The sequence below is a fragment of the Dasypus novemcinctus genome, chromosome 2 (genome assembly GCF_030445035.2).
Source record: "Dasypus novemcinctus isolate mDasNov1 chromosome 2, mDasNov1.1.hap2, whole genome shotgun sequence".
NCBI lineage: Eukaryota > Metazoa > Chordata > Mammalia > Cingulata > Dasypodidae > Dasypus > Dasypus novemcinctus.
In genome coordinates, this window is record NC_080674.1 from 128,550,516 (window position 1) to 128,673,891 (window position 123,376).

At 36.5% G+C, this 123,376-nt stretch overlaps 1 protein-coding gene and 1 pseudogene across 5 annotated transcripts; both read left to right on the forward strand.

The window, feature by feature from the left end:
* The first annotated feature begins 5,840 nt into the window (after positions 1–5,840).
* On the forward strand, positions 5,841–89,708 carry SRFBP1 (serum response factor binding protein 1). Of its 5 annotated transcripts, none has more exons than XM_058277612.2 (8): positions 5,841–6,078; positions 17,579–17,667; positions 18,693–18,765; positions 58,950–59,021; positions 83,059–83,140; positions 83,807–84,518; positions 85,807–85,844; positions 89,278–89,708. In XM_058277612.2, the coding sequence occupies exons 1-8, from the start codon at positions 6,043–6,045 to the stop codon at positions 89,460–89,462; spliced, it is 1,287 nt and encodes a 428-aa protein (XP_058133595.1). In that variant the 5' UTR covers positions 5,841–6,042; the 3' UTR covers positions 89,463–89,708. The 5 variants fall into 5 exon arrangements, with proteins under 5 accessions (XP_058133595.1, XP_058133599.1, XP_071065762.1 ...); XM_071209661.1 differs by having other exon boundaries at positions 5,910–5,958; XM_004477692.5 differs by having other exon boundaries at positions 5,947–6,268.
* A 519-nt stretch (positions 89,709–90,227) lies between these two features.
* LOC101430804 (E3 ubiquitin-protein ligase NRDP1 pseudogene) lies at positions 90,228–91,241 on the forward strand (annotated as a pseudogene).
* The last annotated feature ends 32,135 nt before the right edge of the window (positions 91,242–123,376 follow it).

Genomic DNA, 123,376 nt, shown 5'->3' on the forward strand with positions numbered 1-123,376 from the left:
ATTTGTTGCTTCCTGTAGATGATGTTGCAATTGCTTTGTTATTGTAAATGTTACCTTATTATAGATGTTGCAAGTTGCTTCCTGTTATTGTAGAAGATGTTCTAAGTTGCTTCCTGTTATTGTAAATTACCTTATTGTAGATGTTGCAAGTTGCTTCCTGCTGTTGTAGAAGATGTTGCAAGTTGCTTCCTGTTATTGTAGAAAATGTTGCAAGTTGCTACCTGAAGTAAACAGCTGCTCCTTAGTTTTCAAATAAATAAGATGGGAAACTAGGGTTGAGGCTCTCAGTTTCAAAAGCTGTGAAGCCCCCTGATCCCATCTTTGTTTCCTCTCTTGTGTCTTTCTTTCTGTCCTTTTATTTCTTCAGTTCTGCATCACCTTCCCTTCATGCAGACCTATTGCTGAGCTGGTCTCAGCATTAGAGGACTGATTTAGTAAATATATTAACTTAGTGACATCCCAATCTCTTATACAGTAGCTGGCTACAATTTTAACCCATATAATTATAAGTTACATTACTTGTATGTAACTGAATCCTAAACAAGTCCTATTGTGGTTTGTGATGGTTAGGCTAATGTGTCAACTCAGCCAGGTAATTGTGCCCAGTCATTCGGGCAAGCAAGCACTGGGCTAACTGTAATACAAAGGCATTTATGGACTTTAGCCACCCTTGATTTTACTGCAATGATAAAACATAGATAGCTGATTACAATAATATCAATCAGGGAGATTGCCATCAGTAATGAGCTATGCTTTATCCAATCAGTTGAATGCCTTAAAGGGGAAGTGATTCCAGTATTGAGTGAGAATTTCCCAGCTCGTCTTTGGACAGCCAACATCTCCCAGAACTCATCAAGGACCTTCATTAGACTTTCATTGGAGCCCCTGGTTGCAGCCTGCCTGCGGAACCTGAACTTGTACATCCCCACGGTCACATGAGAGACTCTGATAAAATCTCTTACTATTGACAGACATCTCTTGTCGATTATCTTTCTCTAGAGAACCCTAATACATGGTTCACTTGGAGAGTTCATTATTGTTTAGTAGCTCATTTCAGGTTAAAAAAAAGTTGAACCCTGAAGTGGTTAATTTTAGGCACTAAAGTAATATAAGACTTGTTAGATCCATGTATTTCCCTTCTAATTTAGGAAATGCTATTACATGCCATTCATTTAGATCACTTTCTTCAAATTAACAGTTTCAATTGCAATGCACAATTTGGAGAACAACACTGCCATCCAGGGGATAGAGAACTGAAAATGCAGAGCCAGAATAACTGTAAAATTTACTGCTGTGGTTCTCAGCTGGAAATGCAACACCCAGATGTGTTGCTAAGTGTTTTCAGTTGAATTACTATTAATAGTTCAGGTACTAAAGACTGTAAATGATGTGCTTTAGAAAATGACAGGATTCCCAATAATGATTTCTCTTTCACCCACTCATTCAAGTAAGAAAGGGGTTGAGTTAACAACCATCTCATTAGAAATGGCCTATAACTGTCTAACATCTACAGTAGTAAATATTAGAATGTCTTGGATTTCCTATGTGTTACTATATGGGGAAAATGCTTTAAAGAGGAAAAACAATATCAAAGCATTAGAAATTGAAAATATAATAAAATTCAGCACCATTTTTATCCATAAAAACCTCTAAGATAGAGAAAATTACCTGAATTTGATTAAGCTATTTACAAATACCATATATCATTTTGAATGGTGAAATATTAAAGCCATTCTTATTAGAATCAGGAACAAGCCAGGGCTACTCACTCACTATTAAAAACTTAACATTGTTTTGGAAGTTTGAGCAAATGTAATAATATAATAAAATAATTGTTATAAATATTGAAAAAAAAGAGGAATCCCTTTGCTGATAATATGAGTGTATGTCTAGAAAATACTCCTTCCTCCAAAATTCTTGTAAATATGATTAGATAACAGATATACCAAAAAGTCCATAGTTTATATCTATATACTAGCAATAACCAACAAAAATAGACAGACATGAAAGAATATTTTTTGTTCCTAATTGCAACAACACCATGAGAATAAATTTTAAATTTTGTTTTAAAAGTTAATATTAGCACATGGTACAAAAAAGGAACAAATGAGAGTACATGATAAAAAGACTCTTATGTCGCTGGCCACTGACTTTCCCTCTATGCAACAAAGATTCTATACAAAGAAATAAATGCAGTACGTGTGTGTTTGCATATACTTCCACACATAAAATAGCATACTCTAGTATAACTCAACTTGATTTATTAAACAACATATCATGAAAAAGCTCTCCAATTGAATTATTCTTAAAGGATCCATTAATTTAATCATGTATTGGTAGAAAGATTGTCTCCAGTCTTTCATTATAAACACTTATATAATAACTTTGTACATGCTTAATTAATTTGTACCAGTATAAGAGAAGGAAATTCTTACAGAAGTAGAATTGCTGGTTCAACAAGTAATTACATTTAACTAGACAATTAACATACAATAAAGTGCATAATATAAACTGTGCAATTTGTTAAGCTTTGGCTTATGTATATCATTAAACCATCACCAATATCAAGGTAATGATAACAATCACCCCCAAAGATCCTCACATCCCTTTGTAATATCTGCTACTCACCCTTCCCTCACCTCTCTCCCCTCACCATATTCCTCAAGCAACCATTGCTCTATTTTTTGTCACTACATTAGTTTTCATTTCTTAGAATTTTATATAAATGGAATTCTTTTTTTATGGATTCTTTCACTCAACATAATTATTTTGAGATTCATCCATGTTGTGGTATGTACTCCATGTATATTTGCCACAATTTGTTCATTTTTTTCATGTTGATGGACATTTGGGATGTTTCTAGACTTTGACTATTACAAATAAAGCCTCTATAGATATACGCTTACATTTCTTTTGATAAATATATAGGAGGAAAGCCTGGACTTATTTTCGATGAATGTGCAATGTAAGAAACAACCAAACTTTTCTGAAAGTGGTTATACCATTTTACGTTCTCACCAGTGATTTTTGAGAGTACCAGTTGCTCCGTATCTTTGCCAATGCTTACCATGAGAAGACTCTTTAATTTTAGCTATTCTTACACGTATGTGTTTTATTTTGCCAACAGCTGCTAATAATGCAATATACCAGAATTGGGTTGGTTTTTATATTGGGAACTTATTAGGGTAAAAGCTTACAGTTCCAAGGCTGTGAAAAATATCCAAATCAAGCCATCATTAAGAGATGTGGTCTCACCAACTTGTTGCTGGGAAATCAAGCCTGAGATTAGTTCTGCTTTGGGCTGTTTTCTGTGATATCTGTCAGTGCAGCTTTTTCTGTCTATTGCCTTTTAGTCCTCTGTATTTAAAGGGCTCCAGTAAGAGGATTAAGACCCATCCTGAATGAAGTGGGTCACATCTTAAGACCCTACTTGACAAAGCACTTGACTCATTTTAACGCTTACAACTAGAAGATAGTACCTACTAATTATATATTATGTATTTCAGATTCACTCCTTCATTTTTCCTCTGCCAGTAGACCAGTACTTCAACTCAGCCATCCTAACCCGCAGCAGCAGCAAATGTGACTGTACTTCAAGTGTTCACTGCCTACATTCAAACCATCTACAGTGTGCAGGTCTCAGCTATAAAGTGAGGCTAAAAGTAACAAAAGGCTCTGAGCATCTAAGAAAGCATGCTTGTTAGAAGCTCAAGAATCTTCACAGGCAAAACATCCAAAACAAAGCTTTTTCATTTTTTAATTTTTTGATACCCCAATTTATTTTTACTTTAATTTTTCTAAATTAGTATGTATTCTATGTCTAACCTCTAAACCCATCACTTTATTCCATTTTACTATTAATGGAACTTGGCAATATATTGGGCTTCATTTTCAGGGAGGTTTTGGACCACAGAGGGGTTTGATGGTGGCAGGGGAAGAATACTGGTGTGGGGTGTATTGGTGGGAGGGTGCATGGTTGGCAGGGAGTTCTCCAAGGCATATGTGCAGGGTGCATAAAAATGTTTGGATATTTTCATAGTGGTTACAGTTGGGAACAATGGCTGGAGTGTGCTGAGTTCCTGGTTGGGGGAGCTCTGTCGCATTCCCTAATGGAACAGCAACAATCCTCTGAGTGCAATGGCTAAGACCAACAAGGAAGGATGGTCCAACAATGAGACCTTGATGCTAATGACTATGCTTGTGGGCCTGTGGGCCTGCAATAAGAGCTAGGCCTAGAGCTGCAGGGTGCCTAAGAGTTACCTCCTGAGAGCCTCCATGTTGCTCAAATGTAGCCAGTCTCTAAGCCAAACTCAGCATGTAAATGCATTGCCTTCCCCAGAGCATGGGACATGACTCCTGGGTATAAGCCTCCCTGGCACCAAGGGATTACTACCAAGTACCAGTTGATGATGTGGCTGGAGAACAACCTTGAATAAAAGGGTCAACTCAGACCAGCAGAATATCTCAGCCTACATGTAATATCAGGAGTTAAAAATACTTTTTGACCCTGAATAAAAGGGGGAAATGGAAAGGACAAATGAGTTTATATGGCTATGAGTCTCCAAAAAAGAGCCAGGAGGTCATGAGAGGGGTTGCCCTTATGCACACCTCAGCAGAGTCCCAGAGACAGCTAAAGTAGATACAACCCCAGGTATTGGTTCTTCTGAGGGCTACAGAGCCCACAGGTTCTATGGTCATGGCAGATGGACTTTAGTGGCATGTCAGTTGGTCCTACTTTGGAACTTGTGGTCCTGAGTGTGATGGAGTTGGACTCAGGTATGATCTTTGTTCACGAGCCTCACCTGTCACTTTTACGGGACCTGTGGCTGGCGCTGGGGTTTAGTGTATACTAAGAGGACCTAAATCTCTGGACTCTCCATGTGATAGCCAGGCCCTGAGCCTCAACAGACTTGCAATTCCTACCCTCTGGTTTACTGGACTTATCCCAGCCAGCTAACAGGGAGGTGAAGAAAGTCAATCACTACACCAGGGAGCCAAGAGTGCCTACAACTGCAAACAGGAGAATTGCATCTATCATCTAAGTGGAATCAAAACACCCTCCCAATGCAGAGGTGGAGTGGACATAACCATCTCAGGGTCCACAGAATGAAGGACTAGAGTATAGAGTGGACTTACTGATTCTCTATTCTGGAATTAATGTGACTAGTAGTGGAAGTAAATGTAGCACTGAGATGGAGAAATAGGCCATGGTAGTTGCTGAGGGTGGAAATGGGAAGAAGAGACGTGATGTGGGGCATTTTCGGGGGTTGGAGTTGTCCTGGGTGGTACTGCAGGGACAGTTACTGGACATTGTGTGTCCTCCCATGGCCCACTGGGTGGACTGGGGGAGAGTATAAACTGTAATTTGGACCATTGACCATGTGGTGCAGCAGTGCTCAGAGATGTATTCACCAAGTGCAATGAATGGAAGAGGTTGTGGTTATGGGAGGAGTGGGGTGAGGGGTGAGGGGTGAGGGAGTATATGGGGACCTCATTTTTTTTAATATAACATTAAAAATTCATTACTTAATTATAAAAAATAAAAGTGAAAAAAATAAAAATAAAAGAATTTTAAGGCAAACGAAAAAAAAGAATCTTCACAAAGGCTACATAAAAAATTTTGCAGCAAAAATCACTCAAACCCTCTCACAAATGCTCTTTCAACCCCATTGGAAGCTGAAAATCAAGATCCTGACAACGTCAGGACCAACCTACAAGCGAACACTGTATAATCTAGATCTAGAATAACTTCTAAATAGAGGAACAAAAATCCATGATTAACGCACCTCCCGTGCTACAGGTGCCTAGTTTCCATCGGAACACATAATCTGCCCTGCACCGGAAGTTGCTCTACCGTAGTTCCGTTAGCGTGGCTTTTAAGAACGCATCGGACGAGTTTTGAGCGGAAGAGGCCACCGTTGAAGGGCGTGGCAACGCAGCCGCTGTCTCCTAGACAAGGTACTTGGACCGGTAGCTACGGAGAGTTGGTTTTCCGGGCTTTTAATTTTTGAGATCCGTAAGGGATCCTCATCCTCCACCTGCATGGCTCAACCGGGGACTCTGAACCTTAATAACGAGGTGAGCGCTGAGGCTTGGGTCCCTGTGAAGTTATTCCTTAAGCGCTCTCCGAATCGGCTTCTCTTAGTCTTTCTCACGGGCGCGTGGTCTGGGCGACTCGAAACTCCGGAGGCCCGGCCGGGGGTAAGGGATGCTGCGGGAGGAGCTTGCTGATGGGCCCAGGCGAGCCCGGTCTCGGAACATGAGAACGGTAATTCCACTTTATGAGGGATTTTAGATGAGTTAGTTAGGGGGCAGGTCTCTGGCTGTCAGACCTCACGACTTTTTATCTTTGGGATTTTGGGAAAATCATTTAATCTCTGTTCAGCGTCCTGTGTAAAGCGAAGCTCACAATAGTACCCTCCTCACCTGGTGGTTCTAAGAATTAACGGAGGAATATAAAGTGTTTGCACGGTATCTGGCACATTGCTCTGTCCGTACACCTTGCTGCTATTGATCATCGAAAATGAAGAGGAGGGGCTGAGAGTTGTAACTTCTAAGGAGTTACTGAGTTTGATTGATACTGTACTGTTTGTAAGAATTTACGCTCTTTTCTTCCTTTCTGTATCAGCCACTGTCCCATTTTTCTGCTTCCATTTTCAACCATACTTTTTAAAAGTCGTTTACACTTGCTGTCCCCAGTTTTCCTTTTCTCATTCCCTCTTAAATCCAGTCTTACCAATCTTCGCCCTCATCACCTCCACCATAACTTGTTAATGTTACCAGGTTATCATTTCTACTACTCCCTTTCCAGTTTGTGCTTCTGTTCTGAGAAGTAATAAGCCATCTCACAGTAGCATCTCAACGAACACCCCATAGCTACAGCCAAGGAAGTTATTTGTCCTTTTTATTTTGTGTATATGTATGTGTGTGTGCTTATGAGCAAGTTATTGTCAAGTAACCCGGTTGTGTAAGATATTTTCCATTTTCAAGCAACCTTTTACTCAGGTAGGTAAGATGTAAGCGACATAAATCTATGAGACAATAATGTATGAAGAGTGCCCCCATATTAGGCACTCTGAAAGTGCAGAAAAGTTTTCAGAGAAGGAAAAATGAGGTGTGTGACATTTGTCATTGAACTTTAAGGGTCTTACACAGAAATTACAGTCAGGGATTCAGTGAAGGGGATCCCAAGGAGAGAGACCACGATAAGTAGGGCAGGGGTGGTAGTAGGAAATATCTTTAATAGTATAGAAATAGATATTTCTCCATTGCCTAGCATTTATAGTGGGATGAAGTAGGAAATAAAACTGAAAGGTATTACTGTCTTACTGCCATCTTAATGAGTCTGGATTTTTTATTCAGGGGTAGTGGGCCTTGGGATATGAAGAGAAAATTGAAAAAAAGACATGCTGAAGGTATTTAATACTCATACATTAAGCATGGACTTTTTGCCAGATGACATATGTCAGACTATTTTCCATTAGGTTACTTGTGAGGTATGAAAGACCTTTGTTGCAGCAAAACCAGGAGTACTGAACCGTAGAAGAAACCCACAACCGGCACTCCAGAGAGATGGAGGAACAGTTGTATTAATGTTGTCAATCTCCAAATTCTGCACCCAGTTTTTCAGTTTCCATAGGTTTAGATAGGACTTCAGGTGGGATCAGCATAACTTTTGTGCATTGGCTAACACGTTGCTAGGTGAAATTTTGCACGCAGGGTTACAGAAGCAGAACGCAGCTGTGAGGCTGTGCTTTTGCAGGCTCATTTACAGACACGGGGGTGGGAATTACTTCTTAGATATCTTCCTGCTTGGCCATGTTTTCACAGGCTGATTTAGAGAAGCAGGGCAGGAGTGACTTGTTAGATTTTTTTGTAAGGTTATACTTTTTATTTCTCAACACCTTAATCAGAGGGTGTCTTTCGGAATTAACAGAAGTACTAGTGAGTTTTCTGTCCGATTTTGAAAATACTTTGAGAGTAGAATAACGGCATCAGGCACTTACGGTTCCTTGTTTTTCCATTTAGCTAACTTCCAAGCCTTTCAAAAGTTATAAATTTGGCTTTTTGGAAGTCTCCACTAACTCAACTTTCTCTGAGCTAGGTTAGGTGTCCTTATTGCAACAAGAGTGCTTTCTATCCTGAAAACTCTTGCTTACCTGTTTCTTCACTTTTGTGTATCACCTGCAATATATGTACTTTATAAATATTTGCTAGATGACTGAATGGAGTTATCAAATCAGAATGTATGTATATATCCCACACTAAAGTAAAATCTAATATGTTCTAATTATACTTACAAAAGTAATGGGGGGAAAAGCAACAGAGGGAAAAACAAATACAGATTTGTCTACATAAAAATTGAAAAACATATCAAAGAAAAGAAAAAAGATGACCTAAATGAATTATATGCAACCAACTGGAAAAAAATACAGTATATATGACAGATAAAGGCCTATTGTCATTACTATAAATTAGTTCATGAAAATTGGTAAGAGACACAGTCCCATAGAAAATGGTTAAAAGAAATTTCTCAAAGGAGGGAATGTGTGTGTGACTCATATTCACTATTATCTTTCAGATCTTTTCACTACTTTCCCATCATTACCACTATCCTAGTCCAAGGTATATCTCCCACCAGGTCTACTGTAATAGCCTCCAAACTACTTATTGACATTACTCTTTTTCCCTTTAATCTGATCTCTGAACTACATAAGACTGCTCTCTTCAAAACATAAATTTAATCATGTTACTGTTTTGATTAAAACCCATTTACTGATTTCCTGTTCCTTTTTGTAAAGACCAATTCCAGAAAGGCCAATCTGTCCACCTTCTCTTAAATCACTCTTGCCCTCAATCTCTGTACTTCAGCCACATGCTACACTAACAAGGCTGGTGCTCTGCACATACTCTTCCTGTTACCTGAAACTCGTTTTTCTCTCCTGTTAGTCCGTTTAATACTTATTCCTACTTCAATTGTCACTTTTTCAGGAAAACCATTCTAGACTTTCTTTTACCCCTTTATAGAATCTCAGAGCACCATTTACTTCTTTTTAGCACTTGTGATGGTTGCTTGCATATGAGAGAGATTTCTTAACCCCCCACCTAACCATAAATTTTTTTTCATATTTGTTGAATGAATAACTTAAGCCATCAATTTTATGAGCCTTAATAACTTTGGATGAGCTATTCTTAACTGGAATTCAGGAATGTAATTCAGGAGTCCTCTGCCTGAAATTATGTGTAAATTTGTGTTTGTAATGACTGTCTCTGTGGGTAAAAGAATCTCCCTGTTTTATCAGATTCTCAGAAGTTGATAAACCTCTGTGGTACTGTCTTTTGGATATTAATATTCACATCTGTGATTTATTTGATAGGAGTTCTTATATCAGAATCAGTTGTATCAGTCTAATTTTCAACAGTTTCCCAGTATGTCTTTTATGAAAATAAAAGCCTATCTGCAGAGGTACCTACTTTTATGCTAACTTCCATTGAGTCCTACCCTTAATAATTCTGATCCTTCCAAAATATTTTCCATCCTTCATATCCTGGAATAAAAGCTGACTAATTTATAAAGCACAACCTGACTCAGGGAACTTAAAATATGCTTATGCTTGTGGAGTAACATGAAATTTTACTTTACTTTTTAAAAATAAACTATCACTTTTTACTTCATCCTATGATTATTTATTACATATTTTATCTTCCCCAGAACAGTCTCTGGATTTATTATAACAACTCCCTTTTTTTTTTTTTGGTTGACTTAAAAATTTATTGAAGTATATCACTCATGCATAAACATACATAAACAATAAGTGTTCAGTAATAGTTGTGAACTTACAAAACAGACATGCATAACATCATATAGGGCTCTCATACCTCACCCTACTGGCAATACCTTGTATTGCTGTGAAACATTCTTAACTAATGATGAAAGGGCATCCTCAAAATATTACTACTAACCAAAGTATTTTACATTTAGTGTATTTTCCCCCAACCCACCCTATTATTATTATTATCCTCATTTATAGATGAACATATATAAACAAGTATATAGTCAAAGCTGTGAACTTACAAAGCAAACATACATAACATCATACAGGGGTTCCATACATCAACCCACCTCCAACACCTTGCATTGTGTTAGGGAGTGAAGTAATCCAGTGGGATGTTTTAATTCCATAGGAATTAAAAAGTCCCTTATGCAAGGGCCTTTGCATAAAACTGGCATTGTTCTTTTAGTCTGATATAGCAAATTACCTGTAAATCCATTAGAAAATTGCTTTCCATTTTCTTTAACATGGAAACCAGGAGTGCCAGAAAACAGAATTACTTGCCTCCACGTATTGTAAATTAGGAATGTCAAGAACTATGTTTCTCTGTGCTTATGAAATTACAAAACTTCCATGTCATATTTGGTACTTAGCACTTTTAATAATTTATTCCACAAAGGTAAATCAGCATCCATATATGTGATACTACATTTGATTGTTAACAGTTTCTACGTTTGATTGTTAAACTATTCTGAGAAGTTTGGCTAGGTGGCAGCATATGCTTAATAAATGTCAAGTTGTAGATAATCACTAAGCATGTATAGATTTTTTTAATCAGCAGAAATAAGTTTAATTCAATGATAAGTTATAAATATGGTCAAGTTAGAAGTTCTCTTTATAAAACCGTAATTATTTGAAATAGCTCAAATATATAGAAAATAATATAATAAATGTCCTTGCAAATCCATTTGCTATATTTAGCAAATGTCATTATTTTGCCTTATCTTACTGCTTAATTCCATCCACATTCTATTCCAACTTGGAGGTAATTATTACTCTTTTGGTCATTGTCCTTTTTGTCCATATTTTTCATAGTTTTAGTAGCATAACTTATTTGTATCTATGCTCCATATATAGTGTTGTGTTGTATATTTTTAAAGTTCTTGCATGTGTTGTCGTACTATATATATGCAGTGTCATACCACATATATCATTCTACCAGTTAGTTTTTTCCACCAAACTTGCTTTTCAAGGTTTATCCATGATAATACATGCAGATGCTGTGCATTGATTTAAAATACTATATTGCTTTATGCTCTGTATACGCTATTTTATCTCTGGCAACATTTTGTAAGAATACTTGTTTTATTTCCCTGCCTGCTAAAACAAAAACCATACAATGGGTCATCTTAAACAATGGGAGTTTATTGGCTTATGGTTTTGAGGCCAGGAGAAGTCCAAAGTTGAGGCAACAGCAAGGCGATGCTTTCTCTTCAAAGAATGTGGCATTCCAGGGCTGGCTGCTGGTAATCCTTGGTCCTTGGCTTTTCTGTCACATGGTGTAGTGCACATCCTGGTATCTTCTCCCTTCTCCTCTGGGTCCCCTTCACTTCCAGCTTCTTGCTGCTTTTTGTGGCTTGCTTTCTTCATGGCTTTCTCTCTCCTGCTGACTTTCACTCCGCCTACAAAGGACTTCTTATAAAGTCCAGTCTGATTCATTTGGGCCACCACACCTTAACTGAAGTTACATCTTGAAGAGATCTTATTTACAGTGGGTCTACACCCACCAGAATGCAGACTAGGACCAAGAAGGTGTCCAAACTGGGGTACACAATTTAATACACAACAAAGCTACAGTGAATAATTTTGAATATACTTTGGATGTTTTGAGCAAGGCAAAGGACAGTATAGCACAGTGAACCCTGAAGTGAATGATGGACTATGGTTAACAGTATAAATATGAGAACATTCTCTCATGAACTATAACAAATATACAATACTAGTACATGGTGTTAATAATGGGATGGTTTATGGGAAAAACACACCAAATATAAGCTATGGACTACAGATAGTAGTAGTATGACAGTGTTCTTTCATCATTTATAACAAAGGTCACAATAACGTGTTGATAATGGGGCAATTATGGGAATTCTTTATGGTATCCTACCTAGCAACTTCTCAAAAAATTTAAAAAGAAAATCTTGTGTATAAGTCTTTTCCTATTTTTGAGGTATGTCTTAGGGATAGATTCCTAGAAGAAGGATTTTTGTTAGGGATGGTGAAAATTTCCTCCAGGAAAATACCTACCAATATGCATTCCTACCAGCATTGAGAGTGCCTTTTTCCTAACAGCCTCACAAACAAAATATATTTTTAGTATTTGCCAGTCCTAACAGGTGAGTAACAAATAACCAAAAGTTTTAATGTATTCTAAGAAATTTAGATATACTCAGATTTTTCTTGCACTGAAAATTCCCTATTTCTGGAACAGTGCTAGCTCCTTGAATAATTATTTTCTAATAACCATATATTTTTATTTACAGCTTAAAAGGACTGTATGGTAAAATCAGCCAAAAAGAGGCTGGCTGTTACATAGCCAGATGAGAGTCCATTCAGAGTAGCGTTTAACCTTGTCTGTGGACTAAAGTCTGCTCTGCATGCTTCATACATCAGAAACTTTCTATCATTGGTGCTCCAAAAGTATCTGTGTAGTATCGTCATGGATTAACCTTGAAAATAATGTTTGGTGAGGCAAGAGATTGAATTATTCCAATATGGATTGGATTTCTCAAGCTTCTGTGCTGGGAAATCCTTTCTTTGGAATATCCTTGTGTTAAACACTGCCAGCTTTTGCCTATTTGTAGTTCCCTTTCCTAAGCTTACATTCACTAACCATCTGCTTTTATCAGATTTTCCAATTATTTATATGTGGTATTTTTGTCCTGTTTACCCAAGAGTTGATCCAGGTTGCCCTGGCTGTATTGAGAATTCAGCAAGTTAACTCTGAAGGTATTTACATTTCTAGGTTTTTGGTGTCAGCACATGTACATTTCTTGTGTGTGTATAAGTGTATAGGTCTTAACTGTTTTTCTGCAGGTGTTCATAATGTTGAAAAGCGTCTGATCTTACAGACTATAATAAATGCATTATTTTGTACTTAGAAGCCCTCAGCTTTGGGTTTGCCCAACTTGGTGATATAAATCTGTAAATTTATCATTCAATTTCTGTCTTCGACCTCTTTTCCTCTACCTACATTTTGCTTCTTGTTTCTCTGTCAGCACATTTCATTCCATTATTATGCCCCATTTTCTTCTCTGTCACTTTATTCCTCTTTTCCCTTCTCTTCCCTAGCAATGTTGTACACCTTTCACAATTCTAACAATGGTAGTTTTGCTTGCTTTTGGTTGGAGAATTGCCAACTAAAGGTAATTGTTCAGCATTATTGCAAAAATAAAGCTGAGGACATGGAGAAAAATTACTGGGATGGGTAGTTGTGAGAAGAATAAATTTTTAATTCCATTTTTATATAAAATGAATACAGGTTTATATACTTAAACTTTTCAAATTTTTATTTTGCCTGTGCATAGTATTAGAAGAGTTAAGCTAGAAACGCATTTTTTGGTATTGACATGAAACTAGGTCATGAAGTTTGCTTTTAGAATTCCCTTATCCAGTAATGACAAATATAGTGCTTCTTAAATTGGAATTTTAAAATTGGAGTGTAGCTTTCCCATGGTTGGAATGTAACCAAGAACCAACTCTCCCCATTGCAGTTTATTAGTTAACTTTGGTTAACAGTGGTTAGCAAATGGTATATAATTGTTTCATGCACTTGCAAGGTACAGCAGTTAGAAATATTTTTCATCTACTTCAATGTATAATTTATTGATTACTATTAATTTATTCCATGAATCACTTTCAACTTTCAAAATATGTATTGTAAACTTCTTTTATAACACTGTTTATGAGATGTATCCTTTTTTTCCCCACATAAGCCTAGTTTAAATGACTTTTTGTTTATGTAAAGTATGGCTTTTTTCTACCTGGGTCTACCTTTGAAACTAAAATTCCAAAGAGGTTAACATATTAGTGGGAAAGGAACCTGATTACTCTGCATTCTTTTACTGTATTTGAAAGAGGAAGTGAACAAGTAAATATTGCTGCATTTTTGGTCATTTATTTAACATTTATTGAATATTTGCAGTATGCCATGCATTATGCTAGGTTTTAGATGCAAAGCCAGACAAAACCAGGTACATTTCTGGAATTTATAGCATAGTGGAAGAAAGACATATTAAACAGTCAGATTAAGAGTAAAATACTTAAAATAGGGGGCAAGTACTAGGCACTCTGAAGTGCTTATTATGGGGGATTTGCGATCCACTCAGGCAAGCTAGGAAAGACTATCCTGGTAAACAATCACTGAGTCATAATCAGAGGGATAATCTAACATTGACTAAGCTATCATGGGGAAAAAGAGCATTCTACCAGAGGAAATGGCAGCAATAAAGGTTCTCTAGTAGGTCTGAGCATGGTTAGGATGAGGGACTAAAAGCAGACCTCTATGGCCGTACTAAGAGTAGTTGGAACCCATTGAAGACAGAAAAGGGATGAAAGAGCTGTATGTTAAAAAATTATTATAACTATGTTTTAGATATCTGATTGCAGAGGGCCAAGAATGAGTGTAGAAAAGCCAGTTAACAGTAATTCAGCCAAAAGAGGTCAAGATAGAAAAAAGTAGCACAATTTGGGAGATAATTACCAGAATTTACAGGACTTGATGCTAGAGTCTTTGTGAGAGATTTAGAAGAGAGAGATGCCTATAATGAGCCTTGATTTCTTACTTTTAAAACTTGAAAGGCTTGTTCTAGTCCCTGAAATATGAAACATCATAAAGGGGATCCACTTTGAGGGATGAAGAACATAGGTTCAAGTACGTTAGAAGTGATTTTTGAGAATGCTCAAAAAAGGAAATGTCAAGTAAACATTTGTACATTTAGTATGGGAGATAAAAAGAGAAATCAGCTGAAGATATAGGCATACCTTGTTTTGTGCTTTACTTTATTGCACTTTGCAGATATATTTTTACAAATGGAAGGTTTGTGAGCAAGTCTTTATGGGTGTCATTTTTCCAACAGTATGTGCTAGCTTCATGTGTCTATGTCACTTTTTAATTTGGGTATGTGCATTTTTTTTTTAATGTTATGTTATTGCACAGTTAATTGACTACAGTATAGTGTAAACTTTTATATGTACTGGGATTCCAGAAAATTGATGTGATTTGCTTTATTGCAATATTCACTTTATTGCTGTGGTCGAGAATCAAACCTGAAATATCTCCGAGGTATGCCTATACACACATGGTCTCATTTAGAACTAAGAAGTATATTGTGAAAACAAAAGCTGGCCTAGGACTGCCCCGTGAACTCATGCCATTTTGTGATTGAGTTGAGTGGATGACCCTTCAAAGAAGACAAAGATGGTGGTGTGGCTAGAGAGACAGGTGGAAAATCAATAGAGTATTCTATCATGGAACTAAGGGAAAAGTGTTTCAAAAGGAAGATAATGATCAGAGGTGTCAAATGCTTATGAGATTTCAAGTAAGATGATGATGTCTGAAAAATTTCCATTGGATTCAAGGACTTCTGGATATCATTAGTATCCTTCATGACATCCATTTTTTAGTGGACTGATCAGAATGGCAGTCAAACTGGAATTATATGGCATGTAGAATTGGACGTCTCTTTCTAAAACCTTGGCTCTGAAGGTAGTCAGAAAGAGAGAGTGCTCCTGGTGAATTGTTAGTGAGGATGTTTTGTTTGCTGGGTCTTTAATGAAAGTGATTTAAGAATGTTTAAAATTTGTGGGAAAAAATGCATTTAAAAGGAGGAGATTGACAAGCTTGAGTAAAGGGATAACACGTAGAAGAGAATGAGATTGAAAGTACAGCTAAAAGATTAGTCTCAAGCGTAGGAATATTTTTTATATTGTAATCTCATTAATAGAAGAGGATGGGTGATGTAAGTAAATATGCATATTGGTAGAAGGATTATGGTTACCATCTGATAATTATTTTTCCCATGAAGTTAAAAGTGAGAGGACAAGGTAGGTCAGAGGTTTTAGGAAAGCAAACAGAGGTTCAAAATATTCATTGGAGAGTGAATTGACCAGAAAAAAATATGACGGAATTGCTGCAAAGGGTGAGGGTCCATTTGAGGTTATTTGTAATGCATTTATGGCAGCACAGTATCTGGAATATTTCCTAGTAACTGGGGTGCTGTCATGAAGAATGCAGAATGTTGTTTTCATCCAGGATTAAGGTTTAACTAACCAGGAGGATGGGGGAATTTAGGATATATGCAAGTGTTAACCATGTGCCTAAGTTGAATAAAGAAGGAAAACTGAAAAGGAAAGGATTACTTCGTTAGAGAAAATATAGGTTTTATTGGATTGGTGGTCCCAGTGAAGTCAAAGATGGTTCTGGTGGGTAGGGTTGAACAAGCATGCTGATAGACGAAGTTGTGATCATGGTGTAGGATATTTGAAGTAATGATTTTAGAAATAGAGCAGTTGTAAGTGGTAACAGACAAGGTCTATAGTGGAAGTAGTTGGCTGAAATGGAATAGATTAGGTCATTAGAAGTGAGAAAGTAAAAAAGTGAGGATCATATCGGGTGAGTTATTTAAGTGGGCATCTAAATCCCCCAGAATGATGGCAAAATTTAGGACGGAGAGAAATTATAAGTTGGGCTCCAGCTTCTTCAATGAATGAGGAGGATGAAAGGGTGAATGACAGTAATGAAAGGTTAAGAGAAGGTGTTATAGCCAAATGCAAGAACTCTGAAGAAATAGAGTGATGTTAATGTTATTTTGGCAAGAAGAATTTGAGGGATAGTATATTCCAGGTTCCCTTGTGAGGCACAAACACTAAATTTTGCAAGGAGCATCACCCTTAGGAGCTCACTTGAGTAGTTAGTAGCAATACAGTGAGATATTAATAGATGCTTTCATAACAGAACTTACAGAGTATAGTGGGGACCTTAAGGATGGAGTCGTTATCTATAAAGTCAGGGAAGATTTTATAGGGAAAAATATATATGAATTGAATTTTATGTAGTCCCTCAAGTAAAGAAGGGGAAGCAGGACCAAGTTGTGCTTGAAATAATTTGTTACTAAAAATAAATGTTAAGGCTGCTTTATAAATAAGTAAAGTTGCTTTTACCCTTTTACTTTGTTAATACAAGCACTAATTTAATAAAGTACATTCCTGCAATTATGGGTGAGGCTCTGAATATGATGGTCTGTAATCTCAAAACTCAGTTTAGTACAGGGGTTCTTAACCTTTTTTGTTCCATGGACCCCTTTGCCAGTCAGGTAAAAACCACGGGCCCCTTACTAAGTCCGCACTATAATACGTATTATTTTATAAATATATCACACCTACACCAATGTGTCCCCACAACAATAATGTTTTTTTAAAATTTCAATTCAAGCTTACAGACCCCTTTTAAGAACCTGATTTAGCATGTTCCAAGCCCAACAAATTATAAGTGTAATATTAAAATACTAATCATTGAAAGTGATTTGGCTTTTTTTTTAATCATAACTTGTTTTTCTTAAGCCCTCAGATGCATTTTTAGACTTGAATTTTCCTTTACTGTTTGTAGAATAAGTTTGATTTTATCAAACTGAATAAACAAAAATTTAATTAAAGTTGTTGACTAACTTATAATATTAAGGGTTAAAATGCAAATGTGTTTGTTACTGAATTAAGTGCCTTTTTAATTTTGATTTTATTCCTCAAAGGTTGTGAAGATGAGGAAAGAAGTGAAGAGAATCCGAGTTTTGGTTATCCGAAAACTTGTCAGGAGTGTTGCCAGACTGAAGTCAAAAAAGTTAGTCATTTAAAGTAATAATTCTGTGACTAATAAAATGTCAAAAGTTGTTTTTATTCAGTATTTACAAAAGTTGAGGGTGGGACCAAGTGGAATAATTAAATATCTTACTCTTGTAGCACTTGGTTTTATATGTAGAGAGAAATTAAATGAGATAAAATATGCTGTGTCAGCATGTCCTTATGTGATTTGGACCATATTCCCTTAAGGTACACAATGAATTTTTCTACTGTTTTTTAAAAACTCTCCTTTAGGTCTTTTCAGAATGAAAGTTCTTTGGGGTTATTTATGTGTATTACGTTATAAGAAATTATTTTAAAATCTTTATATGGTTTTATAAATCTGCTACCTTGAAATATTGATGAAGATTTCATACTATTTTTTTTCTTGAACTGCTAATTAGTTTGACATCTTCAGTACCTCACAAAACTGCCTATCATTATGTTCCATGTAACTTTTTTGGGAAAGATAATATTTTGTATTTTCTGTGTCACTAAGATTAGAGAAGAAATATTTTATTATTTATAGCTCTTTCTTTTGCTTTAAGCATGCATACTTATAAAATCTTCAGATATATTTTATTCCTAATTAATTTCCTCTCCTTCTGTGTTTTAGAAAATATACCTCCTTTCTGAAATAATCAAATATTTAACATCTTTTTCCTTTAATTCCAGAAAACAAATTTACATTTAATATAATTACACTCAAGCTTTAATTGTAGCTTATAAAACATACTGCAGTAAATATAATATGTAATTGATTGATTTATAAAAAGTATATTTGGCTTGTCCATGAAGGAACCAGAGATGACAAACTACTTACTAATGGTAATAGTCATTAGTATAATGCCAGGAAAATGCTTGTTTTTGCCACTTTTGAATACATGAATTAACTTATGGAATTTGAGTGTATTTGCTATTTTGAGGTTTATTACACTTTTCTAAAAGAAATTAACAGGCTTCTCATTATGATATGAGTCTAAAGCTAATGTTTTATCTAAATATTGTGTAATGTACTTTTCTCAGGGGTTCTCAAGATGCACTGTTAAAAAACCAAAGACGTGTGCAAAGATTACTTGAAGAAATCCATGCGATGAAGGTAAGGATTTGTGTGTGTGTGTGTGTGTTTCTGTGTCTTCAGTCAGCCTATAGCTTTAGTGTGTGTGATATTATTTATATGCGTACTCCTGAGTATTGCTTAAGACTTTATAGGTCTTTTTGGTGAAGAATGTAGTATATTTAGGAAAATATACTACATATATAAAAATATAAAAGTTTTAAGCTTGCGTTTTTTCCATGTTAAATTTTTACTGAGTTTGTGAAAGTGCTAGACTAATTTATTTAAAGTTAAAGATGTGCCAAACTAAACCCATGCATATTTAATAATGCATCATACCCAGGGTTTTTATTTTTGCTGTATCTTTTTATGCATGCATCTGAATTCAAGAATGAAAGTGTTCATTTGACACGGGAAAGTAGATGGTGATATTAGTGACTGACCTCATGTTTGCCTATTGCCAGCTCAATAAATTTTTGTGTGATGATGTCAGTACTTTATTCAGCTCTGTAATAACTTGAAATAAAATTAGTGTTGGACCAACATGATCTATATTTTTATTTCTTTCAGTCAGACTCTTCGCTAGCATAATTTTTAGGTCTTCTTGTTGCTCATGCTTTGTGGAAACTTTCATTTACCAAATGACATACCATTAAATGTCTGGAAGACTGTTTTATTGCAGAACTTAAAAACAACATTTGGTACCAGCAATTATCTGAATTGCAGGGTTATTTTTGCATGTATGTTTGACTATTATATGTTGGTATAGGTTTGAACTATATAAAAGAGCAAGAAAATTCTCTAGCAATATTTTGAGTTAAATAATCAAATCTTAACATTTCTTCCTTTTAAAGAGATAGAAATAATTTTTCTGTAGAGAGTATAGAGTGTTATATAAAAGTTATTAATGTTAATCTGAGTAGAAGCAAATGTAGGAAATAGTTCTTTGGGATGAGGGGTGTGTGTATGTGTATATTGCCTTTCATTTTCCTTCCATAGAGCTAGACAGTTTATGGAATCCATTTTTCTCAAAGCTTTAAGCCCTTTTTTTTCCCTCTAGTCATTAGGTCAGAATACTCTATTTGACTCCTAATTCATTTGTCCCTTTGGTTTTGCACATCATTTAGACTTTTTCATATGCCTTACTACCCCCTCCCCACAAATTCCTATGTGAAATAAAATTCTTAGAGACTTTTGTTTTGAGGGTAACACTAACATGGGAAGTTAGTCTCTTTGACTTTCTTTTAACCAAGATTCTCATTAAATTACATTGCCTAACGAAATTTTCCCTGTAATTCTTCTGAATAGTTATTTTCGTAGTCCTAAATTATTCAGAGGTTTTGAGGTACTATGAAATTGCTGATTTTCTTTTCCATGGGAAGGATGCAATATATAGAATAAGCCTATATGCAGTGTATGTCGAATATAAGAATGGGAGATAATCATACTTTTTTGAATTTTTCCTTTTGTAACTCTCAATAATACATTTATTTGATTTAGGTAATTAGAATGAGAAGTTGTCCTATTTGAGCTTATATCTCAAACTTATTTTCTATTGATTCTTAAATGTCATCACCAAAGGTTTATCAGACTCAGTGATAAAGTTCCTAGACTTATGAGATTTCTATGTTGCTGTCATAACACTATTTTAACTTGTGATTATATAAGACCAATATGAAATTATTGCCTCATATAAAGCTAAAGTTCCTAGACTTATGAGATTTCTATGTTGCTGTCATAACACTATTTTAACTTGTGATTATATAAGACCAATATGAAATTATTGCCTCATATAAAGCTAAAATTCACAGCCTGTGTATTCCTTGAATTCTTGAAATTGATAGCATGTATATTACTTGAATTCTTGGCAGCAGTTTTATAGGGTAGTCTGGGTTGGCAGCTCTGATGTTAGGTTCTTTTTATACCTTTTCAAAACTGAATTAAATATAACTATTTTATAAAAAACAATAAAAAGAGTACTAGGAACACTGTATTTGCTTAAGTGTCAAATTTTATTCTTCTTCATTTATGGTTCTTTTATAAAACTTGTCTTTTCTAAAAGAACTAAATACACAGAACTTTCTTTTTTCATTCAAAGGCATTTGTAATTTCCTGAAGAAATGTTTATCATATATGTAGGAGTATCAGAGAAATAGTCATGAAACAGAAAACTCATCACAATTAAATTTGGAGAAAAACCTCCACTTATTTGTTTTTCCAGAAGAATTTTTTTCCTTTGGCTCATGTACTACATTTTTATAGTCTTGTTCATGACATACTGTCCTATACTTGCTTCCTATGATAATAGGGTGTTTTGTTGCAAGATGACTTCCTTATGAAGAAAACCTGAGATATTTTTAGAAATGGGAGTTTGTTTTTTCTAGCCAAGGGAAAAAAAAGCCTGATCTTTATGATACTATAAAATCATAAGTTCTGATTTTATAGACTCTATAATGTCTGAACCCCTATCTTGGCTGTCTTTTCTAATATTATTCATGCTTTTACTTTGGTATTCTGTATAAATACTGGTTTCTGAAAGAGTTCTCTTTTGGAAGTTAAAGTAGCTTACCAACAGTTTCAGGTTCTTAAGTTACTTAGCTTAGGAGAAGAATAACTTATGGAATAAGAAACTGAATCTTGGGAAGATTAAGCTACTTGCCCAAGATCAAACATTTGCTAAGTAGTGGACTTTATAACAGACTATATAAAGCTAAGGATGTTTGTCACTCTACTGTTAAAAATGTATCTAGATTCTACTCTTAAGAAATTGGACAAGATAATGAAATAAGCATGACACTTGCTGTCAAGGAAGAAAAGACCCAAAATAGGCATATTTTCAGATCCGTGGCTTTCTCACACCTAAATGTTTAGCTAAATATATGTATATTTTTTTTACCTCTTCCTCTCTGAGGCTATTACTTTTCCCTTTGCCGAATATTCCTAAAACTGTGAAACCTTGTATATTCTTCAATGAGACTTTGCTGTGCCTTACTCCTTCTCTATTTTAAGACTTTTTCTTTGTTTCCTTCTTCCCTTATTTTTACTAATTATTAAAATCATCCTTTGAGCTTGTACCAGCTGTTAGATCACCATCTCATTCTTCTTCATCGCTATTTCTAAGTGATTGTTGCTAGTGGGTTTTTAAATAGAAAAAATTAGTATAAATTATAATCTGCAGAGGTTTGATGGAAAGTAAAGTAGCATAGTAATCAAAAGAATATAACTATATCATATTGTTTGGACCTTACCATAGCTCTGTAAATTAGGCAAGATCCTATGCTGAATACAGCTTTGGAGTGCAGGTTTTCATCATATTTACATATGTTAATTACAATTTTGTGAAATTTATGATTACTTCTTAAAAAAAAATTTATTGAGATTTTTTCTAATTTGTCAAATTCTTCATGAGGTAAAAGATTCTTTATTAAATCCAGTAAGCATACCATGTTAATTGATGCAAAATAACATTTTGTTTGCTTCATCTTCTAAAATAATGTTATTAATAATAGTATTGTTAATTTTAAGCTACTGTTACAATGTTGTATTACAGGTTACTGAATATATATTGTGTCAGTAATATTAATTTAATTATTAGTTCCATCTTTTCTTTATGATTTGCTTTGAATCTACTCTTCACATGAATGGTTTGGGTTTGGGATCCCTTTCCATTCTGGGTTTCCTACTCTTTTCAGTGATCAGGGTATTCTGGTTCCACTTTTCCATAGCCGTGCAGACTACACTTAGCCTAAAAGAGACGGCAACTTATTTGTATAGTTCCCTGTCTCCTTTACTTCTTATGAGCTTAAACTCCCCATCAGAGTCAGCTTGCTTCTGTTTACTCTCTTTTCGTAGTATGTCCAGGATTTATGGTTGTTTTAAGGGAACAGGGGTTTTATGCTGTTAGTGTCTTAGCCTATCATACTCAGAAATGGAAATAGCCAAACTTGGAAGTAGCTGTAAATAGCTGATGAAAGAAGTCTGAGAACCCCAAAACATTCTTGACATTTCTGTTGTAAGATGTTGAGGAAACTGAGAAAGTATAACCTATGAGGGAGAAAGAAAATAAGAGAATGTGGTACCTAGGAAGCCAAGTAAAGGAACTTTTTTTAAGGAGGAGGTGATGAACTAGATAATTTTGTTGTTGTTTTCAAATTAGCAGCATTATCCTCAGAGAATAAATTCATTTAAATTCATTTATTAGATCATGCTTACTCTATCAATTTATAGTTCCTCTGTGGTTTACGCAACTTTGCAGAACTATGCTAGTATAGCCAAAATAGTTTTTGTCCTTACTTATGTGATCTTAAGCAGGTCAAGAATGCTTTTTTCCTTCCCTGCATTTCTTATCTGTAAAAATATGTTTAACTAAATCTCTTAAGTCCGAAAATCTTTCCAATTTTGTCTTTTTTCCCTTCATGTCTAAAACCTAGAAACCGAGAATAAGTCATAATGTTTTCTCTCTTTGTCATACTCCTTGAGCATACACACGTTATCCTCTTTTATTACAACAGGAATAATTGAATGGCTTCTAGACCCTTTTATATTTTTGCATTTATATTTAGATTCTTTATCTCTAACGCATTTACAGAAATCAGGTAATAAGTAATTTTCTGAAACATTTATATAACTTTAAAGATCCTCAATAAATAATACTTTGAAGTTAGGATACTGTTTTTACCAAGAGAGAGACAAAGAATGCACTTCTCCAAAAGAGATTAGGCAAAACAGCTACCAGTGAGAATGGCTTCCATCTTCATGACTTGTTAATTTTTTTTTTTCTCCTCATCCCATCACATTTCCTTTTACTTCTTTTGTTTGCTTTGCTCTTGTGGTTTCTGATAATATCTCTTTTGGGGGCTCTATTTAAATAAATAACTTATATCATGGGTAATTTGGAACAGTGGATGCTGCAAAGTTAAAAAAAAAACAAAACTATTTTACTAAGGTGAATCAGAAAAATGTTTATTGCTGGAGAGGATGTGGGTACATGGACAGGCAATCTTGTCCAGTATTGGTGGGCATAAAAGTGGACATACCCGTGGTCCCTAGGGGAGCAGCGACAGTCTCCCAGGTACAGTGGTGGGGACCGGGAGGGAGTGAGGGTTCAACAGTGAGCCCCTGATACTAATGACTATGCTTGTGAGCTGATAAACCCAAAATAATAACAAGGCCTAGAGCAACTTTGTGCCTGGGAATTTCCTTCTGTCAGCCTTCATGTTACTCAAATGTGGCCAGTCTCGAAGCCAAACTCAGCATGTAAATGCAATGCCTTCCCCCCAGCGTGGGACATGACACCCGGGGATGAGCCTCCCTGGCAACGAGGGACCACTATCAACTACCAACTGATGATGCAACTGGAAAATGACCTTATACGGAAGGTTCAGTGCGGATCAGCAGAATATCCATGTCTACATAAAATACCATGACTTTAAAATGCTGTTTGACCTAAAGTAAGGGGGAAATGGAAAGGAGAAATGAGTTTATATGGCTACGAGTTTCTAAAAAAGAGTCTGGAGGCTGGCAGAAGGTTTGCCCTCATGCACAACTGAGCAGAGTCAGAGAGACAGATAAAGCAGATACAACCCCCAGATATTGGTTCCTTTGAGGGCTAAAGAGACCCATGGGAGTTATGGTCATGGCCGATGGGGTTAACTACCAGGGCAGATGGCCCCTCTTTGGAAATGGTGTTTATGTGTGATGAATCTGGACTCAGATGGGATCTCCCTTCATAAGACTTTCATGCTAATGTGCTGGAGGTGCAGTTAATGTTGGGGTTTAAGATATATTTAGGGGATTTGAATCTCTGGACTGACAATGTGATAGCCAGATCCTGAGCCTCAACAGACTCCAGCACCTACAATCTGATTTATTGGACTTACCACACTCAGCTAAGATGGAGGTGAAGAAGGACAACCACCACACCATGGAGCCTAGAGTGATTACAACTGAAAATGGGAGGATTGCATCCAGCATCCAGGTGGAATCTGAGCCTCCTCTTGACATAAAGGTGCAATGGACACAACCAATCCAGTGTCCACATAGAAGAGGTGGCATTGGATTGGGAAAAGTGGACATAATGGACAAAGGGTATGGGGAAAGGCAGGAAGAGATGAGAGGTGGAGGCGTCTTCGGGACATGGAGCTGCCCTGGATGGTGCTTCAGAGGTAATCACCGGACATTGTAAATCCTCACAGGGCCTACATGATGGAATAGAGGAGAGTATGGGCCATGATGTGAACCAATGTATATGAGGTGCAGAGGTGCCCAAAGATGTACTTACCAAATCCAATGGATGTGTCATGATGATGGGAACGAGTGTTGTTGGGGGGGGGGGAGAGGGGGGGTGGGGGGGGTGGGGTTGAATGGGACCTCACATATATATTTTTAATGTAATATTATTACAAAGTCAATAAAAAATAAAAAAATAAAAAAAAATAAAAAAAAAAAGTGGACATACCCTTTTTATATTCTTTTCAGACAGAAATTTGACATGTATTAAAATTAATTCACTGAGTATTTCCACTTTTAAAAGTATATTGTACAAAAACTCTTCTTGAATACACAAAGATAGGTAAGAATTTGCATTGTGATACTAAAAAAATTAAAACTAGTATAATCCTTGTTTATTGTTTTAGAAATTATTAAATTAGGATTTATAAATTATATTAAATGTGAAATTAAAAATAATATAGGGGAACATGTATCTGCCTTTGAATTCTTTTCATGCATTTGCAAAATGCATAATGTTTCTTTACTATTTTTTACATTAAAGAGTAATAAAGATCTATTATTCTTTTTTTTTTTTTTAAGATTTATTTAATTCTCTCTCCTCCCCATCCCCCACCCCTGGTGTCTGCCCTGTTTCTCTTCGCTGTGTGTTCTTCTGTGTCTGCTTGTATTCTCATTAGGTGGCTCTGGGAACTGATCTTGGGACCTTCCAGAGTGGGAGAAAGGCGATCATTCTCTTGCGCCACCTCAGCTCCCTGATCTGCTGCGCCTCTTATTGTCACTCCTCTGTGTGTCTTTGTTGTGTCATCTTGCTTCGCCAGCTCTCTGTGTGTGTCAGCGCTCCTGCGTGGTGCAGTACTCCACACAGGCCAGCACTCCACATGGGCCAGCTCACCTTCACCAGGAGGCCCCGGACATTGAACCCTGGCTCCCATATGGTAGACAGGAGCCCAGTCACCTGAGCCACATCTGCTTCCCATCTATTACTTTTATAAACAGAAAACTGAGACTTGAAAAAAATTTAAAAGAACATGAATAGAACAACCAGCAAGATGGCATCAGAATAAGGAGCTCCTAGAGTTAGCTCCTGCTACAGCACAGTTAGTAATCACCCAGAGCTATTTAAAGCACCTGTTTGGGAGCTCCAGGAGACCAGAATAGTATCCTGCAACATCCTTGAAAGAATGGAAGGAAGATACTGCTCATTTGCAAAAAAGATTTGTGAGTAGAGTAACCCATGCCACAAAGGCTGGTGCCCATCCTCCATTGGAGGCAAAAGCTGCCTCAGGAACTATTCCACAGCTGGACTGAAAGCTCCACTTCCCAGAAACGGGGGAGGAAGAGACAGTTGAACACCAACTTGAACTACTGATTAGTGCATTCAGTGGGCTAAAGTATAATCCTAATAATAACTCAAGTTTGAACCTGTCCAAGTCAGAAAGAGGCCCATAGCTGCCATTTGAACTCTACGCCAGGCACAAGGGGAAGCAGGGTGGACTTAAAATCATAATGCTGGTAGGGACTGGCTTCTTTCCATTCAGATCAGATTGCAGCTCTGGCATAAGCCCCAGCCCCACCTTTGGCAGCGAGGAAGCTGGGGGGACCTGCACCAGCCTCTCCAAGAAACTACAGGCCACGCTGTAGAGGCTGGTGACCATACTAATTTGGCAGCGCAAACTGCCCCAGGAGCTATTCTGTGACTGGAATTGAAGCTCCATTTCCCAGAAACAGGAGGAAGAGACAGTTAGCCACCGATTTCAGCTACCGATTAGTAAATTCAGGCGGCTAAAGTAGAACTCTAAGAACAGCTTAAGTTTGAACCCATCCAAGTTGGAAAGAGACTGGTAGCCACCATTTTGACTTTTCTCCCAGCATGAGGAGAAGCCAGGCTGACAATATCACAATGACAGTAGAGACCATTCTCCTCCACCCAGATTGGCCTGCGGCCCTAGCCTAGGCTTCAGCCCTACCTCTGGCAAGGAGGAAGCTGGTGGGCCCTGCATCAGCTTATCCAGGTAACTGCAGGTACATTTGCTGGCACAAACTGAATAATCAGTTTATCGAGGCAACTGTGGTCATCTTGGATGAGCACTGTATAGATTGCTGCCCATACCTACAGCTCCATCCCTACTGTAGGCAGGGGAGAAGGGGCATGAAGCTTCATCAGTCCCTCTGGGCAACTACAGCCTAGGCATGCACGACTTGGATTATTCCACACATCTGTGGCTCTGTCCCTGCCCCTGGCAAAAGAGGAGATTGGGAGAAGTTTCATTAGTCCCTGAGCCAACAAAGGCAGCTTGAGCCTCCACAGCATATTGCATCATCTACATCCTTGGCTCCTACTACGCAACCAGTAAGGGATAAAGGTCAGGAAACCCTAAGTTAAAAATAAAAAGTGCACCCAGAATAAATATTCCAGTAAACCAGATGCCAGGACATCAACAAAAATTACAATCCACACCAAGAAACAGGAAGGATAGCGCAGTTAAAGGAACAAAATAAGTCTCCAGATGATATAAAGGAGTTGAGACAACTAATCATAGATGTTCAGACAAATCTCCTTAATAAATTCACTGAGATGGCTAAAGAGATTAAGGATATTAAGAAGACATTGGATAAACACAAAGAATTCAAAAGGATACATAGAAAAATAGCATATCTTATGGGGAAGGTGCAATAAATGAAATTAAAAACACATTGGAATCATATAATAGCAAATTTGAGGAGGTAGAAGAAAGGATTGGTGAGCTTAAAGAAATGGCCTCTGAAAAGTTGAACAAGGTCTCAGGGAACTGAGTGACACAAGAGCCATATAGACATACATGTCATGGATGTCCCAGAAGGAGAAGAGAAGGGCAAAGGGACAGAAGGACATTTGAATAAATATGGTAGAAAATTAACCAACCCAGTTGAAGGACATAGATATCCATGTCCAAGAAGCACAGTATACTCCCATCTGAAAAAAATACAGAAAGACCAACTCCCAGACATAGTACTAATCAGAATATCAAAAGTCAAAGACAGAATTCTGAGAACAGCAAGAGAAAAGCAATGTATAACAAATAAGGGATACCCAATATAATTAAGTCCTGATTTCTCATCAGAAACCATGGAGGCAAGAAAACAGTGGTATGACATATTTAAGATACTGCAAGAGAAAAACTTCCAGCCAAGAACCTTATATTTGGCAAGATTGTCTTCCAAAAATGAGGGTGAATTTAGAATAGTCACAGATAGACAGAAACTAAGAGAGTTTGTAATCAAGAGACTGGATTTGCCAGAAATACTAAAGGGTTTGCTACAGCCTGAAAAGACAAGAGAGAGAGGCCTGGAAGAGAGTCTAGAAATGAAGATTATATCAATAAAAGTGTCAAAAGAGTGGTAAAAATAAAATATGGCAGATAAAACCCAAATATCCATGAATAAACTTAACCAACACTATATAGCACTTGTATTCAGAAAACTACAACTCAGTATTTTAAAAAATTATTTTAAAAAGGCCTAAATAATTGGAAGAACATTCCATGCTCATGGATTGGAAGACTAAATATCATTTAGATGTCAGTTCTATGCAATTGGTATACAGATTCAATGCAATCCTGATAAAAATTCCATGAGCATTTTTTAAATAAATAGAAAACACAATTATCAAATTTATTTGGAAGGGTAAGGGGTACTGAATAGCCAAAAACATCATAAAAAGGAAAAGTGAAGTTGGAGTACTCTCATTTTTGAAATTTAAATCATATTACCTAGCTACAATGATTAAGAACAGCATGGTACTGGCATAAAGACAGACAGACCAATGGAACCAAATTGATGGTTCAGAAACAGACCCTCATGATTTTTTACTAGCCTTTCAAGCCTACCCAACTTGGGCAGAATAGGCCATTCAACAAATGATGCTTAGAGAATGATATCCATAGCCAAAAGAAGGAAAGAGGACCCCTATCTCACACCTTATCCAAAAATTACCTCAAAATGAATAAAAAACCTAAATATAAAACCAAGAACCATAAAACTTCTAGAAGAAAATGTAGGAAAGTATCTTCAAGACCTGATGGTAGGTGGTGGATTCTTAAAGGGGATAAGAGGAGGACTCACATGGACTACTGATGTTTAATGTATGTAGAAGTTTTAATTAGCTGTACTGTGAAAGTGTGGAAATGTACAGAGTTGATGATAACACATTATAGCAACAGCTGATTCATACATGAGAATGTGCCTGAAAATGGTAGTCTAGGGTTGTAAATGCCAGTTGGTAGAATGCTAGAGAATAATCTAGGGACTGAAGAGCACAGAAAACCCCAGAGGTGGATTAGAATTGTGGTTGATGGTACAGGTACAAGAATGTCCTTTTTTAGCTAGAGCAAATGTACATCACTGTTGCAGGTTCGTGGGAATGTGGAGAAGCATGAGATAAATACAACTGGAGTGATCTGTGGACTGTGGTTAGCAGTAGTAATGTAATATTCTCACATCTGTGCCAAAGATGTACTGTGTAATTAATGGGGGAGTATGGAAAATGTGTGCCAAATGTACACTGTGGACCTGGTAATAATAAGATGATATTATCTCATAATCTGTAACAAATACTCCACCATGATGTGGTCTGTTGATGGGGGGTGGGGTCTGGGGTTGTGTCTGGGAATTCTTCACATGTGCATGATTGTTTTCTAAGTTGACAACTTCTGTCATAAAAATACATTTAAAAAAAGTAGGGTGGGTTGGGAGAAAAATACACCAAATATAAGATAAGGACTATACTTAGTAGTAAGATCTTGACAATATTCTTTCATAATTTGCAACAAATGTCTCACAACAATGTAGGGTCTGGAATCCTGCATTGGATTGACCCATACACCAACCAATCCAGGGTTTATGTATGGGGCCTGTGTATGATATGTATGTTTGTTTTATAAGTTCATAACTTTTACTATATACTTATTGTTTATGTATGTTCATATATAAATGATATAAAAATAATAATTGGTTGAGTTGGTGGAAAAATCCTTTGGTTAGTAGTAATATTTTGAAGATGCTCTTTAATCATTAGTTAAAAATGTTTAGCAACAAAAATGTTTAATCATTAGTTAAAAATGTAAGGTATTGGTGGTAGAGTGAGGTATGAGAACCTTCTATGGTGTTATATATATTTGTTTTATAAGGTCACAAATATTACTCTTTACTTATTGTTTATGTTCATGTATAAGTGATATGCTTCAGTAAATTAAGGAAAAAAGAACATGAATAGAAAGACTTCTTAACATAATATTCATTGTATAGCAAAAATGTTTTAGAAAATGTATAACTATTGTATTTTTATATTCTAAATTTTGAAAATCTTAGTATGTGTTGCTATTTAATTTTTACAATGATTTGTAATACAGGCATATCTCAGAGATATTATGGGTTCATCCAGGCCATTGCATTGAAGCAAATATCTGAGTAAAGAGAATCACATGAATTTTTTGGTTTCCTAGTGCATATAAAAGTTATGTTTACATTATAGTGTACTCTATTGAGTGTGCAGTAGCATTACATCTAAAAAATAATGTACATACCTTAATTAAATTGTGACACAGAGACACAAAGGGAGCACATGCTGTTTCAAAAGTGCGCTCAAAGACTTGACTCAATGCTGGGTTGCCACAAACTTTCTATTTGTTAGGGAAAAAACCACAGTATCTGTGAAGCATAATAAAACAAGGTATCCCTGTAATGTTAATGCTTACCCTTTAAGCATCTAACCTTTTAAGATTTTTTTGTTGTGGTTTTTTGTTTGTTTGTTTTGCTATAATGCTTCGTCCTTGCATTAATGAAATGCCAGATACATTTTGGTGATTATAAAATGACATATAGTTAAGCTGTTTATAGTATATTATAGGTCTGTGTTTCTTCACAAAGTAACCCTAGTGTAGCAGTTTGATACGGTTATGAATTCCAAAAATAGATGCTGGATTATGCTTGTAATCTGATCTGTACCTGGACATGATTGAGTTATGATTAGCGCATTAGATATGGCAAAGAACAGAGTTTAGGGTTTCCGATTTTGGAGTTTTGATGTTGGAGTTTGATGCTGAAGACTTAAGCTGGAGCCCTGGGAAGTCAGCACGCAGAGGAAAGAGAAGCCAGTCCCAGGAAGAAAGGAACCTTGAACCCAGAGAAAAGCAAGCCCCAGGAATGTAGGCATCCAGGAAGCCAGTACCCTCACAGACATAGGCAGCCATCTTGCTCCAACATGTAAAAATAGACTTTGATAAGGGAAGTAACATATGCTTTATGGCCTAGTATCTGTAAGCGCCTACCCCAAATAAATACTCTTTATAAAAACCAACCAATTTCTGGTATTTTGCATCAGCACCCCTTTGGCTGACCAATACTCCTAGATTGATAGGTTGTTTTTTACTGGCCTCATAGGATGTGTTGTCTTTTTCCTCTCCTGTTCAGGGTTAGTGCCCCCCCCCCTTTTTTCATAATAAACTTTTTTTATTTTTATTTTTAAAGATACTTAGATTACATAAATGTTACATAAAAAATATGGGAGATTCCTATATGCCCTGCTCACTACCCCTTTCACACTTTCCCACATTAACACCATCCTTCATTAGTGTGGTATATTTGTTACAATTGATAAACACATTTTGGACCATTGCTACGAAGCATGAAGTATAATTTATATTGTAGTTTACATTTTCTCTTGCACAATTTTGTAAGTTATAGCAAGATAATAATGGTCTGTATCTGTCATTGCAGTGTCATTTAGGACAATTCCCAAGTCCCTGAAATGCCTTCATATTAAAGATATGTTTCCCTTTCCCTCCCCTCAAAACCTCTGGTGGCCACTGCCTCCACATCAATGATAACAGTTCTTCTATTGCTAATATCACAATTAGTCTGTAGTAGAATAACCATAAGTCTATTCTAGTCCATCGTTCATTCCGCAGTCCTGAGGATTCTGGGATGGTAATGCCCACTCCACCTCTAATTGAGAGGGGACTTAGTGCCCATGGGGCAGATGGATGGGACTGTCTTACTTGCAGTTGCAGATTCTCTCTTTCTTGGGATGGTTGTTGTCTATCATCAACTCCTTGTTGTCCTGGGTGAGTCTAATGAACTCAAGAGTAGGTGTTGCAGTGCTATTGAGGTTCAGGACCCAAGTGGCACATGGAAAGACCAAGGATTTAAGTCTCTTGGACATACATCTTTCCACTCTAGTACTAACTATAAGTTCAAATAGGGGCAGAAGAGCCATGTGTAGGGAAATGACAACTGAGTCCAAGTCTGTCATACTGGGGAGCAAAATAAATTCCAAAGTAGGACCCACTGACAGGGCACCAAACTTCTGAGCTGTCTGCCCTGCCTGTAGTGACTGGGTGTCTCCAGACCCCTCCGGGGCCCTGCGATTTGAGGCAATATTTACTTTGGTAGTCAATGAGATCCTGATGAGATGTGTATAAAAAGCATAGCCTCTGGAATAACCTCCCAACTCACTTGGAAGACTGTTAACCATATAAACCCATTTGTCTTTACCTTTTCTCCCTTTTGGTCAAGGTCTTTTTCCATCTGCCTTGCTAGTTGGTGCTTGGTAGTAATCCCTTGATGCCAGGGATGCTTATCTCCAGGAGTCATATCCCACACTGCAGGGAATGTAATATATTAATGTATAATTTGGCTTAGAGGCCATCTTTGAGCAACAAGGAGGCTCTCAGGAGTAACTCTTAGGCACCCTATAATACTCGGCTCAGTTTCAGTTTCTAAGGTAAAAATTCATAAGTACGTTCATCACTATTAGGGCCCATGAATTGGTCTATCTTCCTTCCCTAGTCACTGCCCTCGTTCGTGGGAGATTCTTGCTGTCCCATTAGAGAATGTGGCAGAGCTCCCAGGATGGAAATTTGATATTCTTTTGGTTATTGTGTGACTCTCCACCCACAGTGACAATACCCCATGAACACTTAAACACATTTATATGCCTTATGAACCTCCTCCCATACATCCCTTATCTCTAAAACCCCACACCAATGTTCCTCACTTGCTGCAATTGTAACCTTTCTGTGATCCAAAACTTCTTCAAAATTGAAGCCAGTCCCTCTTAATGTGCTGTGTGTCCCTTTCTTCTGCCTCCTTTATTAGTTAAGATTTATCTCAGCTATAACTTCAGCCTCTGTCTGGATGTTCCTCAGCTAAGAAACTGTTCAGTTTGTACCTTAACACTCACCACCATCCTTCAACTGCCTCCCAGTTACCCCTTATCAGAAGAGTGCCTTTGCTCAGAATAGTGTTGTGACTGAGGCTTGATTTTTCACTTCTCATTTGCTCTTCAGACCACTCACTTCAGTTTCTACCTACCTATTCATTATTTTCCTTTGATGGGATTGACTTTGACCCTTATATGCTCGGTGTTTCCCCTCAGTTTTTTCATCATCATCATCTGCCCTCTTACATTGACTACTAACAAATTTAACTACCATCACTTTTCTGAACACCCTCTAATCTGGCTGATTCCAACCTTTACGATTTGCATCTTATAATCAGCTCCACTTAGGTGTTTTTAAATGCACCTAAAACCCGATGTTTCACAAGATACTTTTGTGATCAAATAACAGAAATCCATTGGCGTTATCCTCAGGTAAAGGGGTCTTTTATTGGAAAGTCTGTCGAGTTTTTTGTTTTGTTTTGTTTTGTTTTTTGAAACCTTCAGGGTAAGAACTGCAGCCTAACCTCACCAGGAATTAGAACCATTATGTGGAGGGCTCTCAGAAACTCAGGTACTTTTTGTTGGTGTATTTGTCTCCTACCTTTTTTTCTCCCTTTTTTTTCCTTCTCCATCTCATCAAGCATGCCTCATCTGAATATTCACTTAACATTTTGTAACTCATCTACTTACCCACTAATCAGATATTCTTTTATTCCTCTATTCCTAATTTTAGTTTTTAACATGTCATTTCTCCCTTTGCTACCTTCTACTCCCAAATTTTAGTATTGTTTCTCACTTGGACTTCCTACCTCTGATCTCACTCACCTCAAATCATGTTTTGCACTCTAACCAGTCAGCTTTCTAAAATGCAGATCTGATCAGATTTCCTCCCTGTGTGATGTAGAAGGCCCTTTGTGATCTGGCCTCTAGCTCCCTTTCCCCTCCCCTTAGATCTTGTTACCTACCTCTTGCTTTTTGTGCTACCTATACTCAGCCCCAAATATATCAACCTGTTTCATGCCTTTGATTAGGCTTTTTACATATAGCAGATCTCTTCTACCTGAATAAAGGCTTACTCTTCCTTCAATACCTAATTCTTACATACCTGCTCTAGGAAACTTTTCCTGACACTACCATTCTTACCCCAGAATAATTATTTACCACCGCCTCCATATACCCCTTTACATTATATATGCTTCTGCCGTCATTACTGTATGACACTTCGTTTTCATGCTCTTTCTAATACTTTAGGCAAAGAAAACTTTATAGGTTGTTTTGCTCAAATCTTTGTCCCCATCACCTAGTACTGTCTCTGGTACATATTGGATGCTGCCAGGCTAATTAGCTGAGTTACTTTTAATGCAAAATTCCTTATTTGTATTGGCATGTTTAAAATGTTGAGGTTTGTTATTTTGTGTCTTTATAGGTAAATAGAATGACACTGCACTGTTAAACCAAAGACTCTTGGTTTCATTCATTTATTTTTTTTAGTAAGTTAAGCATCAGAAACAAGAATGAAAAAGCTCTTCATTTTACAATAACTTTAGCCAGTGCTCTAAAACCACATAAATGACTTCTCATTTAATTTTTTAAAAGGCAAAACTTTTATTGCTTCTAAAGTCGGAGCAGAATGCCCTAATTTAATAGTCCTCTGTACTCAAATTGTGGCCTTTGAAATGATAAACAGGGAGTCATAGTGGTATTTTAAAAGAGCAATATATACTGATTTCCTCACACTCATGCAGCAGCATTTAGAAACAGATCATCACATTGGAATTCCAGTTTCCTTCCTGGCATGTGGCTTGTACAGCTTGAATCCAATATTTTAAATAGGTCGTATTCCTGAAACTCTTAACTGTTGCGTTTTTAATTTGTAGAATCATGATTATCATTATAGTCCTTGTTGAAATAAAGATATCAAGTCTATGGTGGTCTTAAATTAGTCTTGTCTTTTAAATAAGAGCAGTTGTAGCAAATAAAAGTGGTATCCATCCTCTTTTTTAGCACCCTTGCTCCTACTCAGAAAAAGAAAAGAGAAAGTTTAAGGCCATTGCTAGTAAAAGTGAAAATACTGTTATTATTTACTGAGTCACAACATATACCTTATATTTGAATGAAGAACTGAATCTTGAATTGCTTAAGTGTGGATAAAACCTAGTTCAAAGACTACTGAATATATAAACAAGATTTCGGGATAGGAAGTAAGAAAACAGTATCATATGAGCTTTTTAAAATGTTTTTTTTTTCTTTCTTGTTTTGTTTTGATATTATTTTTTAAGTTTTGTAATTCTGGAAATTTGAACTTACAACCTTGGCAGGACATTTCCTACTGTGAAAGTACCCAAAGCCCTTTTCAACTACAGATTCAAAAATTTTGGACAACCAATACTACTGTCACAATTCCAGTATGAAATAATGTAGTGCTTGAGAAGAGGCAAATATTACAACATATTTTGTTTGAAATACACAATGGGAGACAAGTGGCCCCTAGAGAAAACATCAATAAGAATAGCAACTGGTATTGCAAAATGGAATTTTTTTTTTCCAACTGACCATTACCTCAAATTTGGGTTAAATGGAGAAAAATTATTTTCAAACATTTTTACTCATTAACTTTAGCACATATTTTATGTTAAGTTTCTAAATTGTAATGAAATCCCATCTTTTCCTATTCTGTATTAGAATAACTTGTATTAGTGTTCTGGCTTTTCAAAGAATATTTTGTGATAGTAGGAGAAACCCAGTATTCTGTTTTTCCTTGACTGAAAAATTGTATATCCATTTCTCTACTTGCCATTAAATTTTGTAAATTATATAGTCTTCTAAGAAATTAAAATAATCCCAAGGTGGATGATTGCTCCAATTATGAATATTTCAAGCAATTTTATAATGAAAATGAATAGCTCACTTTATTTCCCCCTTTTCTTCTGTAAAGAGTAACTAAACCCTTTACATATAGGTGGGGGTAGGGAGAGAAATCATCCCATTTATAATTCCTGATTTCCTTTGAAATTCAGTATAATAAAATGAAACTTACTGATTTTATTTATAATTAATCAGTAACAGATGTTATTCTGTTCGTCGCCATCCAAGAGACTATACCAGTGCATTAATAATCATATATCTTCTTTTTTAAAAAAACAAGCCCATTTTATTGGTACATATTAGTAAAGCATACAATTCATACAAAGTATAAAATAATGGTATTTCATATAAACACATAGTTATGCATTCATCACTTCAATCATTATTAGAGCATTTTCATTATTTCAGTATTAAAAAACAAACAAAATTCTTCACCTCTCAATCTCTCTCTAATTCCCCTGCTGTACATAGCTGCTATTTCTGGCTCTTCTTGCACAGTTATTTATTCAGCAGTTATTGAGATATATTCATTTACCATACAGTATATTCAAAGTATATAGTCAGTGGCTTTTAGTATAATCACAGTGTTGTGCATTCATCACCACAAAAAAAATTTAGAACCATTTCATTACTCCAAAAGAAAAACTCCACATGCTTTAGCATTCCTTCTCTAACCCTACATAACCACAAATCTAATTTCATCTTTATAAATTGATTTATATTTACATTTTATATAAATGGAATTATATAATATGTTACACAATATAGTTCACAGTAGTATAGTTATACAGTATTTGTCCTTTTGTGTCTGGCATCCTTCACTCAACATAATTTCCTCCAGGTTCATCCATGCTATTGATGTCATGTGCTTTACGACTTCATTTCCTCTTACAGCTGCATAATATTCCATCGTGTGAATACATCACAGTTTGTTTATCCATTCAATGGTTTGTGGACACCTGGGTTGTTTCCAACTTTTGGCAATTATGAATAACACCACTGTGAACATCAATGTGCAGGTGTCTGTTCATGTCACTGCTCTCAGTTCTTCTGGGAATATATCTAGTAATGGTGTTGCCAGGTCACATGGCAAGTCTATATTCAACTTGAACAGGAACTGCCAAACTGCCCTGCACAGTGGCTGAGCCATTCTACGTTCCCACCAATGATGAATAAGCATTCCTATCTCTCAAAATTCTCTCCAACTCACGTAGTTTTCTGTTGTTTTAATAGTGGCCTTTCTAGTAGGTATAAAATGATATCTCATTGTAGTTTTGATTTTGATTTCCCTAATCACTAGTGATGTTGAACATTTTTTCATGTGTTTCTTGCCATTTGTATATCTTCTTGCAAAATGGAATTTTTTTTTTCCAGCTGACCATTACCTTTGGACAAATGACTATTCAAGTCTGTTGCCCATTTTTAAATCGGGTCGTTTGTCTTTGTATTGTTGAGTTGCAACATCTCTTTATATAGATATCAAGGATATTAAACCCTTATCAGATATGTGGTTCCCAGATATTTTCTCCCATTGAGTTGGCTGCCTTTTGACAAGGTGCAAAAGTGTTGAATTTTGAGGAGGTCCCATTACCTATTTTTTTTCTTTTGCTGCTGTGCTTTGGGTGTAAGATCCAAGAAACCACCACCTACCACAAGGTTTTTAAGGTGTTTCCCTACATTTTCTTCTAGTAATTTTATGGTTCTGGCTTTTATATTTAGGTCTTTGATCCATTTTGAGTTGATTCTTGTATAGGGAATGAGATAGGGGTCCTCTTTCATTCTTTGGGTTATAGATATCCAGTTCTCCCAGTATCATTTGTTGAAGAGACTGGCTTGTCCCATTAACATGGTCTTGGTAGGTTTGTCAAAAATCAGTTCACCATAGAGATGAGGGTTTATTTTTGGACTCTCAATTCTATTCCACTGATTGATGTTTTTATTTTTATGTCAATACAGCTGTTTTCACCACTGTAACTTTGTAATATGTTTCAAGGTCAGGCAGTGAAATTCCTCCCATGTCACTTTTCTTTCATAGAAAGCTTTTGGCTATTTAGGTACACTTTTCCTTCCAAATGAATTTGGTAATTGCCTTTTCTATTTCCGTGACATAGGCTTTTAAAATTTGATTGGTATTGCATTAAATCTATAATTCAGTCTAGGTAAGATTGACATCTTCCCGATATTTAGTCTTCCACTCCATGTACACGGAATGTCTTTCCCTTTGTTTAGGTCTTCATTGATTTCTTTTGGCATTGTTTTGTAGTTTTCTGCATATAGGTCCTGTACTTCTTTCGTTAAATTGATTCCTAGGTATTCGAGTCTTCTTGTTGCTATTGTAAATGGAATTTTTTCCCCTGATTTCCTCCTCAGATTGTTTAATATTAAGTATGCAAAAACAATACTTATTTTTGCATGTTGATCTTGTATCCTGATACTTTGCTAAATTCATTTATTAGCTCAAGTAGCTTTGTTGTAGACATTTCAGAATTTTCTAAATATAGAATCATGCCATCTGCAAATAGCGAGAGTTTTACTTCTTTTCCTATTTGGATGCCTTTAATTTTCCTTGTCTAATTGCTCTAGCTAGAACTTCTGTTGCAATGTTGAATAACAGTGGTGACAGTGGGCATCCTTGTCTTGTTCCCAATCTTAAAGGGAATACTTTCCCAATTGAATGTGATGTTGGCTATGGGTTTTCCATATATGGCTTTTATCATATTGAGGAATTTCCCTTCTATTAATATTCCTATTTTTCAAAGTGTTTTTATCGAAAAAGGATGCTGGATTTTGTTTGAATGCCTTTTCTGCATCAATTGAGATTATTGTGGGGTTTTTTCCCTTCAATTTGTTAATGTGGTATATTACATTGATTGATTTTCTTATTTTGAACCAACCTTGCATACCAGGAATAATCCCACTTTGTATAAGTCTTTTGATACACTGTTGGATTCTATTTGCAAGTATTTTGTTGAAAATTTTTGCTTCTGTGTTCATGAGAGATTGGTCGGTAATTTTCTTGTAGTGCCTTTATCTGGCTTTGGTATTAGGGTGATGTTGGCCTCATAAAATGTGTTAGGTAATTTTACAACCTGTTCAGTTTTTTGAAAGAGTTTAAACAGGATTGTTGTTAATTCTTTTCAAAATACTTGGTAGAATTCACCTGTGAAGCCATCTTGTCCTGGATTTTTCTTTTTTAGGAGATTTTTGATGACTGATTCAATCTCTTTAAAGGTGATTGGTTTGTTAAGTTTTTCTATTTCTTGTACTGTCAGTGTAGGTTGTTTGTGTATTTCTAGGAATTTGTCCATTTCATCTAGGTTGTCTAGTTTGTTGTCATCCAATTTCACATAATATCCTCTTAGGATCCTTTTTATTTCTGTCTGGTCAGCCATAACTTCCCCTTCTTCATTTCTGATTGTATTTATTTGCATCTTCTTTCTCTCTTTTTTTTTTTTTTGATATGCTAGATAGGGGTTTGTCAATTTTATTGACCTCAAAGAACCAGCTTTTGGTTTTGTTGATTTTCTCTATTTTTTTAGTCTCAATTTCATTTATTTCTGCTCTAATCTTTATTATTTCTTTCCTTCTGCTTGCTTTGGGATTGGTTTGCTCTTCTTTTTCTAGTTTCTCCAGTTATTCACTTAGATCTTTGATTCTAACTCTTCTTTTTTAATATAGGCATTTAAGGATACAAATTTTCTCTCAAGACTGCCTTTGGTGTATCCCATAACTTTTGATAAGTTGTGTTCTTGTTTTCATTTGTCTCAGTATATTTACTTATTTCACTTGCAATTTATTCTTTGACTCACTGATTATTTATGAGTATGTTTTTTAGCCTCCACATATTTGCAGATTTACCTCTTTCCTATTACTGGTTTCCATTTTCATTTCATTATGATCTGAGAAGGTACTTTATATAATGTCAGTCTTTTTATATTTACTGAGAGCTGCATTGTGATATAACATGTGGTCTATCCCGGAGAAAGATCCGTAGGCACTTGGGAAAAATGTATAACCTGCTGAGTTTGGGTGCAGTGTTCTGTATATGTCTGTTAGATCTAACTCCTTTATGATATTGTTTTAAGTTCTTTGTTTCCTTGTTGATCTTCTGTCTAGTTCTATCTAATAATGTGAGTGATGTGTTAAAGTCTCCAACAATTATTATAGAGAGATCAGTTTCTCCCTTCAGTTTTGCCAACATTTTCCTCGTGTATTTTTAGCTACCTGGTTAGGTGCATAGATATTTATGACTGTTATAATATTCCTGGTGGATTGTCCATTTTATTAATATCTGACGACCTTCTGTATCTCTTATAACTTTTTTGCATTTAAAGTCAGTTTTGTCTGATATTAGTGTAGCTACCCCTCCTCTATTTTGATTACTATTTATGGAATATCTTTTTCCAACCTTATGATTTTAGCCGGTTTGTATCCCTGGGTCTGTGAGTCTCTTGAAAGCAGGATATGGATGGCTCATGTTTTTTAATCCATTTTGTCAACCTATATCTTTTGATTGGGGAGTTTAATCCATTCACATTCAATGATATTACTGTAAATGGATTATATACTTCCACCATTTTACTCTTTGGCTTTCATAAGTCATCTTATTTTCATCTGTCTTTTTACTCTTTTTGGTTATCCTTTTTGCGGTCTTTCTTCTGTACTTTCCTACCAGGCTTTCTCTCCTACAGGGCTTTTTCTTTCAGGCTATAAGGCTTTCTTTAATATTTCCTATAACAGTGGATTCTTTTTATGAACTCTCTTTGTGAATATTCTGTACTCACCTTCATATTTGAAGGACAGTTTTGCTGGGTAAAGAATTTTCAACTGGCAGTTTTTCTCTTTCAGTATCCTAATTGTATCATACCACTCTCTTCTCATCCCCATGATTTCTGATTCAAAATCTGCACTTAGTCTTTCTTACTGGGCATCCCTTGCATGTGATAGTTGATTCTCCCTTGCTGCTCTTAGAATTTTCTCTTTATCTTTGATGTTTGACAGTCTGAGTAGTATGTCTTGGTAGTAGGTCTATTCGGATTTATTTTGCTTAAGTTATGCTGTGCTTCTTGGTCGTGTAAATTCTTTTCCTTTGTGAGAGTTGGGAAATTTTCAGCTATTATTTCCTCAGATACTCTTTCTGCCTCTTTTCCCTTCTCTTTTCCTTCTGTAACTTCCATAATACATATGTTGTTATATTTCATGTAGTCATTCAATTCCCTGAGCCTCTTCTCAATTTTTTCCATTCTTTTCTCTCTCTCTTCTTTTCTCTCTTCAATTTCACCTGGTCTGTCTTCAGCATCACTCTTCTATCATTTCGAGCCTGCTGTTCTGTGCCTCTAATGTGTTTTTGATCTGGCCTGTTGTGTCTTTCATTCCCATGATCTTTATTACTTTTCTATTCAAGTTTTCAAATGTGGCTTTGTGCTCACTTAATGTCTTCTTGATATCATTTATCTCTTTAGCCATGTTGTCTTTCAACTCATCAATGTGATTTTGGAAATTTGTGTGCATCTCGTTAATTAGATCTCTCAAATCCTGTGTCTCTTCTGGGGCTTTGATATGTTACTTTTCTTGGGTCATGTCTTCCATTTTCTTAGTATGGCTTGTAATTTTTGCTGATGTCTGTACATCTGATTGGGATGATGAGTGTACTCAGATGCTCAGTTTCTCTCTTTCATAGGGAATTAGTGGCAGGAATCTGTATTATTCCTATTCTTCGATTCTTGTTTCAACCTGGGTCTTTAGGATTGTCCTGTAAGTTCCTCAGAACTGGGCTCTGGCCCCAGGAATAAGTTGCAGGCCCATTTCTTAGGGCTTTTCAACCTTTGCTGGCAGCCTCCTCCCTTTTCCCAGGTTGGAAATAATTCCATTCCTCTCTGCTGCAACCGGCAGTCCCGATTAGAAGAGGAGATTGAAAGGGCCGGGTCTCTTTAATCCTGGATCTCTTTAGTCTTGAGCTGGCTCCCAAGGCAATGACATGGCTCTACCTGGCCTGGAAGGGCTCATGGGACCCAGTAAACCAAATTTGTGGGTCTAAATCTGAATCAGCCTCAGGCTATGTCTGTCTCTCTCCTCTTTCCTGGGGAGGTGGATCCCTGGGCCCCCCTTTTTCTATAGCTGCTCGCCTAAGGCCTGAGTATTCAAAAGTGTCTTTAGTGTGGAGAAGGGTGCTGGCAGTAGCTGCCTCAGCTTTTAACTCAGAATTTTGCTGTGGGATTCTTTTCCTTTGTCTCTCTCTCTTCTTGACAGTGTCCAACCTTCCCTTGGTATCCTAAACCCTAGAAGATATTTTTCCAAGCTGTTTCTGCCTCCCTTCTAGCTATTTTTCTGGGAGAGAAGAGAGTCTGTATCCTCTTAAAACCTATAGAATTTATGACCACAAAATGTATTTTAAAAATTGGTGATCTATTTGTTATAATTTATTCCTTTTATTTAAAAGACTAGGAATCTGATCTATTCAGAACAGCTATTATGAATTCCATATTATATACTCAAGTTAGTTAAATTTTAGTTTGAAACTTAGTATAAACTTGGATGATTAGATTTCTGTTCCTGCTGTCTAGGGACATGATATTCTTTGGAAAACAGTAATGCAAGTCTCTCCATGATATGTGCATATCTATGATATGTACTATATATGTATGTTACAATCAAAGAGTTATGGGAATGTAAAGAAGAGATCAATTTTTTAATGACTTGTGGTTTTAGGGAGGACTTTACAGAGTATAGAGACACTGAGTTGGAACTTGAAGTATAAGTATGACTGTCTTAGGGAAAGAGTAACCTAGGTATATAGAGATCACCAAGAACAAAGCATGCAGGTCTAAAAGTGCATGGCATGATTTGCAAGGGCTGCTTATAGAGTGCTACTACGGTCTTCTGTATTCCTATTATAGTTTTTAGCACACGCATTGTAATTATCTCTCTATATGTCTCCATTTCTTTGAGGATAAGGTATTGTCTTTCCATCTCTGGTGCTTAGTGCACTAATTCTTCCCATAAAGCAGATACTCAGCAAGTTCTTCCTCAGTGAGTTAATGGCATGGCTATAATGTATAATTAAGAAAGGGGTAAAGGGAGCGAATGTGGCTCAAGCAGTTGCGTGTCCACCGGGAGGTCCTGGTTTCATTTCCCAGTGCCTCCTGAGAAAAATGAAAACAAGCAAAACAAATGATAAAACCAACTCAGGGAAGCAGATGTGATTCAGTGGTTGAGTGCTGGCTTTCCACATACAAAGTCCTGGGTTCCATCCCCGACCCCTAGTACCTTTAAAAAAAAAGGTAAATGGTTGAAGACAGTGACTACTCATGGTAGATGAGTTTATGTTTTAAAGCCTTTTAAAAAATGTGGATGTATCAAAGTTTTTTGAATAATTATATTTATCCTCTAGAAAGATAAATCTGAAGGTAGAGTGGAGGATTGATTAGAGGGAACAGACTGGAGGTAATAAAAGTAGATAGGAAGGAATGACTTCTAGATCAACCTCACTGACAACTTTTTACATGTATTAAGCAGACATTTACTAAGCCTATCTTTATGGAAGCTGGTAAGCCATGTAAATTTCAATGTTCTTGCTTTGTAAAATCTTACAGTAACATAGAAGGGAACTGCTATGTACAATTTTGAAAGCTGGGTAAGTTATGATAGGTGCTTTGAAGATTTTAAAGCAAGAAATTATTTCTAGCTAGTTATCAGGAAATGCTTTGTGGAGAAGGTGATAGGTTAATCATAAGTATTAATATTACTGGTTTACCAGATTGACATGATTTTCTTTATATTCTTTAATTGAATCCCAATTAGATATAGCATGCGTTATCTAAAGGGTTATATAACATACTTAACACCCCAAGTTTATGTATTTTTTATAGCATTAGGAGTCTCAACTTCAGATATAAGAACTTAATTTTAGTTATTAAGGGAAGTGGACTTGGCCCAATGGATAGGGTGTCCACGGTTCAAACCCCAGGCCTCCTTGACCTGTGTGGAGCTGGCCCATGTGCAGTGCTGACGCGCACAAGGAGTGCCCTGCCACGCAGGGTGTCCCCCGTGTAGGGGAGGCCCACGCGCAAGGAGTGCTCCCCCTAAGGAGAGCCGCCTAGCACAAAGAAAGTGTAGCCAGCCCAAAAATGGCGCGGCACACAAGGAGAGCTGACACAACAAGATAACGCAACAAAAAGAAACACAGATTCCTGGTGCTGCTGATAAGGATAGAAGCGGTCACAGAGGAACGCACAGCGAATGGACACAGAGAGCGGACAACTGTGGGGAAGGGGAGAGAAATAAATAAAAAATAAATCTTTAAAAAAAAAAGCTTAGTTATTAATTATTGAGTCCCAACTCTGCCAGGCTTTTTGCTGGCACACATAATGTATATATATATTTTCTGTAATCTTCATAATAACCCTTCAAGGTTCCTATTAGCCCCATTGTACTGATGTGGAAACTCAGACTTTGAGTGTTAATTGCTTTGTCCAAAGTTACACCTCCAGAAGGTGGCAAAAACAGGATTCAGACTAAATCTGTGTGATTCCATAGTCTGGGTTCTTAACACTCTACTAATGTTACCTGTCTTATTTTTAAGTATTAAGTGCACTATTTTATCAGGGATAATTATTATGAAGAAATTAAGGTGTTTTTCCTATTGTAATTTTAATGACCATTAATAGAAAATTGAAAATAATGTGATAATATATTGTCACTGCCTCATGAAAAAAAATAGAATTTGTGGATAATATGGCATAATTAGAATAGTCGGACCTTCCTGAAGGTGTAAAATGCATGGGAATCCATAAAATATTTTGTAAGTGTGCATAAAAGTTTAGAAAATAATTATCCAACACTAAATATCAAAATAATCAATTCCTTGGGATCATGAATTAGCAAGTGATTAGATTTCAAGAAAAATTTATTCCTTGCCAAATTTTGTCACTCTGGTTTATATAAATTCAAACATAATGTGATCCTGGTTTTGATTGTTATAGGCTCTTTAAAACTATTAACACATGGAAATATAATTAAGAAACGTGTACGAATTTCCTTAATTGTATGTGCCTTTAAAAAGATTCCTGGAAATTTTGAAGTTTCTAGCAGAAAATAGTTTGATGGAAGTAGAACTTATGATAACAAATAGTTTGGCTTCCTTCAGACTTTGAAAGATTGTCCATTGTTCTTTTATTTAAAGACCTCTTCCATTGAACGGATTCCTATGTACCTTTTAGGATAGCTCTGTATCTTAGGCATGATTTCAGTCTGCCTCAGTCTCCTAATACAGTTTCCCTAAGGTCTTTTCTAGATTATTCACTGTGGGGGAGTGGAAGAGAATGTGCTGTGAGCTTCTATAATTGTTTATTAGGTTTGAGTGTTTGTTTGTTTGTTTTCCCCTTTAATCTTTGGGTTTGGACAAGGAAAACTAAACTTGCAAATGTTTATGGATAAAAACATTTAGAAGCAAAAATGTTAATACACTAAGTTCATTTGCATCAAGCTATAATTTTGTCCTCTTCTTTCCTGACATACTGAATAATGCCAAATGGTAATACTTATGTACCTCTCACCCCATTATTTAATTTGAACCCTTCATATACGTATGTTGAGAAGACACAGAGAAATAGAATGGTTTTGAATATTCTGTTTGCTCCTTATAAATTTGCCCCAAACTTTGTCCTTTGAAACTAGTATTTGGATTTAATTTCAAAATCAGAAAACTTTTCTCATTAAGGCCAGCTGTTTTGTTAGAAGGGAAATCACTAGTGAAAAGACATGTTTCCTGATTTATCCCTTAAAACATATTCCTTAAAATACACAAGTGTTCTATGTAGAATCTTTGAACTGATAAAAATGCTTGCTCTCATTTTTCTCTTCCTGCCTCTGAACATGACAAAAGTGAGAGAAATTTTATTTGCTGAGAACAGTTCAGATGTTATTTGTCATAAAATATGTGGTCTTGTTTAATCATTTGACTTAAGTAAACTTTTGCCCAATTTTGTAAATTTCTATTGTGAGAGGTAGGACTAGTGGCAAGATAGTTCCAGAGCTTCATTTGACTGAATTAGTTGATGATGTTTATGCTCAGTTAACATCTTTTTAAAAAGTGAATAGCAAGTCTTTGAACTATTAAATTATACAAGTGTGTATGTATATGTGTGTGTGTGTGTACGTATGTATGTTTATATCTGCATGAAAATGATTTGTAGTTGAAAAAAACATTCAATTTAGATTTTAGAATATGAAGATTCAATGTTTCACATAAAATTCAACTTGGAACTAAAGTGAGACAGTACTACTTGTAGACATTTAGTAATTCTTTCAGTGGCTGCCAGCAAAAACCTAGCACCAATAAAATTTTCTAGTAAACCTTTTTTTTTTTTAAATCACTTTCTTCTTCAGAGACCTAAATATAACTTCATGTTATCTACTAGACTGTATCTAAACTCCTGATGAGTATTTTTTTTAAGATATTTAGATTATATAAATGTTACATAAAAAATACAGGGGCTTCCCATATACCCTAACTCGCACACTGCCCACATTTTCCCACATTAACAACACATTCATTAGTGTGGTACATTCATTGCAATTGAGCATTTTAGAGCATTGCCACTAAGCATGGATTATAGTTTACATTGTAGTTTACACTCTCTCCCATACAATTCTGTAGGTTATGACAAGATATATAATAGCCTGTATCTGTCGTTGCAGTGTTATTCAGGACAATTCCCATGTCCCAAAAATGCCTCCATATTACTCCTGTTTTCCCTCTCTCTGACCTCAGAACCTGCAGTGGCCATTGTCTCCATTTCAATTATATAATTTCTTCCATTGCTGGAATAACAGTAAGTCTATTGTAGAATATCAGTAAGTCCACTCTAGTCCATAGTTCATTCCCCAGTCCTGAGGATTCTGAGATGGTGATGCCCACTCCACCTCTGATTGAGAGGGGGCTTCAATCCCATATGGCTGATGGATGGGACTCTCTTGCATTTGTAGACTCTCGGTTCCTTGACATGGTGGTTGTCCATCATCACCTCCTTGTTAGTTGTCCAGGGTGAAACCAATGAACTGGAGAGTAGGTGTTGCAACTCCACTGAGGCTCAAGGACCATTTGGCATATGAACAGCCCAAAGATTCAAGTCTCTTGGATGTACGCCTACCAACTACCAACTATAGGTGTAACTAGAAGGAACAGAAGAGCCACATGTAGGGAAACCACAACCGAGTCCAAGTCTGTCACACTGGGGACACAAATCCCAAAGTAGGGCCCAATGGCAAGGTACCAAACTCATGAGCTGTCTGTCCTGACCATAGTGTCTGAATGTCTCCAGAACCCTCTGGAGACCCACTATTTGGGGTAGTGTCTAACTTGGCAGTCATTGAGATCCTGCTGAGACGTGCTTAAGTGTAACCTCTGGAATGACCTTCTAACTCACTTTGAAGTCTCTTAGCCATATAAACTCATTTCTCTTTACCTTTTCCCCTTTTTGGTCAAAGTCTTTTTCCAGTTGCATTCCTAGTTGGTGCTTGGTAGTAATCCCTCCGTGCCAGGTAGGTTCATCCCTGGGAGTCATGTCCCACATTGGGGGAAGTTATTGCAATTATATGCTGACTTTGGCTTAGAGAGAGTTCACATTTGAGCTATAAGGAGGCTCTCAGGAGTAACTCTTAGGCACCCTGTAATACTAGGCTAAGTTTCAATTTCAAAAGTAAAGGTTCATAAGCACAATCGTCAATATCAAGGTCCCGTCAATGAACCATCCTCCTTTACTAGCCATTGCCTCTGTACTTGGGGGATTCTTGCTGTTCCATTAGAGAATGTGGCACAGCTCCCCAGGGTGGGAATTAAATATTCTTATGGTTATTGTGTGAATCTCCACCCACCAAGACAATGCCCCATGAACATTAGGACACATTTATATGCCTTATATGTATGCCCAGTTTAACCATCCTCCATCACTGATAGCCCATACAGATGTCCCTCCCCTGCCATAGTTGTAACCCTTCTGTGATCCAAAACCTCTTCAAAACTGAGGCCAATAAAAATAGCCAAATGCAATTAGTAAGAAAATGAAATAATATCTTTAAAAATAAATAAATACAAATTTTTTAAAAATATTAATATTTATAAACATTTGGGATAATAAAAAATGATGAAAAAATATTTAAAAAATTTTTTTGACATTTTCCCTTTCAGCTCTGTAAGATCTGTTGTTCTGGATGTAGAGTGACATTTTTTTCTCCATTTATTCCCCCAATGTGTTACTTTTTTCATTTTGTCTTCAAAGAAATTTTAGGTCACAGCAAAGACATATACAGAATGTAGGGGACTCCCACATATCCAACATCATTCCCCTTTTCCCCCTTACCCTGTTAATAACATTGTTATATGTGGATGTTATATTTGTTACAGTTGATATACAAATACTGAAGCATAGCTCCTGGTGAGTATTAAAAGCTTTTTCATCGGTTGGCTACTCTCATCCTGTCCAATTTTCTGTCCCATTTCTGTTCTAATACTGCAATATTATATCCCCTACACTTGCTTCTTGCAATCTAGTTGTTAAGTTTCTGTAGGTTTACCTGATAACAAGGCATCATTCACAACTACTGCACACACACACTTGTAAAAACTAAAACAAATCATTGTCACTATTCTGACAAATCATCGCCAACCTTAAAACAGTGATTTTCTTAGAGAAGGGAGGTACATGCATGGGGGCAAACTCCCCAAGTTATTTGGATATACTGCTATACCACATAATCATCATTGTTCAGAAACTGAAACAGTTCTTATTATTTTTAGCTAGAAAAGTAGGATTCAAAAAATTTTAGCTGAAACTTTTTTAGTCCTGTACTTTGCCATAAAAGTTCACACACTTTTATAATGTCATCCTCAGAGCCATTCTCATGACCATAGGGCTTTATTTCAGTTCAACAAAAATATATTAAGTGTGTACTTTGTGTGCCACATGCTCTGCTAGTTTATAAAAATATATAAATGAATTTGTATAGCTGTCTTGGGAAGCTTTTAGTCAAATGGACGAGATGGGCACATAAACAGAGAGCTTCGTTGTGGTGTAGAGAACACAGGCAAATGGAGGGCCACTGACATAACAATTTGGGTGGATTGAACAAGGCAGGGAACTGTGTTAACCGTACAACCCACAGACAGATATCTTGGAGAATAGGCACGTAATCAGTTGTTTCGGCTTAGGGATTCAAAGAAAGTTGTAGCACAAAGCTGAGTCATAAAAGGTGAGTTAAAATTAAGTTGTAGGATGAGAGAATTAAATTTATATTGCTTTATTGTGCTTGTTTGCAGAATGTTGTGAAGGAAGTATCTGTAGAAGCAAGTTAACATAGTTTTTGGATTATTTTACCAGTTTCCTTACACTAAGTTCTTTGCTAAGTATAATCTTGATTTAGATTCACATCTCAGTGTGGACAAGAGTAAAGATTAACTTTTTTTTTCTTTTAATTTAGATTTTTTTAAAAAACTCGAATGAAGGGCATAGTTACTTAATGCCTTAGCTCCTGAACAGGAACAGTTCTTGGCTAGTCTAGTGTATGTTATACCCAATACTGAGGTGAGATAACTGAGATATTCATTATAGCAATTTATTGTATCTAACTATTAAAATAACTTCACTATCTTTGAGAAAGTATATGTTGATCATCTATCAAGTGTCAAATACTTTTCTTAGGCCATTAGGATACACCTGATTGAAAAAATAATAAAGTTTCCTGATCTTCTGAAATTTGTTTCTTGGGGGTGGGGAAATACAATAAATGTTACTATATAATGGATTAGTAGATGATATGCTATGGGAGAAAAAGCAAAGTAGGAAGAATTAGAAGTGATGATTGAAGTAGGCAGTTGATTATGCAAGTCTGGACCTTAAAAGAGAAGTCTGGCCTAGAGCTAGAGATTTAGGAGTTCTTGATATGTATATGATATTTAAAGTTATGAGACTGGAAGAAATCATTAAGGTAGTAAGTATTTTATAATAACAGTGAAGAGAATAGTACCAAGGACAAAGTCCTGGTCCACTCTTGAGCCAAAAAGAAGAACTAGTCCACTCTGAAGTTGGAGAAAAGAAGAGGAGCTAGCAAATGAGACTAAGAAAGAACTACCGAGAGTTTGTATCCTGTAGGTCAAATGAGGAAAGCATATAAAGGAGAAAAGAGGAATTAACTTGTCAAAAGATGCTGGTAAGCCAAGGAAAGTAGAGTTAGATGCTGTTTCTGTGTCTAGTAAGAGGAGTACTGGGAGTTGTTCATTAGATTTAGCAAGGTGGAGATCATTGATGACCTTTACGAGAATAGGATTGGTGGAGTAGTTTAGGGAAAAGCTTGTTTGAAGTGAGTTTGAGAGAAAATGGGAGAAAGCAATTGGAGCTAGCAAGTATCAACAAGGTTGTAATTAGGGTAGCTATATGACAGCTTTCCCCTGAATTCATCTACTTTGAACAACAGTTTATATGGTCAATATGTTTATAATTCGTAGCTGCCATTAGAAATTTTGACTCCCAAATTTAGCCTGTAGCAGTAGCCCCTTTAAGCCAGTTTATGTGATTTGTTGAGAGAAGCCCAGTAGTCCTTCTTTTCCTAGCATAACAAAATGTTGTAGGACTTTTCCTGCCTAGATCTGGGATCAGTCATTTTAGAAACCCTGGTTCATTTTACTGGAGAATGGTATTTAGAAGCAAGACTTGAAACTCAAGAAGGAGAGAACCAAATTCAATAAACAGTGCAGAAGAAAAAGCAGAAAGGAGTGGGAGCATAACTATAGAAGCATGACAAAGAGTATAGGAGAGTGCCACATGACTCTGAGTTGTCTAACCTAAGCAGCAAGAGATCGGGATGCCATTAATTGCAATAGAGAACACAGGAATAGGTGTAGGAGGGAGGTGGTGACATTTTATATGGAAAAATCCCTTGGTAAAATGACGACAGAGTTTAACCTTATTGAAGTTCCATCTGGTAGAACAATATTTAGGAAATAAGGTTTTTGTTGTTACTGAAGAATAACCATAATGAGATTGCCATCTGTAGAAAAGCATGAAGATTTAGATGTCTGTAGCTCACAAGTTATTTCAGAGTAATGCTTTGCTTTCTTTGTTTCCAAATAGGCTAAAAATCTCCAAGAATCTGGACTTTTCTTGACACCTTCTAATTCTTTGTATCAGGGGTTAACCTTTTGAATTAGTTTGCCAAAGGAGTGCCAATGCAAAGTACCAGAAATCTCTTGGCTTTTATTAAGGGTATTTATTTGGGGTAAAAGCTTACAGTTACAAGGCCCTAAGGAGACTAATTCAGTGTTTCTTTCTCACCAAAGTTATTTGCCATGTGTTGAAGCAAGATGGCCATTGATCTCTGTGAGAGTTCAGCCTGTCCCTCTGGGCTTCCTTTCTCTCTGCTAAAGGCTGGCATAGGGCTTATCTCTCAGGATTTCCTCTCTCCTAGCAGAGGGCTCATTTCATTTTGGACATTCTATATCAGTCTCGGCTGTCTTCCCAAGGTCATCTGCAAACTATCAGTGAAAGGCTTACCTCTCCCCAGGGCCCCAGGATCAAACATGACAGAGCTCCTCTCTTCCTGTGTCTATCTTGAGTGAATTTCCATTTATATCGGCCCCCTGGCCCACCAAGGGGGTGGGGACTCAACCTGAGCCACGCCTTACTGACATGATGGAATCAAAGCCCTAGTCTTTTTTTTTTTTAAGATTTATTTATTTCCCCCCCTTCCCCTCCTCCCACCCTGCTGTTTTTTTGCTGTCTGTGTTGTCTTCTCATTTTCTCTCCTCTAGGATTCATCAGGATTCAATCCTGGATACCTCGGATGGGGAAAGAGATTCCCCATCAATTGTGCCACCTCAGTTTCTGGTTTCTGCTGTGTTTCACCTTGACTCTCCCCTTTTCTCTCTTTTGATGGATCATCATGTTGCTACATGACTCACTTGCCCAGACACTGGGTTGCTGTGCAGGCATGCTTTCTCATTTTCTTTTTTCACCAGGAGGTCCCAGGGATCGAACCAGGTCCTCCCTTATGGTAGGCAGAAGCTCTATCATTTGAGCCACATCTGCTTCCCAAAGACCTAGTCTTAACAGGTAATTTAATCAAGGGCCTCTCAACTGAATCCAATATAATCAAAGTGTATCATACCCAGAGGAATAGATGAGTTTGTAAACTGAGTCTTTCTCTTTTTGTAATCACAAAAATCTCAAACTGTCACACCCCTCATAATCTAAACATCATATTCCAATTTCATAACAGTTGGGAAAACACAAAAATGTTTTATGTATTTTTAAGTTAAAAGCCCAACCCTACATAGAGCTTTTGGAATTTAAATGTATGGCACAGTTACTGTCTCCACATGACTTTTTGTCTAACCCAATCTCCCTTCCCAAAGTCTGATTTAGATTAGTTTTGTTGCAGACATTTTACCCCACTGAAGCAGAGGCAGTACTCAGAATGAAGAAAAACAGGGATAATCAAAATTGGGATTAACCAATTAACTGTAATTAAATTTACTGTTTTGTGTGTGAGCCAGATAAGTGGAATCTAGCATGATATGGAATGAGGAAACTTGAATTATTCTGGTGGGTCTAGTTATTAGTGGATGACTACCTTTAACATAGGAAATGTGAATAATCTAGTTAAATGTCATTGGGAAGGAATTAAAACAGTTTCTAATTCACCATTGCTGGCAGCGGGAGATGGAAAAAAAAACAAAATATGGTGATTCTATCCTATTCCTGCCTTGATATCCTGAAAAAATTTCTTGAGTCATTGCCTCCTCTTCTATAAAATGATGGGTCAACCTCAGATTTGATGATTCACTAGAAACACAGAACTTAGAAAATACTGTTATACTCATTTGTTATGGTTTATTGCAGCAAAAGGATAAAGATTAAAATCAACAATAGGAAAAGTTGCGTGGGGCAAAATCCAGGAGGAACCAAGTACAAACTTTCAGGTATCCTTCCCAGTGGATTCTAATGAGCATATTAATTCTCTCAGCAATGATTTATGACAACATGTATGAAATATTGCCAACCAGGAAGTTCACTGGAACATTGGTATCCAGGGTCTTTATTGGGTTCAGCATGTAGGCATAGCTACTAAGACTCCAAACCCTCAGAGCAAAGTAAAGCAGTAAGTCGTATTAGCATAAATATCTGATCAAAATGATCGTTCATGGCACAAGGCTTCAGGCATGCAAAAACATTCTTATCAGGCAGAATATTCCAGGGGTTCAGAGTTCATTTCCCGGGAACTAGCTAAGAACTAGTCTTGAAGACCAGCCTTTTTTTGAGCAACTCAGGCGGCTGAGTTAACCATTTCCCACACAGTAAGAATGTGGAATTAATTATTGCTGTGGCCCCTTATAGTTCTAATGTTTTATGAATGAAATAGTAATCCCAAGCATTTCTATTTTAAAGAATATGATTAGACTGATGATTCAGGGAAATAAAGCATGATTGAATACTGCCTGAAGATAAAAGAATGTTTTCTTTCACATAAGTTAACAAAGAGTCCCCCTGCTCATTGGTGAATAAACTCCCTGTACTGGTTAGGTTCATGTTTCAGTTTGGTCTGGTTATGGTGCCCAGTTGTTTGTGGTCAAGCAAGCACAGGACTATTACTGTGAAGATATTTCATGGATTTAAGCATCAGTAAATTGACTGCATCTATGGCTGATTACATCTACAATCAACTAAGGAGAATGCCTTCAGTAATGAAAAGAGTCTCATCCAGTCATCTGAAGGCCTTAAAGGGAGAACTGCTGATTTCAGCAATAAGTAGAAAGAATTTCCATCTTTGCTTCAGCCAGCCAGCTACTCCTGGGGAATTCATGGCAAACATTCATGGGAGTTCCCAGCTTGAGATCTGCTCTATGGAATTTGGACTTGCCCATCCCCACAGTCATGTGAGCCTATTCCTACAGTAAATCTTATAATATTTACATTTTCTGTTTCCCTGGAGAATCCTGACTAATATACTCCTGAATGGGAAGATTAAGATTTTCAGACTTGAGACATTTCAAAGTAAAGGAAACCACTTAAATCCAGTACTAGAAACTAGTGTCAGTATTTAATTAGCCAATTACTGGTATTTTTAATCTCCCTATTATCAGTGATTTAGATGTCCTTTTTTTTATGGAAAATCTTTGCACCATTTTTGTACATTTGACTTGTCTAATGCAGAAGTCTCCCTTGCACCCATTTTGAAGTTGTTCAGTACAGTATTTCATGTATTTAGGTATTTAGTTCCTGTTATAAAACTGCTTATCCTTTATCCAGGATTTTCTAATTGAGAATGGCTTTAATTTGTATTTTTACTATGTATGCCTTTATTTTTTAAGCTATTTAATGTATTTGGGTCATATTTAAATTTTGTTTGATTTTAAAATGTTCAGATTTTTCATTATCTAATTTAAATATATCTAGACATTTTTTCTCTGAAGTCCATAACATGATTTTTGTTAAAATTTGCAAATTATCCTGTGAAATAGTATGATCATATTCATATTTGTTCTGCAGTTGAAATTTCAGAATATTTGAAATATTTGAAATTGCTATATCTAATTTAAAGCAGAGGATATAGCCTTCCTAAAACTTAAGAGAAATAAATTTATCCAAAAATAGACATTGGAATCAATTTTGTGTAAAAGAAAGCTATGTGTTCCTGCCTGGTTGGTCAGTTTACTTAGAATTAACTACATGCACCAGAAGGTACATGGTGTAAAAGTATCATGTAAGCATCATGGAATCTGTGTAGTTTCTTTCATATTTTTTATTGATATTTTCTTAACCACAGTTGTGTGTAGTACAACCAACCAGATAATTTCTCCACTCTGAGTACATGTAAAATGTCCTCTAAATAGGTAAGTAGCTAAAATCAAAAGTTTCTTTTCCTGGGTCCAGAAGTGACTCTTGGTTTTCCAGTTGGTATGAAATCTTTCCTCAGAAAGAGCAAGGTCTTAACTTTTACCTGGCACGTGGGTGGCTTATTAGATAGATAATGTGGTTTTCCAGACATCCACAATTATATCTGTGTTTTAGTGAGTCCTTAGTTTTTTTTTTTACCCTTTCCCGTTATAAATAAAATTTATAATCAGAATCTTAAGAAAGACAACTTATATAGAAAATTGAAAATAAATCTGTGTTTCTCTATTTGTTTATTCTTCATACAGTTTAATTCTTAACCTTATCACAGCCCTTTGACATTCCTCCCAGCTTCTTTTAAAATGTACAGTGTTCATCTCACAAACAGCTCCATATTAGGAATCTCACAGAAATTCCTTTTGAGGCAAAAAGTGCTTTACTTTGCAGCACTTTAGTCCTGCTGGCTGTTTTTTTCCAGTATTTGTTCTTCCAATATTTGCTGCCCTAAAGAGAAAGCCCACATTCGCAACTGGAGTTTCTATGGTAAATCCTTAATTTGATTTCTGTATTGGAAAGAGACTTTATTGATCTTTTAAATTTTCTCTTTTCTCACTAAGAAATAGGCATTTTAAATTTCTTTGCTCTGGTCTGATTCTAATCAGTTCAACAAATGAGTCATTGTGCTAGGATCTGTTCATCAAAAGTAAAAATGATACCGTTCTCACTCTTGAAGATTATATACTCTAAGCTCTTTTATTCCATTATTCTATCAAGAAAATGTAAGACAAAAATTCAGGTAAACCTAAATTCTCCTGTGACTGTTACTTTTGACTAGGTGGCTTACTCTCCTTCCCATGTGTGTGAAACAGATCTGTTCCCAACCAGCCAGTTACAGTATACTTCCACTTCTGGATAACCAGCCAAAAAGCTGAAATTGTTGAGACCCCTTAGTGTACAAGCATCTATATACCATTTGTCTCTCAAGAGTTCTCTACCGCTTACCTAAATTAAGGCCTTTTGGTGTTTCATCCAAAGCTTGCTATCTTATATGCTCTCTAAAGCTCTTTTGTGGGAAACATTCGTTTATAATGAAAAGAGTTCATGTATTTCCTTCTCAAGCAAAGTACTTAAGTCCCAAATTCAGGGAAATTTCCCATCATTCCAGGCATTCTGCAAATTCCCTTTTCCCAGTCAGTTCTCAAAGTACCTTTGTAAGCTATCACATTCAGTTTCTGGCCATTAGGACATGACATCTTTGGAGTAATTACTATTCATTCTAGCACACAAAGTATAAATAATAGTTGCTTATGTTGTAAAAGTAGAGAGTCTTCTAACTGTAATTTATGTTTGCTTACCATACTAAGAAAGCTACAAATGTAGACATGTTTTTTTCCTCTCTTCAATTTAAGAACATTTTTCTCCATGTAATAGCCCACTTTCAAAGGCCCTACATTTCTAAAGTGTTCCTAAAATAGATTTAGTTTGTTAAATTTAATGTCTATCTCATGTCTGGGGCTTTGGATATTTGCAAAAATGGATGAGGTAAGAAAATGCTGATGCTTTGGCTCCTGCTATTGTAGGAGTTTATTAACTATCCTAAGAGTCTGGTGTCTTCTTCCAGCATTCAGGAAACTGTGTCAGGGTACCTTGTTGTCTTCCAAGTTGGATAAAATCTCAGATTATTCACAGATCTCGACATTGGATATTATTAATAATTGGTGCAACAAATTCACTGCCTTTTCAGTGGCAAACATGTTTCTTTAAATATACCCAAGCTGATTAAATTCAGATCAATTTCAATTTGTACATATTTTTAAAATGTATTTGGTTTATTTTGAGCCTTGATCCCATTTTCCCTGTTGTATTTCTGAAAGACCACATGCCAAAATTATTTCAGTGATCACCCTGGAGTTGCTCAGTACCTCACGTTTGTTTGTTTGTTTGTTTGTTTTTTGGAGTTTATTTGCTCTGAAAGGTGCAATAACACTTTAAACTCAGGTAAATCATTACTGTTTTACTTTAAAACCTATGATTCTTAAAACTAGAAGGTTTTGACCATGGTGTTTGAATGGTTATGGCATTACTTCGAACCATGAAATAGAATTAAATTTGTGTTAATTTTTGTATGTGCTTTTCAGTATTGTAGAGCTTTTTTATGTTATATCAGAGAAACAATAGAAAGATAATGACTTAAAGCACTAATTAAGGTCAGTCTTACCACCAGCTAGGTATAGGACCTTAGGGAAATCACATGGTTTATTTGAGTCTTTCCATTTATCAAATGAGTAATTGGACAAAGATAATTTACTTTTCTTTCAGTTGAGAATTTAATTCATTTATGTTCATTCTTTACTTTTTATCAATATGTTTTTTGTTTTTTTATTCCTTTTTTTCTTTTTATTCTTTTTACTTGTATTTATTTATTTTAATATACTGAGAATTCTTCTCTAATCATTACTTTAAATGCTCCCTGTAGATTCTGATGTGTAATGTTTCCTTTTCATGAATTTTTAAAAATCCTGAAATTTCTGTTTATATGTCCCCTTTGCAAGAGTTATTTACTTGAAGTTGTTTTATTTAATTCCAGGTAGAATAGTCTTTCTTTCTTTAATTTCTTATTTTTCTTTATGATCAAAGAGTGTTGTTTGTAATATTTTACTTTATGGGAATTACTGAGACTTTCTTTGACTTAATATTTGATCAGTTTTTGTTCCATTTGTACTGAGAAGAAGATATAATTCCTATCACCAGGATATAATATTTGAAATAAATCCATAAAACAGGTCTTTGTTTTTGATTATGTTGTTAATATATCTTCTGATCCTTATTTTTTTTTAACCTATCTTGACCTTTCTTGAACTGAGTGTGATTGTGTCAAAGTCTTCTATAATTATATTTCTATTTTTCCTTCATGTCTCACAGTTTTTGTTTCGTATAAGGTGTTGCTATGTTTTACTTGTTGCATTGATACTCATAAATGTTGTCTTCATTATGAATTAAGGTTTTTAGTATTATGAAGTTCTCTTCTTTGTCTGGTTTAATTTTTTATGTGTCAGAATTCAATTTTGTCTGATACCAGAATTTCAGCCCCTACTTTCTAATTGTTCCTGTTTATCTAATATATCTTTGCCCATCTCTTTCCTTACTTTTAGCCTTTTTGAATCACTGTGTATTTTGTTTTTCTCTTATATACAACATAGTTAGGTTTTACTTATTAATCCTATTATGAAATAGTATTTCTGTTATTATTAAAGTATAATTTAAGTATCATTTTTGTGTAATAACCTCATAGTTGTGGTCATATTACTCTTTGTCAAGCCCTCTTGATATTGTTTTAAAATAAACTGATTTTTTTTAGCTTTCTTCTAAACAGTGCTATGGAAGAAACACTCAAATAATAGTGGTATTTTTCATGTACTTTAAAATAACTTAAAGAGAAAACATTTTTTTTGGTATGAACTTAAATCATCCCTCATGACTTTTAAAGAATATAACCTTCTAAAACTGTCATATAAACATCACCAGTAATATTTTTAATTTTGCTTTTCTGGATTTCTTAATTTCTCTAAAATAAACCTCAATTACTTCCTTGCATAAATAAAGAAGTATTTTGTGACTAAGATATTTTTAAACAATGAAAATTAAGTATTTCTCTAAAAACCTCTTCATTTCTCTATAGATTTACAAAATTGAAATATTAAAATAGTCATAAATAATATCTTTAATCTGAGCTTTTTAATTAGCATTTTGAATTATTTTAATCTTATTTCAATTTCAATAATTTTTTAATTTTAGAGATTTTATGACACACTTGAATTTTCTGGCTTCCATGAAATCTGAATAGAATTATTTTAGGATTAGTAGCTCTTAAAGTCAGTTTGCAGTGATTTCTTTGGAAGCGTGATAATTATTACTGTGAGATACGAGTTGAGTTCATGTTCAAGAATTGGGATTTTATTAATAAGTTTTTAAAAGCAAGATATGGGAAAGGATTTAACTCAAAATAATTAGATCCATAACTAAAAGTATTTTGTTTTGTTCTTTCACAGGAATTGAAACCTGATGTAGTAACTAAATCTGCTCTTGGTGATGATATTGACTTTGAAAAAATCTGCAAAATGGTATATCTGCAATTCATTGTATTTGTTTTATGAAAAGTTCCTTATTTATTGCTTCTTGCTTTTTCCTTGTCACCTTCGTCCCTGAAAAGAAAATGTTTATCAAGAAGCCAGTTACTATAAATATATTATGATTTTCCCACTTGAGCTCTAAAATTGCTACTGAAAAATATTTTACGATAATTTATGAGTTTTGCTTTTTCTGTGATATCACACATCTAAGTTCTTTGAAGGTATGTTAAACCTAATATGGCATTTAATGTCTTATATCACGATTAGTCCATTAATCTTACTAGTTAGAACAATCTATTATTATTGTTTGCAAAGCACTTTTATGAGTATCTCATTTAATTCTTGCATTCACCCTGTGAAAGATTATTTTTACTTTTTTTTTTTTAACAAATGAGCAAACTGAAGTTCAAAAGATTTAGTTAATGGTTTAGAATTAGCTTTGATATCTTATGTGGCAGAGTAGGATTTTCATCGAGATCATCTGCTTTATGGACTTTACCACTCCTTCCTTTCTGTCTCCCCTTTTCCATTTCCACCTAGTCTGTTAATACCTGTTCAAGACACTTCCACGTTAGAACAGCTTTTGAATTCATTGTTTGTTCCTCTTGCTTTTCTCTTCTTGCTTTCACTAATTTCTGCTCTCATTTGTACCATTTCTTTCTATCTTCTTATATTGTATTTAATTTGCTCTTTTTCTAGTTGCTTAATGTGGAAATTTATATTACTAATTATAAACCTTTCTTCTTTTCTCATATAAACATTTAATGCTATAAATTTCCCTCCAAGCACTAGGAGGGATATGAAATTTTCTTTGAGTTTAAAATGTTTTTAACTTCTCTTGGAACTTTCTCTTTGCCACATGGTATTCAGCAGAGTGAGTCAATAGAGGACCAGAAAAAGGAATCAGAAAATAGATGCTCGGTTAACCCAATAGAACACAAAAAAGAGAAGAAAAAAACAAAACAAAGAACAGAAAAAATAAACAAAACAGCTAGCAAGCTAGGTTGTCACTTTTTTTTTTTTGGTTTTTATAAAGGGTATTTATTTGGGGACAGAAGCTTACAATCACAAGGCCATGAAGAGTAAATTACTTCCCTCACCAAAGTCTGTTGCCTGCCACATATTGGAGGAAGGTGGCTGCCAGTCCCTGTGAAGGTTCAGCCTCCTTATTTTTTTTTACACTTTTTTTAAATTAAAGTAATAGATCACAAAGAATGTTACATTAAAAAACATTAAAGAAAATTAAAAACATAAGAGGTTCCCATATACTCTACTCCCTAACCCCCCATCATTTTTGTAAATTGTATTTTTTTGAATATACATAAAGCACACAAAAAAATGTTACATTAAAATATAAGAGGTTCCCTTATACCCCCATCCCCCCACCCCATTCCTCCCACACCAACAACCTCCTCCATCATTGTGGCACACTCATCGCCCTCGGTGAACAGATTTTGGAGCACTGCTGCACCACATGGATAATAGTTTACCCTGTAGTTCACAATCTCCCCCAGTACATTCAGTAGGTAATGGCAGTATATGTCAAGTCCAGCACCTGACCCTGCAATATCATTTAGGACAAGTCAGGGTCCCAAAAATGCCCCCACATCACATCTCTTCTTCTCCCTGCCCTCAGCAACTACTGTGACTTTCTCCACCTCAGTGCTACAATTTTTTTCTATAACTAGTCACAATAGTTTTATAGTAGATTATCAATAAGTCCATTCTAATCCATATTTTATTCCTCCACTCTGTGGATCCTGGGATGGTGATGTCCTCTCCACCTCTATATAGCGAGGGGGCTTTAGATTCCACATGGATGATGGATGCAATCCCTCTGCTTGCAGTTGTTGGCACTCTTGATGCCCTGGTGTGGTGGTTGACCATCTTGACCTCCCTGTTAGCTGACCTGGGTAAGTCTACTGAGCCAGAGAGTAGGAGTTGCAACTCTGCTGAGGCTCAGGGCCCAGCTGGCACAAGTCCCTGAGTATTTACCAACCACAGGTTCAGTAAAAGTGACAGAAGAGGCATGTGTAGGAAGGTCACATGTGAGTCCACCTCCATCACACTCCATCACAACTCCAAAGTAGTGCCCTCTGACATGGCACAGAACTCCAAATCCATCTGCCATGATCATGTACCCTGTGGGTCTCTGTAGCCTTCAGGAGAACAAGCACCTAGGGTTGTATCTACTTTGGCTCTCTCTGGGATCCTGCTGTGGTGTATGTAAGTGTGATCCCTCTGATGACCTCCCAGCTCTTTCTGCAAGACTCTTAGCAAGATAAACTCATTTGTCTTTGTCATTTCCCCCTTTTATTCAAAATCAAAAAGCAGTTTTTAACACTTGAGCCAACATGTAGGCTGAGATATTCTGCTGATCTGAGTTGACCCTTTTATTCAAGGTCTCTTTCTAGTTGTATCACCAGTTAGTGATTGGTAATAATACCTCGGCACCAGGGAGGCTCATCCCCAGGAGCATGTCCCACGCTGGTGCGGAAGGTAATGCATTTATATGCTGAGTTTACTTAGAGAGAGTGGCTACATTTGAACAACATGGAGGCTCTCAGGAGGTAACTTAGGCACCCTGCAGCTCTAGACCTAGTTTATATTTCAGGCACACAGGCTCATAAGCATAGTCAGCAGTATCAAGGGCTCATTATTGGACCATCCTTCCTTGTTGGTCTTTGCCATCGGACTTTGGGGATTATTGTTTTTTCCATTGGGGAATGTGACAGAGCTCCCCTGGGTAGGAATTCGGCACTCCCTCAATTGACATTTGTAACTGTAACTACTAAAAAATACCTAACATATATCAGAACATTTTTATGTCCCCTATACACATACCCTAGAGAACTCCCCCCCTAACTCATGTGCCCCCCATCAATAGCACCCCACACTAGTGTTCCCCCCCTGCCATAGTTGAACCTCTCTGTGGTTCAATACTTCTTCAACAGTGAAGCCTAATATACTGCCATATTCAGTTAATAGGAAAGTGAAATATAGTGATGGGTTTAAAGTTTAGAAATAGAATACATAATAATTTAGAAATACTAAAGTAAAGTGAAAATAAATTGGTGTATTAATAAAATGAAAAATACTATAAAGCTTTGTTTCAAACATTTTGCCTTTCGTCACTGCAACAGGTGTTGCCCTGTATGTACAGTGTCAAGGCACTTTCTTTCATTTCTTCCTCAGTGTCTATATCCTTTTTTTTTCTAATTTTTTAATTTTGTCTTCAAAATAGTTTTAGATCACAGTAATTCACATACACAATATAGGGGACTCCCATATAACCAACATGAAACCATTTTCCTCTTTCCCCAGCATTGATCTTTTTACATGTCCATGTTATATTTGCTGCAGCTGATGTATAGATTTTGCAACATAGCTATCAAACATGGTTCCATTTTGGTTTACATTATGGTTTATATTTTAGACCATACAAATTTCTAAATTTTTAGCTTCCTTTTGTTTTACATTATGGTTTACATTTTAGCTTATAGGCTTTTATACATTTTTGGTGTAAGTTAACGTGTCCTATATCCATCATTGCATGATTTTGTGGAGCACTTCCATTGCCCCCCAGCTGCCCTGCTTCCATCTATGCTATACCTCTCTCCCCCTCCCTTCAGGGCTCACAATGACAATCAGTCTTCACTACCTGAGGGACCAGATTTATAGATACTGTAACAATGTTGAGGGCTTGATATACTAGACTGCCCTACTAATTGGGAGTCACCGATTCTCAATTCCCTCTATTTGGGAACATCGGGCCTCCCCAGGATGTGGGTACACCTTCACAGTCATTTTATTGGTCTCCACCCAATGATATAGCACACTATGACAAAATGAGCACTCACACACTCCCTAGAAGCTTGCCCCTGTACCAGATGCACACACCCCTCTTAAACACCTTAAACATGTAATCCTTCCTTATTATATTTTCTAAAGAGTTTTCTCAACATTGTAGCTTCATACATATACCTGACATTCTCCCATATTCAACTGTTAACCCCCAGCCTTCCCCCCAATTCCTTGGGCCATCTGACCCATCTTCCCAACCCTAGTCCCCTTTAAGCCCACAAAGCCCCACCCAAATGTATCCCTATGCCCCCATCCTGTCCCTTTCATGTACAAATACTTACCTCCAACTTATCATAGACTTCACCCATGTAGTTGTCACCTCACAGCCTTCCTCTCCCCCCTAGATTCCTTTAAACCTATCTTCCAGTCTCTAGCTCTCTGAGACAGCTTGGTTTGCTTGTTTCACATCAGAGAAGTCATCTAATACTTGTCCTTCAATGTCTGGCTTGCTTCACTCAACATAAGGTCCTCAAGATTCATCCATGTTATCACATGTGCTTGTACTGTATTCCTTCTTATAGCTGAGTAGTATTCCATTGTATGTATACTTCCACATTATATTTATCCATTCATCTGTTGATGGGCATTTGAGTTGATTCCAACTTTTGGCAATAGTGAATAATGCTGCTGTGGATATTGGTGTACTTATATGGGTTTGTGTCCTTATCTTCAGTTCTTCTGGGTATATACCCAGCAGTGGAATTGCTGGGTCATATGGCAAATCTATAGCTAACTTTTTGAGAACCCACTAAACTGTCCTCCAGAATGACTGGATCTTTCTGCATTCCCACCAGCAGTGGATGAGTGAGTGTTCCCATTCCTCCACATCCTCTCCAGCACTTGTAGTCCTCTGTTTTTTTGATAGCTGCCAATCTTATGGGAGTAAGATGGTATCTTATTGTAGTTTTGATTTACATTTCCCTAATAGCTAGTGATTTTGAGCACTTTTTCATGTGCTTTTTAGCCATTTGTATTTCTTCTTTGTAGAAGCATCTGTTCAAATCTTTTACACATTTTTTAAATGGATTGTGTGTCTTTTTATTTTTGAGATACAGAAGTTCTTTATATATGCAGGATATAAGTCTCTTATCAGATATATGGCTACCAAATATTTTCTCCCATTGTGTAGGCTCTTGTTTCACTTTCTTGACAAACTCCTTTTTGGTGCAAAAGGCTTTAATTTTGAGGAAGTCCCATTTATCTATTTGTTCTTTTGCTGCTCATTCTTTGAGTGTGAAGTTCATAAAGCTGTTTCCTATTACAGGGTCCTATAGATGCTTCCCTTCCTTGTTTTTTAAGGTCCTTATGGTCTTGGCTCTTTCATTTAGGTCTTTAATCCATCTTGAGTTGATTTTTGTATAAGGGGTGAGATGGTAATCCTCTTTTCTTCTTTTGCATATGGATATCCAATTCTCTAGGCACCATTTGTTGAAGAGGCCATTCTCTCCCAGTTGAGTGGGCTTGGTGGCCTTGTTGAATATCAGATGAGTGTACATATGAGGATCTATATCAGAACTGTCAATTCAGTTCCATTGGTCAGTGTGTCTATCCTTGTGCCAATACTATGCCATTTTCACTACTGTATCTTTGTAGTATGTTTTGAAGTCAGGTAGAGTGATTCCTCCAGTTTCATTTTTCTTTTTCAATATGTCTTTGGCTATTCGGGGTCTCTTTCCTTTCCAAATAAATTTCATAGTTAATTTTTCTAATTCCTTAAAGAAGGCTGTGTTGATTTTTATTGGGATTGCATTGAATCTAGATCAGTTTTGGTAGGATAGACATCTTAATAATATTTAATCTTCCTATCCATGAACAGGGAATATTCTTCCATTTATTTAGGTCTTCTTTGATTTCCTTGAACAATGTTTTGTAGTTTTCTGTGCATAGGTCTTTTACCTCTTTAGTTAAATTTATTCCTAGCTATTTGATTTTTTTTAAATAAAACAAATGGTATTTGTTTCTTGATTTCCTCCTCAGATTGCTCATCATCGGTGTACAGGAATCCTACTGATTTTTGTGCATTGATCTTATACCCTGCGACTTCAATGAACTCATTTATAAGTTATAAAAGCTTTGTTGTAGACTTCTCAGGGCTTTCTATATATAGGATCGTGTTATCTGCAAACTGAAATTTTGACTGCTTCCTTTCCTATTTGGATCCCTTTTATATCTGGGTCTTGCCTCAGTGCTTGAGCAAGTAGTTCTAACACAATGTTAAATAGAAGGGGTGATAGTGGGCATCCTTGTTTTGTTCCTGATCTTAGAGGGAAAGATTTTGGGATTTCACCATTGTAAATGATGTTAACTGTGGGTTTTTCATATATACCCTTGATCATGTTCAGCAGGTTTCCTTCTATTCCTATCTTTTGCAGTGTTTTTATCAAGAAGGGTGCTGTATTTTGTCAAATGCTTTTTCTTCATCTATAGCTATGATCATGTGATTTTTTTCCTTCAATTTGTTTATGTGGTGTATTACATTAATTGATTTCCTTATGTTGAACCATCCTTGCATACCAGGAATGAAACCCACTTGGTCGTGGTGTAGAATTCATTTAATGTGTTGCTGAATACGATTAGCAAGTATTTTGTTGAGGATTTTCACATCTAGATTCATTAGAGAGGGCTGTAATTTTCCTTTCTTGTGGTGTCTTTGTTTGGCTTTGGTATTAGGGTAATGTTGGCATTATAGAATGAGTTAGGCAATGTTCCTTCTATTTCAATTTTTTGGAAGAGTTTAAGCAAGATTGGTGTTAGTTCTTTCTGTAATGTTTGGTAGAATTCACCTGTGAAGCCATCTGGCCAGGACTCTTCTTAGTTGGGAGGTTTTTATTGACTGATTCCATCTCTTTACTTGTGATTGGTTTGTTGAGATCATTGATTTCTTCTTTTGTCAATGTAGGCTACTTATGTGTTTCTAGGAATTTGTCCATTTCCTCTAAATTGTCTTGTTAGAATATAGTTTTTCAAAGTATCCTCTTATGATAGTCTTTATTTCAGTGGAGTCAGTGGCGATATCCCCTTTCTCATTTCTTATTTTCTGCATTTGCATCTTCTCTCTTTTTTTCTTTGTTAGTCTAGCTAAGGGTTTGTCAATTTTATTAATCTTCTCAAAGAACTAGCTCTTTGTTTTATTTTTTCTAGTGCTTTCTTATTTTCTATTTCATTTAGTTCTGCTCTGATCTTTGTTATTTCTTTCTTTCTTCTTCCTTTGGGGTTAGTTTGTTATTTTTTTTTACTAATTCCTCCAAGTGTGCGGTTTCAACTTAATATTTTCAACTTTAGTGGAGGCTTTGGGGTGGGAGAGCATTATATTCCCAATTGTACAAAATAGGAAAATAAAACTCAGAGATATTAGTATATTTTTAACTATATAAACTTAATTCTTACTACTGTCTTTTACTGAAAATCCTGAATATGTTTAGCCTATAGAAGGGAATATTTCAATTTAGGAACTTGTATTGTAAAAGAATACTTAGAGAATACTCTTCTAACACAGCTAAGAGGGAATCACTAAACCACTCATATCAATAATAGTTCATGGCAGTAGCTATTAATTGCCTTAACAGGGATTTGGAAGGTTGTTGAATATTAGAATCTCAAAATTTGAAAATATTTGTTTCAAGAGGAATTCAAGCATCAAAGATAAGATTGAACTAGATGGAATGTCTTGCTCGAGCTTTAGCATCCTCTGATTCTAGATTTATGTAGCCTAGGACTCAGTGCTCTACAATTAATTGATATTGGACATGCTGAAGTATAATATTGTAAAGAGACCAGAATATGAAGGCGTGTTATTGTTTGTTAAGATTTCTGCCAGAACAAGTTTTTCTTAACTTTCTATTTGTTAAATTCTAAAAATATTTCATTTACGTTTAATTTATGGTGAGAGTAAGATGCAATTTGTTTTTAGTTCCCTTTTAATGTTATACATCCATTTAAACTTCTACAGTAGAACATGGCAATATTTATTGCTTCACTTGAAAATATCCCAAACTTTGAGAATAATCAAAATAAAAATTCATCTGTGTCTGTTAATTTTTTTGCTGTTTTTTGACAATTAATATTAATGTATGTATAATATATGCAAAATCAAACTTATTCTCTTGCGTGTGGCTCTCTAGTTGTCCCAGCACCATTTATTGAAAAGATGATTCTTTCTTCCTTTGACTCATCTGAGAACCTTGTAGAAACACAGTTGATCATAGATGTATGTATTTATTTCTGGACTCCAATTCTGTTTCATTTATCTGTCTGTCCATCCTTACTCCAGTATCACACTGTGTTGATTTCCATTGATTTGTAGTAATGTTGAAGTCAGGAAGTATGAATCCTCCTACTTTGTTATTTTTCAGGATTGTTTTGGCTATTCTGTCTCCCTTACAATTCCATATGAAATACAGAATCATCCTATCAATTTCCACAAATAAGTCAGCTGGAATACTGATAAGGATTCCCTTGAATCTCTAGATTAGTTTGGGGAGTATTACCATCTTAAGTCTTTTGATCCATGAACAGTGGATTTTTTTTCCCATTTATTAAGAATTTTAAATTATTTCAATAGTATCTTGTAGTTTTCAGAGTATAAACTTTACATGTGCCATGTATTAAAGCAAGATGGCTGGCGATGTCTGTGAGTGTTCAGCCTTCCTCTTCCTCTTAAGGCTTTGTGGGCCCAGCTTCTTCTGATCTCACCTGTAGCCTGAAGAGCTCATCTCTTTTCCTGGGCTTGGCTGCTCAGGGCTCTGGTCTCTGAAGCTGCAAACTATCAGGCAAATGGCTCGGGTTTGTTCCTGGTGTTCCAGTGTCCAAAAACTTAGTTCTCTTCTCTGCCATGTCCTTTTTCTGTCTGAGTGTTCTCCCACTAAGGGGGCAGAGACTCATCATCCTACTGACATGACTGAATCAAAGCCCCAGTCTTACTTTAATCAAATAAAGGCAAAACCTCTGAATCTAATGCAATCTAATATGCCCAAAGGAACAGACTACTTTACGAATATAATCCAGTATCTTTTTTTGGAATTCATATATACTATCAAACTGCCACACACATCTTTTATTAAATTTATTCCTAAGTGTTTTATTCTTTTTGATGCTATTGTGAATGGAATTGATGTAATTGAATTTTCTAATTGTTCATTACCAGTGTAGAAAAATACAATTGGCTTTTGGGTATTGATCTTGTATCCTGCAACTTTGCTGAACTCATTTATTACTTCTAATAGTTTTTAGTGGATTTCTTAGGATTTTCTGCAACCAAAATCATGTCATCTATGACTACTTTTCTCCAGTCTGAATGCTTTTTATTTCTTTTTCTTTTCTAATTGTCCTGGTTGTGAATTCCAGTACAGTGTTAAAAAAGAAGTGGCAAGTAGACATCTTTTTTATTCCTGATCTTAGGGAGCTTCCCCCAACTGTGGGTATTTTCGGTAGATGGCCCTTTATTGGGTTAGGGGCATCCTTTCTATTCCTAGTATCTTGAGTATTTTTATCGTGAAAGGGTGTTGCATTTTGTCAAATGCTTTTTCTGCATCTATTGAGATTATTATATAATTTTTCATTTTTATTCACCATTCAGTAGGTTAGCGTAACAATAAGAATGTATTGGCTTACAGTTTTGTGCCAAAATCCAGACACCACAAGGTGGTACTTTCTTCCTGAAGACTGCAGCATTCTGGGTTTGCTGCCAGAGATCATCTGGTCCTTGGCCTTTCTGTCCATAGCAGTGCACATGGCAGTGCACATGGTGGCATCTTCTCCTTTCTTTTTCCAGTTATTTTGACTTCCAGTTTTTTTCCTTGTGTCTTCTTCTATAAGGCCTCCAGTATTAGGATTAGACCATCCTATTTAGTTGGCCACACCTTAAATAAAAACAACATCTTCAAAAAGTCTTTTTCACAAAGGACTCACACACACTGGAATGGATTAAGATTAAGAACATGTTTTTGGGGGGTATGTAACTTGAAGCATTCTGTGGCAGGTGGTATATAGTTCTTTTTATAAGTTGCTGAATTCTGTTTGCTGATATTTGATAAGGACTTTGTATCCATATTCCTAAGATGCATTGATCTGTAGCTTCTAAGTACAACACTTCAATATGTGTTCATCATTTGTAACAACTGTACCACACTAATGAAAGATGTTGTTAATGTGGGAAAGTGGAGGTGGGCTGGGGGGAAGAGATAGGGTCTATGGGAATCTCCTATATTTTGAAAGTAGTATTTATGTAATCTAAAGCTCTTTAAAAATAAAAAATAAAATAAAAAATAATAATACTGGGAAACGGACTTTGGCCCAGTGGTTAGGGCGTCCGTCTACCACTTGAGAGGTCCGCGGTTCAAGCCTCGGGCCTCCTTGACCCGTGTGGAGCTGGCCCATGCGCAGTGCTGATGCGTGCAAGGAGTGCCCTGCCACACAGGGGTGTCCCCACGTAGGGGAGCCCCACGTGCAAGGAGTGCACCCATAAGGAGAGCAGCCCGCCGAGGAATGGCACCGCCCACACTTCCCGTGCCGCTGACAACAACAGAAGCGGACAAAGAAACAAGACGCAGCAAAAAGACACAGAAAACAGACAACCAGGGGAGGGAAGGGGAATTAAATAAATAAAAATAAATCTTAAAAAAATAAAAAAATAAAAAATAATAATAATACTAGCATTCATAATTACCCAGATTATAAGGTCTTTATTTCTATATGCTGCTTAGAAACACAGTCTAGTATACTTTCATTTCAGTTTGAAGAACTCCCTTTAGCATTTGCTTGTACTCGGGTGTAGTGGTAAACTCCCTCAGCTTTTGTTTATCTGAGAATGTCTTAATCTCCCTCATTTTTTAGAAAGAATCTCACCAGGTTCTTGGCTGACAGTTGTTTTCCTTCAGCACTTTAAGTATTTCCAACCCACTGCCTTCATGCCTCCATGGTTTCAGATGAGAAGTCAGCACTAAATCTTATTGTGATTCTCTTGTATGTAACGTGTTGCTTTTTCTCTTCTACTTTTCAGATCTCTCTTCTTTTCCTTGGCATTTGATATTGTGATCAGTATCTTACAGTTTGCATTTTTATTTTGTTTTTCCTGTTTTGTGTTCTCTGAGCTTCTGGGATGTGCATATCACATCTTTTGCTAAGTTTGGAATGTTCTCTGTCATTATTTCTTTGGCTGTTCCTTCTGCCCCTTTAGTTCTTCTCCTATTGGGAGTCCCATAACGCCATATGATGCACTTGATAGTGTCCAAAAGCTGTCTTGTTTTAGGCTATTTTCCCTTTTAGTATTTCTTTTTTCTTTCTGTTCCTCAGCCTGGCTCATTTCAAGTGTCTTGTCTTCAAGTTTACTGATTCTTTCTTCCCCCAGCTCTGTTCTGCTCTTAATACCCTCCTGGGCATTTTTCATTTTAGTTATTGTAGTCTTCAATGCTATTAGTAATACTTGGTTCCTTTTTAAAATTTCTGTCTCTTTACTTAGGCTTGTATCATTCATTCATTCATTGTTTTCCTGATATCCTCTGTAGTTTCTTTCATCTGCTTAAGCATTTTTAAGATCACTTTTTAAAGGTGATATGTCCAGAATCTTGTCTTCTTCATTTTCATTTTCTCTGTTTATCCTCTTCCTTGGATGGCCCATCATTTCCTTTTTCTTTGTTTGTCTTGTATTGTTCTTTTGTACACTGTACATTTTAATACTTTAAAATATTAGCTATGGGATTTATTCCCTTGGATGTCTGTTTCTTGGTTTTGTAACCAGCTGGTGATAATGAACTTCAACCCTCCTATCAGGAAGGTCTGCCCAAGGCAAATGCACTGTGCAGGGTTTTCCCTTTCTTACTGGGCCTCTGTCTTGTCCTGGGCTTTTGTTTGTTTGTTGTTGGAGTTCCCCTTCAAGCGGTGAAGAATTTTCTTGTTTGTTTTTTGTTTTTTATTATTATTGAAATAGTTGGAATTTAATGTAAATTTTAATTAAAGATAACACATTTTCCAAAGAGCAGCCCTGATGACTTAGGTTAAATATAGCAGTGATAGGGACACCCATCCTAACAAAAGCAGAAAAGAAGTAATGGTAGCTACACATATCCCTACCAAAGAGCTATTGCTTTCTCTATTTGATCAAGAAATGGTTAGCTTGAGTGAATAAGTTTTAACTTTTAAATGACTGGCTTTATCATTTGTGCTTATTTACCATGCCTCACAGTAATGTTTACATATAACATTTCATATGTAGATATAGATATATAGATATATAGATATATATACTTTGCCATTAACCTTTTTGCCACGTAAAACTGTGCTAATATATGCCGAATTTTCAGTTTTGTTGTTTTTTTACTGCTAACATAGGAACATTCAGTAGATAAACAGCAATATAGTTTGTACTTTAGTTTTTCCCTTTTGTGGAAAATGCTTCATTTATCTTTGTTCAGCATTTAATTTAAAAATCTTAGTTGAATTGATATATAATATATTTGAAACTTGAAAATATTTTATCACCTCCTAAATATCCATTTTTAGTTATAAATCAACCAAAGGAATGCTGATACACAGTACCAGAAATCTGTTGATTTTTATGAAAGGTGTTTATTTGGCATAGAAGCTTATAGTTACAAGGCTGTAAAGAATCCAGCTCAGGGTACCATAAGAGATACTTTCTCACCAAATGTTTATCGCCATGTGTTGAAGCAAGGTGGCTACCGATATCTGTGAGGATTCATCCTTCTCTTTCCTCTTAGATTCCATAGGCCCAGCTTCTTCCAGTCTTAGCTGTAGGCTGGGGGGCTCTTTTCTTTCTGGACTCAGCTGCTCTGTTCTCTGTACAAGGTCAGCTGTAAACTATCAGATGAATGGCTTATCTTTCTTCCTGGGGCTACAGGATGAAAGCTGACAAGTTCTCTCCTCTTCAATGTCTGTGAAGCTCTCTATTCCTTTGTGTCTCTTCTTCTGTGCTCTTGATTGAGTGTCCATTTATATAGCACATCAGCGGGGTGGGGACTCAACCTTGCACACCTAATGCTGTGGTTGAATCAAAGACCTAATCTTTTTTTTTTTTAAGATTTATTTCTTTCTCTCCCCAACCCCCCCACCCGCATTATCTGCTCTCTCTGTCCCTTCACTGTATGTTCTTCTGCGTCCACTTGCATTGTCAGGTGGCACCGGGAAACTGCATCTCTTTTCTTTGGTTTTGTCATCTTTGCTGCATCATCTCTCCATGCGTGCAGTGCCACTCCTGGGTGGACTGCCCTTTTTTCACGTGGGGCGGCTCTCCTTGCAGGGCACACTCCTTGCGTGTGGGGCACCCCTACATGGGGGTTCCCCTGCCTGGCACGGCACTTCTTGCACGCAGCAATACTGTGCATGGGCCAGCTCACCACAAAGGTCAGGAGGCCCTGGGTATTGAATCCTGGACCCTCCATATGGTAGGTGGCCGCTCTACCAGTTGAGCCACCCCTACTTCCCTAAAAACCTAATCTTGATTTAATCAAGTAAATGTAAAACCTTTGATTTCAATACAGTGGAAGGTATTGATGTGGGCTATGGGTGGGAGGCTCTTTGTCTCTTAAGAGATAACCTAAGCTGTCTGTGACTTGTGGGTGTGGGACAGTAAGAGGCTGTAGTCCTGCCCTTGGTGACCATGGCAGTGGCTTCAGTCCTGGGAGGCCATTTAGCAATGCAAACTCTATATACATACCAGTCAGTCCAGGGAAACTCTGATGGTGCTGATGATGAAACTTAAGGGAACTTGGAGTTGGCCTTGAATGGGAAATATAATATAGCCTGTGCATGAATTCAAAATCATCTAATTCTGTATCCAAGTGTGCCTAATCTGTAGAAATCCTGTTAAGTGATATGGGCTTTGAATGTTCAGAAAGGATGTAAGACTAAATGTGTATTCAAAGTTGCATCCAGTCGGAATGTGGGCAAGATGCTAATTCAAGCTCACCTGAAATTGTGGGCAATATGTTAATTCAAAACCTACCTGGTACTAAGGCAAAGACTTAACTAACAAAGAAAGTAGTTTTCTTTGATAAAAGCACCATTTGACTCCCCACCCTGTATAAAAGGAACTTGAAAATCTCGTTAGAGGCTCGAGTTTGAAACAGAAAGCTCAGTAGTCCGGCCATCAATAAACCATTTTTCCTTCTCAAAATCATTCCTGAGTCCTGGCCTTACTATATGCAAATAATTGAACCTCTCACAACTGCTACAACAGTATCACACCCAAAGGAACAGACCAGTTTATAAATATAACCAATATGTGCTTAATTTGCAACAATTCTAGTCCAGCTGAATGGGCTGCTTCCTATTATATATCTAAATTTTTTAATGAATACAGATATTAAATGTGTTAATTTATAGCTTTAGATAAAAGGTAGAATTGAAATTAAGTCCAATTAATATTAAAAGTAGTGCAACTAAGGGTGTAAACTCTGAGGGGGGGAATTGAGGCAGTTTAGTATAAGGTAAAGAGAGAAGACCTAGCAGACCTGGCAGAGAACATGACCATGAGACCCTATCCTGCTACTAAGAAAGCTGTGAAGACCCCACCTAGACCTTGGCCACGAGGTCCCATTTGGAACTCTTTCCAGGGTCAACAGGAAGCCCCAGATACCTCCAAACAAAGGGCCTCCTCATTGGGTCCCTTAAAACTAATAAGCAGGCATCAGATGGCAACCAATAAGAATAGCAAATAGCTGGGGCCTCTTCTCAACATTAGGAAGGAGGAAGGAAGGTCTTAAAAAGGCCTAACCTGGGGCCCCACATGCGCATCTCAGACTGTAGCACACCTGCAATCCTTGTCTCAGGTTGCATACTTATCTCATTTCTAGTTTTCTTGTTTTCTTGTTTCTTAATAAACTCTTTAACTCCCTCGGGGGAGGGAGGAGTAGTGCAACTAGCATCTACATCTGCCAGTTGATTTGGAGTTAGTTTCAGGCGGCGTTTCAGAGAAATTAAGAAATGTATGGAGGAGATCTGTTTTACATTTAGACTATTGTTTACATTCATAGGTACAGTCTCAAAATTCTTTTTGAAATTGAACACAAAATTGAGAACTTTTGTGTTCTCAATAGTCATATGCCAAATAAAATTTTTCCATTAAAATATGAAGTGTTTTCCCTTTTTTATTTAATTTAGTTGAAATGGAAGTAACTGGAGATGTGTGAAAACCACAGTTTCCTAAGAATTTTCCATGGCAAACATTGTGCCAACTTTAAATAAGGAAACTTGTGGTTTCCCCTCATACTTCCTAATATTGTGAAGATTTTTTCATGGAGGTGTGAAAACTGTTCACAGGGACTACTTAGACTTTTAAGCTTCAGTTTAAGATGTATCACTTCTATATACCTCGATAACATTTTCTCTCTTCTGTGAATTTTATCATATTCTGCCCTATATTATTTGAGCATTTATCATAGCCTTTTTTTTTTTTTTTTAAGATTTATTTTTATTTATTTAATTCCCCTCCCCTCCCCCGGTTGTCTGTTTTCTGTGTCTTTTGCTGCGTCTTGTTTCTTTGTCCGCTTCTGTTGTCGTCAGCGGCACGGGAAGTGTGGGCGGCGCCATTCCTGGGCAGGCTGCTCTTTCTTTTCACGCTGGGCGGCTTTCCTCATGGGTGCACTCCTTGCGCGTGGGGCTCCCCTACGCGGGGGACACCCCTGTGTAGCACGGCACTCCTTGCGCGCATCAGCACTGCGCACGGGCCAGCTCCACACGGGTCAAGGAGGCCCGGGGCTTCTCAATAGATAAATAGAGGGAGAATGTAAGTCAGAAAAACAGATCTAGAGAAGGAGAATGTAAATCAGAAAGAAAAAAATGGACATGGGAGAAATGAGGGGAAAAGGAATTGAAATTTCTCCTGGTAAAATACAAACATTATCTCAAAATGCAGCAAAAACCCAAAACACTGTCAAAACTAGGAACCTGGTGACCCGGCCCGCAGGTCAAACGAACCGGTACCTGAAAGAGGGAGTGGGAATTGGGGGACAAGAGGCGAGAGAAATGGAGACAAGAAAGGATTCTGATCAAGTCTCCATTTATTGAGGGTAGAGCATCAGAATATATACTAAGGGGAGGGTATTAGGGGGTGATAGGCTGATGAAGCGGCTCTTCCATATAAGGCAATAAAATGCTGTTACACCACTTGCTATAGGTTGCGAGTCTTCAATGCTGGTCATGGCTTCAACATCTTGTTGCGCAGGAGCGACACTTTTTGCCCGGGAAACTGGGGAAAGGGGAAGAAGAAGGCGGAAGCGCAGGGGTGGAGTAGGCGTAGTTATGAAAACCGCCATGTTGCTGGAGACCGCAAATGCACGTAGCTCCGGGCGGCTCCCCACAACCTGGGGCCACTTGCTTTAAAAGCCTCTTTTTAATGTGAATACTTAATTCCAAAAATATTTGCGAGGGACTGTACACATTTTATAGTGTAGAAACATCTGGAGTTGGATTAGAAGATGAGGGAAAATTATCTCAAATAGTTTAGAAGAAAACTAGTCTAGCATGTTAGACTAAATGCTGAAGCCAGATTTTGAGTTCCAACTTGTTCCTGTCTGGCAAGGTAATCTTGAAATTAACTCTGGACAGTTAGGTCTGTTAGATTAAAATTTTGATACATATCCTCTTTAGTTCTTGTTAAAATATGAATTTAAAAACTTAAATGAAGGATTTTCTAATTGATTTCTTAAGAATAAAATTAAAACAAAGATTTTAAATGTTAAATTTTACATGTTTAGTGGGGAGGAATTAAGATTTATTTAAATGCTTCCTGTAATTTACAAAATTTGATGTTTTTAAACTAAGACTTTTTTATCTTTAAATCAAGCATTTTAGGAAACGATATATACACGTTCATTAGTCTTTTTAGGAATGGAAAACTAAATTCCTAATATTAAGCATGTAACTAACATATGTCAATACGTTTTTCCATTTAAATCCCTAGTATTTATAAAGCATGCAACTTAACGTACATCAATAAGTTTTTCCATTTGCAGTTTTTTTCCTATTAAAATGCTTTCTCTTACCAAAATCACGAACTACTCAGACTTGCAAATGTTAACAGACCATCTAGAACAAAAATAAATTAATTAAAACCAGCTAGCAGCTAAATATAAGCAATTTGGAAGGACCAGATATAATCTAAGGATTTATCACTCCTACTACAATGCATCTGTTTACAAATACTTTGAATAATTAGTTTTCCTTTCAATGAAAGACCAGTTCTTGATTATAATTAATTATTGTGTTATAGTAGTATATTATAATTAGTACTTATGAGTAACATACCTTTTCTTTTAAGGTAACAGTTTGGATGGGCTTCTAAGAAGTGATTGGTATTATCGTTAATAGGAACTCACCCTCTCTAAAGATTCCAGGTTTAGGAAAGGCAAGATGCTTAAATTTCTGAGAATTTCTGCATTCTAATCAGTGTTACCTTGCCACTAACTGTATGATTTCAGACAAGTCACTTACCATCTCTGGCTCTTGTGTTTTGTTTTTTTTTTGTTTCATTTCTGCAATAAAAAACCCTTCCTGGTCAGACATTCTAGTAATGCATTTTAGTCTCCCTTCAAAGTCCTTATTGCATCAGATATAAAAATGTCTGTGCTTTATCCTCTCAGTATTTAGATTTGTTTTGCCAAAAATTTTAAATGTTTCACACATGTACCTCCTGATACTTAGTTAGCAAGATTTTTATGGCATTTTTATATTGTATTAGTTTTTGGTGTTTTGTTAAATATTCTTAAACAGCTCTGACATTTTTGTTTTTTCAGTATAACAGGAGCAGTTCATTCTCCAAGATGTTTGACCCTGGTATTGGGTAACCAACTTAATCAAAATTTCCAATTTATAGAAATTCAAAGCAGCAAATATATTTTGAAATGTTTATAACTCAAGTACAATTATGGTATTATGAAGGTATGTTGCATACCTACAAGACAGCATTATTGTTAAATATATTTTGAGCAAAAAGAACTTGAGAAACCAGTTATTTTCTATCTGTTCTTAAACAATGCCACAATTTTTATTTTATCATTTGTTAAGGGCACAGACACAGCCTCCTAGTACAAACTGGGTTTTGTGTTTGTTGCACTTCAAAATTTGTTCAAAGGCCCAAAACATGATCTGTAATAGGGTGTGATTACAGGAAATCAGATGTCCACACCTCATACTTTTCCTGAGTAAGCCACAGTCATCAAATATTTCACTATTATTACTGTTGCTAGCTGTAATCCAAGAAGTGTAAAGGATCAGAATATGTTAGATCATAATATGATCAGAATATCTTCCTTAAAAGGAACTATCCTTATTGCAAAGCGCTTATTAACAGCATGATAATATATTATTTTTATTTGCTAACAGCATTAACTATTAAAAAAAAATAAGAATTTCATTAATTACAGTGTAAAGCCATGTTACATAATTCTGCCTATTAGATTGTTAAATAATCATACCTGATTTGTCGTAGCTACTTAATTTTTATCCTGTATACCTCATAGCCCTGCACCTTCCTATTCTTCTCGGAACTCACTGCAGTTATGTATGGTTTTATAGGCTATATATTGCACAGCTCCAGTGGTGAAAATGTGAGTAGAATTCCTGGGACTATACAGTGCAATGACACTTTTTAAATTTATCGCACTTCTAAAGCTGATTTTTCCCCCCAAATAAGTCCTCCACAAAGAAACACAGCTGTAGAAGAAGATATATATATTAAGTAAGAACAACATCTTCACTCATTAGATGAATACATAAATCTAAAATGGCAAATCTTATTCTAGTGCCTTTTTATTTAATAGAATTTACTAAAGTCAGATTATTAAATTGTGGTTAATCTGGGAGATCTTCCAGTGTATGGTAAATGATAAAATGATAAAAATTCTCAGCAAAACAGTATTTACCTAGAGTCAGTGTGAGGCATGCAAGTATTACTATTACCACTGTTCTAAAACTTTCTGTAACTGAGATGGAAAGGAAAATATCCAGGTCATTAAAGCTTTTGGCAAGTTGTCAAAGGAGAGACATGAGAACGGCAGTGTAAGTGTGCTTTTGAATAATTGTGTGTGAATACATTTTAGTCAAAATCTATTTAGGATTCCCAGAACATCTATCTAAAACATGTAATAACTTACTTGCTAATTTAATTTTACAAATATAAAAGTTAATAAATTGGGGATTAACTGAAATGCATTTTTTAATAGCTGCAGGGGATATTCTTGAAAGAAGCAGCTAAAAATAAACAGCTGCTCCTGGAGTGTTCTTAGACTGTCTTTCCCTTATAAACTAAAGGACAGTTTATTGAGGGGTACATAACCTTTGTCAGGACCAGTTGTTTTTGTTGTCATCATTGTTTTAACATCTAAATATTCTGGGATTGTTGTGCAAATAAAAATATGTTGCCTCTGCACTGAAAAACAAATTCTACTAAATAAGCCAGAATCTCAAATTATGTCACTATTCTGGAAGCACATTTAACACATTTAGTGTTAAAACATGTTGCCTTTGTTTGGCAACAAGTCTATCATTGCAGTGTTTTTGTTTTTGATTTAAACTTTTAAACATCCTGGGCCTACTGAATTGTTTTTCTTTTATCCTATTTTTTTAATTTTTGCCACTCTCCCCTCCAGTTATATGTACACATAATTTAGAGCAGGCATCACACACTTTCCAGATAGTAAATATTTTGGGCTCTGCGAACCATATATATGATCTCTGTCATAACTACTCAACTATGTCATTATGGCAGAGAGCAGCCATGGACAGTACATAAACAAGTAAGCTTAGCTGTGTTCCCATAAAACTTTATTTTAAAAAGACAGACAACAAACCAGTACTGACCTGTGTGCCAAAGTTTGCCAACCTCTGATTTTGAAAATCAAATATTCCTGCAAGGCTTCTTTTGGGTGAGAAAATGCACATTTGCAACTTGATTTGATTCTTATCTGTTCTTATATCAATATGTATGTTAGTACTGTATTAACTTTTCAGTTTTAAGCACTAGGTATTGATATCCTGCTATGGAATGTGGGGATTTGTATTTCTTTCTTCCTCTAGCTCCTGTGTCATACATATACCCTCTCTATACCCTCCATCCTCCTAATATACTAGTCAAATTTAGATTAGATTAGGTGAACAATTATGTTGTAGTGAGTGATTACTACTTTTCTTTTTGCTTAATATTTTTATTTCCTGTACTTTGTTGTGTTTATTTAGTTGGGGTTTTTTTTATGACTAATGTAACACCACACATTGGTTACTGAAGTCTCTCTTCAAAATATTCAGACACACCAGATGTTCTGTTATTATCATCCTGGGGATTCACTTTGCCTACATCCCCTGTTTTCTCATATCCTATATCTTGTTCTTTCTCATTTTAAGTCTTGTATCCTTTTCATGTTAATGGAGCCAATAGCTTCTTGGGGGGAAAAGTACAAGGAATGTACACTTTAAATTGTCTGCAAGTATTTTTATTCTTCCCTGAGTATGTAATTCTAGTTAGACATCATTTTCCTTCAGAATATTAGAAGCATTAGTTACCGTATTGTCTTCTGACCTCCAGAATTGCTGTTCTAAAATCTGAAACTACTGAAACTACTCCTGATCCCTGTGTCTGTGTGTGTGTTGTATATAATTTATTTTTTTCTCTGAAAGCTTGTAGACCCCAATATTTTGATGTAACTCTGTTTTCATGTATTGTGATGAGCCTTTTCAGCCTGAAAAATCATGTCTTTTATTGGGTTTCTGTGTTCTAGTTCTTAATATGTTTTCTATAAACCCAGACAAGCATATTTGACCTATACCTTCAATAGTCCAGCTTGTTACTCATGACCGAGAATGACAGCAATAGACTTCCTTCCTAGATTCTTTCATACCGCTTTCTAAGGTGGATAGAATGGATAAGCATCCCTTTCATTGCATCAAGAAAACCCAGCAAGGGTTCAAAGAAGCAAAAGGATTGACTTTTCTTGGAGAAGGCTGAATAGAGAATATGTCTTAAGAGTAAAAATTAAAGTAATTAGACTCCAGGTCATCCTGGCCTGGATTTGTAGTGGGTATAATTTTAAGAAATCATTCTTTGATTACCATTACCCTAATAGGTCCTCCAAAGAGAAAAGATTTAAACTTTGTTCATCTTGTTTTTGAAGTTTCTTAAATACTCATATGTTTGTATTATGGTGGGGAGGAGGGCCTTTAAATTGAGCTATTAGCAAATTAACAGAAAGTAAATTTGAAATAAAGATATTCGAAGAGGGTAATTGAGATTTATTCACTTATTTTATTGAATATTTATTTAGTACCTACTATTTACCAGGCATTAGATATACAGGAAGCAAAGTCTCCTTACCTCACAGCTATTGAAAATACCCGCATGGGCATGCAGTGTTAAGTGATGTGAAGGAAATAAAGAGGGATGGAATTGTTTTGCTAGTTCAGAAAACTTTTGAACAGAGACTGGAATAAGAGATGATCAGCCATATAAATATTTGGGAGTGGAGCATTCCAATTAGAACAGCAGATACAAAGATACTACCATGGAATGGGCTAGTCTAGAATTGTATGAGAGGAATAAAATCGTAGGAAAGGAGATCAGAAAAGGAAGCAGGGATAAGATCCCATAGGATTATATTCTTAAGTATTCAAAAGCTTAAAAATGGACAGATATGGGAATAGCAAGATCTGATTATATTCAAAAAGCTCACTGTGCCTGCTGTAAAGAAAACTGATTTTAGGGGAACAAGGTACAAAATAGCATTGGTCCAGGTGAGAGGTGTTGGTGATTTGATCAAAGGTAGTAAGAGTGGAAAATGGTGAGAAGTGTATCATTTTGAATATATTTTGAAGGTGGAACCACAGAATTTGTTGAAGGATTTATTGTAAGGTATGAGAGAAATAGAAATGTAATGAATAATTCTAATCTTTAGGGTTTTAGGGCTGAACAACAAGATAATGAAAAATGATACAGTAAGACGGAATAGACTATAGGAGAAGAATGTTTGAGAAAAAATTAAACAATTCTGATTTGACATGTAGATGTCAAGTAGGTGGTCGAATAGGACCATTTACAGCTTTTTAATATGCTGATGAAATAATCTGGAAGAGAGGGAGGAAAGGATGCTACAGTAAGTTTTAATGGCCAGGACCCTAGATGCAACTTCAAAGGTTGTCTTTAGTAGAAGGGATAGTTGCTCTTTGATAGTCTAGTGATGCCTATGGACCTCTTCTTATAGTAATAATTTTAGATGCATAAGATACAACATGTAGGATTACAAACAAGACAAATTATATTGAAATACTTTATCAAAAAATTTTAAAATATGATATAATAATACACTTGTGTTAGTTTCCTAGCTGCTAAAACAAATACCATACAATTGAGTTGGCTAAATCAATGGGAATTTATTGAATCTCAATTTTGAGGTTAGAAGTCCATAATTGAGGCATCAGCAAGGTGAGGCTTTTCCCCCCAAGACTGTGGCATTCAGGGGATGACTGCTCTATCATTGGTACTTGGCTTTTCTGTCAGACAGCAGTGAACCTGGTGGCATCTTCTTTCTTCTTTGGGTTCCAGTGAGCTCCCTGTGGCTTCTCTGGCCTTGTCTATAACGCCTCCAGTAATAGGATTAAGACTCATCCCTGTTCACTTGGCCCACATTTAATTGAAGTAACCTCATTAAAATGTCTTATTTACAATGGGTTCATATCCACAGGAATAGATAAAGATTAAGGACATGTTTTTTCTGGTTACATAACTTCAAGCTACCACAATATATATCTTTAAACTTTAGATCTAGCAATGGGCCTAATTATGTAATTTCAGAGTAGTAGGACACAAATCTTATTATTAGTGTTATAGTGTTCAGGATATTTACAGTAAAAGTTAGTACAATATCTATTTGCTTGAACTTGCAGAAATAGTCTACAGGAAGGTAGAACACGAGATTGTTATTTTTCACATATACCCAGTTTTTGAGGATTAGGCAGAAGTCCCGATTTTGGTTTGGAAGATATATAGTCCCCAGTACAAGGGAGGACAGCAACGGGACAGTATTCCTGCATGTACATGCTCACATATTCACATTCAGGATAGAGGAAAGAGATTTTCTTCTGCCTTATTTGAACCTACCCCAGGTTGAAATTCAAAGAACTATCCTTATCCCAACAAATTCTGATTTGTTGCAATCATGTGTTACTGAAAAACATACAGTGAGTTACCAAGGGTCTTTTTGTCTACAGTCTTTAAAAGAAGGGAAAGCTTTTTGTAACCAAAAATAGACTTATATCAACTATATATCTTATATGTAATTCATTTATTTGACACATATTCAGCCCCAGATTTACAAAGATGAATAAGAAATCATCTCAGTCCCTTACCCTCACACAGTCTGACAAAGAAAATGGAAAATGGAAAACTAATTTCAAGGTAGCATGTTAAGTATAATAGTAGAAAAGATATAGTCTGTTCTGAGTATACCAAGGGGCATGAAGAAATTAGAAAAGATGTACAAAGGAGTTTGCTTTTGAGTTGGGTTTTCATGATTCACAGGAGCTGACCAAATGTAGATGGGCCAGGTATAGCATTCCAGAGCCCAAGAATTTTCTCTTTTGATATACTGTAAGGATGACAGGGGCATTGTCCAGGTTGCATGTGGAGAAGTGATAAAAGATGAATAAGATGCTGATTGTGAAAAGCCAGTGTATTACTAGGGAGTTTGGGTACCACTTTAAATAAATATATAGCATTAGATAATTTCTACATCTCCATTAAATAGAATTTCAAGTATTACAGTAGGCATAAAGTGTGCATATCACCCAGCAAAGCACTAATATGTTACATGATTCATATTAATTTGGTCTTAATTAGATTTTTTAAGCTTTGAAATTATAAGCTCTATTACATTTTTTTGAAATATCACACATAATGCCTAGCAGAATTCTGGAAACATATTAAATACCCAAAGAATATTTATTCATTGATTTCATGATAATTTTAAAAAGCATTAATATTTTTGTCAAAATTATTTTTATCTATCTTTATCATGGATTACGTGTATGACTTACCTAATGAGACTATTAACAAATTCCTAATTCCTAACTCTAATTTTAAAAGACTATGAAAGATTTTATTTTGTTCACTTCTTAATAGTGATGAGTTGTTTTTATTCCCATACATTTATTTTTCAATTTGCAGCCAGATTCTACTGCAACTGAAAGGGCGATTGCCAGATTAGCAGTACACCCTCTTCTCAAGAAAAAAATAGATGTGCTAAAAGGTATGAATTAAATGACTTTTAAGCCATGTATCTAATGCACATGGTATATGATTTGGGCTAAAAGACTTTTCTTTTATATACTTTAAATATTCTTAATGGTTCTTTTTTCCTATTGAGTATCTTTTATATTATAAATGTCTCTTTCAAATATTTCTAATGATGAAAGTGTGCCTGAAAATATGGAAGATGTCTGACGTCTGAAGAAAAACTAAATCTGTATGTTTTTACTAAAATTCTAATTAGCAATTATATACATATATATGCATGATAACAATTCATGTATAAATATTGATGTAATCATATTGTTTCTTTTACTTTTGCCACTTAGTCATATCATGTTCATTTATGTGTATGTGCATTATAAAGTATATTTACAGAATTAATCTATATTAATGAGATTTTTACTATTCTTTCCAAAAAATGAAGAGATATTTTTCTTTTAACTTTAGAAATTTAAAATGGATGAATCTGAGCATATTCTATAAATTTGGTTTTTCTGAGTTCAAAAGATTTCTTTGTGAATTCAGACCCATTTATCCATATCTGCAATAAATTCCTAGTTTTCCTCTAAATGTTCCCAATTTTAAAAATACTGTATTGAAACAGTGGTGTTTTATATTATGTGTTTTGATGATGGAAGAAGTCATGTGCTCCTTGTTCACACAGCTGCTGTCAAAGCCTTTAAACATGCAAGACAAAATGTTGCTGAAGTTAAATCATCAACAGAGGCTTCAGAAGAAAATCATTGCAAGGACATTTCATGTTCAAATGATGATACAAGTAAATTACAGCATGAGGGAACTATTATCAGTGAGCAAAAAGAGAAGGAAGCCAAAATATTGGCAAAGAAACCAATAAATAATACAAAAGAAAAAATGGGGAAAATGGAACATGGACTCAAAGCAACAAATATTCAAAATTCTCCATCAAAACCTTCTGGAAAGGATTATGTGGTCCTGCATGAAGCCAAGAAGGCATCTTCTGACCTAGAAATGAAAACATTAAGTCAAACTAAAGAAAAGAAAGGTCCTGATAGCTCTCTTGATGGTAGCAGTGATGGAAAAGAATTGCATGAAGAAGAGAAGGAATATTTTGATGATAGCACAGAAGAAAGGTTTTACAGACAGTCTTCCATGTCTGAGGATAGTGATAGTGGTGATGATTTCTTCATTGGGAAAGCCAGAAGGACACGAAAGAAGGAAAGTAGCTCCCATTCTTCAATTAAGGAACAAACCTCCTCCAAAGAAGTGTTACCTGAAGAAGAAATACTTGAAACCCACTGCAATATAAGAAATGACAAATATAAGCCAAGTACAGAAGCCAGAAAGTTTGCATCAGTATTTTTCCATTCTTTATCTGAATCTAAAAGTTCTAGAAGGTAAGAAGAATCTGTTTTCTCTTGTGAAATAATTTTTAGTTCTTACTTTTTACCCATATTAACAATGGGGATAAGAAACTATCCCATGTATGTATTCCAGTTTGTACAACACATCCTGTTTTTTAGACTTGGCCCTCTCCAACATTATATTGACATAATATATAAAACTACACATATGACAATGCCTCATTTATCCAGCTTTATCACAAAATGAGATATTACAGCCAAATTTGTCTAGATAACTTAATATTATCTCTTCAATTAATCAAATTTTTGAAACCTTGAGTTAGTTTTTGATGAAAATTTTTAAACCAAACTTTCTGAAAATAATACAGTGTTTTCTCTTGATGACCCAGGGCCATTATTATAAACATCAATCATTTTACTGTGTATCCTGTTTCAGGATACTGTGTATCCTGTACAGTAACACTGTACTTCTCCAGACTACTCTATATTAGGTAATGCTGCTGTTCCCATCCTTGATGTTAACCACCATTTTTCACAGCTATTCTGTTATAAATCTGTAAATTTAACTCCATATGTATTTCTAATCTGATAGAGGATATCTTCACACGTGAGAGTAACTATCCTGGTTACCTCATTTCTTTAGTAACAGCTATTTTCTTCAGTAAATTATTTTTCTTTATGTGTCAGGGATATTCCTTAATGGAGTAGTAAAATATGATATAGGAATTTTTCAAAGAAGAGTTTAGATTTTTAAAGTAATGCTTCCATAATTTGTTAGGCTGCCTTTTATCTGTTATTTTATTTTTTGAAGTTGATACAAAGTTTTTTAAAAACCTAAATTAATAGTATAGAAGACTTACAACCACCTTTGGAGCCTTGAAAATAATTAAACTATTTACTTATCTCTCCCAGACCTGCCTCAAAGGCTACATTTTTTCCCTCATTTAAAAATAACACACCACTGCCCCAACCCCTTCCCCCGTAATATAAATCTTAATTTTTGTTATATGTGACTCATTTACCCTGTGAGAAGACTTGTGGACTTCTTTACCTAGGTAGTCCTCAAGATAGGGTATTTTTCAGTTGTGAACTGAAGTCCCTAAGAGGAAAAGTCCTTCATGTTTGCCTAGTAATATTGGGAGTATAGCAAATCTTCAGTATAACTAAACCTTGGAAGTCCATGTTTTATTCATTGCTGGTCAAATGGGGAAATATAATAGTGCATTGAAGCAGTTTTATAATCAGTTTATTGTGTTGTGTTCTTAAGATCAGAGGATTTATTTATCCTTTAAATGTCATAATGACATTTTTCTTCTTTTAGATATTACAGAGAACAGGCTCCAAAAAGCAAAACCCCAGGTATGTATTCATGGCTGACCAGCCTCCATATGCAATTAAGCAATAGTTTGTCAAACTGATTGCTTTATAATCTGAATGATTATGTACCCACTGAAGTAGAAACAGAGCATTTTATAATTGTCATTATAATTTTTTAATTGGGGATTTTTTTTCCCCTAAGTCTTGCCAGTGGGAAAGACCCATAGACAAAAGTAATATGAAAAATTCAATCTACTTACTTTGTCTAGAATTAAATCAAACACATGCTTTAAGTAAATTATTGTACAATTTATCTTAGTCAACATCATGTTAGTAAACATTCAGTAACAAGTGTATTACTTCTTGATCAAAAGTAAATTCAGAATATTTTCAGCTTAATTGATAAGAAATCAAAAAAAGTTTAATATATTTGGGTAGGCTGGCTGCTTTACACAATTCCAAACTCTCACTGGCTTACTTAACACAATAAAAATTAATTTCTCATTCACATCACTGTCCACTATGAATCTTCTAATAGTCTCATTCAAGAATCAGTGTCCTTCCATCTTTTGGCTTCTTCCTCTTCCAGTTCCCTAAAATTCTCCATTTGGTCAATAGAAGGGAGTAGAATGCATGGAGAATTTTGTGAGCATTTTCTGGCCCAGGCCTGAAAGTGACAGAATTTACTTCCCACATTTCATTGTCAGAACTCGGTCACATGACACCACTAGCCACAAGGGAGGTGGGAAATGCAGTTTAGTTATGTGCCTAGGTGGAAAAACAAGTGGGATTTATTGAATTTCTAACTGTGTCTGCCACTGACTATCCTTTTAATCACCAGATGCCCTTTTCACTTTTAACCTCCTCCCAAGGAAGATAATCCAAAGTCCCATCCAGTCATTGCATCCAGCTGAAAGTCTAGGATATAAGTCATAGATCATCCCATGGATATGACTCTTCAAAGTTTGGTGACCTGTGCAGTCAAAAGATAAGCTATTGGCCCCTAACTTAGGCTAAATGTACAATGAAAGAACAGGGACAAGGTTACCACAATAGAATCACTTGAGGGAAGAATGAAAGGTTTGCAACAGTCACAAATCTACCTAGAAGCTTACTAGGCAAGGATTGTAAAGACACTGAGAGGAACTTTCTTATGCATTGTTTCCTGTGCTCCCTGACTCTACCATCTTGGACAGTCTTTGTTATCCTCCATGGCCACATAGACTTTGAGTGTGCCCTTCTTAGAGTTTGCCCCAAGTGATGGTACAAATATAAGGACCTGACGACTGAAGTCTAACAGAGGTTTTTTCCCAGCCCAGGCTTGCTGCAATTTCTTTCACAATACAACTCCCTCAAAAACAGTCATAATTTTTGACCCCTTTGCTTGCAACTCAGTCCATTCATGAGCAAGTAACGACACCAAAAATTCATTCTTAGAGCTAGTTCTCAAATCTGACTTAAATCTGTTTTTCTTCATCCTGACTCTCTCTCATTCCATGTCTGTTACATTGAGACTATCATGTTTGAGTGGGAAGGCTGTACCTTTAATCTTATCCCTGTTCCAGTGCTGATACTGTATGGGCTTTTATTGCTCAAAATCTTTCTGTCTTCTCTCTTACTGTTTGGTGTTCAGAAGTTTTTCTAAGCCTCAAGTTCTCAAATATCTGACTCTATTCCCTATAGTTTCTTCCTCTAAGCTGACCATTTCTGAGCACTTCTCTTTTTTTATAATACATTCCCAAAGGCAGCCAACATGACCTTAATATTTTTATTCTTTCCAACCACTTACCCCACAAGTGCTACAAACTCCATAAGCATGTGGCCTGCTTTTCAACTAGTTTACCTATTTCTTTAGCAGATAGATATCCATTTATTTACTATTTAGTGCCAAACCGCTAGCCAGTGCCATATTTTTAGTTGTTATAATTTTTGTTTTTGTAAACTGATTCAAAGTACCAGTTGCAGTAATATTCATAGCAGACAGCATGCAATAACAGTCACATCTCAGTGGTTTATTTCTCATTTCTCACAGTCTGTCTGCTCCATGCAAGCTCTTCCATATTGTTCCACTGCCTTCCTCTAGGTCCTTGGAGTTCTCTTCATTCAACCAGTGGTTGGTGAAAGAGAGAGACAGAGGATAATTAAATATGAGGTTGTTTTGGTCCAGGACTTTTGCTCCCATTCCTTTGGCCTTAACTTACTTTTAATATGGCCTTACCTAATTGCAAGGGTAATGGAAAATATATTCTAGTGTGGACCTAGGAGAAAAAGAAACAGTGTTTGGCAGTCACATGACAATTTACCATCTATCTGAAAACACAGGATAACTATAAATATAAGACAATCCTGCATTTTCCCAATGAGAAGTTCTAAGTTAAAAGGTTTGGGGTTTTTTGTCTTTTTCTGTTTGGGGGTTTTTTGTGTGTTTTTGTTTGTTTTGCTTACTTGTATATTTAGAATATTTATTAATTTAGTTACACATACAAATTTAGTTTTTCTTATATATAAAATAACTTAGTTTAGAAATATCACCTTATTCAAGTCAAAACTTTCATTAAACACTCTTGTTTAAGCTCTTAAATATAACTAGAACCAGTTTTTGAGTATTATAACAGACTTCTAGAGCTCATGGTTTGTACAAGATATGGGACATTTTGAATCTGTACAATGATGTTTTGGAAATATTATCCCAAACCATGTGTACTTGTTTATAAAACATAATGACATTTGCTTTTTAAAGATATCTTTAAAGTGATATCTAACTTGCCATTGAGAAATTATGTACCCCCTAGGACTATTAATCAACCTATATTAAATTGTTTGCCTCCCTTTTTTCTTTCTGATTCCTTCAGCTAAGCTCTTTTAACATCTAAAACAAGATAGGCTACTGTGTCTTCCAACAACAGTAGTTTGTCGTTCAAAATCATGTAATTGAAGTGTCACATAGTATAAGAGACTGTGAGGACTAGAAAAGAAGTCACTCACATATCTGGAGGATAACTTTATGACTGAAAAAGAACTTTGTCTTATGTTTGAGTAGATTTAATAACTTGTTTTTTTGTTCAATAACAGAAGGGAAGAGAATCTGAGAATCCATTCATAACAGCTAATGATGTTCCTTTGCAAATCCAAGACTCTGCTCTTCCATAGGGGAGGAGAGAGGTCTTGCATGTTGGCTTGACTGTGTTTCATTTCTCCGTGTCATTATAAATAAACCAGCACAGCATATATTAGGAAGCATTCAATATACATCTATGTGCAAGGCTTCATGTGTCCCAAATCTGATTATTCCTCTGTAAACTTTTTAACTTCAAAATGATTCTTGTTGGATTTAGATCTTAAGTTATGAGATATTTTATTTAAGTAAATATAACATGTTTCTTCCTTTAATACTGATTTGAGAAAGAAGAAATAGATTTCTCTTGCATGCTATTTAGGTGTTTAGTTAGTTTTCATTATTTTTACTTTCTCCCAGGTTTTCAGCAAAATGAACCTCCAATCAAAAATCAATTTAATAGGAGTACAGAAAGAGGACTTAGAAATACAAAGCAGCAATTACAGCTGCCTCTTCATCCTTCGTGGGAAGCAAGCAGGAGGCGAAAAGAACAGCAATCTAAAATTGCCATATTTCAAGGGAAAAAAATTACATTTGATGATTAATGTCTCTTTTCATGAACTCTTCCATCTAAACTGTTTTTCTTTTTTTTCAGTAGCCTATTATTTAAACTTGTTTTGAATTAGTCTCTTTTGAGTAGATTATAGAAATGTTTGTTTTTGTCTTTTGTTTTCTTTTTTGAGTATCTTCAGGTTTACATAAGCCTTTCACAAATCAAGATGTACCTAAAATTGCACTTTTAATCATGTGTCACGGTCTTTTTCCTATATAAAAGAATTTTTGAGATTTTAGCTATGTCAAATTTTCTCATTTGTGCTTATCATGAAGAATGTGACTAATTCAGTTCTGTGATTTTTACCTTGGAAATAAATGTTAAGATATATTTAAAATAATGGAAAAAAGTTGAGGAAATTTTAACTATTTGAAATAGATCACTTTTATTAAAAGTTAGCTATTCTTAAGGACCATCTTGGCCAGTGACACATGGCCTTCTTCTCCCTCCTCCTTCCCCTTCCCTTTTGGGAAAGACTGAGGCACCTCATCCCTCCACCAACCGGGGCCATCCTGTGGCCACTGCAGCCTTAACTCCAACCAGGCTGAGTGCGGACCACGTCCAGCATGAGTGCTCCTGATTGTGACATCACATCCATCCCTCGGAGATGGAGCTTGTCACTAGAAAGGAAGCCTCAATCGGAGAATAGCCAGCAAGATGGGTTACTGTGAGAATCTCCTAAGGGGAAGTGAGTGGATGCATCAGGGTTGGAGCCTGTGAACAGGGAACCTCCCCCAAACACTGGGAAGGACCTGAATTTCAGTGATGAGACGTGAGGTATGATGTAACTCATTTCCAGGGGGTTGTTGATGAAGACCTTATCAGCCCTATTTGCAGTGGAGTCTTAGAGGTGCTAGTACAGACACCTCATGGTAAGCATGTTTTCTGAAATGCCTGCATCACGTGTCCAGTGGACATGGCATTGTGACGGTTGCCCACCTGCACCCAGTACCTTGAGTCATGCAGAACATGTGGTCATAGTGCAGATTGCCTACCACTATGGCTACAGTGCTGTTGTCAGGCTTGACAACTTCATGTCTCACCTCAGTGACTGTGAGCACAGCCCAAAGAGGCCTGTGATCTGTGAACAGGGCTGTGGCCTGGAGATGCCCAAAGATGTGCTGCCAAACTACCACTGCATTAAGCACCTGGGCTCAGTGGTACAGCAGCAGCAGACATGCATTGCAGAGCTGGAGAAGATGTCAGCTGAACACAAACCCAACTGGCAGAGCAGAAAGGGACACATAGCTGCTGAAGGCATATATGCGTGTAATTCAGAATGTCAACCCAACCTTCAGAACCTGGAGGAGACAACTGAATACAGTGAGATCCTAGAATGGATGAAGTCCCTGCAGCCAGAAAGAATGACCCACTGGGGAGGGATGATCTCCACCTCGGTTGCTGTGCTTCAGGCTGTAATCAGGTGCTCCCTAGTTGAGAGTGGCTGTCTGCCTCTGTTGTTAGCAAGCTGATTGAAAATGCCAACAAGCTGGCCCCAGGGTCTGGCCACACTAGAGACAAGACAGATGAACTGGCACTACTATGAGAACTACATGGCCAAGCACCTCCTTGGCATGCTGCTGCTGTGATGGCCTGCAAGAACCAGCATATGGGTGATGGCATGGTGCAGGAACCAGGCCTTGTCGTGATATTTGCACATGGTGTGGAGGAGATGTAGGATATCACAGCAGGCTCTCCAGATAAGATGGAAAGTAGAAACTCCCATCACTCTACCAACTGGGTTCTATGTCCTCTCCCCTGCCCCAAACACCACAGCCTACACTTGAACCACACATCTCCCAACTATTCTAACACTGAAGGGCGCCAGGGCACTTTGATCAGCCTTCCAGATTCCCTCCTTTTGTCACATTTCTACTGCTAAAATGCCTGTAAATTCTTAGGAGGGTGCCCACCTCGATCTCTTTTCCTGCCTAGGTTTCTGGTTCTTTTCAGAAAGTACAAAGAGATCTATTTCCCCCAGAGGATCAGAGTCAAGTGAGGAAATTGTTAATTGTCCCCCCTCCTCCAAGAACCAGGATTCAGAGCAGGCAGATCTGTTGACTCTAAGCAGCATTTAGCGATTCTCTGGGGAGCAGAAATTCTGATGAAACGGGAAGGGTGGAACGAAAATCCTGGAAATAGTGAAGCCAGATGTAATTGGCAATCATTGATGGCCCTTAGGGGAAGATTAGATCTCTGTGCCAAGCAATGTCCCTGTTCAACATACCTTAAAGGTGCAGGCTCCCACTGGGCCGGCAGATGTGCAGATTGGGATGCCAAAAATTTCCAGATGAGCTCTTCTATACTCTTTCATAATGAAGGAATGTCAGAGTTGCCAGTAGGGGTTAGCCTACTGGAATTGACAGGCTCAGCAAGGAGCTGCTTTCTGGCTTTGGCTGAAGTAAGGTAGGTACTGCCTCTTCTATGGACCACGTATTAGTCACGGTTCTCTAGGGAAACAACAGGATGTATCTGTAAATAGTATGAGACTTTATAAGGGTGTCACGTGACCGTGGGGATGCACAAGTCTAGGTTCTGCAGGCAGGCTGCAAACCAGGGGCTCCCGTGAAAGTCCAGTGAAGGTCCTTGATGAGTTTCCAAGAGACATTGGCTGTCCAAAGGTGAGTTGGGAAATTCTCTCTGCTGAAATCATGTCCCCTTTTAAGGCATTCAAATGATTGGATAAAGTGTCACTCATTTCTGACTTCAATCTCCCTGGCTGATCGTAGATGTAACCAGCTATCTATGCAGTAAACTCACTGATGACTAAAGCCCATAATTGTCCTTGTTTTACAGTTAGCCCAATGCTTGCTTGACCAAACAACTGGGCACATTTACCTGGCCAAGTTGACACATTAGTCTAACTCTCCAAGCCTGTGATTATAGTTAGTTACTTTGATAATTCCTTTGGCCATTGTGCCACTCCCCCATTCCAGTTTTTCTGCCACTCCCCCATTCCAGTTTTTAAAGAAATAACCTTTCCAGTCCAGCCACATGGTTGGCAATTTAATTTATTTTCTTTTTATTTTTTAAGAAAAGAAAAAAAATCAAAACTTAAAACTTCTCTTCTGCTTTTCTGTTGTGGGGATTCTGGATAGGGTGGGGCAGGAATGGGGCGATTGTTCTATATTTTTCCTTTCAACACAGCATTTAGCTTTAATATAGGACAAGCCAAGGAGGAGGGGCCTTGGTTGAACTTATTAATGCCTGCCCTAAACCTCAGTAACCCCATCTGAGATGAGGAGCTTCTTGCACTCCAGTGATGGAAAGGACAATCCAGCATTGATGCCTATGCCCTCTGGAGAACTTTATTCCCAACCCTTTCAGGGTCTCATCCTAAAACTCTGGGTTTATAGTATTATTTTTTTTTTAATTTTTTTATTTTTTATTGACTTTGTAATAATATTACATTAAAAATATATATGTGAGGTCCCATTCAACCCCACCTCCCCACCCCCCCCTCTCCCCCCCCCCAACAACACTCGTTCCCATCATCATGACACATCCATTGGATTTGGTAAGTACATCTTTGGGCACCTCTGCACCTCATATACATTGGTTCACATCATGGCCCATACTCTCCTCTATTCCATCAAGTGGGCCCTGTGAGGATTTACAATGTCCGGTGATTACCTCTGAAGCACCATCCAGGGCAGCTCCATGTCCCGAAGACGCCTCCACCTCTCATCTTATAGTATTAATTTAAAGACCATCCCCACCCCATCCTCACTTTTCCTTAAAGATATATAGCTGGATTCTAAGCTTCACCAGGCAAGATGGGATAAAAAGTATGTCCCTTGTCACCTCTGAATATAGAGTCTTTGCTCTGCCTCACCCACACCTAAGGACTTAGTTCCGTTTCAGGCTCCTGGGGGCATTTCTTGATCCCAGGGTGACTGGCAGAGTAAGAAGGAGAAGAATAGTGGATATGATTATTTTAATATGCAGGTGGGAGTGGGGTTGGGGAGAGACCAAAAAGTTCCTTTCCACCATATTTTTAACACTTTCTTCTCTTTGGAGTTTTATTCCAGACCAGCTTTCTTTGGGTCTGGGTAGTTGGGTCATAGCTCTATTGGGATTGGGGTGGACCTTGAGGGAAAGAGAAACGTCATACATTCTAACCCCAGGACATTGTGCTCAGGAATTTTAAAACACTGTTTACTTAGTGTGGTTACTTCATCTCTTCCACTCCCCTCTACCTTAGCAAGGCCCGCCCTCTCCCATCCTTACCCCTTAGCCCGGAGCCTGGTAGCATAGTTAAGGCCTCCTTAGTGAATCGCAGGTTGCTGGTTTTGTTGTATGTGCTATTTCATGGTATTGACTGCACTGATAATAAACTTTTAATCAACTCTTGAAAAAAAGTTAACAAAACTAAGAATTTAGCTTTTATTATACAATGTTATTGAAAAATTATATAATAAATATTAATATTTAAACTTTAGATGTGTTCATTTTTATTGTTTCAATTACTTTTATAATGTAAATTTGTGATCCTTCTAACCTAGGTTTTCCAGACAATTTTGAATTTTACAATTATATTTCAATTGTGTAGGCAAATTGCTTAAATGTAACAACCCAGCCAAAAATCTCTTTTTTCTCACTGCATATAAATATCTCTATTAAATCAAGAATGTATAACATCTAGTTTTTTGGCCATGTACTCTTTCTTATAAAAATATTTTCTGAAGTATCATAGATTATATTTTATTTTATAAGAACAAATTCTGAAGGATGGATAGGATTAAAGGATTATTTCCACAGGTATGATAGAGAAGTTATAAAATGACTCACTGATAGGACTACTTTATGTACACTAAAATATTGCTATTTAAGAGGAAATGAGATTTTTTTAAATCCCCTCAAATGGTCCACTTCAGCTCTACTGGGAGAAATTAAAGTTTCTTGGTTAACTATCATAATACTAACTATATTCTTTATGTCCTGAGCATTAGAGCTCTGAAGAGTCATTTCTATTTTTTTAAGAGCTTAAATTAAGAATTTACATCCCCAGAACAATGGAATTCAAGAGATTATGCAAGAAAAAAATTTTGACTACATTGAATACAAACTTTTTCTATTTTTTATTTTGACATGGTTTCAGACTGATAGAAAAAGTGAAAGAAAAAGTCTCTATAACCTTCACATAAAATCCCCATGTTAACATTTTGCCACATTTGTGTTGTCCTTAACTCTCCTCTCCTCTCCCTCTCCCTCTCCCTCTCCCTCTCTCTCTCTTTCCTTCCCCTTCCTCTCTTCCCCATCTCCCTATGATTCTCTTAAAGGCATCCTCTTTCCTCTTATACTACCAGAATAATAATACAAGTTTCAAAAATAGGCATATTTTTACCAGTTGTCTAAAGTCATATCTTGCATTTAGCCATACAATTCTTGACTCTTCATATTTCATGAGTTTTTGAAAGTACAGGCCAGTTCTTTTGCATTGTCCCTGAATTCAGGTTTGTCCAAGTCCCTCATGATTAAAATCAACTTTTACACTTTTGGCAGGAATATCTCAGAAGATAGGTTGTGTTGTCCCTGTGAGCCATCATGACACAAGGCCCACGACCTGACTCATTACTGGTGAAGTTAACTTCACTTTCTTGAAAGTTAATCATTTTCTCTTGATAGTTAATAATTATAAGGAGATACTTTGAGATTATCTTGTTCTGAAACTTTCACCCAGTAGTCTTTAACAGTCATCAATAATACTTGCCTGAAGCACTTATGGCTATAGAAGTTGGAAATACTATTTTTAAATTTCATTGTTTCTACATTTATTTGCTGGCTTTCTATAATAAAAAAAAAAAAAGAGCTCTCCCTTCTCTGATTATCATTTATTCATTTCAGTATGATCTCAATAATACTTTTTCTATCGGTTTTTATGTTACTGTCATTTATTTTGTATTGAGCATTTTTATTTAACTTGGTCTCTATTGGTTTATAAAAATTACATACACATTAACTTATCATTCAAACTTCAAGTAATATACCACTTCACACATGGTGTAAAAACCTTACTACAGTATATTTTAATTTCCTTTCTCCCAGCCTTCACATTGTTTGCACATATTTTACTTCTACATATGGTTATGCTTATGCTTTAAGCACTTATCTTTTAGAAGTCTGGGAAAAATGAGAGAAAATGTTTCCCCAAGTATTTATTATTTCTGATGCTCTTCATTCCTTTGTGTAGATCTGGATTTCCATCTGGTATCATTTTCCTTCTCATCAAAAGGCCACCTTCAACCTGTTGCACCCCCCACCCACCCTGAGATGGCTCCCTCATCTGTTTGCTTGTTTTTGCTCATTGTCTGCTTATTTCTTCTTTAGGAGGCACTAGGAAATGAACCTGGAACCTCCCATGTGGGAGGCAAGTGTCCAACTGCTTGAGCCACATCCACTCCCTGCTTGTTTTGTTTTTGTTCACTGACTGCTCATTATTTGCTTGTTTTCTTGCTAGTTGTTTTTGCTTATCTGCTCATTGATTTGATCAATGACTATTCATTTGTCTTCTTTAAGCGGCACCAGAAGCCAAACCCAGGACCTCTCATGGGAGGTGGGGACCCAACTGCCTAAGCAACATCCCTCTCGCATCTTCAACATTTTTTGATGCTCTGCTAGCAATGAATTCTTACAGTATTGTATGTCTGAAAAGGGTTTATATTTTGCCATATTTGGAAGATACAGATTGATGGATTTCTGTTTTTGTTTTGTTTTGTTTCAGTACTTATGAGATGCTGCTTCATTTTCTTCTGGTTTACATTGTTTCTTTCTCTATTTAATGCAACTTTTTTTTTTTTTTTTTTTTTAAAGATTTATTTATTTAATTTCCCCCCCTCCCCTGGTTGTCTGTTCTTGGTGTCTATTTGCTGCGTCTTGTTTCTTTGTCCGCTTCTGTTGTCGTCAGCGGCACGGGAAGTGTGGGCGGCGCCATTCCTGGGCAGGCTGCTCTTTCTTTTCACGCTGGGCGGCTTTTCTCATGGGCGCACTCCTTGCGCGTGGGGCTCCCCCATGCGGGGGACACCCTTGCGTGGCACGGCACTCCTTGCGTGCATCAGCGCTGCACATGGGCCAGCTCCACACGGGTCAAGGAGGCCCCGGGCTTGAACCGCGGACCTCCCATATGGTAGACGGACGCCCTAACCACTGGGCCAAAGTCCGTTTCCCCAACTTTTTTCTTTATCTGCTTTTAAGATTGAAAGTAATTTGGTTTTGACAATGATTTGCCCTGATGTGGTTTTCACGTTTTGGGATTTGCCAAACTGCTTGGATCTAATAGTTATATCAAATAGTTTTTCTGTTTTTAGGTTTCTGTTTTGTCTTACTTTTTCACTATCTGCTTCATTTTTTTAAAAATCATACCTATTATTATGTCTTCAAGTTCACCAATCTTCTCGGTGGTGTCTAATCTCCTATTAATCTTATCCACTATATTTTTCATTTTAGAGATTGTATTTTTACTCTTTAGGAGTACAGTTTGGGTTTTTATTATCCCATTTGTCTTCTTATCATGTTCTTATTTGTTTCTACCTTCTTGAACATATATTTATATAAGTGCTATTTAAATGTACTTGTCTGTGAATTCTGTTATTTTATCTAATTTTGGATCTGTTTGTGTTGACTGATTTTCCTCTTAATTTCTCAAGGCTATGTTTTCCTGCTTTTTTGAATGCTTGGCAATTTTTTATTGTATAGCAGACATTTTGAGTTTTACATTTGTTGGCATTTTTTTTATATGGAAAGTATTGCTGGCCTTTGTTCTAGGACACAGTGATGTTAGTTGAAATCAAATTAATCTTTTTGAGGTTTGTGCTTTATAAGAACAAGTCTAGAAAAGCCACTCATATAGGGCAGTGGTTCTCAACCCAAAATAATTTAAACAACCCAGGAGACATTTGGCAACCTCTAGAGATATTTTGGTTTGTCACAATGAGGGGAATGGTGGGAGTGGAGTGCTACTGTCACATAGTTGAAAGCAGTCAAGGATGCTATTCAACATTTATAGTGCATAAGATAGCCTCCCACAACAAAGAATTATCCAACCCCAAATGTCAAGTGCAAAGGTGGCGAAACCATTTTCTAGTGCTTATTTAGCCCCACTACTGTGGCATTACTATTCTGAGACCCCTACCAGAAGCTTTGTGTATTAGGAAATCTTTCTGCTGAATCTGGTGAAAATACAAACTATTACTGGGCTACTGGAGCTCCTGAGATTATCCCACTCCTTTCAAGTGGTTCTTTCCCTGGCCTTGGTAAATTCTTTGTACACATGTGTACAGATCATTCTTCAATCAAAGACTCAAGGAAACCCTTCTACAGATTTCCAGAGCATTTTCTCCTTCTCTGCATCTCTCTCCTTTCCAATATTTTGCCTTGCAGATTCTAGTTACATTAGCCTCCCAGAACACTGAACTCTGTCTATTCAATTCGATAAGGCCAACGCGCTCTTTTTGGGTTCTTTCATACTGTGTGATAGTCTCCAGACAGTGAGCTGGTAGAGTTCAACTTAATCATTTCCTTTTCTCAGGTGTTGCTGCCCTGTGTCACCTATTGTCCAATGTCTAAAAGTCAGTTTCATATATAGTTTGTCCAAACTAGTAAGTGCTTAGTGTGGATGGGTAAATCTAGTCCCTGATACTCCATCATGGTCAGAAATGGAAAGTTAATCTGGAATGATGATGACAAACCTGGCAGAGTGAGGACTTCCAGAAATTCTCCGCTCCTTAAAAGCAGCAAGAAAACTATCAAATTTGTCAGAACTGACTTTTTCAGAAACATAGGAATTATATAAAGACTTGTAGCAATATGAGGAGCATTTATTCAAGAAAAAATGGCTGATTCTTGATAAGAACAATGAGTTTGTGGTGTTTAACTTGCCTATTCTTATCACCCACTTCCCTTTAGAACCAACAGCCTGGCAGCCACTAGAGGAGAACAGACCAGGATGGGAGCATCTTCAAATATCCATTCTCTGAGAATTTTTATTATTTGACTTTACATGTAGTGAAGACCTTGCAAGGCTGTCTTTATTTAACCAGTCTTTGAGCTCACTCAGTGCAAAAATCCTTTTCCCCAATAGTCAAAAACTATTAGAAGCAATTGTTCAACATCATAGCTGCCTGCAGAGATGAATAACAGTTGATTAATAATAAGCTAATTAAGAAGCTTAAAAGGATAATCTAGGAGATACACATAGGGATTTTGATAAGCTCTCACATATTTGTTGGAATCAAAGAGGTCATGCACATTCATAGGACTGTGTGCATGCTCAAGAAAGACCCAAGAAGGTGCAAAGCTCTCACCTCTGGCTGACCTTGAGCCTACTGCACAAACAGGGTTAAGTAGAGTTGTTAACTATATGGCTGAGTATTGAAGGTATGCCTTCAAAAGAGCCCCTGAACCAACACCATGAGATGTATTCATTCCAGGCATTTAAGGAAATCTCTGCCCAATAATTTGCTGACCACTAAGGTAACCAAGCAGAGAATTAAGTGATCATATGCAACAAAGAATACAGACTGCAGAAGTAGTTCCAAAGAGTCAATAAAGAACAAGGAGCAATAAACCTTAGAGGAGGGGGATCTGTTTTTCAGAGCTGCAATATTTCAACTATTCAGTTTTCATTTTTTTTTAAGTTATAAGTTATGCACAGAAACAGTAAAGAATGGCAATAAGAAGAAGCAATAAATAGAAACCAAACAAATTCAAAATTTGGACTTACTACACAAAGACTAAATCAGCTATTTTAGTTGTGTTCAAAGAACTAAAGGAAGCCATGTCTAGAGGACTAAGAAAAGTAGGAGAACAATGGCTTACAAAAATAGAAAATATCAATAATGAGACAGAAATTATATTAAAAATATAAGAACCAAATAGAAGCTCTGGAGTTGAAAAGTTTAATAACTGAAATGAAAAATTCAGCTAAGGGTCTCAGCAGTAGAGGAAAGATTTGGTAAACTTGAATATAGGTAAACTGAGATGATCCAGTTTGAGAAATAGAAAGAAAAGTGAAAAAAAATGAAAATTGATAATAATGTGACACATTATCAAGAATACCAATTTATGCATATTGGGAGTCCCAGAAGGAAAGGATAGAAAAAGGGACAGAAGGAAACTTGGAAAAATAACACCAAAAAAATTTCCTAAGGTTGAGAAAAAACAATCTCTAAGAAGCTCAACAATCTCCAGGTAGGAGTTTACTTTTTAAAAAGTGGCCAACACTTAAGACACATAATCAGACTGTCAAAAGACAAAGACAAAGAGAGAATCTTGGAAACAGTAAAAGGGAAAGGATTTTTCATGTTTAAGGGAGCCTCAGAGGTAAACAGCTGATTTCTCATTGCCATGAAATATAGTCAAACTATAGAGAGAAACAAGTGTCAACCAATATTCTATATCCACCAACACTATCCTTTCAAAATGGAGAACTTATGGCATTTCCAGAAAAAAAGGAAAATAGTCCTTGCTAGCAACCTGCCCTAAAAGAAATATTAATGTTAGTACTTCAAGCTGAAATGAAAGGACAAAAGGCAGTTACTCAAATCCATTTAAAAAATTTAGAGCACCATTTAAAGGTAATTACATAGTTAAGTATAAAAGACAGCATAAGTACATGTTTTGTTTGTAACTCTTCTATTAGATTTAAAGACAATTGCATAAAGCAATAATTAAATAATTAAATAATTGTAGGCTGATGAGCCTACAATGTATAAAGAATTTGCACAATAACAACACAAAGAAGTGTGAGGAAATGGAGCTACAAAGAAGCAAAGTTTTTGGATACTGTTAAAATTAATAATACTCATCTGAACTAGACTGTTATAAATTAAGATGTTAACTGTAATTTATAGAACAATCACTAAGAAAATAATTCCCTCCACCAAAAAAGAAGAAATGACAAAAGAATTAAAATGGTACACTAGATAAGACCTATTAATAAAAAAGAAGGCAGAATGGAATAACAGATGGACATAAAGACATAAAATATAGAAAACAAATAGCAAAAGACAAATTCTACCTTAAAAGCAATTACATTAAATGTAAATGGATTAAACATTCCAATTTTAAATTAGCAGAATGGTCAGTCTGTATGCTGTCTGCAAGATACTTCATTTGAAGACAGAAATAGATGGAAAATAAAAAACATAAAAAGATATCCCATCAGACAAATAGTAACCCAAAGAGAGCTGAAGAAGTGATGCTATTATAGGCAAAATAGACATTAAATCTAAATAATATAAACAAAACTGATGTTAAACAAGAAACAGAAGTTTGTAATGATAAAAGGGTCAATCTATTAATTAAATATAACAATTATAAACATATACACACCTAACAACAGAGTTCCAAACTATGTGAAATAAAAACTACATAATTGAAGAAATACACATTCCAACAATGGTGGTTGGAGACTTCGGTATCCCCACTTGCAATAATGAGTAGGATAACTAGACAGAAGAACAAAGAAATAGAAGGCTAGGACTTGAACTATGCTGTAAGCTAACTACACCTGACAGACATCCATAAAACCACCTAACAAAAGTGGAATGTGCATTATTCTCAAGTGTACATGGAACATTCTCCAGGATAGACTATATGTTAAGCCATAAAACAAGACATTAAGTTTAAATAACTTGAAATCATACAGAGTATATTCTAACCAATAATGAAATGAAATTAGAAATCAGTAACTAAGGAAATTTCCAAAATTCACAAATAAAGGGAAATTAAACAAAACACTTCCAAATAACCATTGGTTCAAAGAGGAAATCACAAAGGAAATTTAAAAATATTTTGAAGTGAATGAAAATGAAAACACAACTTACCAGAACTTATGAGATTCAGTGAGTGCAGTACTCAAAGGGAAATTTTAAAACAGAGAAATCAATGAAACAAAAAGATCTAAATTTACAAACTTTTAGATAGACTGACAAAAGTAAGAGAGAAAAAAGAATCAAAATACCAAACTCAGGAATGAGAAGATTATTATTATCATTCTTCCACACAAAAAAAAGGATTATGAGGGAATATTGTGAACAACTACACAACAACAAATTAGATAACCTACATGAAATGAACAAATTCCTAAAAAGACTGAAACTACCAAACTGACTCAAGAAGAAAGTAAAACGATTGAATTAGTAATAAAAAATCTTCCCACAAAGAAAACCCCAGCCCTGGATGAATTCACTGATAAAAATCTACCAAATATTTAAAGATAAATTCACACTAATTCTTTGCAAACTCTTAAAAAAAATACAAGGGGACTATTCCCAGTTAAATTCTTTGACCCATATTTTATCCTAATACCAAAACCAGACAAAGATATCACAAGAAAACTGCACAACAGTATCTTTATGAATATAGACACAAAAATCTCAAAGCAAAAAACACAGTCCAAATCCAATAACCCATAAAAAATTTATATAAACCATGACCAAGTGAAATTTACCTCAGAAATTCCAAGTTGGTTCAACATACAAAAATCAATGTAATAATATTAATAGAATAAAGGCAGGGAGACGCCTGTGAATATTTCAATAGACATAGCAAAAGCTTTTTTTTTTTTTAAAGATTTATTTATTTCTCTCCCCTTCCCCCTTCCCCCCCCCCCCACTCTGGTTGTATGTTCCCTGTGTCTATTTGCTGTGTCTTCTTTGTCCGCTTCTTTTGTCAGCGGCACGGGAATCTGCATTTCTCTTTGTTGCGTCATCTTGTTGTGTCAGCTCCCCGTGTGTGCGGTACCATTCCTGGGCAGGCTGCACTTTCTTTCACGCTGGGCGGCTCTCCTTAAGGGAGGCACTCCTTGCACGTGGGGCTCCCCTATGTGGGAAACACCCCTGTGTGGCAGGGCACTCCTTGTGCGCATCAGCACTGCGCATGGGCCAGTTCCACATGGGTCAAGGAGGCCCGGGGTTTGAACCACAGTCCTCCCATGTGGTAGACGGATGCCCTAACCTCTGGGCCAAGTGCTCTTCCCAGCAAAAGCTTTTAACAAATCCAAAACTCTTTTTGTTAAAAACAAAACAAAAATTTAAAAAACTCAACAACCTTGGAATAGAAAGGAACTTCTGATAAAAGTCATCTATGAAAATTCCACAGCTATCATCATATTTAATGAGGAAAACCTGAAAACTCCCCTGCTATAATCAAGAATAAGAGAGTTGCCTGTTCTCATTACCTCTGTCCAATATTGTACTGGAAGTTCTAGTCAGGGCAATCGAGCAAGAAAAAAACTAAGAGGCATCCATATTGGAAAAAAACAGGTAAAGTTCTCTTTTTTGCAGGTGGTATGATTTTACATGAGAAAATTCTAATGAATCCGTATCATTAGATCTAATGAACAGTTTAGTAAGGTTGCAGGAAACAAACCCAAGATAGAAAGAAAAAAAAACAAAAAATGAAGTAAAGGGAAAAAATCTATTTACAATACCATCAAAAATAAGTACTAAGGATTCGATTTTTTAAAAAATATAATGCATACACTGATAACTAAAACAAATTGTATTAGTCAGGGTTCTCTAGAGAAACAGAACTGACAGGAGATATCTGTAAACAGTATGAGATTTTATTAAATTGCCTCACATGACCATGGGGATGCACAAATCCAAATTTTGTAGGGCAGGCTGCAAGCCAGGGGCTCCAATGAAGGTCCTCAATGAGCTCCCCAGGAGACTCCAGCTGCCCAACTGGTTGGTTGAGAAGTCACTCGTTGCTAATGCAATCTCCTCAGTTGATTGTAGATGTAACCAGCCATCTATGCAATCAACTCACTGATGATTAAAGTCCACGAAATACCCCTGTATTGCTTGCTTAGCCAAACAACTGGGCACCATTACCTGGCCAAGTTGACACATTACCCTAACCATCACACACATGATTGAAAGAAATTAAACATCTAAATGAGTGAAATAGCATCTCATGTACATGGATTAGAAGAATTAACATTAAGAAGGCAATACTATCCAAATTAATATACAGGTTCAACACAATCCCTATCAAAATTCCAGCTGCCTTTATTTGCAGAAATTAGCAAGCTAATCGTAAAATTTATATGGAACCATAAGAAATTCATACTAGCTAAACCAGTATGGAAAGAGGAGTATAAAATTAAAGGACTCACACCTGCTCATTTCAGTACTTACTACAAAGCTATAGTAATGATATAGTGTCATAATGGCATAAAGGTAGACGTGTAGATAGACATGCAGATCAACCAAATAGAATTGAGAGTCCAGAAATAAGCCCATAAATCTGTGGTCAATTGATTTTTTAAAACTTATTTTAGAAAACTTGTAGCTTTACAGAAAACTCATTGTTAAAAATACAGTGTGCCCATGTATTCCTCCCCTACTTTGCATTATTGTGATATCTTAGTTATCAAGAAAGGATGCCAGATTTTTTCAAAAGCCTTTTTTGCATTAACGGAGATGATCATGTGTTTTTTTTCCCTTCATTTTGTAAATGTGGTATATTACATTAATTGATTTTCTTATTTTGAACCACCCTTGACTGCCTGGAATAAAAAGTACTTGATTATGGTGTATAATTCTTTTAATGTGTTATTAGATTCTATTTGCAAGTATTTTGTGGAGGAGTTTTTGCATCTATATTCATAAGAGAAATTGGTCTGTAATTTTATTTACTTTTAGTATCTTTATCTGGCTTTGGTATTAGGGTGATGTTGGCTCCATAGAATGAGTTAGGTAGTGTTCTGTACTCTTCACTTTTCTGGAAGAATTTGAGCAAGATTTGTATTAATTCTTCTTGGAGTGATTAGTAAAATTCACCTGTGAAGCCATCTGGTCTTGGGCTTCTCTTTGTTGGGAGTCTTGATGGCTGATTCAATCTCTTTACTTGTAATTGGCCTGACATGTGTTTCCAGGAATTTGTCCATTTCATCTAGGTTGCCTAATTTGTTGCTATACATTTATTCATAGTATCCTTTTATGATTCTTTTTATTTCTGTGGGGTGAGTAGTAATGCCCACCCCCTCATTTCTGATTTTATTTATTTGTATCTTCTTTCTTTTTTTCTTTGTCAAAGTACCTAAAGGTTTGTTGATTTTATTGATCTTTATTTTTAGACACCGTGGCCAGGGATTGAACCTGGGACCTCATATGTGGGAAGCCAGGGAGCCACGTTGGCTCCCTTGAGTTAACTCCTTCATTTGTTTGCTTGTTGTCTGTTCCCTTGTCTCTAGGAGACACCAGGAGCTGAACCCAGGACTTCTCGTGTGGGAAGCTGGCACTCAACATCTTGAGTCACATCCTCTCCCATGACTTTTTTTTAAAGAAAACATTTTTTAAATAAAAATTAATATTTTCTTTTTAATATCTACAAGCTAACACTGAACTCACTTTATTAAAAAACTAACACAATGTGCAAAAAATATGCTTATATTATAAAAATATTTCAGTTTTATCTTCTGGGTACTAAACAGACATCATTGTAAACAAAATCAAGGAAAACTTGCTCTATATAATGGCACTTCTATAATTTAACAACAAAAGTGAAAGCTAATATACTCTTAATTTTCTTTTTAAAAAGCCCACTAATTTGGAAATGCTGAATCCAAATCACTATAGTTAACATTTCCACTTTATGCTAATTAGCACCATCTCACCCCTGCATCATGGAAAAGTACCTCCTTTATAGAATGCAGATCACTGTTAACAGAATCCATGTGATTAGTTAAATCTTCAGTTTCTCTGGCCAACAGTTGTTAACATTTATTTCAGCAAAGTGTTAATAGCCTAATGAATTTTGAGTAGGAAAATCCTTTTTATGTAGTTAGCTTTTATTTAGAAAACAAGATGCAATGCTCTGGGGGAAAATGACCTCCCAAGATTTACTATCCAATTTATGAACGCGGGAAAGCTGCTGAACCTTCACATGCAAATATCCTCTCTCTCTTTTGTCACTTTCTTCTTTCCTGCATTGACTGGTACCTTTCCAGGAGCCCTTGGCAGTGCTCTTATACACAGCTTGGTTGCTGTGCCTGTGAAGTTGGTGCAGCTGCAGAACAGCTACAGGCTGAAGGGTCCAGCCTTTGGCTTACCATGGAGATAACACTCAATGCTCACAGGAATATTTGGTCCTTGGAGAAGCAAGAAGACAGCAGAATGGAAAGAATAAAATTAAGTAAAACCATGAATTGGGAAAAAGGGAGCATGGCCCCTTTCTTGTTCCAGGAATTATATGACAAGTTCAAAACAACTGCACTAATTTTAAAAATCAGAAGTAGACTAAATAGCATCTACACTGACAATGCCAATAAAGAGCTTACACAGCACTGTCACTGGCAGGAAAATGATTCTGGCTGGGCAGAATGACAAGAGTACTCAGGGAAATCCCAGAGTACAATGTCCACACAGTGAATCAGTGACAACAAATGAATCAAAGTTTAGAAGAAGTTTGCAAACTGCAAAATTCCTATTTTGATTACTAAGTATGTGACTCCTAAGATCCAAATGTTTTTTCTTTTTTTTTTTTTTTTTTTTTAGATTTATTTATTTATTTAATTTTCCTCCCTCCCCTGGTTGTCTGTTCTTGGTGTCTATTTGCTTCGTCTTGTTTCTTTGTCCGCTTCTGTTGTCGTCAGCGGCAAGGGAAGTGTGGGCGGCGCCATTCCTGGGCAGGCTGCTCTTTCTTTTCACGCTGGGCGGCTTTCCTCACGGGCGCACTCCTTGCGCGTGGGGCTCCCCCACGCGGGGGACACCCTTGCGTGGCACGGCACTCCTTGCGCGCATCAGCACTGCGCATGGCCAGCTCCACACGGGTCAAGGAGGCTCGGGGTTTGAACCGCGGACCTCCCATATGGTAGACGGATGCCCTAACCACTGGGCCAAAGTCCGTTTCCCCCAAATGTTTTTTCTAGACCAATTCTCTCTGCTTGGTTCTGATACTTCCAAAGGCTGGAAACTGCAGAAATACAAGAATTGAGTCATCTGTAATCCCACTATGCTGGGGAAGTTAACAACAAAGAACTGAAGAGAAATGCTTTCCTGTTCTGTCTGCATAAAACCTAACATTTGTTCAGTGCATGTTTCACAAGATCCTGGGAGTAAGGTAAGAGGAAAGGGATAAAAGAAAGCAGAAGAGAAAATGATTGCTGTTTCTTTATTCGATTACCTAATTCCTTTTGGCCTTCTAAATAAGCCCACTTATTTAGAAAGCCAACTTTACTTTCAAGCCCACTTTGCTGCATGAAATGTTAAAGTCAAATGTGGTAGGATATGGCTCATTTGGACATATGACTTAAACATTTTAATGAGAACACGAATCACTGGTTCTGGTTTAACACAACCCTACTAGGAAAGGAGAAGCATTTACAGAAATATTTTAACTGGCTTAATTTAAAATACACTGTTTACAATTTGTGAAAGGATGGGCATATTTTGGAACCTGAGCAAAGTCTTCTTACCAATACCATAAAAAGTGACATCCAGATTGCTTTCACTGGCAATGACTCAGCCAGGTCAGTGTGTTGCTCTTGGCAACTTCCATGGCCCCAAGTTATGTAGGATACAGAAAGGCCAGTCAATGCCTTTGGGGGTCTACAGTTAGTAGCAGAGGCCTGAAGTTCAGCAAACTACCACTGCAAATGACTGGATACCATAATATTAAACAAAAATAAAACAAGGATAAAAAGAATGAGTACACAAAGAAATTAAACAGCTAATAAGATGATGCTACTCAGAATCAGACTGGATGGGAGAGTTACCATAACACTCCAATGCATTACCACACCTGTCTACAGTCACCTCTCAAAATAAATATATGGAACATTTACAACAGAAAGAATGCCTTATGAATGCAAGCTTTTCTTTTATTGAAATTCTAATCAAAAAGACCCAAAATCATACTCCTAAAATAATTAAGCTACAGTGATTTTTTTTCTGTGAAACTGATGTGACTTGGTACCACAGCGAAATTTTCTCTAATAGCAGCAGTATCATCAGCCCTGGCGGGAAATAAATTTTAGTTCCTAGCACCCCATGAGCTCCCACACTAAGCACATATCTACTTTGCTGAAATTTCAAATGAATAAAAATGATCACTGTGCTTATGGATCTCATACCTTCCAAAATATACAATGGTGACAAGTTAACAAATAATAGTAGATCCTTGCCTACCAATAAGATCATAAGGTGAAGGGTGGGAAGTTAAAAGAGAAATATTTAAAAGGAAATGTTTAAAAGGAAAAAAAATCAACTTAGCATTCACAAAAAAAGTTCATGTTAAGATTAGATCCACACTGCTTTTCAAACTGAAAATTATCCTGCAATCCAAAGAACTCTGTCCATAAGTCTAAATATATGCATGCCAGCTGAAGAAAATGCAGCATTCTTCTGACAATAGCTTCTTCAGAGCAGAACAGTAACGTCTCACTGGAATAATCACAAGAGGGTGACTAAGATGCCATCATGCTTGGGAGAAGCACATTGGGGCTATCCTTCCTTGGTGTCCATGAGCTGCACCTGCACCTTGGCAGACATTTCCATTTCCATAGCCTGCTTTGGACTGCACTTGGTTCTGAATGGAGCTAACTGAATGCATTCCACTGAACAGGGCTCCTGATCCTACATGAACCGTGTGTATAAAGTTTGTTGGCTCTCCAGTCATACTTCAGTCAGTCTGCCTTTTGCAATAAAAAAATTGAAACACAACTAGAGTTCATGCATGCTTATAGTTTAAGGTATAAATGAGCACCAATGTAGGATCCAAATATCAACTCAGGAAGGTCCACAAAGCATTCTCTGCAATATGATGAATGTCCAATGATGCCAAATGATAATGTTATTTTTTTGCTGTGTTTTTGTTCCTGTAAGGAAAGTATCTGATGCAATCAATCTAATAAAGAAAAAGCAAACGGTTTCCTTTCTTGGCTTCTGGTTCTACAGGGACTCATTTCTTAACCACCAGGCATATATGGTATAAATGCTGTTGTCTTTATCCAGGGCCTACAAATGGGTAGCCATCCCTCAGCAGTACAACCCTTTCAGCTATCTCTGGTCTGAGAACATTTCATATTATGCTTACAAATGACTCTGCAGACTCAGTGTTCCTCAAAGGTTTCTTCTCATTTGGGTCTAAGATTTCACTCAAAAATCCACACACTCATAACTGGTACTCTCATGGCCTTTGTCTTGGCTGCCACCACGATCTCCATGCCAGCTGCACAGCTGCCACCCCCATGCCCACAGCTGCACTTCCAGCAGCCCTCCCTGCTTCCTGGACACTTCTCTCCATATTCAGGCTCTCAATTAGGCAGCCAAGTTTATTCAATCATTTCAAAGAACCAACTTTTGGTTTTGTTAATTCTCTCTATTGTTTTTTATTCTCAATTTCATTTATTTCTGCTCTAATCGTTATTTCTTTTCTTTTAATGCTTTGGGTTTAGTTTGCTCTTCTTTTTCTAGTTCCTCCAGGTACACAGTTAGGTCTTTGATTTAAGCTCTTTCTTCTTATCTTAATATAAGTGTTTAGGTGTGGGAGGAGGGGCACCCGGCTTGCCTCAGTGGCAAACAGTGCGGCAAGAGGTGACACCGCCCCTGCCCACTGGGCCTAGACAAGGTGACCACGCCTGACTAGGCCTTTGCTGCTAACGGCTAGCCGGCACCGCCCTCCCCCTTCCTATCTCCCACCTAGCCCAGCTCTCACTTCCCCTCCCCTTAAACCTAATCTCTTAGTGCGCTGTTTGCCCAGCAACAGCTTACAACCACCTATCAGCTTAGTAACAGTGTCAGCCTACCAAGAGTTAGCACATACTCTACTGGCCAATCACTAGCCCAATGCCAGAACATTGCCTTATATGGAAACAGCATTTGCCCTAGCCAATCAGAACCCGCCACACCACTCCCCAATCCTATAAATCTGCATCCCCTCCCGCAATAAACCAGACTTGTGCCATCAGCCTGTCTCCGAGACTCCTTCCTGGGTCATGCGCCCTCCACGCCTTCGGAACCCCCGAGGGAAGCCTCAGCGGCCGTACAAGGCTTTCTTCCCCACGCCAGGGACCCCTCTCGTCCCACAACGGGACCCCACTCGTCCCTTAACAGGGACCCCGCTCGTCCCACAACGGGACCCCACTCGTCCTGCAACAGGGACCCCACTCGTCCCTTAACAGGGACCCCGTTTCGTCCCGTTTCGTCCCTCATTTAGGGCTATAAATTTCCCTCTCAACACTGCCTTCACTGCATCCCATAAGTTTTGACATGCTGTGTTTTCGTTTTCATTCATCTTAAGATATTTATTTATTTTCTCTTGCAATTTCTTCTTTGACTGATTACTTAAGAGTGTGTTTAAATTCCATATATTTGTGGATTTTCCAGTTCTTCATCTGTTATTGATTTCCAGCCTTGTTCCATTATGGTCAGAAAAGATGCTTTGTATAATTTCAACTTTTTAAATTTATTGAGACTGAGCCATGTGCATTGAGAAGAACGTATATCTTGCTTTTGGGGGAGGGGTACAGTGTTCTCTGTATGTCTGTTAGGTCTGGCTCATTTATCATATTATTAAAGTTTTCTGTTTAATTATTGCTCTTCTCTCTACATGTTCTATCTACTTGTGGGTGTGGTGTATTGAAGGCTTCAAATATTATTATAGAGGTGTCTATTTTTCCCTTCAGTTTTGCCAGTGTTTTCCTCAAGTATTTTGGGGTACTGTGGTTAGATGCATAAATATTTATGATTGTTATTTCTTCTTGATGGACCCCCCTTTTCATAAATAAATAGTGTCCTTCTTTGTTTCTTATAACAGCTTTTGACTTAGTCTATTTTGTCCCATATTAGTATAACTACTCCAGCTCATTTTTGGTTACTATTTGCATGGAAGATCTTTTTCCATCTTTTCAGCTATTTGTGTCTTTGGGTCTAAGGTGAATCTCTTGTAAACAACATATAGTTGGATCTGCTTTTATATACATTCTACCAATCTGTGTCTTTTGATTGGGGAGTTTAATCCATTAACAGTCAGTATTATTACTGTGAAGGCAGTACTTACTTCAACCATTTTTTCCTTTGATTTTTATCTTTTTTTTTATTTCTCTTTTCCTTTATTGCAAATTACTTTCCTGTATAGTTGATCTTTTTTTATGTATCTGACTCATACCTTTCTTACTTCCATTTCTGTAAAATTTTAAAATACTTTATTTGTGGTTACCTTGGGGTTTATATTATACAACTACAAGTTCTTTCCTCCCATATCCCTCTGTTTCTTCTCTTTATGTTGTTTTTGTCCCACTTTACCACTTTGTATTTTGCATGTCCTTTATCAGGAAATATGCTTTTTTTCTTGTTCAATTATATATGACTCATAGGAATTAAAGAGTAGAGACATATATTGAGGATACATAGTATGATTGGGTTTGAATGTACCCTTTTAATTACATTTACTGATGATCTTCATTTTTCCCACTATTCCAATCCTCTCTCTCTCATGTATTTTCCTATCAACCTGTAGAACTCCCTTTAATAATTCTTGTAGGGCATGTCTTGTTGATGAACTTTTACTTTCTGTTTAATCTGTGAATGTGTTAAACTCTCCCTCATTTTTTAAGGACAGTTTTGCTGATGAAGAATTTTGGGCTATCAGTTTTTCTCTTTCAGTACCTTAAATATATCATACCACTGCCTTCCTGCCTCCATGATTTCTGATGAGAAATTAGCACTTAGTCTTATTGAGGACTCTCCTTGTACATGAAAAATCACTTTTCTTGCTGCTTTCAGATTTCTCTCTTTATCTTTGGCATTTGACATTCTGATTAGTATGTGTCTCAGAGTAAGTCTATTGGATTTATTCTGTTTGGAGTATCTTGTGTTTCTTAGACATGTATATCATGTTCTACATAATAGCTGGGAAATTTAGGGTCATTATTTCCTCAACTATTCTTTCTGCCCCTTTTTCTCTTCTCTTCCCTTCTCTTTCCTACTCTTCCTTTCTCTTCTCTTCTTCTGGGATACCCAGGTTTGTACAAACCTGGCAAATCCTTGAGGCACTGCCCCAGTTTTTCTATTCTTTTCTCTAGCTTTCTTCTGATTGTATGATTTGATCATCTTGCCTTCTAGTTCATTGATACTTTCTTTTGCCTTTTCAGATCTGCTCTTGTATGCCTCTAGTGTATTTTAATCTCTGCTATTGTGCCTGTCATCTCCATAACTTCTGTCATGTTTCTTTTTATACTTTCAAATTCTTTATGCTGTCATATAAACAATATGCTTCTTAATATCTTTTAGCTCTTAATTCATATTTTCCTTCATCTCCTTGCATTGATTTAGCAGATTTGTTTGACTTCTTTGTTTGTTGTTCCATATTCTATGTCTCCTCTAAGTTTTAATTTGTTCACTTGACTGAGTCATATCTTCCTGTTTCTTGTTATGGTTTGTAATTTTTTGCTGATGCCTAGGCATCTGAATTATCTTGATGAGTTATCTCTGAATGTCAGTTTCTCCGTCTTGTCTAGGGCTTTGTTGCTGATTGTCTTTGTGTTAATGCTCTTCTTTGATGTTGGTCCAACTCATTCTAGACCTTTAGAGTAGCCCATGTTTAACCGTTGAGGTTTTCTCAGCTCTTCTTCATCTGATTCTTTTCCTGGATATGCAGTACATTTTTTAAGATTGAACTTTCTGTGCCATGGTTCACCTCCAGGTAAAAGCTTCCTTTCCTCTGTTCCTTCTTTGGAAATTGATCCTTTCTGTTTGTTTTTGTGCAGAATTTTCTCCCAGCTCCTGTGATGTGTCTAAATTTTCTCCCTCACTCAGTATCCCCTTTCCCTTCCAATTTTGGTTCTGGGACCTATCCTGTCCTACAACAGTTTAGTTTAAACTCCTCCCTCCCCCCCTACCCGCCCCCCCCCCCCCCATTTTTCTGTGAGGATTTTTTTTTTGCCTCCAGGTTCTTTCCTGTTCAGATATCCTGTCTTGGGGAACCAAATGAGATCAATCCAGAATGGTGGTGGGTTACTCTAGCTAAGTCCATGTTGCATTTAGGTGGTCCAGCCAACAGAAATTGGATTGAGTGAGCACACCTTTTGCCAACAGTTCTGCCACAGTCTCTCCCCCCTACCCAGGGACCCTTTTATAAATAGCACAACTTAGAAGCTTGTGTTCTGTATTAATCAGCCAAAGGGATGTTGATGCAAAGTACCAGAGACCTGTTGGCTTTTATAAAGGGTATTTATTTGGGGTAGAAGCTTATAGTTACCAGGCCATAAAATGTAAGTTACTTCGCTCATCAGAGTCTATTGCCATGTGTTGGAGAAAGATGTCTGCTGATGTCTGCAAGGGGCCAGCCTTCCTTTTCTCTTAAAGCTCTGTGGTCCCAGTTTCTTCCAATATCAGCTGTAGGTGGGGACAAGTCTCATCTCTCTCCTAGGGCTTGTTTCACTCCAGGTTCAGCTGCTTTGCTCTCTCCACAAGGTCAGCTATAGATTCTCAGTCTCTCTCTCTTTCTGGGGGTTCTGCCATGTCTGTGGAGCCATCTCTATTCCTTTGTTTTTTTCTCCTGTGTGTTTACTTCCCAGGGCAGAAGTTCCTCTGCCTTTTCATTTTATCTGTGAGTCCCTGCCCCTTGGTGGCACTGACGTGTCCTAATCAAAGCCCTAATCATAATTTAATCAAGGACAAGTGAAACCTCTGAAGATAATACAATCTAATATGCTCAGAGGAACAGACCAGTTTACAGACACAATCCAATATCTATTTTTGGAATTCATAAGCAATATCAAACTACTACATTTTCCATCTCAGATCTCTGCAGACTTGGGTCCCTATACCTGAATATGCACAGTATTCTAAGTTACTGCTGTGAATGTCTCTATAATCTCTATCCACTGCCTCTGAGCAACTCCCAAACTGCATGGGACCTAGCTTGGAGGAAGGGGGAAATGGACCAGTGTGTCTCGGACAGAAATTTCCTACCTGATAGTTTTCTTTTTTCTTCACTTCAGCGTTTGTGGATCCTTCTCCAGTCTCTACCATGTTCCAGAGTTCTAAGCACATGGTATTGGTCCTTTTGTTCACTGACTCTCTGGGGAGGCTTTTTCAGTGGATGTCTTATATCACCATGTTGATCATGTAACTTGTGGTCAATTGATTTTTGACAAGTGTGCCAAGACCACTCAATGGTAAAATAATTGTCTTTTCAACAAATGATGCTGGGACATAAAAACAGCCATATTAAAAAAAAAATAGATTTCAACCCCTAACTCACACCATATACAAAATTAACTCAAAATGGGTCATTAATCTAAATCTAAAATCTAAAATCTACAACTCCTAAAAGAGCACTTTTTTTTTTGCCAGCCTGCTATGCAGGCTGCTATGACAAATACCACACAATAAGTTGGCTTAAACAACAATGTATTGGCTGAGGGTTTTTAAGGCTAAAGTCAGGAAATCAAAGTGTCAGGAAGGCCATGCTTTCTCCCATTGTCAGTAGGGTTTTTGTGATAGCTCACCGCAATCCTTGTCGTTCCTTGACTTGCATCACTACGTCATGTTGCAGGTTGATATCCTTGGTCTCCTCCTGTGGCTTTCTCTGACTTCTCCATCTTTTCTTTACATGGCCTCCAGTAATACAGATAAAAACCCATCCTGATTCAGTTTGCCCGTAACCTAGACAGGATCTCAGAAGATCATATCACGACTGAGTCCATCCTTACCCGATCATACATCTTCAAAGGACCGTATTTACAAATGTGTTTGTACTCAAAGGAATATAGATTAAGATCAAGAACATTTCTTTTGTTGGTGTACATGATTCAATCTACCACAAACACATAAGAATAAATCTTTGTGACCTTGGATTAAATAATAGATCCTCAGATATGACACTATGAACATAGACAACAAAAGGAAAATAAAGTTAATGACATCAAATTTTAAATATTTTCTGCTTCAAAAAACACCATTGAGAAATGAAAAGACAAGCCAAAAAAATGGAGAAAATAGTTGCAAATTATATATATAAGGGTCTGTTATCCATAGTGAATCCTCTTGCAATTTAACAATAAAAAGACAAATGATACAAAAAAAATTGGCCAAAGGATTTGAATAGAACTTTCTCCAAAGAAGACATACACAAATGGCCAATAAACACATGAAAAGATGCTCAGCATCATTAGTCATTAAGAAATGCAAATCAAAATCACAATGATATACCACTTCATGCCTTCTAGCATGGCTATAATAAAAAAGAAGACAATAACAATTCTTGGTAAAGATGTATAGTAATTGGTACTCTCATACATTGCTAGTGGGAATGTAAAATGAGGTAACTTCTTTGAAAAACATTTTGATAATTCCTCAAAAGTTAAACAGAGTTAACATGACCCAGCATTTCCATTCATAGTTATATATCTAAGAGAAATATTCACACAAAAACGTGTGCACAAATGTTCATTGTAACATTATTCATAATAGCTGCAAAGAGAAAACAGTACAAATATCCATCAACTGATAATTGGATTAAAAAAATGTGGTATAGGGAAACGGATGTGGCTCAACAAATTGGACTCCCGTCTACTATATAGGAGGTCCAGGGTTTGATGTCCAGGGCCTCCTAGTGAGGGCAAGCTGGCCCATGCAGCGAGCTGGCCCACGCGGAGTGCCCACTCATGCTGGAATGCCACTCTGTGCAAGTGTGCACCCCTGCATGGGAAAGCTGCCCTGTGCAGGAGTGCCGGCTGATGCAGAGAGCTGGCACAGCAAGATGAACCAACAAGAGACACAGGGGAGAGAAACTAAGAAGACATAACAGAATAGGGAGTTGAGGTGGCACAAGGATTGGCTCCTGGAGCCACCTAATAAGAATGCAAGCAGACACAGAAGAACACACAGAGAATGGACACAGAGAGCAGACAAAGGGGGGAGCAGAGGGGGAGAAATAAATAAAATAAATCTTAAAAAAAAAAGTGATATATGCAACAATGGAGTAATATTCAGCCGTAAAAAGAAATCAAGTACTGATGCATGCTATGACATGGGGGAACTTTGAAAGTATTATGCTAAGTGAAAGTAACCAACACGAAAGGACAGTATATGATTTCATTTATATGAAATGTCCAGAATGTGCAAATACATAGGCACAGAAAGTAAATTAGAGGTTACCAGGGCCTGGGAAAGGAATAAATAGCAACTGAGTACAGGGTTTCTTTTTAGAATGATGTTGTTGGTTGCACAACTTTGTGAATATACAAAAATCCACTGAATTGTTCACTTTAAAAGGGTAAATAATGTGGAATGTCAACTGTATCTCAGTTTAAAAAATAACAATAAAGATAACGAGTTACCGGGATTAGCGGATTTTATTTCTCCTTTCTTCAGTGTAGTACTTCCTTTGAAATGCGATCAGTTCATATAATTCTGATGGCATTTCATTTTAGGGATATTTCCTCCATTCTTGTTAATATTATTTTTTTCTTTATGTATGTGAAACATTAACATTGTTCCATAAGTCAGAGTTGGGTAAAATTGAATACTCAGAAAAGTGGCAACTCCCTTCCACCCAATTCTTTCTGTTCCTTCCACCTCATTCCCACCCATCATGTGTAGATATCTCTTTATTATCTGGTAAATACTTCTTATATTTCTATTTACACAGATGAACAGACACATGTGTACTTTCCTATTTCCATTTCTTTATTGCACAAAAGTTAGCATTACCTAGATGCTTTTATGAACTTTGATTTTTTAAATTTAAAAATACATCCTGGGGGAGCAGATGTAGTTCAAGTGGTTGAGCACCTGCTTCCCATTTTTGAGGTCCCAGGTTTGATCTCTGGTACCTCCTAAAAACAAACAAACAAACAAATAAATAAAAAACCAACTCTCATTTGGGAGTGGATATAGCTCAGTAGTTGAAAGCTTGCTTCCCATCCCATGTACAAGGTCCTGGGTTCAATTCCTAGTACCTCCTAAAAAAAAAAAAAAAAAAGTCCTGAAAATCACTGCAAATTTGTTTATAGAGATTGTCCTCATTAAAAAAACTATAGTACTCATGTGGGTAGATGTATCTTTTATTAAAAAAATAATTTTATTGCTTTATTTATATATATATATATATATAAATAAAACTGATTTGTTTAAAATAAAAAATAAAGTATACATTTCATCCAAAGTGTACAGTTAGCAGTATTTGGTATAGCCACATAGTTCTGCACTCATCACTTCAATCATTATTAGAGCATTTTCATTATTTCCATAATAATAATAATAAACAAAAACCAGACAAATGAACAAACAAGAAAATTCTCCACTTCTCAACTCTCTGTGCTTCCCCTGCTGTACATAGCTGCTATTTCTGGCTATTCTTGCCATTTATTTATTTAATTATTAAGCAGTTTTATTGAGATATATTCACATACCATATGATCTAACCAAAGTGTATAATCAATAGCTTTTAGTACAATCACAATGTTGTGTAGTCTTCACCACAAAAAAAATTTTAGAACAATTTCATTACTCCAGAAAGAGAAACTCCACACCCATTAGCAATTCTTCCCCAACCATATATAACCATTAATCCAATTTTATCTTTTGTAAGTTGATTTATTTTTACATTTTATATAAATGGAATCATACAATATGGGTAGATGTATCTTAATGTATTCAGCCACACATATATGTATGGGTATATATATAGGTTATATTCATTCTTGTCAGTGACACCGGGAATCTGTCTCTTTTTTGTTGCATCATCTTGCTGCGTCAGCTCTCCATGTGTGCAGCGCCACTGCTGGGCAGGCCGTGCTTTTTTCGAGTGGGGCAGCTCTCCTTGCAGGGCACACTCCTTGCACGCAGGGCTCCCCTATACATGGGACACCCTGAGTGGCATGGCACTCCTTGCACACATCAGCACTGGCATGGGCCAGCTCGCCACACCAGTCAGGAGGCCCTGGGTTTGAACCTTGGACCTTTTATATGGTAAGTGGATGCTCTATCATTTGGGCCAAATCTGCTTCCCTATAGGTTATTTTCAATATTTTACAAATACAAACTATGTTGCAATGAAAATATGAACAACATTATGTAATTTCGCTTTGTGGCAGTATATATCTTCATGGTAAATTCCTAAAAGTATGAATATTATGTCAGAAGGTAAATGCATATGTAGTTTTGTTAAAAATTGTCGAATTCTCCTTCATGAGGGTTGTATTAATTGGTATTTCTGCCAGTGTTATCAGAGAGGCCTCTTTCTCTATAACCTCTCCAACAGAGTATGATGTGTCCGTTTTGATTTTTGCCAATTGAATAGGTGAGAAATGCTATCTTGGTGTAGTTTTACTATGCATTCTTTATTGTGAATATGGTTGAACACTTTTAAAAATGTTTCAGAACTATTTCTGTATCAATTTTTTGAATTATTTGTTCATGTCTTCTACCCATTTTTCCATTGATTTTTGTTTCTCTTTTTCCCTTAATTTTTAAGCTTTCTTTATATTAAGGATACTAACCTTTTTTCTGTCATGTTAATTGCAAAAACATTTTTCCAATTTGTCAGTTGTTTTTAGTTTTATTTTTCTGCCATGCATAAGTCATGTTTTATTTATATATAGTTAGATGTACCCATCTTTTCTTCACTTTTATTTCATTTTTGCTTCTAAATTTCGAGTCATAATTAGAAACCCTTAGCCTACACTGGATTACAAAGGAATCACTCCTGCTTTCTTCTAGTACTTGTATGGCTTGCTTTATACTTTGTCTCATGTTAGCATTGCTGCCACTGCTTTCATATCATTTTCATTTGCCTGGAATACCCTTGCCTATCCCTTTATTTTTAGGCTTCCTTAAAAATTCTGTTTTAGGTATGTCTCTTGAATAAAGCATATAGTTGGATCTTTGCTAGCCAAATTGAAAATCTTTTCAATTTTGTGTGTGATTTAAGCCTTTACTCATTTTTTGATAAAACTAGTATTTTTGCTCTGAACTATGTCATTATTTTATTTTGTAATTATTTTATTTTTATATTTACTTCTTTTAGAATGTTTGCTTTGTGCTCTTGTTTCTAATTTCTTAAATTTGCTATTTAGTGAGGTTTATATTTCTGACCTACTGGTTATCTTTGTGCTTATATCTTTTTTAATGTCCTTAGACCATATATATATATTTTTTTTTTTCTCAATTGGGACTGTCCTTTTTAATGACATTCCTTAACCAGTGGGCCTATGAATTTATTTTACTTTCCTCTTTCTACCTTTCTTCTCCTCCCATTTTTTAGTTTTAGTTTTATTATTTTTCCTTCATCCAAACCCACAACATATAACATAGAGCATTACCATGGAAACATAATTATTCTACACATTTCCTCACCTTTGTTTTAATCTTAGGTTTATCATTAAATATATAAATTTTACCTGTTTTCTTGCTATAGTTCCCCCAGTCATTTATTTGTTTGGCTGATGTTTAGTTTCTAGTAAATTCCTCGAAAAGTGTTCCAGGATAGAATTTTTTTGTGCTTTTGTTTTTTTAAAGCTTTTGGGTTTTTTTTTTTTTGTGTGTGTGTGTGGTTTTGATACTTGAAGGGCTGGATCTTGGCATTGTGGCTTTCTCAGTGATCCTGTCCCCTTTTCTGTGGCAGCGAAATTCTTCTTTGTATTTTTGGGAATTTTGTTAGGAAGAATTTCCTACCTTTCTCACAATTAGCAGACTTCTGATAGTCTGGACCCAAAATAGCTTCCTGCCCCTTTTCTGGAGTCAGGATTTTCCTTTCTTTCACCCTTCCCCAAACCACAGAGAGTCTTCTCCTGTGCCCTGCCCAACAGCGTTTGCTGTCCTGCTCAGTAGGCAAGAAGCAAGAAGCAAGTGGAGATTTGTTGGCTCCTTCCTACAGTGGCAGCCCCTCCTTTTCTAAATGTGTACCACTGAAGGAAGCTTTCTCAGGTGTCTGCCCTTGCCTCCGATTTTCTCCTGCATGCCTAGTAGAGATCCATGGTGATTACCCTAAGTGTGGATACAAACTCTTCTTGTGTCTGTGGCTCCAAGGGCTTTATAGTCTCATGTTAGCCCACACTCAGAATTAGCAATTTAACAAAGAGTTTAGTTGAATTGTCACTTACCTCCATGGTAATCGTCGTCATACTTCATTACTTACCCACTCTGTGGAGCCAGTGCTCACATCCTATCACTTCTGGGAAGTACCTGTACTTTCCTAGATAACTGACTACTTGGTTCTTCTACAACCTCAGCTCTCTTATTGTTTCAAAAGAAGTTTTAATTTTGTAATTTATCCAGTTACAATGTTTAGAGCAAGAGGATGGTCTTTCCAACCGTCTACAAACTATGCCCCAGTTTCATTTTTATGGTATCTTTTACCTTACAGAAGAGTTATTTTGTAAGTCATTTCAGTTTGCCATTTGTGCTTTATATCTTGCTTAGGAAAACCTAACCAGAAATGGACATGGCTCAAGCAGTTGGGTTCCTGTTTACCGTATAGGAGGTCCAGGGTCCAATGCCCAGGGCCTCCTGGTGAAGGCGAATGACCCGCACAGCAAGCTGGCATATGTGGGAGTGCCAGCTCACACAGGAATCCCCCCCCACTCCATGCAGGAGTGCTGCCCTGTGCAGGAGTGTCACCCTGTGCAAGAGTGCCGGCCAACGTGGAGAGCTGGTGAAGCAAGATGATGCAACAGAAGACAAAGAGAAGAGATAATAAGAGATGTAGCAGAAAAGGGAGCTGAGGTGACACAAGAAAATGATCACCTCTTTCCCACTCCAGAAGGTCCTAGGATCAGTTCCCAGAACTGCATAATGAGAATACAAGCAGTCAGAAGAACACACAGCAAAGGGACAGAGAGAAGAGACAATGGAGAGAAATAAATAAATAAATCTTTAAAAAAAGAGAGAGAGAACCTGACCTTATTGGGAGAGGCAATCTGCCATCAGTCCTGAGTGTCCCTGCAGGTTTTTGCTCATTATGCCAAAGAAGCAAAACCCTGTTTGCTCTTACCTGAGCCATTTCTCAGGGTTGTGTTTCTCAAGGTTGTGCAGTCAGCAATCTTGAGGCATGCAGTAACATTGGGACAAAATCAGGGTTTTTGTCAAGCTCAGTGTCCCTCTAATATGATATAATCCACTGTGTGTGCAGACTCCATTATGGACTCTTTGTCACCCCCATGGGATTTGGAGGAGTATGTGGATCTGGCACAAACATCATGCTCACAGTACAGGTACTGGTTTTGCCATGAATAATAAAATCCTTTGTCTGACCCAGGAGAGTCAGACATGACCAGGAGGCTCATGTCCCTGAACCATGTCCCTGAATCATGGCCCAGTTAACCATGGTAGGTTAGCTGGTTAGCATGCAAACAAGGTAAAATGCCATACCCTGCATAGTTCTTAACATCCCTTAATATAATTCTACTATATTTTCCTCTAGTACTTTTATGGGTTTATTTTTACACTTAAGTCTTTAATCCATTTACTTCTGTGTGCTCTGGCAGAAACTGGCAAACTATTTAATCAAACCAATTAATAAGCAGCTAAACTATATTTTCCAACTTCCCTTGAAGTTAGATTGGGGTCATGTAATTTAAGAATTGTTTAGTGGAAAATGAGTAGAAGCTAGACAAACCACTCCATGAAATCACCTCTTACCCACCACTCTTCTTTTGTCTCTCAGCTGATTATTAACCCCAAAGGAGGTATTAGAAGTCTCTTAAAAAAAAAAAAAAAAAAAAGATGAAGGAAACCACTGACTGCACGAGAACCTAAATAATTGTGAGAAGGAGAGAGACCCACCTTCCCTCAGCCTAACAGTTGGTCTTAAGCAATCATCAAATAAACATGAGATTTGGGGACTTGTTTGAGAGAACATTTAACATTACTCTGACACAGAAATTAGTGCTGGAAGAGGAAAGTTGTTGTAACAAAAGCCCAACATATGTGGCCTTAACTTGAAAACAAATATCTAGGGCTAGGGTACTGGAGAATCATGTTAGACAGCAGCAAAACCATTGTTAAAATCATCGTTTTAAATTACTTGGATGGCAGACTACATGCCTTCTGACCCCATAGCTCTGGAGAAAGAAGCTGAGAAATGAAATGTTGGTAGTGAATGTTGGTTGTTGCTGTCTGTGTTTAGAATGGTGATGGGAAAAAAAGAGCGTTGTAGCAAAAATTTATTTACAAGCAGAAAAAAAAAAAAAGAAAGAAAAGAGAGTATGGAAAAGCTAATTCCTTCTAGTCCCCTAATGATGAGCAATTGTGACTAAAAGTGTGGCATTTCTTCCTAAACCCGACAGGTCTAAGGCATGGGGGCAAAGAAGTGAAAAAATAAGGCAGGCTTGATAATTATAATTAAGACGTAACTTTGAGCAATGTTACCAATATATGTAACTGAATAGATACCTTTCCTTCAAAAACAGTAAGCTTCTGCTTCTTTACCAAAGAAATCATGGATCTCATCTAAAGAAATATTTTACTGTTCTAGCATTTAAATAATTTTGGAGCTTCCAAACTTGCCCAGTCAGGAAGCAGATGGCAAAACCTGTGAAGATCCCCAAGGAGGCAGGTCCAGGAGCTAGCAGGGCTAGCAAGAACAGTGGGCAAATAGCTCTTCCCAGCGAGAAAATTTCAATCAAGGAAATGCCCCCACTTCTAGGTCAGAGGGATCTCAAAATCCCTGCTAGAAGGATTTCATAATCACTAATGGCCAGTGTCTTCTGTGCATCTCCCATATTCCATTTTCCAGATGGGTGTTTCTATTGCAGACATTCTGTTGCTTCTTCGCCATGATGTGTTGAGCAGGTAGCATTGAAGAAGAGATTTCCATAATTTGACTCAGGGAGCCACATGTAGAATCACTTCGAGATCTTGAACTTTGATCTAATTATGAGTGACTAGAAGAACTTTGATCTAATTATGAGTGACTAGAAGAAGTGACAACTTCAAGTTGTCTCCTTTGGGAATGGAGAGTGTTCTAGATATGGTAATTTATTTGGTAACCAGAAGTGCATTTTGTGTCAGAAACTGGCAAAGTGTTCACTGAATCTATTTCTTCTTTCCTTAGGTACCAGGTTAAAAAACATTTCCTAGACTCCTTGAAGTTAGACAAGTTCTGGCCAGTAGAATATGGGTAAAAATTATTACATGGCGTTTCCCTGCCCCACAAAACTTTCCAGGAAATCTACATATCTTCCTTGTTTCCTAGCGAGATGTTGACATCCTGGGAAATCTAGAAAACAGATTTGAAGTTGGAGAAGTTTCTGTCAGCCAGGGTCCCTGAATGATTGTATTTCCCCTCACCTCCAATCCAAGGACCTACTGGACTTTACATGAGCAAGATATAAATGAGTGTTTTGTTAAGTCATGAGATTGGGAGGGCAGGTGTTACTGTAATGAGGGTTACTCTAAAATGTGTGTTCTATGTGGTTGGGATCTAACTATTCTATTTTTCCAAAATGAATATTGTTCTTACTCTATTTTTAAGTAGTTCCTTCATCCTTTCTCTACTGATTTGACATATCCCCATATAATCATGGAAATATTCATAGTCTCTCTTATTTTTCTATTTATCTATTTCTGATCCAATATTACCTTTTTAATTATTATTAAAGTAATTAATAATAAATAATTAATTTCATATTATGTTATATTTTAATTATTATTATGGCTTTATATTTTATTTAGATATCTAGTAACCTGGTTTAACCATAATTTTTTTCCCAAAATTTTCTTGCCTACTCTTATGCCTTTCTTTACAAATACATTTTACAAGACCAGTGCTCAAACCCCTGAGCTATGGAGCTTATCTACAAATATATTTTAAAATCAATTTGTCAAATTTCTTTAAGAATTATGTTGAGTTTTAATTTTGATTACTCTGAGAAATTTTGTGTAACCTGGAAAGTATTTGGATGTCAAAAATATTCCCTTTGTTTTTCTCTAATCAGTTTCATGAAAT

Excerpts from the sequence above, each read along its gene's own strand:
- SRFBP1 (XM_004477692.5), top strand. The coding sequence starts at position 6,209 with ATGCTGCGGGAGGAGCTTGCTGATGGGCCCAGGCGAGCCCGGTCTCGG. Across the intron at positions 59,022-83,058 it reads TTGAAAAAATCTGCAAAATG|CCAGATTCTACTGCAACTGA; the intron begins GTATATCTGCAA and ends TTCAATTTGCAG. Across the intron at positions 84,519-85,806 it reads GAATCTAAAAGTTCTAGAAG|ATATTACAGAGAACAGGCTC; the intron begins GTAAGAAGAATC and ends TTCTTCTTTTAG.